The sequence below is a fragment of the Artemia franciscana genome, chromosome 5, assembly GCF_032884065.1.
Source record: "Artemia franciscana chromosome 5, ASM3288406v1, whole genome shotgun sequence".
Taxonomy (NCBI): Eukaryota; Metazoa; Arthropoda; class Branchiopoda; order Anostraca; family Artemiidae; genus Artemia; species Artemia franciscana.
In genome coordinates, this window is record NC_088867.1 from 42,833,181 (window position 1) to 42,975,240 (window position 142,060).

The following is a 142,060-nucleotide window of genomic DNA, read 5'->3' on the forward strand; positions in this document are numbered from 1 at the left end:
TTTTGGGACCTCTACATCTGTCCCAAAAGCCTAATATAGAGGTTAACCCATTCCTCATCTCTTGCTGCTAGCTGAGGCTTCAATTGAGCTGTCAATGCTTATAATTCTTTGAGTTAGTCCCGTATCTACTGAAAAATCATCTAAAACTAGAGCTGAAAACATTAATTAAGGAACATTTATAGAAATTTGGCATTAATCATTGTTCTTTTCATTTCTAGTTGCCTAATTCAAGCTCTATCAAAAAAAAGCTAGGATTTTTGTTTTTGTATATGGCAAACTTTATTATGCTATTTACGCTTGAAAAACAAATTACCCGTGCTTTTTCCTTGCCTGTCATTACATGCAACAGCATATCTATTTCCACCGAAAAAGAAAGTAGTTTTACCTGCTTAAATTGTAATGTGTAAACCCCAAAAACCAGTGAATAAAATGGGAATAATCTTTTTTTTACATTCTGCTGAATCATAAAAAAAATTGAAGAATGTCATGGCAACCGTGTCTAAATTCGGCAAGGCAGAGAAATTAGAAATTTAATATCTTGCAAAAAGACATGGAGAAATCATTATGTTGGATAGATGTCCAGCCTGTAATCCTCTGTAATGATGTTGGACCAGGGCTTGAAACTGTATCGAAGATTCCCCGATATCGAAGTTATGTTGGTGGTAAACCCTTATATACATATGCAGTAAAGTTATTAGAAGAATCAAACTTTACTAGCAAGCTTAATGGTAAGGCAGTTGGAATTTAAGTTAATAATGACCATAGTTTTCAGTTAATTTGATGAAATTCTGGAAAATTAGCTGCATTGAGCACAAAAGGAATGAACTTTCAGGGATGGACAAAGATCATAGGTCAGCCTAGGATAGAGACAATAGTTTCTGCCATGCTAAGCATTTACATATGCTTCCATGCTTTTCAATTGGGTAAAATTCTAGTTAATTGACTTCTTGCTATCTTGGAAAGGGTTTAGGTTAAGAAAATGAAACTTCCAGGGATGGGTCTACAAGCAGAAGTATGTCCTGGGAAGGTATTTTGAAGTAACTTTTCCACTCCTTCTCCCTCTAGAGGGCCCTGACCTTTGATGACCTTTAAAAACATGTGTGTTGTAAAAGTGAAACCTTGCAAAATAGATCTTCTGCTTGAATGAAGCACAACAAATTTTTTTTCAGCTTCACAACTTTGCTCATTCCCAATTTACAAGGTTTTAAAGATATGGAAATATGTTTCTTAAATAAAAAAAAAAACATTTATAGGCTATGGCTCAGAATTATTCTCAAATAACAGGAATTGTATTTCCAGAACTAAAGGCAGAGAAAAAGCAACTAATAACAGAAAATTAAGGTAAAATGTTGTTTTGTCAAAATTCCAATAGCCTAGGTTTAGACCTGTCATGTAGGCAAATTCCAGAACCCTCTAGAGAGAGAAGGAGTTGAGGTGAGTACTTTAAAATACTTTCCTGGGATATACTTTAGCCTGTAGACCCATCCCAGAAAGTTTCATTTTCCTAATCTAAACCCTTTCCAAGATAGCAAGGAGTCAATTAACTAGAATTTTACCTAAAATTCTAGTTTAGTGATTTCTTGCTACCAGAAGGCAGATCATGGATGCGTGTTTATTTTTTGTTTGGGTGATTGTATTGACCCAGTGGTCCTAGAATGTTGCAAGAGGACTCATTTTAATGGAAATGAAAGGGAAGAAAATTTCTATGAAGGGAGCACAGGATTTTCTAGCATTATTTAAAAAAAAAAGAAAAAATAAATATGAAAAACTTTTTTCAACTGGAAGTAAGGAGCAGCATTAAAACTTAAAACAAACAGAAATTATTACACATATGAGGGGCTCACCTCCTCCTAATACTTTGCTCTTTATGCTAAAGTATTTTTAGTAATTTCAACTATTTATCCTACAGCTTTTGTGATTCAGGGATCATTTTTAATGAATTGAGACAAAATTTAAGCTTTAGTATAAAGAACAAGGTACTGATGAGGGGGTGACCCCCCTCATAATTGTAATAAAAACATGAAAATACAAAAGTTTGTTATGTAAGCTAATTTATAAGTTATGTATATCTTTTACTAATAAAAACATTTGTAAAAAATTAAAAGCTCTAGTTGCATTTTTAAGTAACCAAAAAATAGGAGGGCAACTATGCTTCCTCCCCCACTCCTTTTTTCTCAAAATCATTCAATCAAGACTATGAGAAAGCCATTTAGCCAAAACAAAAAAAAAAAAATATGCAAATTTTGTTTTAATTATTCCTCTGCAGAGAGCCAAAATCAAAACATGCATTGATTCATATATATTCAGAAATTAAAAAAAAACAAGTTTTTTGACTGAAAGTAAGGAGCAACATTAAAATTTAAGACAAACAGAAATTACTTCTTATATGAAAAGGGCTGCTTCCTCATCAACATCCCGCTCTTTACGCTAAAGTTTTTTACTGTTTTAAAAAGTATAGTTGAGAGAAAGAGTCAAACCTTAGCATAAAGAGCAGAGCATTGAATCAGCCCCTTTCATATACAAAGTAATTTCTGTTCATTTTAAATTTTAATGTTGCTCCTTACTTTCAGTTAAAAAAACTTGTTTTTTTATTTAATATCAAAAAAGGACACTATCATGGTGCAGCTATCATATATATTGAATGGACAGTTTTTTTGACAATTTTGATAAACAATAAGAACAAAAGGAAATCAAGTAGCAAAGAGGGTTGTGAACTTGTAGGCTCACTTTCAGGGTCGTTTGAATCTGGATATAATGAAGATAATAATGGCCCTGATTATAGCTCACCTTCTAAAAAAGTTAAGGGAGATTTCTTTGCTGCAAGACCATGGAAACTGACACAGTCAAAAGTGAATTCTTTGGCACTGGACTACACTGTGGACGAGATGCAATCCCTGTACACTGTTGAGAAGCTGTCGTTCAAAAGTCTGATAACAGGATTGCACTTTGTGCAAAGGTTCCAGGAAGAAAAGCTTTAGCTGTGCAAATTGAAGCTAAGTTTTTGAAGTACAGAAAAATATGGTTCACAATTTTGAACTCACTGACTACATGTTGTTGACAACACACATTTGATCTTCCAACAATGAAAGTTACTTAAGAATGACTGCACACTTGCTCAACAAGTATTGAAATGAAAATCTTATGCCCTTGCTTGTTGCTGGTTCAAGGGCTCATTACACTTGTGACAGAATTGCTAAACAACTGAATGGTGTATTTGCCAGGTATAAAATTGCAGTCGATAAAAATGAACAAGGGGTCTTGACCAATAACACCTGTAACTTTAGTAAGGCATTCAGGGAATATCTGATGGTTTTTGATGAATATGTTCAAGATAGTAATGAAGAAAATGAAGATGAAGCAGGCCAGTATGGCTCATTCTCTTTTACAAATGTTAGGGAGATGCTCGATTCTCTTGACAACCCCAAGTAATTCCAACTTCCTCCACACTTCAGGTGTGTCAGCCACACACTTAACCTGCTTGGATCCACTGATGCTGATAAAGCCCTCTGTGATTTTCCATATAAGAGGCAGTACCACGCCACTTTTTTGAAGTGTATTGCTCTCTGGGATGCCATGAATAGGATTTCAAAAGTTGCTGATGCTGTGAAAGAGGTATATGACAAACAGCTTATAAGATCTGTGGTAATCAGGTGGCACTCAAAGTATGAAAGTGTCAAACGTTTGATGGATTGTCACAAAATTGGAAAGCTTGCTGACGTATGTGATGTTGAAATTCTTGAAGAATACATGAAAATTATGAAGCCAGTAGCAGTGGCATTGGACATTCTTCAGGGGGAGGAAAAATGCTACTTCGGTGCTATCTATCCTACAATCAAATCATTTGAAAGGAAGCTCAAAAATCTGAAAGATTTGGCAAAAGTCAGCCAGCCTTTGGTACATGCTCTACTTGTGGGTCTGTCATGCAAGAGACTATGTTATTGTCACAGCAAGTCATCCTTTCTTCAAGTTGAAGTGGTTTCCTGATAACCAGAAGGATGTAGCAGTTGAACTCTTGGTAGATGAAGCAAAAAAGGTTGAAGATTTCAGAAGTACTTGCAAGGCTGATAAAGGTAGCTTTTTGTCTGGAGATGAATACTTTTATCTTAGTGATGAAGAAAACACTCATGGTAATTCTGGCAACCGTGGCCGTGAAATCAATTCTGTGAAGGTTTTGTCATATTTGAATGAAAGGCAAAAGGAACTCGTTGTGCTCAAAGTGTACCCAAGGGTAATGAAAGTTTTCAGGAAGTACAGCTGTATCATTCCTTCATCTGCGCCTGCACAACGACTTTTTTTGGTAGGTGATGGAATTTTTACTCAAAAAAAAAACATGCTCGGAATTGGTATGTATGAAAAGCTTCTGCGGTTGAAAGGAGCAAGAAAGAAATTATAAGTTATGATGAAGCTGTAATCAATGTTCTTTGTAAATTTTGTTTCTTTTTATATCTGAATTGAAGTAAAATTCAAGTAAAATCGACATACTTGAGTACTTAAGTACTGAAGTACTTTTTCAAAAGTACTTATTACTTAAGTATATTTTTAGAGAAGTACTTAATACTTGTACTTAAGTAAAAATCTCTCTGAGTACTTGGTACTTGTACTTAAGTAAAAAAAAAGAAGTACTTGGCACAACACTGATTGAGTGGTATGTTCACTTTATTTATAAGTCAATAATATGAACAATAAAAAATTTACCTTTTTTTTGCATTATGCCTATAATTTGTAAGTGTTTTGTAAATTAAATGCCTAAGGTGGCCTAGTACAAATTGTATTTTTTCTACATTACAGCAAGGTGGTACCCAAACAATAGGCTAATCCAAAAGATTTCAAATGATGCTAAGTTTAGGGCACAGTGTATATCTCAATTACCACCTATCTTATTTTCACAAATATTTGTGTGTCTTTCTCAAAACAACAACAAAAGTTAAGAACTTGTTGAAAGTTTGAATAGGTGACTGGAATTAAAATTACATCTTAAATGACTTCCAACCACCAATCATCCCCAAACACAATTTTTGAAAATGAGTCAACCTTTGCATCTTGCTCTTTAGAATGTCTGCACTGTGAACCCTGATACAAAACCTGGTTCCATAGGAGGTGTTATAAGAACCCTTCAAACATATAATATTGACATTGCAGCTTTATCTGAAGCTAGAATGACAAGTTTTGGATCTATACTAGTTGACAACTATGAAGTTTTTTTTCAGGTATAGAAAAGAAGCATTGAGCTTGCTGCCAGCAAGAATGCAAAGAAGTAAAGGCTTCAGTTTGTCCCCAAAAACAAAAGAATGATGAAAGTCCATTTTGCAATCTTGCATTCAAGGCTGTCAATCATTGTTGCACATGCTCTCTAAAAATGAGGCCAACAATTCCAAGAAGATTGCTTCTGTTATGAACTTAATAATCTAGTCAATTCAGTACCCAAGCACAATATCTTAGTTAAATGGTGACTTCAATGCTAAAATTGATAGTAGGCATAGTTATGCACCTGAAGTGATTAGACAACATGGTTTGGGCATCATAATTGGTAATAGTGTGCCATTGATAGATATGTGTGCTGGCGGTTGCCTAATTGTTGAAGATTTCCTCACCAGGAAATCAACAAGTATACTTGGACTTCCCCTGATGGAGTGACAAGAAGCCAAATTTACCACCTCTTGATCAGGAAGTGACACAGACAATGTTTCAAGGTTGTGCATACACAGACAATGTCTCAGAATCAACTGGACAGACAAAATTACCTACTCATTCATTAGAGAGAAGACTAAACAGCCACTCATTATCAATAAACTCATAAGCAGTAGTTTGTAATATTAGGGATACATGGTTAGAATGGGCAGCAATTGTCTGCCTCATGATGTCTGGTGTTGGACTCCTCCAAGAGTTTCATAGCAGAGATGACAGAAAGCTACACTTGGATGATGCCTAGAAAAAGACACAGCACTCTCAAGAACATCCCTTTATGAACTTTGGCTGAAGACACTAAAGAGGTCATTGTGGCTAGGCACTGTTGCTGCCTTATGCACCAACCAGCATGGGAAGTCCTAAGTCTAAGTAAATAAAGAAAGCTTAATATTATAAACACTATACTAGAGTAAAAAATGAATACACAAAGCAAATATGTGTTCTACCAAAGAATAAAATCTTTGGTTCACACTAAGGTATTTTTTGTTTGTTTTTTTTTTACAAGAAATAATTTAAGAATAACAAGTAAAAAAAATTGTGAAAAACGTTCACATAGAAATAGTTCTTTGCAGCCATTGAAGCAAAAACCAGTCAGAGATATTTAAACAACATAGGTGTAGAAATAGGCTAGATAAAGTTCTAGCAGCCCTGGAAAGATATTCAAATAGCTATCTTGTGTCTAGCTCAGAGGCGCCATTTGGACCAAATCTTGGTGTGGGCATAAATTCCGTCTTGCCCCCCCCCCCCGACTCATTTGTGTCGCATAATCATCTAGGAAACGGGCATTTGACATAACTCGAGAATTTTATTATGTATCTTACCTACTTTCAAAGTTTACAATAATTAATAGCAAATAGCATAATTACCCCAAGGGTCGTCAAGTAATTATGCTCTTTGGTTAATAGGCGTGCAGTAATTTCAAATCAATTGGACAGAATGGATTATGTTGGACATAATGGATTATTATGGCCGGCAAAGGGCCCTTTGTGGTGGAAGCTTGGGCCCCCCTGGAAAATCTGGGGTGGGCACTTGCCCACCCCTGACCCCCCCCAAATGGCGCCTCTGGTCTATCTAATAATCAGAGCTGTTTCTAGGGTCAGTAGTGCCTGGGAAAAAATTAAATACAGTGAAAAAAAATTAAAGTGAAAAAACTCAATCAAAGTTTGCAACCCCCCTGAGCCAAAGTCTCCCTCCCCACTCCAGCTATGGTGTATGAGGCAGTTTTTCCCTCATCTGAGCAATTCTGCTAATAATATGAGTTTTATCTTATATGCTCATTTCCATGGAAAATTTCTTTTCCAGTGCTTGAGGGTCAAATGTCCTTTGGAATGGCTTATGTCAAGCTCCACTATTGATTATCATTGCCTTTAAAATATTTAACACTGAATGTGGGTAAGATATTCAAGCTAATCAAATTCTTGTTAAGAAAATTTTTGCAAATTCTATGGTGAAACAATCCTTTTCCTAGGTGGTATATCCTAATAGGGATTTTACAGGGATTTAACTGTTGGAGTAGTGATAGGCTGTCTTACTTCTTGGCATCTTACCCTACTGAGAAGTGTATTTAATTCTTAATGATTCATTTCCTTTTACATGCTTATTGTTGATAAAAATCACTGACACAGACTGACAAATTTCACAAGCTGCTTTTCATTATAATTTATAATTTTGTTTACTATCCTATCAAAGGAAGTAGAATATATGATGCTTTTATGTAATGTTGCTTATAATCCAAACAATCACCTCTAGTTCAACAGAAAATAATCTCTTTTTTTATTTCAGGGCTTTTTTTTAATGATAAATAAACCCGAATAGATATATTTACCATGCAACTGCCTGTAAAAGAAGTTGAATAAAGAAAGGCACAAATAATTCTCATTTTTAATGCTGCCCAGAATCCAGACAATTATGGCTTAATTATCAAAAAAGTTGACATATTTTAAGACATCTTTAGGAAATGTGTCACAATTAAAACAGAGAAATTGGAAGAACCATTAGGTTCAGCTTTACAGTGATAAAGTAATTTTTTACGTTTAATTTTTAGATGTTATCCTGGTTGTGCCAAAAGATGAATGGGAAACAGCCCATCGCCTCAATTCTATTCACAAGTCTAGCTTGAAATTAAGGATCTTTGAACTTGATAAGGATGTAGGATCAGTTGAAATATTACAAAAGCTTTTAGAGAAGAACCTTTTGAAGGTAATGACTGTGGCATAGAGCATGGGCAGTGTTCTTATCATTTTGGATTAATAACCTATTTCTTAACATGTTTATATCCTAGATCTGTCTTATTTTGAAGGTTTTACAGTAATCCCAATAAGTTCAGCACTTTAATCAGTTAAGTTCAGATTGTTGTTGATTTGTTTCTAATCAAATTATTGCTAGAATCAGATTGTTATGTTAGGATTTGATTGTTTATAATAGAATGAAATCAATGAGAAAAGATTTTATATGGCACTTAGCTCTAATCACAATTATACCCTTTGTTATTACAAAAGCTTTCTGTTTGAAAATACTACTGCTAATAACGCATCTCGGAGCAAAGACAAGCAAGGCTGACAGTCTGCAGGGGAAGAAATCATACTTTCATTTCTTTCATTATGCAAATCTACCTTCATTTTTTTCATCATACAAATCATGTGATTTATTTTTAATATTCTTGCTTTAATAAATCCATGTTTCTAATGGCATTTTTAAGTCATTGAGACAGTAAATGTGATCCAAATGGGGCAACGTTTGTGAGGCTGGCTTTTAAGGTAGCAGGATTTTAGTGATTGATTCTGGTTTAGTTTTTATAGATAATTGTTTTGTGATCGTTTTAATTGTTTGATATAAGAAAGAATATAAATTAAGTCCTAAAACACTATCATTGAGTCCTAAGCACATTATTGATTCATTTTCTGTTAGATGATATCAGGAACATATTAATTTAATTTTTAGAACAAATCGACTTTAAACAACTGAAATTGAATATTTCTAAACAGAGCCTGTAAATAAACCTATGAATAGACTGGTGGTCAAATCAAAAATTTATGAGGATGCCAAGAGAGTTTTCTCTCTTTCTTTCTCTTTTTTGGTTTTCTTGTTGTTCAACTTCTCTGAAAGGCTTAAAAATTTTGCGAACATTGCTTGATCTCTAATGAATATATTATTAGTAATCAAATATCAAGGACAACATTTTAATACAGTAAATTCATTTTAAAAAATAGACTTTTTTCAAACAATTTTAGGCTTTTGTTTTCTGTTCTCAATTTTGGCAAGTTTATGTGTCCAGTTTTGGCAGCTAATATTTTTTGGATTTTCTTTTTATTTGGCCATTTTGTTACATAATGGTTCATTTAATAATTTTGTTTTGTCATCATGAATATTAAAGCAGTTTGGTTGATATGATTTTTATTGTAACATTATTCAAAGATCAAATATAAAATAAGCAATAAAAAAGTTTGTCTGGTTTGACTTCTTAAAAAAACATAGTATTTTAAAAGTCTAATATAGTAGGTAATTATCAGTGTCAATTAACCTTTTGTTTTAAAGTTTATAAACAGTTGTTTGATTAGTTGGAAAAGGTTTAATACAGGTACTGTCCTTGAACAGGATAGTGTGTATTATCTTGAGTAGCTAGTAATTAGTATGAAAGTCGGGGTTAAAAGAAGAAAGTATTTTAGTCGTTTTATGTTGATTTATTAATCTAAGCAGGTCTTATGTATTTTGTTTTAAAAAACACATAAAAACAGTGGAAGAATAATTATAAATTAGATGGCATAATTATTGCAGATTCCCTCGTGATTCAACATAACTTGTTGGAATAATTGCAGTAACTTGAGTATTTGCAAAATTATTGCACATTTGCTCCTGATTCAACATAACCTGTTGGAATAATTGAGTAACTTGTTGAATAAATATATTTATTGGACTCTATTGAATGCGTTTGAACATTAAAATAATTCCTTGCTATAAAAAGACAAAACAACTTGCAACCCCATGGAACTCCTGAAACTAACCAAAAATATTGCTTGCTTACACTGATAGATAAATAAACAAAGAATTTTCTTTCTGTAAAAGAGCAAATCATAGCTTGCTTATCCTGATGCCTAACTTGCAAATAATTAATTGCAATAGGTTTCAAAATGTATTTTAACACAATTAACATGAATCAATTGTCTATTGAATAACTAACTTGAGTTGAAAGGGCTAAATTGCTTAAACTAGGAACAAAAGAGATGACTTTAGGTAAAGAAGATTAATTAAGTGGATATTAGTGCGAATACTAGGAACCTAGGTGCCATTTTAATGCCAACTGTCAAGTATGTGGCTGAAGCTTTGTATTTTAAAAAAATGTGGGAAGATATGCTAATTACTAACTCTCGTGCCATTTGATCTCTGCCAGGAGTAGTGCACACTTATGTTATATTTTGATGAATTATATAAGAATGGTATTTATGCTTATTTGACCAACTGTAGCCTACATGAAACATCAAGTCTGTGCAAAATATATGCATTCATTTTAGTGTAAATGGCAATATAAAAAAAATAGAAGCAAAAAGCGATTGATATTTCAGCTGGAGTTAGATTAACATCACCACATTTTTGACTGGAATTGGTAAATACCATAAAAACATTTAAAACAAGCACAGATATAACTGGGGGGAGCAGGGGTGGATTTAGAGAAAAATCGTGCGGGGGGGGCAATGTTGCTTAGGTGCCAATAATTGACCAGATTGACAAAATTTATTCTAAAAACAGAGTGAAAAAAGAAAAAAAAATTGGAAAGAGGGTGCCAGAAAACAATCTTGGGGATTCGTCAGGGGGAGGGGAAAATCGAAATTCTGGACTAAATGGGGCGAAAGGTGTATTGGTTTGTTGCTCTCAAGCAGCTTGGTGCCATGCATCCCCCCAAAAAATAATAATAACACATTTTTTCTGTTTGTTTTGGGAAAATTTAGGTGTATTGAACCTGGAAAAAAATTCCAGTTGTTTAAGAAAGTTCTCTAATGCACTCTTATAGCCTAAATCTAAAATGCAATCATGCTTTTCTGAGGTACCCACCGTTTTGCATTAATTTTTGAACTTTGTTTTTCTCCAGGTATTATATTTCATTTACCACCTACTGGGCACCATACACACTATTTCATAACAAATACTAATTTCAGTGTCAAGATATTTTCGTACTTCCTTGTGATGTGTATGGTGAGATTGACATCCAGAGAATACTTGAGGAGCACAGGATGAATTTTGCCACCATCACAGCTGTTTTTTCAGAGGTACCAGCTACAGTTAAGACCCCTGGGCAGAAATTTAACAGCCCACAAGGTGATTAACTAAATTAATTATTTGTTACAATTACCAGTAATTAATTATAATCCCTTTCAAACGAAATATTATTCAGTCAATGACAATAAAATATTACGGGGGCTAGACACTAATGTAGATAAAACTGGGAGCTGTTCTCTATAAAAAAAAAAATTCGATGGTTGTTCTATATATTTAAATTTATTATTTATTTTGTACCGGAAAAACTACTTGAAATATCAAGGACATTAAAAATAAAAACATATTTTGTCATTTGGCTCCATTTTAGGTTTTTTCATACCTTAAACCTGGGATTTTCTACGATTTTGCTTTTGGCTGTTACAAAATTATGAACTTAAGAAGCCATTCGCAAGGTTTCACCGTTGTTGCAACCATGAAAAAATAAGCGGGAACTAAAGCGGTTCACCCGCAAAGCAATCAGATTATCTTTCAATAGGCTATCTATTAATAATAAGATAGCCTTAATATGATAGCCTATTATATTAATATATAATAGGATTATCTATTAATAGAAATATGATATTTGAATGCACAAAGTCTTTGTTTTTCTCTTAGTGTCTTAAGTAAAACTTGAATTTAACGTTTTACTTTACATTATAAAATTTAAGTAGTCAAAGCACGGCCATATCCAGACTTTTTTCCGGGGGGGGGGGGCTACAAAAACGCACCAAAAATTTGTTTGTATTCATTTTGTTACATTTTTTACGAGTCGGATAAACATATCGGGGGCAGGGGTGTTCAACATCCCCCCCCCCGTAAACGGCCTTGAGTCAAAGGTATTCTTTCACAATCAGGAGCAAAGAAGGATTCTACTGATATGTAAATAAAGTTTAAACACTTACAGGATAAACGAAATAGGATAATTGGTCTTTCTAAAAAGATGTTCTTGTAACTAAGTCCATTAAACAGTAATCTAAGTGCTTAATCTTGAATAATCTTAATAATAAAAATATTAATGCATATTGAGATTTTTAGCTATTCAATAATATGTAAATTTCTTTTTGAATTCTTTTTGGTAAAAAGATGTTAAGACTGTGTTTTAGAGAATTTTACTCATATAGTCACATTTTTTAACCCTGCTTATGACCAATTAATGACAAGATTTTTCTTTGTTCTAGCAGTCAAGAAGGTTACACCTCGTAGGGCTGAATCAGGATCTTTTTTTTCGCTCATTTTTAACTGAATTTTCACACGTTCCTTACTTTTAAACTTGGCCCCTGCGAAGTGTTAAAACTGCATAAATGGGCGTGGATGTTTTTATCACTACAAATTGAGCTCCTGAGTTTTTGCTATTAAGACATATATGGCTGTTTAATTTTCCATTTAACCAATTTAAGGGATTAACTTTGATTTCTACTGCCCTTGGTACTTTTAAATTTGGCCTTCAAAGGAGATAACGAGTCTGATTAATGGTGTCCTAATGATGATAAAGTTAAACACATACCGTATAAATAAAAACCGGAGTCATTATTCATTGACAATGCTATTTTTGTTTTATATACCCTAACTTATTATTTATTTTATGCCACATAAAGGACTTACAGTTTTCTCAGAAGGAAAAAACTGTTTCAATCAAAGGTGCTCTAATCTCAAGGCAGCTAGACAGGTACCGTGTTTATGGAACTGGCTGTTATTTTTGAACAAGAAATACCGTCGTTATAATGTTTAATTTTTTAACATTTTTAGATTTTTTAACAGTCGTTTTTTTTTTTTTTTTTTTTTTTTTTTTTTTTTTTTTTTTTTTTTTTTTTTTTTTTTTTTTTTTTTTTTATTAGAGGCTAATCCCTAAGGCCGTGCCCAGGATTTTTTTTTTCACAGATTTCTTTTCGAGGAGAGGGGGTACACAAAAAAAAACTCAAAAATCTAAAAAAAATGGTTTATATCAATTTTTGTTATATTTTTACAAGTCAGACAAATATTTCGGGTGGGGGGGTCTCAAGTCACTTAACCTCCTCCCGGGTACGGCCTTGCTAACTCCTTAAAAAAAGTTAGACGGTTTGCAGGGTTCAGTGGTGTTAAAGATGCAAGGATTTTGAATGCTTAAATTTTTTCCTTTCTTTTGAGTTGTTACAATATTCAACCTTTAAACCAACGAAAATTACAATTAAGTCTTTTGACACTATTAAAGGTGGCTGTTCTAATTTATATATGTGCCTAGGCCCATTATACAAATTTTAAAACGAATGGTAAATTTGGTACGTCATGGATATTATGGATTTGAAGGACTGAAATTAGAATGCAAAAGGTTAGACATTTGAACGAAATAAGTTGACTCATAGAAAATAAACCAAACTGTTCAAGACTTTTAATTATGATCCTGATTATCGAATCAGCTATGATTATATTGTTCAAAATTATAGTGATTATATTATTTCAAAATCGTGATAATATTATGTATAAGGCAAATTTAATCGTTGAATCAAGCAAATTACGTTTGTGATATGCCTTGTACTTTTCAAATTTAATTATCTTTAACATGGTTCTCGTATGTCTTTACTCTCGAGTTGAAACCGGGGGCTATATTGTCAAGGATGAATTTCAACTAACTATTTGTAATGTGAAAAACAAGAAGTTACTAGAGACCTTCTTTAATGTCGACAGCGATATAAGCAAAATCTAACCAAATATTGAAGAAACAGATGGAAAAAACTAAAATAAGGCAAATCTCCTTGTTTTGCTGTTTTTGGTGCTGCTCCATTTTTGTGCTTACTTATGAAATTCTAATTTACATTGCTTAATGGAAGTGACTTGTAATTTGTATCAAGCTCACTGTATTATCATATCTTTCATTTTTTTTTTCAGAACGTCAATATTAATAGATTATGCTTTAGGATTTTACTGGGGCAATTATTTTTACTGTACTGTTGCCAGGAATGACTGAAAATTCATTAAAATAAAAGATAAAAGCTGAAGCTCTTTCCATTGTTAATCATGTCTTTGGAAATGAAAATGGTTATAAATTTCATAAGTTGTATTTTTCTGAAGAAAAGTTTCATTAACTTTTAGTTGTTGGCAAAAACTTCTTTCTCACATTTAGCACCTTTCACTTAACTTCAACTATTTCACAACTTCAAATCTAATCTAACCTTCAAATCTTTCACTCCAGTATTTATAGGACGTCTCTTCTCAAGCGATGTTTTTGTACCATTTTTTTTTAACATAATTAGCGACGAAGACCACACTGCCTTACCATCACAAACACCAATAACAAGAAGAACAATAGGGAATTTCTTAAGACACATTCATTCTAATTTATTTTCCACTGTCTTGAGAAATTCCCAATTGTTCTTCTTGTTTTTGGTGTTTGTTTTTGTGAACAAAGTACTAAAATGGAGCTTGTGTAAATAACTTGAAAATTAAGTATTGCAATAAATCACCAAGTACATTTATTTTTCATTTTGTTTTGCAGAACATCACTCTCTTGGTATAGATCCTTATTCGAAAAGACTTCTCATGATAGATGAAGATAGTATAAAAGGGAGAATACTGCTCACATATCCAAATATTGACCTAAAACATGTGCTGAGCCTTTACGTTTATTGTATTGACAAACGATTAGTTCAGTATTTATCCAGAATAAGGTAAGACGGGTGTTCCATGGACTTTTGGACTTCTAATAAGGTAATACAGAATAAGGTAAGACGGGTGTTCCATGGACTTCTGGACTTCTAATAAGGTAATTATTAAGGTAATAAGGTAATACAGAATAAGGTAAGACGGGTGTTCAATGGACTTCTGGACTTCTAATAAGATAATTATTAAGGTAATACAGAATAAGGTAAGACGGATGTTCCATGGACTTCTGGACTTCTAAACAATGTTTCACTTTTATGACCCTCTCCTATCTAAAAATAAAGTTTCAAACAAGTCGATTCTATTATTCCTCATATTTTGTTCGAAATTCGCCTATATTTGCGTGTTTTCGAAGCTGTTCCTTGCTCAACCACCCCCCCCCCCCCTCTTCCCATTTTGACTCTGCTTTCTCCCTCAAAATTATGCACTCTTATTAGTTGTAATTTTTCCTCATTATAATTATATATAACCGATGTAAACATGATTATATTTTTTCATCTCTATCATCTGGTATCATTAGATTAAATTTTCAGTAACACAGCATTTGACCTTCTCTCCCGTTTCCCATTTTTCACCGACATTCAGCCCCTCCTGTATTGTTAAAAAAGTTAGTAAGTGCATTATCTGAGTTGTCATCATCTAAGTTAGTAAATGCATTATCTGGTTGTATTATCCTAAAAACTGTGGTGTTTTTCTGGCAAAAAAATAACTACCTCTTAACCCTTTTGAAAATTGTTTTGTTGCCTCCTAAAAATTTGTTTTGTGGGAGTTAACCAGTGGCTATCTAGATGGTGCACAAAGAAATTCAATTACAACAGTAGCCGATTATTATCAAAAGACTGTTTTGGTGATAATCAATATTGAATTAGAACTATGTCGATTGTAATTTTGATAATTTTTCTCTGAAAGAAAGATTTTAGTTTAAAGATTGACGATCATGCAAAAAGGAAATTTTTCTGTTCAACGAGGAATTTTTATCAACCTTCAGTATGAGCTGACCTTTCCCAAGAACCGTCCTAGCCGAGTGGTTGGCCCGCTAGACTTGAAATCCTTCATCTGTAAGGACAGGGGTATGAGTCCTTGTGTTGCAAGTAATATGGTTGGAACCAGGGCTAATGGAATGGCTGTAAGCTCAGTCAAAGTCGACCCAGCTCTAAATGAGTGAGCACCTGGAGAAATCTGGAGAAGGTAAACAGAGGAAGGCTTTGCAATAGCAGTGGGTGGCACCACTGCTATCGGCACCCAATATTGTTGGGTGGCACCCAATATTAGCACCACCGGCAGGGTCCAGTGCCGTGCTGTAAAGTCCAGTACTATATTCTTTACTTTTAACTTTATTTAGTGTCTCTCAGATATATCTGTATATATTTTCTTTTAATAATTGTTGATCATTTCTATGTTGTATATAGTATGTTTTTTTTTTGTGTTTTTTTTTTTACTCGAGTACCAGGTTACTAAACTGACATTATGATATACAGTTTGGTCTTTTTCTATGGAATCCCACTCCTCCTTCACTCGGAAGGCTAGAGTGTCATTTATGGTTGACTGAAAATGACTTTTCAGAGAAAGAAAAAATCTTACCATAACATTAAACAAGATACTACTGTAGTCCGAATAAAAAAGACATTCCTTGAAGAAATTTATTTATGGTAATCAACTTAGTTTTATCATTTTGGATTATTCAGTTTTTTGTTACTATTTTTTCCTTTTAATTCCATTCTATTAGTAAGTATAAAAACTGATTGCCAAGTAAAACCATAGACTTTCAGTTGACAATTCTCGAAGCAATCAATTTAGTTTTTAGTAAATTACAAAACATTAATCTTTAGGGTCGTCAGGCTTTTTTCTGGGGGGGGGGGGGGTCGGAAGTGAATTTATTTTGTTTTAGTGTTTCTTTTTCTTTTTTTTTTAGCTAGACAGATGTATTACCCTCTTTTTGAAGTAGAGAAGAAAATGTGTTTCCAAGTTGAACTTGAAGTTCTTAAGATGATGTCTTGTTATTATCTGTTATTTTCTTATTGTCTTTTTTCAGCCATAATTATATGGACATTGAAGAAGATCTGATTTGTCATTTAGTCAAGGAGCAATTCAAGAGGAGGGATGGTGAAGTAGAAGAAGGTTGTTTTTAGAGTATTCTTACCATACTTTTTTATTTTAAGATTCATGTCCCGTGGGACATCTTTTAAGTCATCCTTTTATGACAAACTAAGACACACTGATCAAGCAGTCTCTCTTCTTTTGATATTGGTCATAAAAAGATGACGTGGACTCGTCTTGTTTAGCCATTGGCTAAAAAAAAATTGAGTCCTTAAGTGCTGAAATGTTATTTGTTAACTTCTTTAAATGACACATAGTTTCGTAATAATAAAGCGAATAAACTCGTAGGAGTTGATTTTTCTTAAACTGACAACACTGACTGTAAACCTTAGTCTTGTTCACATTGGCAATATTGGCTTACTCCAATGCACTTCTGGCTCGTATTGGCAAAATTTTTTTTTATCACAGTGCGATTTTGCTGTGAATTCTAGCAATATTTTTTTCTTTATCAAGTAATTTATTGAGTTGAAGAAAGTTCAATTTTTTATGGTGCAACCTGACAATTTCTGTTCTACACAAAACCGACAGCCGTGTGAACTGCTCCTTGATTTTTTTTTTTTTTTTTTTTTTTTTTTTTTTTTTGAATAGTCATAATAGACATGGAATAAACGATCCTATGTGAATATTTTGTCAAAAATTGCAATAATATCTTTTGATAATTACAAAAGGATCAAGATATTAGAATTTTCTTTCAAATGAACCCGCAAACAGCTCTCTAAGTTGTTCCAGTTCCCTGCTAACGGTGAAGAAAAGAAAGAGGATTTATTAGTACTCCCCACGCAAAGTCATTTTCTTGTTGTTCAAGGTGTGGGGTTTTAACTATCCTGTACAGAGTTTTCGACAAGGGTTATTCCAATGATGCAATTTTAATTTCGATACAACGTCATTTTGGTGTTCCTGAATCAGCTTCAAATGACAATTTTTCCTCAATTGACTGTTTTTATGTTTGTTTTTTAACGTGTTTTTAAATTTGACTATGATTGTAGCTGTGGGTCATGGTTCGTTCTTTACTAGGTTTTAACTATCGCTGTAACCTTAATATTGATCATTAAAATTGCTGACTAATTTAGTTCAAGAACGCTCCTTGTCCAAACAACAGCGTGCTAATAGACTGATGTTAAAATAAACTATTAACGTTCAACTGGTGGAATGTTTTCTGAACATTGGCTGAGAACTGAACGTAATAATACCGAAACGATATGTGCTAAAATCATATTTTCGGTTGGATATGGAACGGTTGTATCGAGTGCAAACAATAGCATATTTTATGCTTGGAAATCGATTAAACTTCTTTTTTTGACTTTTCTAACAGTGTTTAGATAAAGCTTTTAATTTGAAAATTTTTGCAACTGCCGATTTGATAATAGGCTATTGCGATATAGGTTGCCATTTTTAAAATAAATTATGTTTATTGTATTTTTTTACAACAATGTTAAGTATCTTTCTAAAATATAATCTGATTTTTGAGACTAGTATTTGTTGTCCAAAATTTTTTAAGAAATCAAACACTCTTTTAAAGGGTTGTTGATGGGTTAACTGTAAAAATTCCAATGGGCTAAGTAGTAGTAGTATTAATTTATTAACCAAAGGAAATAACACAGACAAAATCAATCGGTAGCACACCAAAAGCGTTGCTTGCGAGGGTGTGTTACTAACAAAAAGAACAAAAAATAGAAGAAAAAAAGAACAAAAACAGAAAAACAATGAGTTAATCTAAAATGAGCAGAAAGGTGAAACCGTGTACCGAGAAAAAAAAATTTATATAAATAATTCATACACAATCAAACAACATAATATCATGATCCCGAAACAAAAAAAGAAAACAAAATAAAAAAACAATAAACAATTATTTTCAATACTAAATCAATCAATCTCAATCTATTTCAAAGGTATACCTACCAAGAAGCCCCACACGCAGCACGGCCTTAAATTGATTAATGGGCAATTCTTTAATACTTGGAACAAGCTTATTCCATAGCTTAGCCCCTCTATAAATAATTGAAAAAGCAGTCCTACTTGAAACTAGGCGAGGAACCTCAATATCTCCACATGTTCGAGTTCTATGATCATGAATATTAGACCTATCCCGAAAACTTCCTGTAAAACATTCTGGAACGCACCCATAATGGTACTTATACATACAAACCAGTGTATAAAAATCACGCAATCCTGCTGCAGGCATTATATTTATCATACTATACATTGACCTGACCGAATCCCGGTTCCCTATTCCACAAAGTGATCTAATGGCATTATTCTGCAGTACGCGGATTGGGCGAAGTATTGAGGGGAATGTCCCAAGCCACACAGACGAGCAATACAAAATATAGGGATGAATCAGAGAAAAATATAATAACCGTATAACATTTGAAGGAAATAAATGTTTTAGTTTACGGACAATCCCTAAATTCCGCGATAATATTCTACTTATAGCTTTTACATGGCACTTAAATCATAAAATTTCGTCAATAATAATCCCAAGGTACTTAACGGACTTTGACCGCTTAACAATTCCCTTCGGTGTAGCTATTTCCATAATCCAAGGATAATAATTTGGGGACCGTGAAAAAATAACAAAATTTGACTTATTTATATTTATGTCAAGGCCGTTTATCTTCAACCAAAGACATGTCATAGTCATTGCTGCATTAATTGTTGAGGTAAGTTGTTGTTCAGTTGAGGCAACACACATCAATGCCGCATCATCAGCAAATAAGGGTGTAGTGATCCTGGTTCCCGAAGGTGCGGGATTCACTATATCCCCTATTCTAGAAGTAGTTGCAACAGCATTTGGCAGATCATTTATAAAAATCAAAAAAAGAGTAGGCCCTAACACAGAACCCTGGGGGATACCATATTTAACAAGACTCTTACTTGAAGAAAATCCATTAATGTGAACATAATGCTCTCTATTTTGGAGATAATCACAAATCAAAGCTAAAGTAGCCCCTCTTAGTCCATAAAATTCACATTTTCGAAGTAGTAATTGGTGGTCAACAGTGTCAAATGCCTTAACCAAATCAAGAAACAGACCCGCTACTCTAAGCTTATTATCAAGAGCTCCATTGATTATCGAAGTTATATATGATAATGCCATCTCTGTGGTTCTCCCTTTTCTGAAGCCAAATTGAATTGGATTTTACAGATTATGCAGTTCCAAATGATCATAAACTCTAGTGTTAATACACTTTTCTAGCAGTCGAGAAATAATAGGTAAGACTGAGATAGGCCGATAATTTCCTAGATCATTCTTATTACCGCCTTTAAAAACAGGGGTAATCTTAGCAATTTTCAAGCAATCAGGAAACGTTCCCCGTTTCAAGCACAAATTAATTAGACTTAACTTGCAAAACTTAACCCAAGTTTTTTTTTCTTAAAATTGTCAGATAGCCTCAAGGACTCTCTGAGAGCATTTTAGCTCAGTTTTAAAAAGGATCTGTGTCTCTATTAATTGTCGCAGGCAATAGGGGGAAGTGTGATCATGTTATCATTTTTTGGCTTTATTCTACTTTTTCGGACCATTTGCCTCTTTACCTCTCTGGCCTTTATCTATTTTTTAAGAAAAAAGATGTCTCGGATATCCCATCTTCCTAGTTCTGTTATTACAAGTTTCTTCTTCATCTTTGATATCGGGATCGTGAAATAGGGGAAAAGTTTCGTTTGCAAAATAATATTGAGAAGCTGACTGAGAAGATATCGGCAACGGTGTATTCGCGCTTGTTACCTTGTTCTGGCTTCACTTGTTATGCTATTCGTGTTTTTATGTGATTTTTTTCTAAATACTCTGCCATTTAGTTTTTTGATGTTGATGGGTTGTAAACAGATATTATGTAGGTCACCGTGCATAGGAAATTGAAAGTAGTGAAAGTTGTTCTGTGACCCATGGTTGAAATTTAAGTATAATGGTGGAATCAGAGCCGTTCCTAGAGTTGGTGGTGCCCGGAAAAAAAATTTATTACAGTGCCCCCTCCTGACACAAATATAATCAGCTAAGTTGAATCAAAGTAGGCAACCTCCCAACCGTGGTGCCCTTTTTCGGGCTTTCTTTTTTTTCTACAAATTCACTTCCTCCCCCAGATCCCCTTGAGGGGATTGTAAATAATATTAGCCTAAAAAAATAGAAAAACATGTAAATAGTTTGGCGCAAAATAGATATTCTAATGCTTGGAATATAAATGTCAAATATACATATCTATGTGAAAATAACTGAGAAAAGTGCTCAGTTAGACTTGAGTTTGACTTGGGAAAAAAAATTCTGTCAAAATTTATGTTTTTCCTTTCCAAGGCAGTGTTTTTCTAACTTGTTTAATCTTGAAGCCACAATAAATAACAATGGGCTTGGATAGGATATCTTTCATCCACAGCTAGTTTTTCGCACATACTGTTTTTCTTAAAATTTTGTCTTCGAAATTTACCAGAACATCATCATGTGCTTCGAAATTTATCAGGAGAATGTTTCTTTTCTTTGGGGAGGGGTTAATTCTCAATTAGTCGTCTCTGAAATATCAAAAATAAATAAAACTTTCAAGGATATGACCTTTTTTTGTTATTAATAAGTGTATACATTAAATTTGTGTTGTTCTTTAGGGGATGTTCAGTCAGAACTACTACTAAATGATGATTATGCAAGTATTATGGAGTTCAGTTCTGGCGATTGGCCAAATAAAGAACCTGGAAAGTTAGCTGTTTATGCCCATATAGCTACCACCAAATGTTTTCGAGTTGATAATGTGCACAATTTTTTTCTTGCTAACACCGAGGTAAGATGTAGCTAAATTCAGAAACCTAGACTTGGCTATTTAAGGAACTTATATGACTTGTTAATACAATAAAAATTTATTGTTAATTGCTGGATTTTGGGTGAGTATCTAGCTTTTTGAGTTCAGTCATTTGGTTTCTATTGTTATTAATTCGTTTAACTGATTTTGTGTGCTATTTTTCCCCGATGTTAGGTTTTTATAAATTCTTTCAATTTGGGTTTCTTTTCCATCTTGATTCCAGGTTGTTTGTTTTGTTTGTTTTTTTTTTGTTTTTTTTTTATTTATTTTTATCTGGTCTACATCACACGCATTTCCACTCATATAATGTGAACTTGATTCTTTGAAACTTTCTCTAATATTGCTGAGGAGGGAGGGTAGTCGTCCTCTCGAAATATCCGTTTTGTTTCATCCAGTATTTTCGTTTGGCATTATATTTTTTATTCTTTGACAATTAATTTAAAAATAAACAAAATTGTATATTGTAAGCAACTTATTAAAGCGCTAATGACCTGAAAAAAAAGCCATGTTTCGTTTTTGGAATTTTCATAATGGCTACTGCACGTCAGAAGAAAAAAAAAATCTACTCCTATTTAACTCTTAAATTGGTAATGGACACTTAATTTTTTCCCTGTTGAATATACTAAGTTACTCTAACAGATTTAATTTGTATTGTATAAAAAAAAGACGGAATATATTTTTGTGCTTGTGCTTGAAATATGAAATGATGTTCATGGAAACCTAAAATCCCGTCGTTCTCGCAATTTCCTGCATTAGTTCCTTTGATTGTCATACAAATGGCCGTTTCTACCTTTTTGAAAGCTTTTCACTTTTTCAGTTTTATTTTCGGAATTTTCAAATATTTTCAAAATGGCCTCTGCACATCAGACAAAAAAAAAACCATTCTAATCCTGTTTAATGCCTAAATTCGTTATTGACACTTAATGTTTTTCATGTTGCATACACTAACTCACTGTAACGTATTTAAATCATGTAAAAAAACGACAAAGTATCTAGCTGTGTTTGTGCTCAAAATATAAAATTATTTATACGGAAACCGAGAATCACATCGCTTTCAAAATGAACGGCATTAGTTGCTAAAATTGTCATATAAATATGTCATATAATTTATTAATTATATATTATAATTAATATATATTAATTTTCATATATTAATCGTTTATATATTTATTAATTGTTGTCATATAATTAATTGTCATATATATATATATTTAATAATATATATATATATATATATATATATATATATATATATATATATATATATATATATATATATATATATATATATATATATATATATATGTCAGATAATTGTCATAAATGGCCGTTTTTCACTTTCTAACAAGTTGCTCCCTCCCCTCTTTCTCCCGTGGACTTAGTCGCTGCGTAAGACTTAGTCTTTGGGTATAGTAATTTAATGGAATTCTTTTATTAGTTATTTTTCCCTGAACCAAGCTATTACAAAAACGAATATAAGTGGAAAGAGGGGTAGACCCTACAGCATAGAGATTCTTACCTAAATTCATCAGCAGATTGTAAGATTACACACCTGTTCAACCAAAATAAATTAAATAATAGTTGAGATCCTCCAAAATGGAAGCTAAAATAATTAAAAATAGATAGATATTTAAAAACTTAATAGTGAAAACATTAAAAATTATGCAAATATTTCGGTCAAGACCTCCGCTCGACCGTCCTCAGTGTAGAATAATACCGATAAAAAAGATAAAAAATCAAACCTTAAAACAAACACAAAACTAAAAATAAGATGACCCTTTCAGAGTAATGGTGGAAGAGTAACTGAATAAAAATATAGTTTCACATAATGTAGTTTCAAAATATAGTCCTCGTGTTCTCTTCTTCGCAATTTTATGTTTTGTTATGATTAGACATTGTGGTCTCAGAAATTATTTATAGAAGGAAACAATGAAAAGCCATGTATATGCTTTATGCTATAGAATTGATACAATGTCATAGAACTAGTTTTCAATGGCAGTGAAGGTAATTAAAATATTTTGGCTAATTTCGTGGCTCTGTGTAGATTTAAATGTCCAATTTTCCAACAGTCTTTCACGTAGCTCCATTACGAGGTTTCGCATGACCAGAAATATTGTTCGAAATTGAAGTGCAACATAGAATGAAGCTTTTCGTCAAGTAATCTGTTTTTGGCGTCTCAACCTTAGGACAATTGGACCGAATTGTGTCTCTTCGTGTCTGTCTTGTTAGAAGACACAATACGAGTAAGCTCTAGAAAAGGGGATGAATTTATGTAACCTACTTGTAGATATCGACACTACACCATACCATTTTTTTTTTTTTTTTTTTTTTTTGATTTCGTACCATGAAACCTACAACCTTTGTACAAATTCGAGAAACAAGTTAGAAAATTGACACGGCATGAGATGGACCTTTTTCCTAGAATCCTAGATGTATGTTGGAATCAGAGACTACCAGACCTTGCTTCTTATGCCTGCTTCTTTTTATTTATGCAGCAGCATTAACCTCCTTTGAAATAAAAAATAAAAGGATTTTCAAAATGATAGTTTAGCTTGATTTTTTTAATAGTCTTTGATCTAGAGGCCTCTGTCCCTCAGGGGATGTACACATCTGCTAGGGCTAGTTTGGAGTTTCTGAATTAAGTGATGGTGCTGATTCCGAGGGCGTAACGGCTCACAACTGTGTAGAACAAGCCCAAAATAGACCTATAATCTTTGCAATGTTTGTTTTCTAATCAGTATCAGTCAGCAAAGTTATCAGTCAAATCTATTTTTTAAAATGTTGAAATATCTACGACTTTAAAGAAAACAATCAACTGGAAAAGTTTTCCCAAAATACGTCATTCGTTTTGAAAAATTCCATAGTTTTCTTCTGAAAAATTCCATAGATTGCTTTTTGGTGAGTCATAAAATATTTTCTTATTATACGTCATTCGTTTTGAAAAATTCCATAGTTTTCTTCTGAAAAATTCCATAGATTGCTTTTTGGTGAGTCATAAAATATTTTCTTTTTCAGAAAATTCTAATCTCTACCAGTGGTAAAAAAACTGGACAATACATGTCGTTTCTTCATACATGCGCTGTTTCCTTAGCGGTTTCTTTCTTAAGAATATTTCAGACATCAGTAGCCTTCTGTCTATGACTTTGTAAACAACCATTCTAAGTCGTCTTTTCCGTTGTTTTTCTGTCTTTTTTTTTCTCATTGAACTCGTAAAATTTGCCGTTTTATTTCATTTGTAAGCTGAGCGTTATGTTTCCATGGAACTTTGGCTTTGTAAACTGGACTCATCAGCTTTATGTTCATTGATCCTCGTTTTCAGCTCTTTTATTTATATATATATATATATACAGTAGTGGCTTTAAAAAAGGCATTTTCCTTGGCCAAAAGCTTACGTTGACGTATTAATATAATTTTTTGTTTATTTAAACACAAGTCTAATGGCCTATAACGTTGGAAAACGCTAACAATCATGCAAAAAATTACGCAAATAAGAACTTAGCAACCGCCAAAAAACTCAATTAGTATCAAACACTGAATGATTCGTTATATGCAAGATGGAGCTAGTAAAATGAAAACACATTAATTTACTAAACTAATGTAACTGAAATTATTAAATAACGACTTTATGAAAAAGAACTGAATGTAAAATTAATTAAACCAAATTAAAAATAAAATAGAACTTAACAGTAAATACAAACTCCAGAGCAAAGAGTAGGTTTTTCTGTTGATCTATTTGATAACGAACCAACTGTCGAGCTTATTTATGAAAAAGAGAAAAATCATTAAAAGAGAGAATCATGAAAAATCTTCATGCAAAAGAGAAAAATCATGAAAAAGAGAGAATCATGAAAAAATTTCCTGAAAAAGAGAAAAATCATGGAAAAGAGAGAATCATAAAAAAATTTCATGAAAAAAGAAAAATCATGAAAAGAGAACAATCCAAAGGGAATTACCCATTGAAAAATATTATATGTTGTTTACATGAGACTGTGGAACTCTTGTAGGTTAAGAGGACCTTTTTCATAAGAAAGGTAATAAGAGGGAATCATAGAGGTATTAGCTTAGTCTCTGTTGGTATGACGATACTTTTTATGCTTAGAGATGCTGTAGACAAAGTTATAAAAGAAGAGCAGTGCCGTTTTAGGAAGGGAAGAGGATGTGTCGACAAATTTTCACTTTTTGGTTAATAAATGAGAAGTGCCTCAGTTATCGAACACCTTTAGTTCTCAGTTTCATAGATTATGAGAAAGTGGCTGATTCAGCTGACAGAAGAGCTTTAGCGAAGGTCATATCCTTGTATGGTATACCAGACAAATATATTAAAGTGCTTAGTAATATATACGAGAATGACGCTGCTGCGGTTAAGTTAGGAAATGAGATTAGTAGCGGATTTCGTATGAACTCAGGAGTTGAGCTGGGTTGTTTTCTATCCCCATTTATATGGATCATTTTGATACACTTTGTCTTAGGGAGCACAGGAAAGTCAATGGGAGAACATGGGGAAGCAAAAAGTTCCTGTACTTAAAGTATGCTGATGATTGAAGCATCCTAGATGAAAGTGTGAGCAAAATGAATGTACTTTTAGAGGATTAGTGAGTGTAGGGGGCTAGAATAGGTTTGAAAATTAATGTTAAGAAGACTAAGTCGCTAAGGCTAGGAATAAGTGAAGATGAAAAGGTGACGTTGAATTGTGAAAAGATTAGTCAAGTGGACAGCTTCATTTACCTTGGTAGTATTATTAGTAAAGACGGTGGGTACAGTAAATATATTAAAAGTAGAATAGCCAAAACCCAAGGTGTGTTTCACTGTTGAAAAAAATTTTGAACAATAGGAAGATAAGTCTGCGAACCAAGATTAGAATATTGGAAGCTACAGTGATGACAGTGGTCAAGTATGGTTTTGAAGCATGGGCGCTCCGATAAATGGAGGAAGATTTGCTTGAAGTTTTCTAGAGAAATTGACTACAGATTGTTTTGGGTATCCGACTTACTGACCGTGTTTCAAACAGTAGGCTGTACGAAAAGTTTGGTTTAATCCTGCTTTTTGGGCGAAAATAAGGGAAATGTTGAGATGGCTAGGGCACGCTGTACAGATGAAGAATGACAGATTGCCGAAGATTATGTTTTTTTAGTTCTAGTTTATGGTGATATCTAGGGCTAAATGGAAAGTTATCGGATAGGATGGGAAGATGTCGTAAGGAAAGGTTTAGGGGAAATTGGAACATCGTGGGAGGTTTTAAAGAGGTAGGCTTTGAATAGACTGGGAAGGAGGAGGAACATGTGTAGCTGTGTTGGCTTCAGGTGGCTTGATCAGTAGTGAGTTTTCAGTAGTAGTAGTAGTAGTAGTAGAATACGAACTAACTTGGCTGGCATCTAGTTTTTGTTTTGAAAATTTTTTCTATTACCCTTAAGAGCACGTGCATTGAAGAATTTATTTGGACAGGAAATTATATTGATTTTGAAAAATGGAAATATAAGAAGAACATCGAGAAACTATTGGAAAACTGTTTAAACCCTTAGCTTAGAGGGAAAGGGGCCCGAAAGGCCAACTACCCCTTCTCCTGTATATTTCTCTTTTCCTGTATATCTCTTTCAGTCAAAGTCGAAAATTTCTAGGCATATTTGCATTTGAATCCTCTGACTTGAAAGTTTTTAACCATATGTTTTTAAATAATTCGTTTGTATGCGTAAACAGCTTATTTTCTCTTTTAAAGGTCCTCAGCCCCGACGGTGTAATCGAAGCAGGAGCTCAGATCAATCCAAAAAGTACGATAAAAAATTCTTACATTGGAGAGCGAAGCAAAGTGGGCCTGGGAGTTCGCATTTTTAATTCAGTCATTTATCCGGATGTCACCATAGAAGACGGGTAAAGAAAAATACTGTAGAGGGCATTGGAACAAAGTGGGCTAAGTCCAAACTGTAAATAACAATTTTATTTCCTTCATCAGCCCTGGTGATATTTGGTCCCATTTAACCAAATATATTCGCCTCCACATTGGCGACTATGTGTTCAGGTGATGCGGTGGGAAATCCGGATTTACTTCGAAGAGAAGTGATTAAAAATATTCTCGATTTCACTCCGCATTCCTCAAGGTCAAATAATCAGGAAACACAAATTCTCAAGAGTTTAAGAAAAGACCCACACATCTTTATCACCAGGGCAGATAAAGGAAATAAAATTATTATCCTTGATAAAACTTCATATAATCAAAAAATTACAGATATTTTCTCCGACACCGTTAAAAGCCCTTAGATTCAGACCCCACCGATAAGTTCACCCGTATAGTACTAAAGGAACTAGGAATTTTGCAAACTGAAAGGTTTATTACTCCAAAAATGTGTAAAATATTTTATCCTAAAGGTTATTCCGCTCCTAAATTTTACGGTCTCCCAAAAATCCACAAAGATGGAGTTCCTCTACCCCCAATTGTGGCTTCTTATAGCTCTCCGACTGTCAGATTGGGAAAATGGTTGCCAACACTTTTTCGCCCCCTTTTGCAAACACAAACTTCCTACATTAAAAATTCAGTTCACCTTGTCGGAAAATTAAAAGACCTTGATTTAAAAAAGATACAATTTTGGCCAGTTTTGATGCCATTTCTATGTATACATCTTGTGATATAAAAAAATATGAACTGGCTCTTCAAAAAGAAAATATTGACCACATGGAAAACATTACAAAACACGGGACATAGAAACTATTATGCGCCTTGTCCGTCTTTGCAATAGTACCTCCTCACAATTCCTATATAATACCCAATTTTCACCCATACCATGGGTTTTTTCACAGTTCTATCCAGCATTCCAAAATTGAGTGAAAGACTGAAAAGGATCCTTACAAAACCTAAACTTAATGTCACCTTTAAACATTCAAATAAAATACGGAGCTTTTTCAACAGTGACAAGGATAAAACCAGCCCCATTCTGGGTTGTGGTGTTTATAGAATTCCCTGTTCTTGTGGTCGTTTTTATATTGGAAGAATCCAACAGCAATTTGGGGAGTGGCTATTAGAACATAGATCCTCAATAGACAAGGCCATGAGGCTACGCCAAAGGTCTGAGATGTTTGATTCCGCCTTGGCTCAACATTTTTACGACAATCTTACACCATTTCATCTTATCTGACAGCACCTCTATTATTGCCCCCGTTAAAGGTCCCATGCTGGTTTTCAGGGTGGCAGAGAGACACTGGAGAAACTTCTCAAGTCCCGTTTATGACAAAATTATTAATTCTGATCGTTTTCACACACATCCACAAATATATGTTGCATAATCAAATAAAATAACTGATAATAGTCTATCTTAAAAGTGCTGAAATTGTGAACTGTTATTTAGACTTGTGTTTTTTATTCAATTACCCTTTCACTGTTACTAAGAAAGGGTCATCATATTTTAGTTTTGTGTTTGGTTTCAAGTTTTTTTTTTTTTTTTTTTTTTTTTTTTTTTTTTTTTTTTTTTTTTTTTTTTTTTTTTAGTTTATTCTGCACTGAGGACGGTCAGGGGTAGGTCTTGGCCAAAATATTTTCATAATTTTATGTCGCACGATCAAATAAATGTATTGCTATTGTTACTACCACTGGTACTACAACTACCATTAGTAGTCGCACTAAAGCTAAGGGTATTAAATCGAAACTTTCAGTGAATATTGAGGAGAATGCTGAACTAAATTTATTCTACTCTGAGGAAGGTCAGGTGGAGGTCTTGACCAAAATATTTGCATAATTTTATGTCACACAATAAAATAAATGTTTGATAATAATCTACCTGGAAAGCGACTATCCTTTAAGAGTGCTGTAAGTAAGATGAAATTGTGAAATGTCATTTAGACTTGTGTTTTTTATTCAGTTGCCCTTTCACCGTTACTAAGAAAGAATCATCATATTTTAGTTTTTTGTTTTGTTTTAAGGTTGTTTTTTTTTTTTTTTTTTTTTATCAGTTTATTCTGCACTGACGACGGTCAAGTGGAGGTCTTGGCCGAAATATTTGCATAATTCAATTTTTTCACCGGCTGTTTATTCTCCTCGTTCTTCTTTTCTTTGCGATTTTGTGTTTTGTCAGGCTGACACCATTTCATAAAGTTTATCAGTTTAACACCTTTATAAATTTTTCATTTTCATAATTGTGGAGTTGACTCGGTAATTTAGATAACCTGCGACATAATTTTGAAATAACATAAATAGAATGAATTGAATGTAAATAATTTGGGTGAATTATAGATTAGGACAGTAAGCGTTATGTATGTTTATATTGCACCAAAAATTGTTTGATAATAAACAGTAGAAAGTTATTTGCAAATAACTTTCAATACAAATATTATTTGGAAATAAAGTATACTTATTTGCAGATGAAAAAGGAGTGTTATCTTCGGAAATATTTATCTTGAAACTTAGACTATATATAGTTCAAGTTCAAGTTCATTTATTTATTAATCACACATACATGTATATATATGACATAGGCCCATGGGGAGACAAGCTCGAAAAACTAGGCCTAGACAAAGATACAATAACCACATACACTACAATACAAAGATAAACATGACGGCAAAGATGCGTTAACACAACAATAATATGAAAATAGCAGCTAGTCTAGGATCTTTCAATACCATTGAAGAAATTGAAAATTTCAGTATTATTAAATATAAATTAATACTGGAAGATAGCTGAGAGGCCCATAATCACCCAGAGCAACAAACCATACAAATAACTTTGCCTTACTAAAAAGATACTTAATTAAAAATAATCCTGAACTAAATGAAATTTAAGTTTCCTTTTTATCAAATGGATAGAGGAAAATGTATCAATAAGAGCCTTGTGAGCATCCCAGCACCGAGCTATTGACACAAACGGAGCGAATTTAGATCTCTCAGTATTATACTTGTCAGTGTAGATACTCTTTTTTTGTCGAGTGTTATAATTATGTAAATCTTGTGATTGGGAGAACAAACTTTGATTGAGGTAATATGGCGGTAATTTCTTAATGTCAAAATTGAATTTGAAAAGAATTGCTCCAAAAGTAAATTGTTGAGAAACTGGAAGTATATCTAGATAAGTATATAAAGATGCTGTAGAAGACTTACTTGGAAGTTCAATAGGTGATGGAATAAAAAGTTTAAGGATTCTTGGGGCTTTATTTTGTAAAATCTGTATTCGTTTAATATGGCTTTTAAATGTAGATAAATATACTAGAGAACAATAATTAATATTAGTCTGAATCAGAGCAAAATAAATACTTCGTAAAGCAGAGTAGGGCAAACAAAGCTTCAACCTTCGCATTAAACCAACATACCTTGAAATCTATAAGCGTAGATTTTGAATGTGTGTTATAAAAGATAAGCTTTCGTCAATCATAAGTCCAAGGTACTTCATCATTTTCACCCGAGATATTGATAATAGATACTTTGAAGAAGTAACTCGGGTAATACGAAGGCAGATATTTGACTTTCTGCCGTAAATTATGAAATTAGTTTTTGATACATTCAAAGCAATAAAATTTGAAGAACCAGTCAAATGCAGTATTCAGTTTTTCCTCCAACTCCTCGTCATTCTTTTCAGAAATTGAAACTGCCGTATCATCAGCAAAATGTGGGCTCAGAAACTGTTACTATGAGGTATTTGCAAATAATTAAAATTACTTAGGATCCAGAAATATCAAGGGAAAAAGAGCAAAAAGTATTAGTGGATTGTCTCCATATATATACTTGATTAAGCCACGACCCTTCTTGAAAGACTTCTTTGTACCCATTTTTTTCGTTATGATGTGGATGTACCTTCTGTATGTCCGAAGATCTTTTGCTCGACGAAGAAGATCTATGAGGTGGGGACGTGGGAAGTTATCCATCCATCTCTTCGGTGGACGACCAAGAAGGTGAAAGCTATGAATTTGGCCTTCAAAGATGATGTTTGGGTAAAAATACTGACTCATATGTTGGACGTAACCGAGTCACCGATGTTGTTGGAGCTGGATCTTGGTGAAGATTGTTTGTTGGATGCTAAGTTGCTTGAGAAGCTCGAAATTTGATATTCTATCAAAGTGGGTGATTAAGGCATTCAATGGAAGTATTTAGTTTCAAATGCTGCGACGCGATACTTGTCATCCATATTTAGTGCCGGAGGAATAGATCATTGCTTCGTGATATAGGTATTAGGGCTTGGAAAATGAAACTTGCAAGGACGGGCTACCTTTTTCTGTCTTATGGGGATGGCTTGCCACTGGTGAACAGACTGTCAAGTTAGAGGATATCTTCGATTTACTGAATATTTACTTCGTTAAGTTTCAGGTCTGGCTTCATCACATTCTATGGCTTTCATGAGCAGCGCATAGCCTTTGTTTTCGTTGCATTTCTGATGAATCCTGAAGAGCTAGTTGTTTCTTGGGCGTTGTTGGCTATGGATTGTAGATCATTAGGCGATTCAGCCATTTTGTCGAAATTTCTGACGTGTGCTATCTTGTCTCTCAGGTCTAAGTCTAAGTCCAAACCTCTCCCAACCTCCAACCCCTTATTTGTGCGCCGCAATTTATTTTGCCAGCGAGAAGACTGCTGTGAGGGAATGCAGGAATACAGAGGCTATTCTAGATATTTTGATAAAATCTACCTTGTGAAAATTTGGTCAGTGTTCGATCTCCCAAGGTGAAAACCGGCTCGGTTTTCTTGGATAACTGAGAATGATACAGGTATCATCCGCTGGAGTATAATACAGGTCAGAATTTTGGCACTGTCGTCTTGCAAGCTTTGATGTCTTTTGATGTCTTTGTGTCTTGACTGTCTGATGACTTTGATGTCTTTTGTGTAGCAGAACAATTGTGGCTTCACACCATCAAGTCGAGAAATGTCCTTCAGCCAGATAGCAGATATGATCGCCACCTATGATCTATGGTTCCATATGATCTATGGTTCCATATGATCTATGGAATAACTGCTTCATACTTAACTTTCTACAGTTCTGTTTGTATTCCGTCTGAACCAGAAACTTTATTTATGCTAGAAATTTAGAATATACTAGGGATCTCCCCTCTGAAACTCGTCACAAGTACAGTGTCACAACAAGTTTTTGTTATGCTTTAACAATGCATCAAGAACTTAGTCGGTTATTGCTTAATTTTTATTTGATAGTTTAGACAATTAGATTTTCAAGTCAAATATTTTGAAAGGCTGGTGTTAAATGGAAAACTTGTAATTGCCATACTTTTATGTGTTGCACTCAAAAAAGCTTTCAGTTACGCTTAGTTGAATTTTAAAGCAAATATTTGCGGATTGGGGGTGTTCCCCCTATGTTCAGGGTAATTCCTATTCTTATTTTTGAGGCGTTTATGGAGAGTAAATTTTAAATAAAGTCATTTTAGTACTTTGTGTTGTTTTTGGTTTTTATTTAGTTTTTTTAATTTTTCTTTCATGACTCTCAGTTTCATATTTTTTGTGTATAATTTGATCACTTCTTTTTTTAGATGTATCATTACTGATTCTTTAGTATTTGAAGGTTCAACCTTAGGAAGTCGCTCAAATCTTAAGGAAGCTCTCGTTAAGGCATTTCAACAGATGCCATCGCAATGTGAGTCACTGAGCAAATGTTTCTTTTACCTAAAAAATTATTTTTATTTCTTTCTTTTAAGTTTTTTGGTGACTGTGGACGAGTTTACAATTTAGTCAAAAGGTATGTTATGCTAGATAGGCCTATTCTTTCAAATTCTGATATGGAATCGTTTAGAGATTTCAGGGGGAAAGCAGACGTGCATTTTCGAGAAAGACGAAGAGCAACTGAAAAGATGTTGAACCCAAAACAATGGATTGAAAGATGTCTTCAAAATCTGAGGATGGACTGAACTGACACTTTTATTCCACCCTTTAATGCTTTCTAAGGAACGAGACTCAACAAGAGGTTTGATGCTTAAGAGACTTCTAAAGAGGGTATTATATATTACGCTATTAAAAGTAGAGGGGTAGTGCACGGAAAAAGGGGAGAGAAAGAGAGAATAATATAAATAATAAGTTATGCATTCTAATAAGAGCCATCACTATTGAAGTATACTTGTCAGGAAAGAGTAAAATTTTGTTTGTTTTCTAATTTAAGATTGAGGATAAATGGATTTGGTATATAAGATGTGTAGCAAGAAGTAAAAGAAAGCAGAAGAATGTACTGTAAAGTAGAAAGGAGACTTAAATAAATGGACTGAAAAATAGAAAAATATTGAATTGAATGTGAAATCATGATGACTAGTTTAGACTTCAGCCCGTAAACATAGTTTTAAATCAGCCTTGTACAATTCATTACTTTGAGAAATGTTTTCTTTTGTCCAAAGAGCGCGTCACAAATGACTGGAACTTGTCCATTTGATTCTAGTCTGCACTTCAAGGTGTACTTTACTATAATAGGATAGGAATAAGTACCAAAAAATTACCATAAGGTAAATGATTTATGATTATGTATGTGTATGGTAAAAAAAATGTGATTGGTAAAATATAGTCGATAATAAAAATTACCAAAAGTTGCATAAGGAGAGCAAAGCTAGAACGCTTGGTCATTTAATAATCACAACAAAAAGGCTCTACTCTATCTCATGATGGTCAAATTTTCTTCAAACAGTTTCTTATAATCCATTCCCATCCCGTTTAAGGACGCATCCCATTTTATCCATTCCCATCCTTTTTAATCGATTTGCATCCCGTTTAAAGGCTCATCCCATTTAATCCATTCCCTCCCCGTTTAAGGGACATCCCGTTTAATGCATTCCCACCCCATTTAATCAATTCCCATCCCGTTTAAGGACCCATCCCGTTTAATCTATTCATATCCCGTTTAAGGACCCATCCCGTTTAAGGACCCGTCCCGTTTAATCCATTCCCATCCCGTCTAAGGACCCATCCAATTTAATCCATTTCCATCCCGTTTAAGTACCCATCCCGTTTAATCTATTCACATCCCGTTTAAGGACCCATCCCGTTTAAGGACCCGTCCTGTTTAATCCATTCCCATCCCGTCAAAGGACCCATCCCATTAAATCCATTTCCATCCCGTTTAAGGACCCATCCCGTTTAATCCATTCCCATTCCGTTTAAGGAACCATTCTGTTTAATCAATTCCCATCCCGTTTAAGGACCCATCCCGTTTAATCTATTCATATCCCGTTTAAGGACCCATCCCGTTTAAGGACCCGTCCCATTTAATCCATTCTCATCCCGTCTAAGGACCCACACATTTAATCCATTTCCATTCCGTTTAAGGACCCATCCTGTTTAATCTATTCCCACCCCGTTTAATCGATTCCCATTCCGTTTAAGGAACCATCCCGTTTAATCCATTCCTATCCCGTTTAAGGACCCATCCTGTTTAATCCATTCCCATCCCGTTTACGGACCCTTAATTTTCGTTTTGGTCCCAAATAAGAATACTCATTTACAGATTATAACAGAAGTTATAGTGATATACCGTACTGAATTTGTCATTAAGCACTTATTTTGTTTTCGCGCCTAGATCAAAATTGAATTAAAACTATATGATTTTATTTGATAAGTTGTACAAGAAGATGACTATTTTTTAGCATTAGAAAATACAAACGTACAAATCAAACAGGAAACATAATAATTATAGATTGAATTTGTGGCTACTAAATATTTCCTTTTTTTAATTTTTATAAACATGATTGGACTAACCAGAAATACAAAAATTGGACTAACAGACAGCACATTGTAAATATACGGCTGATGAAATTTATTTTGAAGAATTCACCCTTGGAAGCCCGAAAATAATGACCAGAGAGCTGTGCAGGAGGTGCGTACTGCAAAGTCTGCGCGTTTTCTGTCAAACTTTTTACTTTGATGTATAAATATTTACTGATATTTAGCGTAAATATCAGTTTAGCGGCAACCCTGCCGCAACAAGGTTGGGTGACAAGTTTGCTACTTGTCCCTGTAAAACACCCAGTAGCTGAAACATCGGTTTTACGCCCTATTCACCAGCAATGCCTCTGTAGGATTTTTTTTTCAACTTTTAATGTGCGTTTGCGATACATAATCCGAATATTTCTGCTTGACAACGGTTTTGCTGCAAGGTTTTCTTAAAATTTTATTGTAAGAAAATTTAAAAAGAATAATAGGATAATATATACAAAAGTGGTTTAAATTTACATCATAGACCCTATGCAATTCTCTTGCTACCAAAAACATTTTCAACCAGATAACGGAAGGTAATATACAGTTAAGGGGGGGGGGGGGTCTTTCTTCTTATCATCTGCTACAGATGAGTGTTGCTGAAGACACGAACTTTGAAAAACCGTATTTTCTTGGTGTTATTTGACTGTGTTGTATCGAATATGCACATTTCAGTCGATATTTTTTGCGTGTGTGAGACGTCAAGGGAAGGATTATATAGCTAGTTTATCAAGTAAATTCAAAGTGCCTAATTTTAAAAAGGAAGACCCCTATCCTTATTATAAAAAAAAACATAACCCCTAGGCTGATACCTATTATAGCTAGTCTGGTATTACTCCATGCATCACCCAATGTTCTTCTTCGGGGAGGGAATACTCTTCTTGTTAGGGAAATTCAACTTGAAAATACAAAGTTTAGAGACAATTAGTTACTTTAACGACAAAATCTCAGAAACAGTTTACCTTGACGAGCCAAAAAAAAAGTATGTTATTTTAAATAAATTATTCTTAGGGTTTTATAACTTGGAAGCCAAAGGCTGATGCCTCTAAAATATAGTTGGGTATTGCAGCCTAGACCGTGTGTTTATTTGGGATTTAAGTCCAACTAAATAAAGATTGGCAAAGGAAAGGGGAATAATGCTGAATACCCAAGAACTTGCAATAAAATCATATTGATATTGTTAATCTAAGTAATATTTTACGGTTGTCTTGAGATCCAACCTTTCAAATAACTTGTGCTCTTTTTCAGGTAGCCTAACACAGGAAGTGTATGGGGAAGACTTAGAGTCGGAGGATGAATTGATCAGAGGCTCTGATTAATGTGCTGAAATTAAATACAATTATTTAATGTTACTTCAACCATTAATTCCCGTTAACTGTTCGAAAAATGTTCACGCTTAAATTAAGTTGGACTTTACAATCTGGGCAGTTTATAAAAATTCTGACGATATGTGTACACTGTTTCTGAATATACAATATTCATTTCTTTTTAACTTTGTTTTAAGCAATTATCAATAGGAAATAAAAACTGAAACGCACGCAGTTTCGAGGAATGGTTGAGACTTCGGAAGTAATGCCAAGAATGTGTAAACTACATGGAAAATATAAGAAATTTTAGGAAGGGTTTATAAGATCTCAAAATTTAATGGAGTCTATATGAATCAACTCGAACTCCTCTATTATATACGTGCGTGAAAGAAAGGCTTTCTGTGATAGACATAGTATATTAGTAGTATGTAGGGTGTTGCACACAGCCCAACTAAGAATATTTTTTTATTATCATTTTCTATAAATGACTCTATCTGTTTGAAGGTAAGTTTTACCACTAGATCCAAGCATAATAATCGTTGCTGTTACACCTGAAAACTGTATCTCAGCTTTTCACATTTTTGAAATAAATCCCAACAACTGTAATTTTGCCATATTCTCTAAAAAAAAGCATCAGCTGGACCAATTTATGTTCTATCAAACTTTGTTCTTCCTCATCTACATTACCTGCTGATCCTCAGTGCTTAGCCTCCGACGGATGTGGTAGTCATTTCTTATAATACAAGTCATTTCTGGTTATAATGAAAATAACACGGCTGCCAGCACTGCTGCGTACGCTCCTGCTGCATCGCAATCTATTCAAATCCCCCTCATTTACACCCTCCCCTGAGGTTCCAATTTACCTGAAATTCTTTCTTAAGACCTCCTCCCGCTCCATTAGGGGATGACTATGCTTTCCGTCTAACCCTAGATGATTGCCCAAAAAGGACAATTTTTGGCAATTTGTCACCTTTCATCCGCAGAACGTGTCCTAGCCATCACAACCTTTCTCTCATTATAGCCCTTTTTGGGTTTCATTTATTCTTTAATTATTGTTTCTGGTTGTTTTGAGTTTGAGTTGCTGTAGGTTTCTATTTCTTCTGATCTTAAGTTTAATATGGCCTTTACTTTTTTTCGGAAAGTTTTTTTTAATTAATAGTTAAGAAAAAACAATAAATAGCAAAAAGAAATTAAAATGTTTACCGTAGAACTAAAAATTCTGATACCCATCTAGTCACTCTTTCTTCATGGAGTCGACAACACAGACAATAAAATACAAACAAAAGTTTGGGTAGTGCCTCCTCCTCCTCTCACTGTAAGATTATAAAAATTCCTGCGTCATTGGTACTTCACTGAAAACTGTTGTGTTTTCAACAGTGATGGAAAGTGCAATTAAAATCAAACTGAATATTTAAAATATAGTGATATTAATTGTTGAAAAATTGTCAATTCATGATTTTGTTTCATTGTAATTTTATTTTCATTTCCAATACTACAATAACTGGAAAAGAAAATTTTTGTAATATAATTCGTGTTCAGTGAACCGTCAATGACGCAGTAGGCTTTAGTCTTACAGTTAGGGAAGGGGGCAGTATCCATACTCTTGTTTGTAATGAAACTGTGTTTATCTCGAACGGTCTTGGAAAATACTAATAAAATTAAACTGAATATTTGATAAATAATGATATTAATTTCTAAAAACTCATTAGTTCAAAATTTAATTTTACCGTAATTTTTATGTTTATTTTCAATAAACCCCGCAGAATCTGAGGACAGGTGTTGTAAATTATGCCTTGGGGATATATAAGGCTTTTGTGGAAAGGGTGGTCGTATAAACTTCAGAGGGGCTCATTTGATTGGAAATCGAGAGTTCTAGCTCCCTTTTTAAGATTCAAAAGAGGTCGGAGGGCAACTAGCCCCCCATGCCGATTTTCCCCCTACAAATCCAATAAAAATTTTGAGATAGTCATTGTGTTAAAAACAATTCGTGTATCAAATAACAAAACTCTGGGGTTGACATAACGCCGCAGAGCCCGAGGGCAGGTGTTGTAAATTATGCCTCTGTGGCATATAAGGTTTTTTTTTGAAAGGGTGGTCGTATAGACTTCAGAGGGGGCTCATTTGATTGGAAATTGAAAGTTCTAGCTCCTTTTTTAAGAACCAAAAGTGATCGGATGGCATCTACCCCACCACCATATCCACCCAACCTCATTTCCCAAATACATCCGATCAAAATTTTTACATAGACATTTTGTTTGAAACAGTCCAATAATCAGGTAAAAAAAACTTCAGGGTCAAAATAACCCCGTGGAGCCTTCGAGAAGGTTTGTACCTTATGCCCCGGGAAGACATAAGGTTTTAACAGAACAGGTGGTGATATAATTTCGGAGGTGTCTCAAATCATTATAAATTGAAAGTTCTAGTTCCCTCTTTAAAATCCGTCCGATCAAAGTTTGACATAGCCATTTTGCAAAAATAAGTTAAAAAGATCAGATAACAAAAATCCGGGGTCGGCACAACTCCAAAGAGTTTTGGGACAAGTGTTGTAAGTTATGCCTGAGCCATATAAGGTTTTACGCGAGGGTTTTAAAAATAGTCCAAAGATTAGATAAGCCCAACCCCATCCCCACTGAAACAAATTTATTAATTGTATTTTTTCCCAAAACCTATGGAAGCTGACACTTGTTCCACCATGGTCCGATCCCCCTTTCCTCCCCAAAAAAAACTTATTAATAATAAATCATGGCAGCCCCGACCCATAGCCCGACGTCTCACCACCACAAAAACTTATTATTGATAATTTTTTATCAAGATCATAAGAGCTTACCCCTGGCCCTCTCTCCGTTGTCCAGCCTCCCCCCCCCAAAAAAAAAAATATTACTGATTCTTTATCCAAAAAATCACGGGAGCCCACCCTGGTCTAACCTTGCTGGCCCGAGCACCCTCCAATAAACACCTTATCAAAGATATTTTACGCCAAACATCACGAGAGCTGACCCCTGGCCCTCCCACCAAGGCTGATCACCCTTTCTCCAAAGACTTATTAGAGGTATTTTTTCCAAAAATCATGGGAGCTGACCCCTGCCCTTTTTCCATGGCCCGACGCCCCATCATCATAAAACTTATTCAAGATAGTTTAATATAAAAGTCATGGGAGCTGACCCCGGGACCTTTCTCCATTGCCCAACCTCCCTCAACCAAAACAAACTTATCGGAAAGAATCAACGGAGTTCACCCCTTGTCCTCCCTTCATGGCCCGAGGCCCCTCCATAAAACAACTTATCAACAATATTTGATTCTAAAAATCATGGGAGCTGACCCCTAGCCCTCCCACCAAGGCTGCTCCCCCTCCCTCAAAACTTGCAAAGAATCTGACCTCTGGCCCTCCCTCCGTGGCCAGACCCCCCTCCCCCAAAAACAACTTATTAGCGATATTTTATTACAAATATCGTAGGAGCTAACCCCTGGCCCTCCCGCAATGCCCATCCCCCAGGAAAAAATCGAATTACCAGTAAGAGGAAATAGTAGATACGTCCGATGCTAGAAAACAATAAAAGAGAGAAACTAAGGCAGTTAAACTTACTTAATGAGCTTTTCGTGACTTATGAAGATGAAAAATTCATGAATTTTACACGCTTTACTAAAAATAAATTTTCTGATTTGCTAAGTAAAGTACGAGTAAAAATAACAAAGATAAACACATATTATGAAAAAGTTGTATCCCCTGAGATTCACTTAGCCTTAACTTTGCGTAATTTTGCAATAGGAAACAGCATGACAACTTTAAACTATGAGTTCAGAGTTGGACTTTCTACTGTTTCAGAACTTTTAAAAGAGACTGCACAGACCATTTTAACATTTTTGTCTCCTAATGTTCTTGCTATTTCATGTAAGGAAGACTTAAAAGTTACTGCAACCCATATATTTTCCCGGTAGAAAATGCAAAATTGCATGAGTGCTATAGATGGTATGTACATCTGGCTTCAATACCCTTATAGTTTTGGTTCGCAGTTTTATAACTACAAGAAATATTTAATGTGATTTTACTTGCAACTTGTGATGTGATCTACAAATTTGTGTTGTATGATGCTGATGCCTACAGATCTGAAAGTGATGAAGGTGTCTTTCCGGTCCAAATTTGGGGAGCGCTTAGAGATACCAGGCTTCCTCCACCCAAAAAGCTTCCTGAAACTAATACCATGCATCAGTACTCTTTCTCAACGAAACCTTTTCCGCTCGAGGACTACATAATGAGGCCTTTTTCTTTTAAAACCTTACCGAACTCCAAAAGATATATAATTATAGAGTGTCCTTAGTTTGCAGGTTAATTGAGAACACTTTTGGTATTTTCGTGCAATGGTTCAGACTGTTTAGATTGGAAACAATCGTGCAGCCTGAAAAGTTGATGACTTTTGTGGAATGTACACTTTGCCTTCACAAATATATAATCACTTTACATGATACCCAAAATAATACAAAAGAGTCTGCAGTATCTATTTTGAATGCCTCATCCGGAGTATAAGTCGCACATCAAGTAAAAACACTGCAAGACAATCTAGAGATTTTAGAGAAATACTTCCCAACTACTTCTTTTCTCCAGATGGGCATACTACTTTATAGAGAGTTCATGTACTGCAAAATTCCTTCTAAAGCTGCCAACTTTTTATCTCATATTTTTTACAAAAGTATGCTTTGTTACAAAATAATTTTGATAGGATTTTGTCAGTGTCCATGTGATCTTTAATGTCCTTCTTTTCTGTCATTTTTTATCCATTTTTCAGAATTTGAGAAGTAAATTCTCACTATAATTATTTTGACTCTCATTCTTTATTTCTCTATAATCTCAATGACCGTCATTACCCTAAAAATTAGTGATACCCATTCATTCTTATCATGTCTCTTTCAATCTTGCAAACTCTTCTAAAAAAAATCACTTTCAACTTTTCTCACAGTTTTTTCATTTAGGTTTTTTTTTTAAATCTATTTAATCAAAATGGATAAAAAGAGATGATGATATAACTGAGCTGTAATAACCATGGTAAAAAATTATCCAACGAATCGATTTAATTAGCCAAAAGGTGCGAATCTCTTAGTGTGTCATCGATTTAAACTATTAGTGTTTTATTATGCGTATTGTCAACTAATTTCATAATTTTTCAAAGTTGTTAAGCCAAATTAATTTATTCATTATTTTGTAGTCACTTCCTGTATTTTTTTAAATATACCAAAGTATGTTAAATCTCAATCCAAATTTACACTGAATTACGTTTCCACGCTTCTGTTGACGTAAAGTCGGGCAAATTTCAACTCTGTCTTATACGTGATTTTCTTACGTTACGTAGCGTGCAATTTATACATCACTAGGTGTTTAACTACATAAAACTTGCGAATATACAACATTCTTGGCTGTCCCATTGTCTGTGCATATAAATAGATTGTCAGGTTTACCGACTCTTGAACATGCAACATATAATTGTCCATGGGAAAAACAATCTGTATTCAGAACTATACCTCATTATTCTAATGATTTCCCTTGAGCTTTGTTGATGGTGATTGCTAATCGAACATTCCCTGTGTCCCCGTCGTCATTTATATATCCCCCTGTGCCCCCCGGCGTCCCCGTTGTTGTTGTTTCCCTGTGTCCCGGTCGTCATTTGTGTCCTGGTGTCCCAGTCTGTAGTTTCTCTTTGAGTGTCCTGGTCGTCATTTATATTCCCTGTGTCCTGGTCGTCATTTGTGTCCCGGTGCTTTGTTGATGGTGATTGCTAATCGAACATTCCTTGTGTCCCGGTCGCTTTCTCTTGGAGTGTCCCGGTCGTCATTTATATTCCCTATGTCCCGGTGTCCCGGTGTCCCGACGTCATCGTCATAATGACGACATGACGACCTGATGGCATGACGTCACTCGACACACAGACACACACAACTTATTTTTATATATATAGATTAATTTTGACCGAAAGGTTTGTAGCAATCCGTAAGATGGTCAGTCTGAGTTGAAAACGTTAGCCAAATTATGGTCTGAAAGGCTCTTAACGCCTAGCTATTTTAATGGAAGAAACTAAAGCAAGTTTTGTTGTCTTCAACCTACATGGAGCCAGAGATAAGAGAAGATTTGGTTAGTTTTACTCTGTTTCTGTCAAATGTGTCTATACATCTTCTGCTTTAGTATAAGTTTAGTTTAAGGACTTTGTGCTATCTTTAAAAGTAGGTCTTGTTGAGTTAACGAAATGAAAGTTTCAATTCCATGTATTGTGACAATATGTAGGCCTACCCTGTATTGCACATATGTTTTGAGTTATCAATTATTTTGGCCAATTTTTATCTCAGTTTGAAGGAAGACTTGTAGAGAATTCACTGCACATACCTACAACTGAGGCTAAATATTTGCTTATTATGCAACAGACTATTGGGGCAAAGTTCATTTCCAATGTAGCATGCATGAATGTTATATTTGGTGAAATTCCAGTTTATGTGCTTTAAGGGTCTTGGCTTGGAAAATGAAAATTTCAGTAATGGATCCAGGGCCAAAAATATATGCTACTTTGGGAATATATTGCCAAACTTCTATGTTAACACTCTTCTGATTTCTGAGTCTTAGGAATTTGCTTAATTGTTGAAATTTTGACAAAACCAAATTTTTCCTTAATTTTCAGTTATCAGGTTCTTTTTCTCTGGTTTTGGTTTTGAAAAAATACAAGTCCTGTTATGTGAGTAGAATTTTAAGCCATATCAATAGGGATATAATATGCTATAGGGCAGGGGGCAACTATCCCCTTCAGACCCAAGTTTGCCCCCTGCTGAAATTTAGTTTCTGCAAAATAAAAGTCAAAATTAAGAAAAATCCAAAGATCAGGTCAGTCTTCATTATTATATCTTTGCCTTTATGGTAATAAATTACCATATTTTCACTTGATTTAGGAAAATTTGCTCTAAGTTTGCTTCCCTCCACCCAGGATTTTGACAAAATTACACCACTGCATGCTAATGGCTTCTAAATTTAGGAAATGCATGTGCAGATCTTTTAAACCTCATAAATTAGGTTTAAGTAAAGTTGTGAAGCTTAGAACAGTTTTTTGTAATCTCTTTAAGCAGAAGATCTATTCTGCAAAGTTTCACTTTTATAACACAAAGATTTTTAGAGATTATTAAAGTCAGGGTAACATTCTAGTTAAGTGACTTCTTGCTATCTTGGAAAGGGGTTAGGTTAGGAAAATAAAACTTTTGGAGATGGGTCTACAGGCTAAAGTATATCCTGGGAAGGTATTTTAAAGTACCCACCTCCACTCCTTCTCCCTCTTAAGGGCCCTGAAATTTGTCTACATGGCAGGTCTATGCCTATTGAAATTTTGACAAAACAACATTTTACCTTAATTTTCAGTTACTAGTTGGTTTTTCTCCACCTTTAGGTCTGAAAATGCAATTCCTGTTATTTGAGTAGAATTTTGAGACATATCAATGGGTTTTTTTTTTTCAAAATTTGGGAAATGTGCTTGCATATCTTTAAAACCTTATAAATTGAAATTGAGCAAAGTTGTGAAGCTGAAAACAATTTTGTTGTACTTCACTTAAGCAGAAGATCTATTTTGCAAGGTTTCACTTTTATAGCACACATATTTTTTAAAGGTCATCAAAGGTCAGGGCCCTCTAGAGGGAGAAGGAGTAGAGGTAGGTACTTAAAAATACCTTCCTCACACATACTTTAGTCTTTAGACACATCCCTGAAAGTTTTATTTTCCTAACCTAACCCCTTTCTGAGATAGCAAGAAGTCACTTAAATAGAATTTTACCAAAGTCAGGGCCCTCTAAAGAAGGAATTACTAGAGGTATGTAGCCTACTTTAAAGTATCTTCCTAGGACATAGGCTACTTTAGTCTGTAGATCCATCCCTTAAAATTCCATTTTCCAAACCTAGCCCCTTCCCAAGACACCAAACAGTAGTTAAACTTGAGTTTTACCAGAAAATTTACCATTTGTCACATGATTAGCTTGACAATCTGAATTCTGACATATAGAATAATAAAATTCTAGGTTAATTTAGGTTCGTTTTTCTATCTTGGAAAGATAGAAAAAACTAGCATGTCTCCAAAAAGAGACATAATAAAATAAAAAGAGAAGTGCTCTTAGATTGCTAGTTTTGTGCTCTCTTTTATGGTTAACTTTGTGTTTATCACAATTTGCCCTTGCCACCCTAATGGTCTCATATATAGACTCAGAATATATAGGCAATCAAAAGAAAGAAAATAATTTAATTCTTACTTTAAAATATGCAGCATCAATAGAAAAAACAACTAACAAATATATATTATTAAAGCTATATTTGTGTCTATCAGAGGGGTGTGTCTATATTTTTCAGGTTAAGGACTATTATTTTGAAAAGGAACCAAAATAAGGAATCTATTGGTTTCTAGTTTATGTTAGTTTTGTATTTAACCCAGGACTTCATGATGGGGGGAGGGGGCTAGAGAGCAATTGTCATACATACAACTATAACCATAAAATCAACAATGTAAAAATGTCTTCCTTTTTTATGTAGCATGCCTCCTTTTGGAGAGCTGCTATTTTCCAGCCCTACAATCAAATCATCCTTTAGGAAGGTGTTTACCTCCTTTCTATTTAGTTCTAAGGGCTAGAAGATCACACAGAAGACAAGTATACCTGAATTTAGTGAAAACAAAATTGCCTCCTTAACTTTTAAGTAACCCTGTTTTTCTTTGACTATGCTTTGAAATTGTGTTTCTAATCAATAATTAATAGTTCAAGTGATATTAGGATTTTATTTTTTCTAATATATTTTATAATAAAATATTGTTCCAGATACCAACTTCCTACCTTTTCATTAGCACTGTCTTATTTGTATACATTCTATAACCTGAATATAAAGTTTATCTTACCAAAATGCAACTTCCAGTGATTTGAGTAGAAGTTGAAGTCATTTAGGTTCTTTTTATTAATTTTGCAAATTCTTTAATATAATTTAACATATTCCTAAGAAGAATTCTACAATTCCATTGCCAATGTTTTGTTTGTTTGCTTTCTATCATCTGGATAAGAAGTTTTCTTGCTAAAATGCTAAGTTTCCCGTAGTTTTTAAAGGTGTTTGCTCACTGATAACATATACCTAGAAATTAAATGACAATGTTGTTCATATTGAAGAATCTGTGCTTTTAAGAGCTCTGTAATTATAGTTTCGTCAATGCTGCCAAATGCAGCCTCAAAATTAACTAACATTGCAATTAATATTTTTCTTTGGTCTCTTGGTTGTCTCAAAGCAGCTTTGAGAAGAATTAAATTGTCCACTGGACATCTACCTACTACAGAACCTAGATTGAGAGCCATCCAATGAACTGTTTAAAGTTCTTTCAATCATTTTCTATAAGAAGCTTTCACAGGTTAGATAAAAGTAAGACAGGTCTGCAAAAGTTATTTTTCCTGGTTTGAGGATCGATTTTAAACAAGGAGCAGTTAATTTTGAGAATGATCCTTGTATTGAATATGCCATTGAAAAATCCTAAGTTATTTCATTAACTTAAACACTTTGCTTGCCAGTTCATGCAGATTACTCCCATAGCTCCAAATCAAAAGATCATAAGTGAATCTGAGTAACACTTTGGAGAGGAACAGAATTGGGCTGAGCAATGTTTCCATTATTGTTGTTTTTTTCTGTGGATAAGCTTTAGTATTTTCTATGGGCTTAACCATATAATTTTGGATAATTATCTTAAAGTCACACAAAATCAGTCAGAAATTTAGTGATAAAATCACAAATTATTGGCCAAAGTACCAGTATTAAGAACTTATTCAATAAAATTACATTCATCAAAGCAGTGTTTAATTTCTATGTCAATGTTAATTTTTACTTGACAGATTTATAATTTACAGTCACAATTATGATTTTTGAAGTAAACAATAAAATAATGCCCTCTTTGCAGTATTTAATTGCATGCAATCAAAGTCTTATTCTTTCCCATGTTTATTAGACTATTCTCAGCTTGCAAAACATAAAACCATTGTTTTTGCTTATAAGAGATGTCAAAAGAAAATCTTGATTTGTATGTTGCTGTTCTTTTCTTTCATTCCATTCTGTTCATCAGAGCAATGAGGAGAGTAGATTGATGATTGACCAACATTTAACAAGAACAAAACTTTTTCACTCATGTTGTAGCTTGATGCCACTGAGAATTAAAAAACAGAGTTAACAGTTTACAGTTTAAACAAGTGAAGTATTTTTTTTTTATTTTTGAAATTCAAAAAGAGACCAAAGCAATAATTACTTAAAGTTTTAATGTTTAAGAGATCCTAGTAATTAATGCTAAAGTAATCAAGTACTTCAAAGATCATACCTTAAATCAGTGGTTCCCAACCGGTAAAATCACAAAACCCTTGCAGGGGGTATGCGAAGGTCCCAAAATTAATTTAGTCTACATCTTTAAAACTTGTTTCTGACTCAGTTCCAACATTTCCCTCAAAATCAGATAACATAACCCATTGTACGTAATTTCAGACTCATTTTCAAAACTTTTGCTTTCAGTAACCCGCTAATTTTTCTCCATAGCCGTAAGGTCTTGATGCTAATTTTTCTCCATAGCCGTAAGGTCTCGATTTAAACTCAGTGAGTTCAGTATCTTGTCATCTGTTGAAACACGAAGTTCGTGAATTGTGGTTGCAAACAAAGATGGATAGATTCCTGATCAGGAATAACAAGAAGCCGAATGATGGTACCCAAAACTCTGAACCTGCACCTAAGAAGAAGAAATATGACGAATCATCGGTCAAAGTGCGTCAATATTTGTCAGAATACCTAGGGCTCGGATTTAGTGCGACAAAGTCTGATCCAGTGAATGCACAGTGCGTTCTTTGTGGTCAAGTCTTGGCCAACAGTTCCATGAAACCTGCGCATATGAACCAGCATCTCAGTACTGTGCACCCTTCTCATGTCGGTAAGCCCATAGAGTTTTTCAAGCGTAAACAAGAAGCATTCGCTAGTAACTGTTTGGAAATTGCAAAAGTGGCATCAGTTTCTTCAAAGGCTCTCTGGGCTTTGTATGCTGTTTCATATTTAGTTGCAAAACAGAAAAAACTGCACACCATCGCCGAATGTCTGATATTACCAGCACTAGTGAAAGTCAGTGAAATAATGTTTGACACAAAAACTGCTACTGCCCTTCAGTCTATACCTGTGTCGAACAATACCATTTCAAGAAGGATAGAAGACATTGCAAGCAATATTGTCATGCAGGTTATTGAGCAAATAAAGTTGACGAAGATGTTTGCGTTACAGCTTGACGAAAGCACGGATGTGTCAGGTGAAGCCCAGGTGATTGTCTTTGTTCGATATCAAGATTGTTCTGACATAAGAGAAAATATTCTGTTTTGTCAAAACCTACAGTCAAGAACAACAGGAGAAGAACTATTCAAGGTGATTGACAAATTCTTCGCAGAAGGGGGCATCTTGTGGGACTGGTGTCTATCAGTTTGCAGTGATGGAGCTGCCGCCCTAACAGGGAAGAATAATGGGCTCATGGCCTGGATAAGGAAGAAAAATCCAAAGGTGAAGTGGTTGCACTGCATTATTCACAGGCAAGCTCTTGCATCAAAAAGGATGAACGCACATCTGCACGAGACCCTCAACGAGGCTGTAAAAGTGATCAACTTCATCAAAGCCCGACCACTGAACTCAAGAATGTTCAAGTTGCTGTGCCAAGAGATGGGTTCAGAACATCAACATTTACTTCTGCACACAGAAGTTCGCTGGTTGTCTCGTGGGAAGATTTTAAACAGACTTTTCGAGCTTCGACAAGAAGTTCATATGTTTCTTCTGGAGCAAAAATCTGCATTCAGTTCACTTTTTGAAAACCAGGACTGGGTCTGCAGGCTGGCCTATCTTGCGGATATTTTCGACAAACTGAATGACTTGAATCTGTCAATGCAAGGTTTCCGGACGGACGAACTCTCCCTGAATTCGAAGATGTGTGCTTTCATCAAGAAATTGGAGTTCTGGCTTAAAAAGGTTCAAAGAAACAGCGTTAGTGTCTTCCCGACCCTTGACAAGTTTGCGGACGATAGTGAAATTGATAACCTCAACACAATCTGTGATTGTATTCGGGAGCATCTGACAAAGTTGCGAGATGAACTTGTGTCATATTTCCCATCGATTATGAACCAAGATAGAACGCAGGATTGGATCCAAAATCCATTTGTTGAAGACGTGACCTCAAGCTCCGGTCTTAGTGACAAGCTTACAGAGAATCTGATTGAACTTGCCAGTGATCGCGCCTTAGAACTGAAATTCCAAAATGTAACTGTTTCCCAGTTTTGGCTGGAGGTGAAAGGAGAATACAAGGAACTAAGTGAAATCGCCATGTCTGCTTTGTTACCATTCGGATCCACTTACCTTTGTGAAGTGTCATTTTCGGCAATGTCATTGATCAAAACCAAACACAGAAACAGACTGAGTGTACAAAATGACCTTATAATTGCCATTAGTGACATCGAGCCAAGATTTGATAATATTTTAGCAAAAAAGCAGCCTCAAGTTTCTCATTGATTTTGTATGTACATTTAAGCACCGTCATATTGGACAATAAATCTCATGTTTTTGAAAATCTGATTTTAGTGAAGAAAAAAGTAAAACAACAATTCTCAAGAAAGGGGTACGCAAACTTTTTGGGCCTTGACTAGGGGTACGCGGACCAAAAAAGGTTGGGAACCACTGCCTTAAATGCTTTACTTCACTGATATATCATATAAATCTTATCATTGAAAAACCTTGTTTCACTTTTTTTTTCTTTTTTAGGTTTCAACTGCTGTTAGATTCCTTCAAGACCCAAGAGTTGCTGGAAGGTCAAATTCTGACAAACAATCTTTCTTCAAAAGAAAAGGGTTAACAGAAGCAGAAATTTCTGCAGCTTTTCACAAAGCAGGTGTACCTGATACACAAATATTAGAAGTGGTAAATTTTATAGAAACTGATTTATCATTTTTAGGGATGCACTCAGAAAGTATATCCAGCTCACCCCCAGAAATCTTAGATTTCCCAAAATGGTATTATGAGTTTTGCATAATTCATCAGTTTTTATGCAATTTGGACAACTTTGAGAAGTGAAAAAAGGAAGGAGGTTCAATTTTTCAGTGTGTATCCCTATCCCCCCCTCTCCCTACTGTAGATGTTGTACAAATCAAAATGAGCTAAACTTGCTCCATGATTTATGTTAATTATATTTGGTAAAAAAAAACTGTATTTTTCAACAGGAGAGGGAGGTCTTTTGGATCTGTGTTGGGTCAGAGGGCTCTTTACATATCACTGATGTGCATATTTGCATACCACATGTATGAAAAACATGCGTGCATAGTAGCTCAACAACTAGGCTCGGAAGTACTGATGTTATAGAAACTTTTCTTTTTGAATAAAGACAGGGAAATGTCTGTTATTTATTGTAGGTTTTTGTTTATTGCTGCTATTACTACTAGCAACTCACTACAGCACCAAGCTGCTTGAGGTTAACACAGATGTACATGCTTCCTCCATCCCAAGATACTCAAGGCCTCTTTCTTTACCCTCTCCCAAGATGCTTGGTTTCTCTGAAATCCTTTATTACAACCTCTTTTCACCCCCTTGAGGTACAACCTGCTCCTCGTTTGACCCTAGGTGGATGGCCGAAATGAACAGTCTTTGGCAATCTTCATCTGTAGAACCTGTCCTACTCCTCTCAGCTTTTCTATCATTATAGCCCTGGAGATTGGGATAGAAACACATTTGTTGTACAGCTTATTGCTTGAAGTGTGGTTGGTTAAATGGGTACTAAAAGCTATCAGTAGACAATTTCGCTAGAAAACATTTAACAAGGTTAGTTTAAGTTGGGTGGGATGAGTTGCACAGCAGTTTACTTACTACTACAGCTACTGCTCACAACTCACTGAAGCACAGAGCCACCTGAGACCAACACAGATGCACAAACTCCTTTATTCCAGTCTATTACCTGTGGTAGACACAAGATCTTTTTGTCAAGTTTATTTTTTATATAAGAAAACTAAAAAAAAAAATTCAAAACAAAAAAAGGCTTTTCAGGTGGAAGCAAAATTGAAACTCAACATAAACAGAAACTATTGCTTTACAGTTCTTGCAACCTATATATAAAACAAGCTTAATAGAGCAACTTGTTATAATTTGTATATTTGTAGAATGAAAAAAAACTACTACTTTACTGAAAACTGACTTTGCTTGGTTTTTTTTTTAGAGAGTTAAATTGTATTCTAAAAAAAAAAAATGACATTGTTTGCAGTGAAAGACTATTGAGAGCCTTAGATATTTGTCCTTTTCTGCTGGCCAGTTCTGGACTTTCCTATTGCTAAGATAACTTCCTATATTTTGGGTGGTTTTTGTATTTTTAGTAAAGAGCTAGTTTTTCCAAATTTGACAAATGCTGGGAAATTTCATGAGCCTATTTATTTGAACTTTTCTTGTAGATGTATGTTCCATAAACTACAAAGCATTAATTTTTGTTTGATTTAAGCTTTCAACTTTCCTTATTCCCATTGGAACTTCTATTTATAATTAACATGAAGAAACTACTGGTGCAGAAGATATACTTTTTGACTGGATTATTTGACCTAATATTCTCCCCTTGGTGTCCGTTCGAGTCATAATGAATTTTGAAACATTTTTTGGTAAACATGGAGAAAAACAATTCTCCAGAAGGAGACATGCTAGAACAACACGATCCAAGAGCTCATATGGCGCTTGAGATGAGGTTGGGAGAGCCAAGAGTCTTCAGCCCCCCAGATGGTCGAATCAGGGAAAATGACTGTTATCAAGTCAATTGATGCAGGTCCATGACACACCTACCAATTTTCATTGTCCTAGCATGCCCAGAAGCACCAAAATTGCCAAAGCACTGGAACCTCCCAACTCCCCCAAAGAAAGCAGATCCAGTCCAGTTATGTCAATCATGCATCTAGAGTTTGTGCTTATTCTCGAACTCGCCAAAGTCCTAGAAATCCCCCCATCTCCCCCAAACAGATAGGATCTAGTCCAGTTATGTCAATAACGTATCTAGAACTTGTGCTTATTCTTCCCATCAAATTTTATCATGATCTCTCCCCAAAGTATTTTCCAAGATTTTCGTTTCGCCCCTCCACCCCCCAATGTCCCCAGATCCAATCCGAATTGAAAATGGAGCATCTGAGACATGACATCTTTCTATATATCAAGATCTGATCACCCATTTGTGAGATAAACGTACTTCATTTTTCATGACGAGGGAGATGTTAATTGTCACAAACGCTAGTTCAGCAAAAAAAAAAAAAAAAAAATTAGTAATCTAAACATGCGCCTATTTTTGTTCTAGCATCCCTTTGTCTGGAGAGTTGCTAGTCTCCGGGTATAATCTCTTTTGTAGGATTTTGAAGAAGCTCATTTGACTGGTGCAAAATTTTCATATTGATTTTTTTTTTTTTTTTTTTTCAGCCTCCAGTGTATACAAATATCCCAATCTTGAAACGCCATCGGTCACAGTGGACCATCATCAGAGACATAAGTAGTGGCATTATAGTCCTTGTTAGCGCATCCTATGGATTTAAGTACCTTTATAAGGTAAGTGATAGATCTTTTCATTTATTATAGCCTAGTTTGATATCCAACTTCTATTTAGTTGCATATTTAGGAGCTGTAGTCCACACAGTGAATCTTAATGCTAAATTTTGGGGTTTCAGCCAGGGAGAGAAGTCTGGAAAACTTCTTCTCTACATATATTCCTGGTTCCGCCATGGCTTTATGTAATAATTGGGGAAAAGAGATCTAAACAACCAAAAGAGTATATCTAGACTCAACTTCACTAAACGTTACTACTAAACGTTAAAGGCTATTATTGACTCGACGTTACTAAATTCTGTCTGTAAAAGCGTAAATGGCAATATGTCTTGGCAATTTTGGTATTAACCCTTATTTTTAGGTGGTATGCTAGAAAATTTACCAAGTTGTGATGTGCAGACAAAGCCTAAACAAACAAAAAAAAATACTTGGTCAGATGGGCTTTAAAAAGACCAATTGTATGTTATACTAGCTTAGCTGTCATGTATTGCTACAATCTCAAAAGAAAGTAACTGCCTTCTGTGGAAAGATCCCTACCTGGGAATTCTCTCCCGCGGAAAATTCCTCCTCGCCTACTAATAACGACAGTGTTTTTAAATGTAAAAGTATTTCAAATATTCAAGTCCAGAGATCAAAACGATAATGATCTGAACCGATAAAAACGAGTGTTTTTTGTTTCCAAACGTCATGCTTTCCACAATAGAGTTAATTCCAGGCTGAATACAGTTGTAATTTACCCTACATTTATATACATCACTGGTCAGGGAAGAAGTAAAAAATGGGAAAAAAAAATATGTAAAATAGAGAGAAAAGTCAGTTGAAAGGAATGATCTACTTGTATCTCAGACAGGCTCTTAGACATATTAATCTATAATTAACTACAATTATCTTGGGTTTTGGCGAGTTCTTCTTTTTCTTTCTTCCTTTTCCTTTTATTTCTTTCTTTTGTTCTTTTCTTCCTTCCTTTTGTTCTTTTGTTCAATTTTTCCTCCATGCCGCCAGCAAAGGCTTCTTTTATGAAGCAGTCTGTTTAATGTTTCTGAATTTTATTCTGCTGCTTTTTTGCTTATAGACCCATTTCTATGTGTTTGTTTGCATTCAAGTTGTGGCTGTGGCTCTTTAACTGTTCATGCACAGCAGACTTGAAATCCTATGTCTGTAAGAACTGGCATTCGAATCCTGGTATCACTGGTTATTTGATATGGAATGAGGGGGGGGGGGGGAATAGAATGACTCTGTTAGTTCTGCCAGAGTTGATCTAGCTCTAAATAGTTACCCCGAGAAATCTGGGGAGGTAAACAGGAAGGGTGTGCGAAGTATTGTACTGGGCAATTTTTATATTTTCCAGCTTAACTTTTTTGGACGTGATATAGAGAAAAATTGTCGATAGGGAAATTGTAGTGCTGGATAAGTTACTACTACTACTGCTTCTGACAACTCACTGCAGTCGCCTGAGGCCAACACAGGTACTCACGCTCCTGCCCCATCCCAATCTATTCAAAGAATTCTGCAGAATATTCTAGGTGTTTTTCAGGATAATCCTCAACTGTTTCCGAGATACCGATCATTGAAAGTCGGCAATTTAGACAATAAAATTTTATCTGTGAAAAATCAAGGAAAACAGTTTGCGCATTCCTATCTTAGTTTTTTTATAAGCTATGTCAAATTATTTACTGGTGGCACCAATTGAGGTTCCAAAATCCGTACCTTGTTAAAACCTTGTTTGGTATCACCAGTAAATAATTACATATAGCTTATCTTTTCAGCCAACCGTCTAGGGCTAAACGGAAAGCAAATCGTCCTCGTCTGGGAGGATGTCATAAAGAAAGATTTAAGAAAATGGGAACTTCTTGGGAGGGTGTAAATAGGGAGGCTTTGAATAAATTGGGATGGAGGAGAAGCGAGCGTAGCTGTGTTGGCCTCAGGCGGCTTGGTGCTGCGGTGAGTTTTTAGTAGTAGTAGTATAAAAACTAAGATAGGAATGGGCAAACCGTCTTCTCTAATTTTTCGCGTTTAAAATTTTTTAGACTCAAAGTGTCATAATGGTCAACTTCTAGTTATTAATTTCTCGTGAACAGGAGGAGATAGGTATAGGAAATTACATGTGAAAAATATTTAGGATTTTCTGTAGAAACCAAAAAATTTATTAATGCATGAGGTGTTCTGTCTGAGGAACACATATTTTTGATTCTCCAGACTTTTTTTTTAACATCATGTACTGACAAAAATATATTTTCCGAAGACTTCTTTTAAAGCTGTTGTATCTGAACATTTCCTCTACATCGCATAAAAAAATAAGGGGCGGAAGGATACAAAAAATGACCCTGTGCATATATGAGCAAAATAGGTTAAATATTCAAATACGATACAAAGATAAAAAAAAATATAAATAAGGAATTGATAATAATTTTCGACCCTGTGCATATATGAGCAAAATAGGTGAAAATATTTGAATGGGATGCAAAAATAAAAGCAAATATCCAAGGAATTGATAATAATTTTTTTCCCAGAAATGAAAAAACGGCAGTCTATTCTTGGAAAAGTGAAGTTTTTTTATTCAAAATACCCTGAATAAGAATATTCTATGTTTTCAACCTATGTCACGTTTTGAGCCAAGCGCAATTTCTTATAAAGAATACGGTTTGCCCCCTAGGGGTAAACTGTTGTTCCTGTGATGTTAAATTCCTACAGTTGGTCGGTTTGAGTATGCAACTCTTTAAAGTACCAGAACAAACCATTCAGATGACGTACTGCTTTAGGCCAGTCGCTGTGCCTTTTGACTTTGTAGAGCCGCCGAATTTACTGGCCATTGCAAGGCTCTATCAGAGTCTATCGCTTCATTTTTTGCAAATAAAAAGAATGATAGAAAATAATTTTCAAACTCCTTAACTATAAATATAGGACGGCATAGATGCACGTAATGGGGAGTAATATTTCAACATTTATTAAAATTGTTTGGAAACAAAGGATAAAATGAAAAAAATATCTATCAGTTTATTTTACACCTTTGGTGGACGATGTCGAAACGTCAAAACGTACGCTTCGATGCTAGATTTGTTTATCGGCCTTAGAGTGATTATACTCTAATTATGGTTGAAAGTTTTTCTTATCACTTCTTTGTGGCTACGATCAGTAGCCCTAATAATATCCGTGTGCCTGTGTGTTCCGAAAGTCGTGACCAGTTGCACTAACAATCTTACACAATTGATATTTAGATCTGAGTGGGTCAGGTTTTGATACAGGGTTCTTTTTCATAGTTAAACATGAATAAATTCGAAGATATCGGGCTATTTTTTTTAAATACCTGTAAACTATATCTAAATACTCTATCTGTAAACTCTATATCTGTGTCAACTATATCTACTGATGCTGAAAAGGTGGTAAATCATGAACAATACAACAGATTTTATAAACAGCAATATACATCTTTTGAGGAATGATTTTTCTGTCGTGAATGAATTGCTTTAGGTAACATTGGGGGTCCCAGTCACCTCTATAAATTGTGGAAGGAGTTTCTCTACAATGCAGCGAATAAAAATCTGGTTTTGGACAATCATATTTCGGAATCGTTTCTTGGATATGTCCTTCTTACATATTGAGAAGAAAATAGTGAAAAATTCTATCACTTCTTAGGCAGTCTTATACCTATTCAGGAAAAACATCAGAATTTGGCTGATTTGAAAAATATTAGCAAAACGAAAATGTTGCTTTTTCATCAGTTTTTTATTGTATGTTTTGTTACAAAAGTCAAATAGGGAATTTATCACTTCACTAGTTAAAAAATGTGTTAAAGCATAATAAATAATTTTTAGAAATAAAAATCTTTTTATTTTAAGAATAATTATTAGTAATTAAGCTGCTGCCAGTTTTAACTTTTCTGTAGAGTTCAAAAAGGCATTATCCTTTGTGTGAGGATCGTTATAACCAAGTGTCACTTGTGCACCTCTCATTAAATTGCTTGATAACTTCCAAAGTTCGTCAATTTCACTAAAAAATTGATAAATCTTAAATTGGATTACTAAAAGTTGAGACCATGCTGAGTATAGGTGATTCTGGGCTTAACGGGGTAAGGTTTAGTTAAATATTATGTTTTGGAATATTTAAACGGAATTTTAAGTTATTAATATACACTTTTTATGTATATTACTGTCAACTTCTTGATATACTTTTCACTTTGTTTCGTACAAGTAAGGATTACTGAATGCCAAGAATATATAAAATATAGAAAATCTCAAGAATATAGAAAGTATGCATAAGTCATGCCATCATAAGCGTTTTCGTTTATATGTAGCCATTCTCTCTTGGGAACATCTGACCTCTTCAAATATTAGCAAATATCATCTTCTTCTTCTCGAAACTTGTAGAAATATCTATTTCTATCTCTTGATATTTAATTTCTAGAAATATATAGCCCCATTTTTGTATGGCAACAATGCACGGAAGTCACTTGAAGAATCTTTGGTTGAATCAAATCAAGCAGTTTTGAGAACTTTAACTGAGATGACAACAGCGTTGCAAAGTATGCAAGAAACAGTGAAGGTTTTGTTAGAACGACCTTCAACAAGTGCCACTGCAACTTCGGCCGAAATACGAGAAATCAAAGCAGAACTGGTCTCATTAAAAGGTCTTCTTCTAAGTAGGTAAGTGGACACGTTTGTGTTTCTTCATTTCATGTTGCAAGAAAGGGATAGAATTTTAGTAAACCTGTTCACAAATCATATTTTGCGAATGCCTTCTGACACTCTGGCTCGGATTCTTTACAACTTCTACCAATCAGTAGTGGCTGGAAACATTCGAGAGCCAAGTTCCGGTGGAATGGCATTTTTGGGAAATTCCTGGACAAGGCTGGAATTTTGCTATCTGATGCAGAGACCCTTGCTGCTGACTGCCCCTCGTGGACAAGGCTGACGACGCTCTCAACGCCACATGATGATTGAGTATTTGAATTTAAAATTGATACTGATATTGACCTATAAAAAACGAAAAGGCAACTATGCCAAAGGCTAAATTTGGGAGAAACTTCTTCAAATAGAGTAATCTTATGAAAACAATAATCCGATGAGCGTTTGGTAGGTGTCACTAGAATATTTTTTTCCAAACGATACTATTTTCTTCTAACGTTGTTTTCTCTTTTCAAAAATATTGGCGAAAATGAAAATTCGTGGATCTCTGTGGAACAAGATCACGTGAAACATGAGCGTTGAGTATAAAAAACGTATCTTAGTTCCTGTATCTATGTCTTCTTAGAAAGAATTTCCTAAACATCAATAGAACATCACAATATATATTGCGATAGCATATATGTATTGTGTATACAACATTACAATATATTGTGATAAAATGTCACAATAGAATTAAAAATTAGTCCCAAATAGAAAATGTTTATGGAATTTTCGATAATAGTTTACTGGAAACAGCTTTATACAAATAAATTGCCATTCGGAAGTTTAATCTGTTATTCAACATTGGTTTTTTTTTGTTGTTGTCTTTTCACTGTTGGTTACTTGAGCAATTCTTTTTCTCTTTCTGTTTTCTTTTTTTATTGGTTATTGGTATTAACCTGAGTTTTCCGTGCTTAGAAATAATATGAAAAAACCCATGCCTCATAAAGATACCATCAAAAGTGTTTTCAAAACAAATCTTGAATGAACATCTTGACGGATCCATTAACATGCCCATTACCAAAGATCAGGTTTCCTGGTAATTTATGTTTAGCGTAGAGGCAGGACTAGTGGGGAAATCGTTTATTAGGGGCTAAAGCTCTCCTTATTCAGTTAAGGTGATTATGATGAAGTAAAGTGTTCAATTCACATGTCCATTTATGGATACAGCACAAATACGACTAAGACATTTCTAAAACCGGTTTTCATGAAACAAGTTTTTTTTTTTGTTCATATTCCGCTCGTGTTCAAAGTATTTATTAAAGCACAGTAGCAAATTAGCAATTAACTATTTTTAATTACAATTAACTAACGATAGTTATTTGATTTGTAAATTAACAATGTTAAATCGTCATAGAGCCACATCCCCTCGTCTCCTTCTTCTCAGAGTGTTTTATTGCATGGTCAAATTCAAGATACTCTACAGTAAGAAGAACTTGAGGCAAAATTTCCTTGAGATTTGATGTTAATCACTACTAATTTCTGTAAACTTAAATATACTAGTAAACATAACTACTGCAAGTACGGTAAGTTAATTAAAACAGTCGTTTTTTTGGGGGGGAGGGGGCTTTTTTTCGTGGTTTGGTTCATAATTTGACAATTCACCCCAGCCCCTGTCAAATAGTTTCGTATAGCCCTGTACTATGTAGAAAAAAGTAAAATAATTATTGATGAAAACTAATTCAAAACAAGTAAAAATGGGAAAAGCTAGGAAAGGTATACTTTTTGCAAATTATAAAGTAAGAATTCCATTATTTTTTTGTTAGTTTCTTTATATAACCTGGGGCTATATGACACCATTAGAGGGGGGCCAGGGATGAGCTGTCAAAACACAAACCAAACCATGTAAATAAGCACAAAATTAGTAGTTTAATTCTGACGTGTTTCAATTTGTCTAATCTAATTGTATCTTTTCTAGGCCCTATTCTGGTAGCTTTACCTTTAAAACGGATCTGAACTTCAAAAAAGAAATGGGGGCTAAATGAATATTTGTAATATTAATGGGAAATCGGCAGATTTATGGGGAAAGGGGGAGAGACAGTAATCTCCATATAATAGTAAGAAAACAAAAATAATCTGGAGCAACCAAAACCCGACGTTATTCTTTTCAAATTTCATAAGAATTATGATTTTTTAAACTGAACAAGTCGCTAGTTTAGAAATATTAGGCAAGTTCTCGTTTCCAGCAACGTTTTTGATTTGCAGGAAACAATTCCCCACGCCGCCAGCTATAAACAGTGCCTCTTTGCCAGCGTGGCAGCTGCCGAAAACTCCTGAAATTCAACCGGCTAAATCTAAGAGAGACTTGGAAGTGAAATCGGTCAGTCCAGTGCCATCTAGTCCAGAAATTGTAAATGAAGAAGAAACAAAGGAAACTAAAACAGAAGCTAGTGAAACTAAAAGCGAAGGTAGCAGCTCTGAGATTATGGTCATCTCTGCAGCGGGAAGCGATGAAGAATCTACATCGTAGGGATTAGAAACGTACTTTTATTATATGGTGGGAAATAATGGAATACGTTTTTTTTTTTTTTTTTTTTTTTTTTTATCCAGCAGTTTTAAGCACATGAATTTACCTGCTTAGCTGTAAGATTATTATTTGTTTTTTTAGACTGTTTGTTTTGGTATCACATTATTCTTTCTTGGGTTTGTAAAATATTTGCAATTGACCACCTCAAACAGCAATGCCTGCTAAAGGGTGACTTGGAAGACTAGTCCTCCTCTTATTTCTTGTGTAAATGACATGAACAACTTGACTAAGTGATCATTTTAACACGAAATAAAAGGGTTTTATAACATAGGTTACATCTTGTACCAATAGATGTAGCTTGTCAATTTTTGATGAGTTTAGGGCAAGTCAGCTGATCAGCCACCCTCAGCTATTGATTTAAGTACCGGACAAAAATAACAAAATATGGTTTAGATAGATTCATACGACATAGAAGTCGAGTCTTTGGTATTTTCCTGTTTGATGAAAATTGTATAATACCATTTAGGTAGAAGTGTTGAGGAAAAAGGAAGTTCTGGGTGATCGGTATTGCAAATGATGAAAGGTCCCAATATCCTGGTGGAAGTCTTTCTGCACCAAACTGTCATCTTAGGCTGAACTCTAAATTTTTGAAGATAATGTTAGCTACGGAGCCGGTTTTTTTTTAGGGAATATTTACTGTAATTTGGCTGCCAAGTAGGCCATTTAAGTTCCTTTTGAGCACAGGTTTATTCAGTTTGAAAACATTGGCTACTTTCCCTCTCTGCTTCGACTGTTTTGAGCCTCTGGGTAAACGTTCCTTCATCTGTTCTAACTAACTACGGGTTCTTGCATCATCTATCGCATAATTTGTTGTCATGGGTTTCGCGTGGCAGTTGTTGATGGTCTCTGTACATGACGAGGGTCTTGGACCTTTCTAAATAATTTGAAGATACACTGCAATCTATTGACTCAGACCTTAGTTCCCTTAAATTATTTCCGGTAAAATGTCTACCCGGTAGTATAATTTTATATGTCAATCTGGCTCATCCCTCCTGAAATTCGCTCCCGAAAGAAAGTTCTACGTGTGTGCCCGGTTCTATCTGTAGGTTTCCTTTTTTTATATATATATTACTTCGTGGGGCTAGAAAACTGAAATTTTGCTTCGTGATTTAATTTTTGTTATGTCTTTCATTCGTGTAAATGTTCAAAAGTTTTGTGTCGCTGGTGGGTTCTTAAATAAATAAATATTATAACTTAGTCTTTAGTTAGTTTTATATCTAAGCTGTCTTCAGTGTATCAGATAGTACAATATTGGTTACCGTGTTGTGTCAGCTTTATATCAGTCGTCACTAACATTTCCAAACGTTGTCAACATCCGTAGGATGTTTTATCGATCTATTGTCTTAATTTAATTGACCAATTTACTACACGTGACGAAAGACGTTATGATAATAATGATAAAGAGACAATCCCTGACCTATTCAAAATTTGTATCCATGATGCGTTCTTGGGAATTCAGATGTATAGATGTAGGCTATCCTTTTAACTGCTGCCAAAATAAAATTTATTTTAGCCATAAATAGTTTCCATTAAGTTTGAAGTTGTGAAATTCAGTAAACTTTGGAGTTAACTTCATAGTTTGGCAGTATCCATTGGCCAGTTCCGATTTCCTGTTCAAAAATTATTTATCTCTATTGATTTATAATTCATATAATATAATATATGTCCGCATCAAACCCCCTTTCTTCACACAAAATTCAACTTTTTATCGTAATGCTTTCATTTTAATAACTAACGTTACCCCTTTAAAAACGACTGCTTCTACAAAACATTTTTAAGGGCACGTGTGCATTATTAAGTTGTTGGTCGCCTGTGTTGTCTCATTTTATTTATATACTAGTGTTGAAATTGTCTCTTTGTAATTTTTTCGTCAGATTCCCATTCTATGGGTATGTTTTTTTGTCACTTTAGTAATTTTTAACAACCTATTCTTTCACATATAATTTTGCCACTGCATATAGTAAAGGAATTCATCACATAAGCTTTTTCCAAACATAATTTAAGATATTTACCCCCCCCCCCCCAAAAAAAAAAATCTTTATGATTCTGCTGCTCCTTAGGGGCCTCCCCCAGGCCACTTAGCGTGTCCCCAAGTGGCGATAGGGAAACGCCCTACAGATATGTAGGGTACCTCCATAGGGGGAACAGACCGAGGAGGGGGGACCTTGTTCCAGGGAGTCCATAGAAACTGAAGGCTCCAGGTGCTGTAAGTGTGGTAAATGAGTTTCTTAAATATGGTGGCTCTGAGGTTAGAAATAAGTTACTGAAGATTATGAATATGATTTTTGAAAAAGGGGAAGTACCTAACAATTTTAGGAAAACCTTATTAAAACACTGTATAAGAAAGGTGATAAGAGTGAGTTTTGTAATTATCGATGCATTAGTCTGGTCTCTGTAAGTAGCAAATTACTTAGTAATATGAACTTTTTAGACTGAGAGATGCTGTAGATAAAGTTTAAGAGACGAACAGTGTGGTTTTAGAAAAGGTAGAGGATGTGTCGACCAAATTTTTAATCTTAGGTTAATTATAGAGAAGTGCCTTAGTTGTCAAACACCCTTGGTCCTCAGTTTTATATATTATGAGCAAGCGTTCGATTCTGTTGATAGAACAGCGTTAACAAAGGTCTTATCGTTATATGGTATGCCAGACAAATACATTAAGGTGATTACTGCTATGTACGAGAATAATACTGCTGCGGTTAAGGTAGGAAATGAGGTTAGCAACTGGTTTTGTATTAAATCAGGAGTTAAGTAGGGTTGTGTTCTATCCCCATTTATATGGATCATTTTGATGGACATTGTCTTAAGGAGCACAGGAAAGGCGCAATGGGAGACCACGGGATCAAATGGGGAGGAAAAACTCTCCTGGACTTACATTATGCTGATGATTTAAGCATCCTGGATGAAAGTGTGAGCAAAATAAATGAACTTTTAGAAGTTTTACGAGTTCAGGGTGCTAGAATAGGTTTGAAAATTAATGTTAAGAAGACTAAATCACTAAGGCTAGGAATAAGTGAAAATGAAAAGGTGACGTTTGGTAACGAAAAGATTGATCAGGTGGGCAGCTTCATTTACACTTGGTAGTATTATTAGTAAAGAGGTGAGAGCAGTGAAGATGTTAAAAGTAGAATAGCCAAGGCTCAGGGTCTTTTGTTCATAGTTAAAAAAAAGTTTGGAAGAATAAGAAGATAAGTGTGCAAACCAAGATTAGAATATTGGAAGGTACAGTGATGACAGTTGTCAAATATGGCTCTGAAGCATGGGCGCTCCGAAACGCGGATGAACATTTACTAGATGTTTTCCAGAGAAATTGCCTACGGATTGTTCTGGGTATCCCGCTGACTGAACATATTTCAAACAGTAGGCTGTACGAAAAATGTTGTTCAATCCCGCTTTCTAGGGCTATAATGAAAGAAATGCTGAGATGGCTAGGGTACGTTCTGTGGATAAAGGATGACAGATTGTCGAAGATTGTCCTTTTCGGTCAACCGTCTAGGGCTAAGTGGAAAGCAGGTCTTCCTCGTCTGGGGCGGGAGGATGTCATAAAGAAAGATTTAAAGGAAATGGGAACTTCCTGGGAGGGTGTAAAGACGGAGGCTTTGAATAGATTGGGATGGAGGAGGAGCGTGTGTAGCTGTATTGCATCAGGCGGCTTGGTGTTGCGGTTAGTTATTAGTAGTGGTATGATTATATCCATTGCCAACTCCAGATTTCCTACTCAAAATTATTTATAGTACAATTTTTATAATTGTATTACTATGTAATTATATTAATATATATAATTACGTAATAGCCCATAATGGCGGAATCCATTGCCAATTGCAGATTCTCTTATCAAAAATCAAAAAAAAATTATTGTATGATTAATAATTATGTTAATGTATATTACAATATATAATTATTTATTTCTATTAAATATTTCCATTGTCAACTCCATGCAAAAGTTGGTTATTATATATGCAATGTATAATTGTATTAATATATACAATATTTAATTGTATAACAGCCTGTAATTATTAATGATGTTTAATGGATATCATATAGATTGTAAATATAAACTAATACAACGATAATTGTCTGCCTCAATATATAATTGGCCTTTTTTACTCCTCGAATGATGCTTAATTTTGCAAAATGTTCGTGGAAAATTGACGATTCGCCAACTTACGATAAATATCAAGCAGTGTTTTATTTTAACAACGCGTTGGACAGTCTTATCTTTTTTCCCAACATCCAATTTCACAGCATCGTGATTTTAATAATGCCGAAATTATAGCCTCATATTGTAAGCTGTTGACAGAGACTGTGCTACTCCATAACAAAAATTGTCCTGTTGCATTCAATTGCACAACATTTTCACGATGGTCGTTTCTTCAATATAATATAAATTCATTACATCAATCAAGTTAGAAAGTTATTTTTTGGGAAGTCCTTTGAAATCGTCAAAATATCTTAGGGAAGAAAAGGAAATCCCACAAATAAAATGTTTATTCAAACTGTATTCATGGATGTTCTTCCGAAAATTATGTCGATTCTTTTCTCTGCCTTGCAATAGGCTACTTCAGTGGCGACCTACTCTAATAGCTGAACAGGTTATATTCAGGGAGTCTGGAAAGGCTCCACAAGATTATGGGGTAAAAGCAAAGCCGTATCATGGGAGAATCTTTCCAAGGAGGAGTTTTTCATGGGCGAAGGGAATTTTCCATGAAGGGGGTGCCGGATTTCCCAGCATGATTTAAAAACCGATCAGAAATTAAATAAAAAAAATAAGTTTTTTCAACTGAAATAAGGAGCAACATTAAAACTTAAAATGAACAGAAATTAATACGTATATAAGGAGGTTCGCCCCCTCATCAATACCTCGCTCTTTACGCTAAAGTTTTAATACTTTTAAAAGAGCTATTTATTCTAATCAAACGGCCTTTGTGATTCACGGGTCATTTTTAAATAATTGGAACAAAATTTGAACTTTAGCGGTAAAAAAAAAAACACCCGCAAGACTTGACCTCTCCTCTGCTAAGTTGCTCTAAGTCTAAACAGTTGCTGACTAACCAAAGCTGGCTACATCTGATTATAAAAACAAATCGTCACAACAATAAAATACAATAATTTTCACTGAGTTTCCTCTCAAACAAGAATTTTATGTGTTTTTCAACAAAATTAACAAAAATAGTCGACGAACCTTTTTTACATGTAGTGACTTAATCGTGTAGCTTACGTATGCCTTCTTTTCGATGGAAGGCAGATAATAAAAAGAAACAAGTCTTATTGATAATTTGAATAAGAAGCGCCCAAAAATTCAGGAAATTTTGAATTTCAACCAGAGCTGGGCCCAAAGGCTCTTCCTCCCTTTTTGCGTTCTTGCTTCATCTCCAGGCAAATCTTCCTATTCTAAAACAACCTCAAAGAGAAGAGGGAAATTGATAAGAGAAGAAACGACGTTGCATCGAGGGAAAAAAACACCAGCGATATTTGACCTCTGCTATGTTGCTCTAAACCTAAACAGTTGCTGACTAACCAAAAATTAGAAACATTTGATTAGAAAATTAAATCATCATGTCAACAAAACACAATAATTTTCACCGAGTTTCCTCTCAATCAGGAATTTTATGTGTTTTTCAACAAAATTAACAAAAATAGTTTAAAATTTTGAAATTCAAGGGAAGCTCGGTCCCAAGACCCTTCTCCCCTGTGTATATCTCTGTTTAAGATCCATGCACGTCTTCCTATTCTAATACAGTCTAGAATCCTCAAACAAATGGAGATCCCTGTGTTACAACTGGCCTTAAGTTGACCTTTCCCTATTTTTAGGGACTCCAAAGAGCAAAGGAAATTGATAAATTGATTAGGACCCAACCCCAAGGCCCTTCTACCCTGTGTATGTCCCTGTTTCAGACCCAGGCAGGTCTTCCTATTGCTATAAAGTCTAGAAGCCTCAAAAGAGTGAAGACCTCTTGGTTACAATTAGCCTTAAATTAACTTTTGCGTACTTTAATTGATTTCAAAGATTATGGGAGATTTATGAGAGAAAAAACTAGACTCTTTATATGGAAAAAAAAGCACCAACAAAAGCTTCATTCTCCCAAAACAAAGTTTACTACAAAAGTATAGATACAAGTATTAGCTGTATGCTTTTCCCCTTTTTCTGTTTTATAAGGCTGCAGGTAAAAGAAGCGCTGAAGACAATTGTTTGGTAGATTGACTAAACCATCACAATCTTATCCTCCCATTCTTTTTTCACATACTTTCGGTTCCTCTAAATAACACGTAATTAATTTTACTTGACTCCTAATTAGGATTATTAACATAATACTCTTGAGTGAATACTAGAAAGTCTTAGGACCGTTAATAAAGAATACGAGACAATCCACTTGATTTCTTTGGTCTTTCCTTAATGTATTAGTTCTATGTCTAACATTATTCTCTTGTCTGAAAATTTATTAAAACAAAAATTCATAAAATCAGCAGTAGTTTCAGGAAACCAACCTAGAGGCACCTAAATTGGTAAAAATGTTGGCATAAAGATGCCGCTATTATCTGAAAGAAAGCGACTTAGGTCCCTACGCCCAATCGTTATCGACAATATTTTGTTAGCCTTGTAAAAAGAATTGTTGACTAAGATTCATGGCGAAGAATTCACGATAATCTGTTATTTGAGTGGAGAGTTCGAAAACGAACGTGTAGGTCAAAGAGCATGGGAAACTATATGAGTTATCAATACTCTTTGGTGTAGGCAACATTTTAAAGAACCTTTCAAATTTCAAGACGGGTGCGGAAGAATCTTTTAAAACACAAGTGTCGTGTACAGTTATTGCTACATTTATACTTTTTCATATAATTTAGCTAGGAAAAAAGTGAATACATCTCTTGATACCTTTCTATGCTCTTTCCAAATATAATAACAGATTATCGGGCAAATTTCATTTTAAGCCCTTAAAGGGGCTCCAAAATGTAACTTATTATTGTCTTTAGACTACAATGTGAAGTTAAAAAAGAAATTGTTAAAAATTAATTAGAGATATAAATCTACTTTTATCATTTTTTGAGTGGAGAGTTCGAAAACGAACGTAGAGGCAACGATTTAAAGAACCTTTCAAACTTCAAGACGGCTGCGGAAGAATCTTTTAAAACACAAGTGTCGTGTACAATTATTGCTACATTTATACTTTTTCATGTAATTTAGCTAGGAGGAAAGTAATTATATCTCTAGATACTTTTTTATGCTCTTTCCAAATACAATAAGAGATTATGAGGTAAAATCCATTTCAAGCCCTTAAAGGGTCCCTAAAAGATGACTATATTGTTTTTAGACTATGAATTGAAATTAAAAAAAAATAGTTAAAAATTAATTAGAAATGACTACTTTTAAATGACCCTTAAACAACAAAGTCATGTTTCATTGCCCTGGTAGCAACAGTGCCCTGGAGATCAATGCAACCCATACAAAATTGTGATTTTCCTTATTGTTCAAGGTGAGGGTTGTAAGCCTCCTGTGTAGGGTTTTCAATAACAGTGATAACAGTGGTATACTTTTTTCTGCTGTGATGCCGTTTTCAAAGGGTTTAATTGTTTTTAAATATTCATGAATGTTTGTTTTCGGAATAGCATTTTACTATAAAGAATAATCGAAAGAATAATTATAATTCCTGTATCAGCTACAGATGGCAATTTATTCTCACTGTATAGTTTCTTTTAGAACACATTTTGAAACTTTTGATTGCTATGGTTGTTTTAAGCTCCTTTCAGGGCTCAAAAAAGAATTTGTCTCAGAATGAACTATCATATTTGGAAAGAGCATAAGAAAAGGTACCAGGCAATGTAGTCACCTTCTTCCTGACTAAATTACGCAAAAAAGTAAAAATTTAAAAAAGCATTCCCTAAATGAATGTTGAATTTCCATTCCTAAAATGTCAAGCTCAATATCCATAAAAATTACCTAGTCTTGGATTAAAGAAATTTCACGCAAAATTTCCGGTTAGCTCGCGGAAACACAATTTTTACTAACTTGTCATAGTTTAAGAGGTCAGTGAAAGGCCTTCAGAACACCGCTGTAGTCGTTTGAAATAAGCCCTCCCATAGCTGATACGCGTATGAAAGAAACGGTAAAAAGATCATACGAATAGCGTGCGTAGCTGTGTCGGCCTCAGTCGGCTTGGTGCTGCAGAGAGTTCTAAGTAATAGTAGTATATCCGTAATCAACGTTCTCAAGAAAACTATAAAGTTCATTTTTTACGCAGTTCCCGTGTAGGCCGAATTTGATGGAGTAGTTCTCATACCCCCACCCACCTCCTTTTTTTCAACCGTTCTCTTTGGAACTGTATAATTATTTTAGTGTAATAACTTCCATGGATACCATTAAATTTAACGAATATTGCATATTTTAAATTGGAATTAAAATTTTATAAATGTATTGTTATCAAACTTAATGTTAGATGTGTCCGATCGTTACAGTTACCCAGCTTTTTTCCAGCGGTGCATGGAAAGTTTTCTTCAAAATACACAGAAAAAAAAACCTAGGACTTCAAAATAAATCAACCCAATGCGTGACATTTTTGAGTTTTTTTTATTGACAAATTGAGCCAGATTATTTCCAGTAGTACGTGCAGGGTCATCTCCAAAATGTCAAAAGAAAAGAACTAAAACTTAAAGAAATCAACGAAACAATAACTGATTATTAGTACATGCAACAGGGGCGTAATTTGCTATGGGGCAGGGGGGGGGGCGACTCTCCTCCAGATCCCAGTTTGCACCCCCGACTGAAATTTAGTTCCTTCAAAAATCTTGTCAAAACAGATAAGCCTGTATAATTCAAGCATCCACAGAGATGGGTCAGTTTTCTTTAGTATATCTTTGCCTTTATGGTACTATATGGCTCATTTTTTCTGTCATTTTCACGATTTGGGAGAATTGTCTCCAACTTTGCCCCCCCCTCCAGGATGTTGACGAAATTAAGCCACTGACATTCAAGTTCATCTTTTTAACCTGTCTAGAAAAAGAAACGTATAACCAAGGCCGTATCCAGGTAGGAAAGGTAGGGTGTTCGACCCCCCCACACACAAAAAAAAACAAGTTTTTGGTGCATTTTAAATTTTCGAAATAAATCTCGAATCCCCCCCCCTCGAAACAAAAATCCTGGATACAGCCCTCCCTATAATTTTTAAAGAAATCAATACTTATAGAAAACGACGTCAATATTTACTAGAAATTCATCAACAAAATTACAAAACATTCCTTTTGTTTCTAGTGAAGTATACGTAACCTAGTAAACAAAAACAGTCCAAACAAAGCTTGACAATTCAAATTTCACAATATTGAGACGTTCAGAAGCCAGATCAATTAACTCCACGTTAAATCTGTTGGGATATTGGCCACCTGGCATTTGACTGTACAATAATTGCGAATAAACACGATAGATTGAATAATCTCACCAACAGAAATATCTCTCTGATGAAACAAGTTCACTTAATTCAATATCAAACTTACTCTGAACTTAAACATAGAATTTTGTTGAATAATTTGTGAATCCTTTGGTAAATAAGGAAAAATTTTCTTCATCACTTTTCTGTGCTGCTTCAGGGGCTTTAGTTGACCTGGCAACTGTTCCATTCTTATCTTAAAATATGCACATAAAATTAAGGTAAACAAGTGGCTAATCTGCATAACTGATACAGCTGGGGATGAACCCATTGAGATAGACCATACGACGATATTCCTGATTTTTACAGAATTTAAGGGTGAAATATAATTACAATTCAAGGATAAAACACACTAAAAAATCGATGGTAAAGAAATGTATATCCAGATTATAGATCAAGTCGTCAATGAGTCCTTTGTGGTAGACCACTCTGCGACATCCCAACGCTGGGTTCTAATGAGTTTTACTCGACATTTAGATGCTTATACGTATGCTGTTCTAACGATACGACAGATTTAAATAAGACTGAAATTAAAATGGTAGCGCTGGAAGGGAATTAAGCCCCCTCCCTTAACGTCTAATCAGATCCAGCTTATCTGGTATTACATTAAATTTGATTTATTGCTAGTCTTGTACAGCCACATTAGAGCACTTTCAAAAGCCTAAGAAAGATTTAAAGGGTATGCCATGGTTTAAATATGTCTCTTCTTTGCTTAACATAGTCATTTACCCTCCCCCCCCACCCCCAAAAAAAGCTTACAAACATTTAAAACTAACAACACTATTTTAGTTTTTCTATAGGACGGGGAAGAGCAACGGATATTCTAAAAGACGCCAAGGCTGTCAGGGTCACGACCAGGGCTATATTCAAGAACTTTGTTTGGGGGGAGGGAGCAAACTCGCATCTGAAAGGTGTTTTTATGCATTTTTTACGTTTTTTATCAGTCGGACAAACATTTCCAGGTGAGAGCGGTCAATCCCCTTAACCCCTCCCCTGAATACAGCATTTTTAAATCATGGCACCTTTGTATCCAAGCCCATAAGGGTCACAGGTTTCCAAGCCCATAAGGGATCGATGTTCCCTTACTAATTTTATTCCTAGTCAGGTTGCGCTTGGCTTGGGGTCAGATCAATTTTGAGCCTATTTAAATAGAGACTCAAATCACAGACTCTAATTTAGCTCGAAATATGTTTAATCAGAACTAAGTCAGGTGTAGCTACAACTCTAGGTGTAACTTCTTTATTGGTATTCTTTTGGTCCAGTAAGCTCCTTTGTATAGTATATTGAATGAAGTTCATCTACAGATGAATTGCGTCTTCTCTAGTTTTTTTTTGCGTCTAAATATGGGCCTGAATGGGAAGAGGGTGCATGTACGGTCGGTTGTACTGGACTGATAGCTAGAGGGAAGGAGTACCTTTAGAGATATTTACATATCCTTTGCATATTAGCAAAGTATTAGCAAAGTTGCATATTAGCAAAGCGGTTGGTCAAACATTTTCGGTCGTACTAACAAATAAAGAAAAAAAATGTTTTTTACAGAAAAGACAGGTTTCAATTATTTTCTTTTCTTTGCTAATACCCCCCCCCCCCCTATCCTTATCTTTTTCAGACAACATTATTAAAATCATGCATCACCAAATAGTTTACTAAAATTAAATTTGTAAGTATATATATATGAGATTTGACAAAGGTTCTAGTGTATCATTTTTTTTGTACAATGCACAGGCTAATCAGGTGTTTGACCATTTAAGATTTCAGAACGAAACAGTTTAGAAACAACATAAATTGCTGATTTATATTTAAAGGTGAATGAAAAGTATCAACAGCTTTAGGTGTCTACTCAAGTGTTAAAGTACAAAATCAATCAAACCGCTGGAAAAAAAAATTCAACATTTCACTACAGATTTCTTTAATGGTGTTGGGACCAATCCTTTGGAACATGACTTCTTCTTCTTCTGTGAGGCAAGAAATATGGTTTTCCGTTAAGACTGTTTTGCCGTAATTTCTTTATTTGTTGGTCAGAAATGTGGACTGCTCAATATTTACATTTTAGGCTAGGCTAGCCTAAGTTACATATTTTCCATGTATTATTCTGGTGTCTAGTATATTCCCTAATTCCCCCACCCAGGAAAATCAGTGCAGAAAAGTCCCCCCAACCTAAAATCTGGTAGTTACTAAAAGCTGCTACCTGCTAAAAGCTGGTAGCTGCTAGTTGTCGATCTTGAAATAGCTCTTTGGATCAACTCTCATACAAATCCTGGTGATCAAAAATTCTTCTTCTTCTTGTTTGGGTTAATATGGAATCATTTTCGCATAGTCGCATCGCCGAAATCAAATTCCGAACCCTAAAGTGTGTTGCTATTGCTGAGTTCGAACTCAATTACCAAACCCGCTGCGCCCCTACAAATCAAAGTAGATTCCTTGCGACATACGAGATTGGGCCAAGAAACTTTTCATCCAGGGGCACACCCTTAGCCATTGCGTTGTCACAGGATGAATAAAAGTTTCATTGAACTAGCGCAATATTCTATAATTATATTATTTTATATTAATATAATTTATTTATTTATCTATATATAATTTACGTATAATTATAATATTTTATACTAATATAAAATACTAAACAAGCTTGTCAGGAAAGCGATTGTTTACACAAACTAGAAATTGTCCGCGCTTTTTTTTTAGGAAAAATTTTAGGAAAGATAGCAACATTCAGCTTAAAATTTCAACGTGATCTCAATAAACTAAAAGGGATGATTCTTTTCTAAAAGCAAGACTTTTCAATATATAAAGATCTGTTAATCATATAAAACATTAATATGCATTAAAAAAAAACTGAAGCGAATATGCGAGCCAAGGTCCTAAAACAACTGATTTACCAATTTTTTTCTTATATTATTTATGATTATTTTATCCTACGCAGGGGAGTAATCCCCATGTTTCCTGTGCATGGGCTAAAATGCTGGACAACTGATTAGATATGAAAATTATTCATTATCAGAAAAGGTACGAAAAACACATTTGATAGAGTAGCTTTGAAATTAATCTGTTTGCTAAATTTGACTTGAAATATGTAACGCTCTCGATCCGTGCTGAGGACATGGGAAGTTTGACTGGTCATTTTGTTAAAAAAAAAAAAAAAATAGAAACTGGTAAAAGTGACACACAAGAATATTGTTTTAGAAGTCATTTATGAACTGGAAAACGAAGACAACTTAGCTGCTTATGAAATATTCGTAGTTTTTAGCCCCAAATTCTAATTACTACGCTCGTGACCTTAATGAAACTTTTAATTTCTTTTTTTCTCGATTTTACAATTCATTACTTGAAGAAATGAAAAAAATGGAAAACATTTCAAAATCATGAAAGAGACCAATTATGAACTGTAATTTACCGATATAAATTGCGTATGACAATGAAAGGGTGGTCAAATTCCGAACAACTCGCATTTCCAATCCGAAGGGCACTGCCTTTCCACCCCCTGGAGTACATCTCAGAATAAAACGTGTACCACATAGTTCCACCCCGCTTGATACAGTCCCGAAAACGCTTGGCACAGTTCCGCCACACTTGGAAAGCACCGCCCTGTGTACATGATTTTTGTGAAAGATGCCACGTTTACTACACAGCTTTAGCCACGTTTTAAACGGTACTATCAAACTTAGCACACTTCCGCCACGCGTCACCTTGGCACGCGTCACAAAGGCAAATTTGCTAATTAGTTACGAGCAAGGGGAGAGAAGCTATGAGGGGAACAAGAAACATTTCAGTAATCTTAAGCCAGAACCTAACAAGCACATTTCTTTCTACGTCTATTTCTACGTCTACGTCTATGTGTTTCTACGTCTATATTATTCCTTTTTTTAGGAAAACGGTTTTATTAAGGATTGTCAGTACAAATGCAGATTTTTATAATTCAGATTGCAAATCAGAATGACATGTCACTAAAATTTTTCTTTTATTATTAAGAAGGATTGACTAGAAGAAATAGCGAGGTTAAATTGCAAAAGCTCCAGTAAACCAAACGCCTCATTTCAATCATTATTCGCGGTAATTTCCGCAAGCCGTTCTTACAAACCAGTTTGAATTTCCATTGATTTTCCACGATTTGCACATTTTTCCGCAAACGACATGGCTTTTTGTGAATAACTCTTCTTTGTCTGTTCCATTTCCAACTATTTTTTTTTTTATTTTTTTTTTTTTTACTTAACCTTCATATTACATGTAATTACAAGGTTGGATGGGGTCTGCACAACAAAGTTCTTTTGAGAAAAGTACTGTCTTAGTTGGACAATGGATCTGAAGATCAATGATGAGCCCCCTCACTGGGGGGCGGGGGGGGGTCAGCTTACAAATAAAACTTTGTTTCTTTCAAATTTCTACCAAAGACACATTTGAGTCTTAAAATAAAAATACGATTGTGTATTTGTCAAATCCTCAATTAACACTTTATGTATTACATTAAATTATTTATCTCTACCAAATAAGAGGCCTCTCAAAATTTTGGTCTACGACCCATCATTACTGCCATTCCTTGGTAACCTAGGTAACTATCTCAAAGTAACTACGGAGCTTTTTTGCGATATTCTGGATTGTCATTTAACTAGCTGAATTCTCGAAAAAAAAAAACTATAACCAAGATTTTTGGAGCCATCATTTTGGCAATTACTCTGTACAGTGTTGCTTTCATTGTCAACTTAGGTCTTGTCCATGCATGAACCCCAGTTTACTTATAGAAATTGCCAGTAAAAACGCTGATTTTTAAATTTCTGATTCCTCTTCAGAACGATGAGTAGCGTATAAATAAAAAGCGTTATTTTTTGTTGATCTTTTTTTTTTATTATGAATTACTAAACAAAATGAACTTGGTTAAAAAATGAGATCCCCAATATTTTTTTTTTTTTTTTTTTGGTTTTGTCAGTTTTTTGCATTGCTTGTACGCCAGTCTTAATCTTCTTTTTCCCCCATTTGAACAAAACTTGTTTTTTTCACATTAATTTAAATAACAATGAATAATCTTTTTCAGTAGTAGTCATCACTTCAAGAATCCAAAAAATTTCAAAACAAGATAAAAAAATTGAAACAATCTTTGTCATCACTTCAAGAATCCAAAAAATTTCAAAACAATATAAAAAAAATGAAACAATCTTTATAATATGCTGATTTACAAATGAGCAGATTTGCAAAATTAGTACAAGTGCTGATTTTCACAATTCAGGTTACTATTCAGAACGACGAATAACTTGTAAATAAAGATCCTGATGTTTTCATAAAATCTGAAAACAAGGTTCTAATTAAAAAAAAAGACTGAAAACAGTCTTCTATAGGGTTGTCAGCACACATGGTGAATTTCTCAATTCAGACTACTATCCAGAATGACGTGTAAATAAAGAGCCTTTGATGCTATGGATTGACTAGACGAAATAACGTGGCAAAACTGTAAAAGGTCCAGCGTCATTTTTTCAGAAAAAAGTAAGAACAGCTTCTATAGGATTGTCACTACAAAATGCTTCTTTTCACAATGAAAACTTTCAACGGTTGGCAACAATAAAACATCTCTATGCTATGACTCAACAAAAAAGACCAATGACAACCCTGGTCAAGACTTTGATGGATTCGCTGATTAGCTAATTTGAAGGTAAATACTTTAAAAAATCAAAAGTCTTGTGAACACCTAAGTGCGATTTTGAAAAAAAAAAATCACATGAATTGCGAAAAAAATGCTTTAAAATCCAACTCGTACGCAACCTTAGAAGTTTTCAAAGTAAATAATCTACGACTTTAAGTGAGACTCTCAGATTGTCGCAAAAAAGCACTTTATCACTGGGCTAATACGAGACTCGTAAGTCCCATTCACATCGACATTTTACTAGTACCGAGATTTAGCTAGCGCTAATTTCAGCCAAATAGATTTTTCATAGAATTATCTGATTGGCAGAAAAACTGTGACAAATTAGCGCTAGCTAATTATCGGTATTAGTAAAAACATATTATGAATAGGACACAAACTACCTAAATTTAAGCATATATTCCAACCAGGAGGCAAAATTTAGTTCAGGCTAAAACAAACTTCATAAGCTAACACAAGTAAATGTTTTCTCAAGATTAAGAAATAATAACAGTACATAAAAATATCTTCATAAAAAATATATAGGCTATAATTTAGACAGAGCGAGTTTTAGCGTCATAGGGTTGCTTATACAATGAATCTTAGTTTCCCCAGACGTAAACCGATCGCGAATAACAACAAATGCATACCCCCTAAAGGATTTACCGGTAAGTTGAGTGCCGATGCCCGCAAAGACCCTAATTCTCAGTATCGTCATTCCGATTTTCCCTACTTACCCCAATTTTGATTTTCTTGTCCCAATGAGATTTAATAAAGTTATTTTCCATCTACAGTTTAAATCTTTACTTTACAAGTGATTTACTTTTCCTTTACAAATTTCTACTGTTTACTTTGTCAGTTTTTACTTTTTAATTTTTCTTTTTTTTCTAATAAATTCTGTCACTTTGGATCATCTAACATAAAAATCATTTGCGTAAGAAAAACTTGCTGTAGCTGGGGGGGGGGGAGGGGGCGGAAGGTTCACTCATGCAAGTGGCTGAAGCTGGATTAGGAAAGAGGATATTTATTGAACATGAGAACGAAATCGCATTTGATGTGGGTATCACTAGGCGAGTCACTTAATATTCTTCCAGTTTCTTCCATACAGCTGAATTATTCAAGTTAAAAACATGAAATATTTTCAGAATAATTTTGGAACCATGAGAATTCAAGTACGGCTACAAATGTCAAAAATATAATCACGAAAAACAAGGAAATGGAAATGTAACGTCATGATAAAACTCTGCGACAGCAAAAGACGTCAGAGGAGCATGATGTCGGGCCTGAACCCAGATTCGTTATTTGCAAATGCCTTAGGACCTTACAAATGTGCGGTGGTCAGAGACACGACCTGCTGACCTAAATGAGTGGAGGGATGATTTATGGTTATATTATCCAGGGGAAAATACCCTAGTTGAAGAGATACCAATCACCAGACGACAACTTTAAAGGGGCCTGCGTTTAAATGTTGACGATACAGTTTCTCAAATGATTCCATTGATATTTGCGTAAAATAACGTTTACCACACTGACGCAAAAAAAAACTTACATTGCTTCTCGAGGAAAACTTGCTGTGTTTCGTCAAATTGTGCGTTATTGCTTGAAAAAACATCAGTATACCGTTACACGTGAAAAATTTTACGTTAACGAAAACAGTATGAACCCAGGTTAAAGCAGCATAAGTAGACAGACAGTGACCCCCCCCCTCTTAGATGTATTTTCGCTGCGATGTCGGCATACTCTTCGTTCTGACATGAGCAGTATTAACTGGTCATGGTAATTTAGTCAAACAATTTTAGCTGGTTTGTCAAGCAATTTACTGAGTTGAAGAGATCCAACTTTTATTGGGCAACTAGGCAGTTTTTCTACGCAATAGCAATAACCATGTAATATTTTTCCCTAAACAACCACAACAGTCATAGAAGACACAATCCTACATGAACGACAATTAAAATTGCTCCCTAGAACGATTCAGGAATATTAACTATTTAATTCATATTATATTAAATACTAACTTTTTTTCTGATGGGTTTACGATTTCCCTCAGCATGTCAGCCTGTAAAACTCATCTGAACCCAGCCTAAAATACAATAACGAAAAAAAAAAAAAAAAAAATGATTGCCATCTAAGTGCACGAATATTGGTATTGACCAATCAGAAAATCACGTTCACTATTTAAATGCTGAACAAATGATGACCTGGCACGAAAAATAACAATTACTTCGCCATTGGGCTATTTCTACATTCGTGCCTAAAATCTAAGCCTACACATTTTAGGCCTAAAAGCCTAAAATCTAAGCCTAAACATAAGCGAACCATTAACAACAATAAGGAAAATCAAATTGCGAATTGTTTTTTCCCGTTATATAATTGAAATAATTGTATCTCTATTATTGACGAAAAGAAGTACCAAAGGTTATATTTAGCTACCGAAAATTTTATTTTTATTCTTTTAACGGCATTTTATTTCTATTTTTTAGCTAGAGAAAATTTTATTTCGATTTCGATTTTTATTAGCTAACTCATTACAAATGATGTTCCTTTTTTTCTACTCTTTTTCTCGCTCTGTATTCCCGGACGTAGACCCTTGCAGGGAGATTTTTTTTTTTTTTTTTGGTTCCAAAAGAAAGAAAAACTTCTTAACTCTCACCTAATTTTCCCGCGAAAACGCTTATTTTGCTTGTAGTCAAAAGGTTAAGGCATGTCCGTGAATTTATTTCAAGATGAGGGGGATGAGACTTTATCTGAATTACGTTAAGTATATTCTACGAATTGATTAAATTGAGAAAATTATCAAGGCTAAAGAGGTTCGGGACTAGAGCTCCTCCTCTCTACGGACAGAGCAGGGTCGATCTTAATAAAAATAACTTTTCCCAATAGTATTATTCCCATATTAAATTCTTACTTAATTAGAAATCGTCTTTATATTAATATATACTGCAAAATAATTTCTCGGATATTATACTTTCGTTAGGTATTTACAATCTTAGACCATTACCATAAAGAAAAAAAAGAAAGAAAAATAAAGATTAAATTTAAGAAAATAAATAAATAAAAATTGTTTAGAATAGAATATAATTTTTATAATACAGTTAATATTATTAAATAAATATTAGAAATTACATTGGGCTATAATATACTAGGTAGTGGGATATTTGATCTGACAACAAAAAGAAAATACTGAATTGTGTTTCATTAGTCAGTCATTAAAAATAAAGACACGAGTGATGTACAATTGGAGCATCTCTGCGTCTTTAGCAGTAAGTATCAGGAATAAACAATTTCGTAATTTGACGAACATTAGAAAAAAAAAATCAAAGCAAAACAAACAAAGAGAGATAGGCACATAAGACGGGGTCAGCGATTGAAAAATACTAATAAAACTCCAGTCGTTTCATTTTCTTTAATCAAAAAATAGTAGGATCGTGTTTGTACTTTTCAGCCCACGTGCTTCCAAAAAAAAACAAATTGTACAAAAATAGTCAACTTGCACCTTTACGCCATTGCCAGGAAGACCCATTTATAGATGTCAGCACTAGTCTATTGTAAATGCAAATTCCTTGCAAGAATGGATCGTACGTCACTAGCAAAACGCAAGGCGTCTAAAACAGGCAACAAATTTAACAGCGCTGTGTCATACGGGTCACTAAACCAGGATTTGATGGGGATGGCATTATCTAGAAGAAATAGTAAAAAAAATTGTTCGAATCAAGGATTATCAAGGGTGTATCCAGGATTTTGGTTCAGGGAGGGGGTATACAAAAAACTTTTATACTTATATTTACTAAGCTTAAAATTAAAATGCTAAGAAATTGGTTAGAAAAGCTTTAGCCAACACTAATCCGTTCCCAAATATTTTCTACTAATACGACGTCTCCGGACACATCTTCCCCGAACTCACTTTATAGATAGGAACATTTTAGTTTCAAGCTTCCGTCTATTCTAACTTGAAAAAAAAACATGCCTCTGATTGAAGAAAATCCGTACTTTGATTGGTCAATCACAAATTTATGTTTGAAAATCAAATATAGTTCAACTTGAGAAAATATGAATGTGATACATAACTGATGTTTTAGTCATGCTCAATTTTAGTTTTATCAAATATATAACAAAAGTGGGACCCAGGCGTTATAAAATAAATTGTATGAGGACTGCACATGGGGTTATGCATGGCACAACTGATACTTCAACAAACAAATAAGTGAAGTACCGGTAACTGGCAAAGACACTAAAAGTGTCTTACTCAAGTTTTATTTTGAAATAGTAATAGTTTTTTATAGCTTTAAATTCAATTCACAGGAATTCAGGAGCCGGGATGTAAATGCAGACATCTGAAATTTAGGACTACTGAAGTATAGAAATATTTTTGTTTCAGAGAACAAAACATCAGCAATGAATTGCTATTGGAACAGAAGATAACCATGGTAAGTAGATGATTAGTTAAGCAAATTATAAAATTAATCGGCAATTTACAATCAAAAAGACAAGTATACCTTGAGAAAGGGAAATTACAGCAATTTTTAAAAAATTCGTGAAATGAACGCTATTGGAGAAGAGGATAACCATGGTAAGTAGACAGGTAGTTAAATAAATTATGAAATTACTCGGCAATTTACCATCATAAAGGTAAATTACGGCCATTCGCCATGAAAAAAAAATCAAATCATTAAATGAGCACTATTAAGACAAAGGATAATCATGGCAAGTAGATCAGTAATTAAACAAATTATGAAATTATTCTGCGATTTACCATTAAAAAGGATGAAAAAGACGCAATTAAAGAAAAAAAGGAGGTTACTTTAAAAAAGAACAATACTCAATATATCAGTTATAGTCAGAACGCATTTTACCAATAGGCTAGAAACCTGATTTCATCTATCATGTTCAGCTTGTTCTCTGTTAGAACCGTCCACACCCGCAGTGGGACAATGGGCTAAAATTTATGTACCAGTGGGCATTTGAATGTAATATTTTACGGTACAAGGAGAAACATTTAATTGCTACAAGGTATTGAACTCATTTAATATGCATTAAGCCTTTAATGTACTATAAGAAGACTGAAGGTTTAATTGTAATTAAATAAATAAAATTAAATCAGTAAAATTCTTTCTATTTTAAATACAATTTGAATACTATAATTTTCATTTTCAATGCTGTAATAACTGGAAAAGATAATATTTGTTATATATTTCGCTTTCAGTGAAGCGGTCTTGGGAAACTATATTACTACTACTAATACTAATAACTTACTGCAGCACCGAGCCGCCTGAGGCCAACACAGCTACGCACGCTCCTCCTCCAACCCAATCTATTCAAGGCCTCCCTCTTTACACCCTCCCAGGAAGTTTCCATTTCCTTTAAGTCTTTATTTATGACATCCTCCCAACCCAGAAAAGGACGACCTGCTTTCCGTGTAGCCCCAGACGGTTGGCCAAGAAGGACAATCTTCGGCAATCTGTCATCCTTCATCTGCAGAACGTGGCCTTGCCATCTCAACCTTTCTATTAGCAAGAAAAAACCTTTTTTATGGTAAACTCGATTCATTTTTCGTACATTTTTCAAGAAATGACAGATCATAGGCTAAAAGCCACGATAGTGGGAGTCTCCCTATGATAGTGAGGTGGGAATTGGATTTCTCGCAAAACTGCCATGTTATAAAAACCCCAACATTGGAAACCAAGTGTTTTTGGACCTGTCGAAGGAAACTCATGCCGTTTTTTTCTTTCAGAAAGCACGAGTTTTGATGCTGGACATCAGGCATCAGAAGATTTAACCACTATATCGGAAGTGCGTCTGAGGTTCGAGTTGAGTGACATTACACCTACGTCCAGCAAACTTCTAGCTTTCTTTCTCTGGCCATGGAAGCACGTTTTCCTTAGCTTGTTTAACAAGTCAGATCGAGTGGTACTTTCTTATAGCAAACTTAGCGAATAATGTGGCCAATGAGTGTTGGTTCAAAGATGATGCGGAAAAGATAGCATCTATTGGCAAGCAGCTCGATACTTCTGCGAAGGCTCGCTTTCTTAACCCGTATGACAGGCAAACTTTGAAGCGGAATTAGGTGAAGCTGTCTGAACTCCCTTCAGTGACACTCGGTTTACTAATTTTTTCAGAGAAGAAAAGCGAGCATCCTGCCCGTTTGCTCGACTTGACAAAGTTTTTGCACGAAACAAGATGGATGTATTTATTTGTCACAGATGACGAGTTAGCAAAGATTGCTGCTGCTAGCCTTAAAAAAGGGGACTATCAGAAGTCAACTGATACAAAGAGACTTAAAAAATCGATAATAAAAAAAATCGAAAAATCGAGTCAAGTACCATACGCGAAAACAAGCCCATGGTATTCATCAGAAGAGGCAGTGGAACAGGAGCAAGCCGCTACTCTCCCTTTGGAAGCATCCCTAAACAAGTCAACAAAGAGGATAAATAAGGAAAGAGGAAAAAGAGAACACAATTGAAGAATAAAATTGTACTCGCTGTGAGGAATCCAAGAATCCACCAAGCAAGCCCAGGAAAATCTGCAGCTCGGCACGGGCTACTGCTGTCTAAGCAGGACAATATTTGTGGCCTAGCCTCCTTTCAGGGGTCATGTCTATTTAAACTTGTTTCAATAGAAATGATCAGGAAGAAATAAAGATCAAAGTATGAAGAATGCAAGAGTCTTGCGACGTTTTTACACGAGAATCACACCAGTTTATGTAAGGAAACTGATTCGATTTTGTCTATGTACACGGGGGACAACCTTTTAGAAATCTATTTGTATGGACCAATTGCCATGGCCTGCTTTAAGGAACTTTTTCTGATTCAATATGCAGTTAACAGACTTTCTGACAAAGTAAGATTCAGGGAAAGAAATGCATCTCAGGCATATTCAAATCTTTGCTTGCTACTTAGAGAAATGATAGAAAGCTGCACAAATGAAAGTAACACGATTGTTGTGAAGTTTAGAAAGCTATTTCTGCAAGCAGTGTTGCGAAACAAAATAAATCCCAAGTGCAAGTCTCGGGAAATCCGGCTTCTCGGTGAATATTTCAAGACACTGAGCTATGTCAATGAGACTATGGGAGCTCGGGGTAGACTTCGTATTCTGCCCTCTCGAGCATGAGTCAATTAATTGATCGAAACTGAAGTAGAAAATGGAACAACAGTCAAACATTCGTTAGCAGCAGCTGATTGCGTTGGGGTAGGCGCAACAGTCAGGAGGTCGAGATTAACCAGATGAGAAAAGCTGGGACGTTGAATGTGGAATACATACACTTAATTAATTGCAACGGCCTATAAGCTGATTTAACACAGTTGCGGCGGTCTTTAAACCGAGCTTAGATTGGCCATGCTTTCCTTTGCCCTGCGTTAGAGCCGAAGGATATTGATCCCATTTTTGTTTTTGTCCACAGCGATTCAAAATCATACTGGATGACATGGTTTGTGAAATCTCAGCTTGAATATTCAGCTGAATTGTACATGTTGAAATAAGAAGCTGACGAATCCAGCCTTTTGCAGCTGCTAGGTAAATTAAAACCAACAATACATAGGCCTATTTCGAACATAAAGACTGACGAAGAACTTGAAGCGAGGGAAAATATTGAAGAACTTCACCACAGATGGAAGTGACAATATGAATGTTGAATCTCAGTGCAGCCATTCAGTAGATCTTGACTCGCAAGATGATTCAGACAAAAGAGAAGAATCGGAAGTTGATTCATCTTCAGCAATTTTAAGGAGATTATAATTCAGCATGCGTAAAATCCATAACGTTCCGGATGAGCATAAAGTTCCTACTTTACAAATAGAATTGGAAGATGTTCTCAAGGGCATTCCGACTGATCCTGAGACATTTTCGAGCATGGTCAGAAAGGAAGTCAAAGATCGAGAAGGGGTTGAACTCCAGAAATTCTGAACTATAGATGAGAATCTCTATCAAGTAGCCCAAAAAGAAATATCGCTATGAAACAAGGACCTTCTTCACCTCCCTCCTCTTCTCGATGCTTTTCATTTACAGTGGGATATATTTAAGACGGTCACGTCCGTTTTTGATGAAGCGCAACTCCGGCAAATGTTGGTCACGGTTGGATATTTCGATGAAAAGGAGTATTCGTTTATCAAGGAAGCTAAAAATGTACAAAGGTCACAGTACTCCTTGTAAGAACTATGGTACAGCCTCCAAGTTGAGATTATTCATTTCTTTGTTACAGAGGAAATCTATATCCTTTACGCTTCCAGCGTCTATTAGCAGACTTTTAGGAATGTTACAGAAAGTTTGAAGGTTGGCGTACTCGACACGGAAAAGTTGACCATCACCTCTCCCTTTGGGGCATTCTTTTCTATAAGTCTGTAATGTCAGCTACGGCTGCATGGGATTCAAAACGAACGGAAAACTGGCATTTGTACATGACTAGCATGAAAACATCTGAGACTGAAGTCCCTGGGTTTTTGCCAAAATTTTAGTTTCAAACGCCCCAACTACCAAGAATCCGTTCTTGAGCATCTGTGTGAAATCGCTTCTTTTTCGCCTTACATGAAAGAAAAGTGTAGGCAAGGAGTAACAAAACTCACCCAGTTTATAGTGTCCTCCCAGTCCTTCCACGTAAAACGGATAATTCTGTCAAGAAAAAAATTGGCATTACGGAACTTAGCAAAAAGTAAAAACGAGACTATGTACCGAAGTTAGGGAAGGATAGTTAAAAGAGGGAGTCATCAGTTTTGCATCCCTACTCCCGTCCCGCAGCTTTTGCCTCTACAAAAGATAAGCCGGTAATCAGGAAGAAGCACGTTCGCCGAGAAATATTGAACGCCACTTGTAAGTTCGTTACTAGTGAAAGTGAGCCTAAAGTTGTGATTTATGATAGAATGCAACTCCTTTTCAGGAATCTTGTCGCAGGAGCTCAGACCCTCGAGGAATACTGCAATGACTTCTTAAATAGATTTATCTTCCCGCTAGCTAATGATCTTCTAGAAGAAATAAGAATATTTGTTCTTGCGTTCGACAAGCCTTGCTACCAATCGGGTGGAAATGCGTTTACTCAGGGAAAGCGTTCTTCTAAGGATGAATTTTCTCGGTTCTTGAAGGTTATTGATACAGACATTAGCGATTCTTTTCTCTGATTAATTCCTTCCAATCAAGACGATAATGGCCTCTCGTGACTTTCACTATAGCCTGATCTACGCTATGTGTCACCATCTTCAGGGGAGGAAAAACGTTATTGTCAGACGTCATGGGATAAAGAACCTGCAAGTCATTGTGGACGGCTATAAACAAGAAAGTGAAGCAATAATTTGAGCCACATAAACTGCTTTCCACGTGTAAAATGAAGGAAACGTCTCAGTCGATCAAAAAATCGAGTTTGCTAACAGTCATGCAGAAGCAGACAATTATTTTCTACATTTGGAGGATTGGTGCCAGTTCGGATACAAAGCGTTTCCGTATTGTCACTATTGATACAGATGTTTTCCTTTTTTTGCTTCTTGTATTCAGAAATATCGATGAAAAGTGCCCTGGCATCAATATTTCCGCTGATTTCCTTGGAAAAGCTTGAAAGCCCCTTTACGTCAAGAATGTCTACGCAATACGTGAAATATTTCAAAAAACTGTCCTTGACAGTCGATTTTATTCGCTTCAGTTTGCACCGGAATCGGTTGTAACCAGTTTCGTGATAGGTGGAGCTATGGATTATATGAATGGCTTTGGAATAGAAAATTCTTTCAAAACCATCGTCGAGCACATTCAAAAGGATTTAATTGCTAGAATACCTGACCGGGGAAATCTCTATTAATAAGGACGCTTACGATGTGTTCGTTAACATGATGTATATAACCAACAATCAACAATTGTTCCCAGAAATTTACTCAAAGCCTGATGCAGATATTAGAAAATGGAAAAGTCCGGGACCTTTATCAAAAATATTATCAAACCAAAAGGAAAAGCTGGACAAGTCAAAGAGGACACTAAGTTCAGCATGTCGTTGAATTTGTGTAAAAAGATTTACGATGCCCCCCTTCTTCCACGTGAAGAAATACGATACAAACTGTGGGTGAAGTTGGATCAGGAAAAGTGGCTACCATCAGAAGCATGTACTTTCCAAAGATTGCTTAGGGATAAGTACATCATTCATATTTGGCAAGACCTATATTTCACCCACCCTGATTCTCTTGATCTTCAAGACTACGGGTTGAAGTCCGATTCCCTTGACTTGAGGGACAACCGGATTGGATATTTACTCTTATTTCAAAGACAGAGATAAGATGCAAGATAACGGATGGCTTCAAATCCAATGAACTCGGTTGCCATATGGGTCTATCTTAATGTCTTTATTGCATCGTATATACAAGTACTCTGTACTTGCTGTGTTTGTATTGGTAAAATCCATTAAAAATTTCAAACAATAATTTCTTCTCTAGTATAGGTTAGTTCGAATGCACAGAGGAATACCATCAGTGCGTTCCGAACCTTAAATGCAGTTAAGTCAACGTAGTTCTCACTAAAGTTCTGTTGAACAGTCCTGAGCGCTAAAAGTTAATGGATCCATATAAGTTTGACAAAATGTTACCTTCTTACTTTAAAAATCATTAATTGTTATTACTCATTTATTTAAAAATGTATTTATTAATATATTATATATATTTATATTCTACTATTTTTATATTACATTACTATGTATTATAATATTATTATTACTCTATCATTATTACATAAAATATTATTATATTTATACTAGCATTTATTACATTAATTCTTGACTGTACTGTTTAGAAATGTATTTAAGGATCAGATCACGCTTATATACTGCAACCGAATTCACAAGATTTTTATGTAAATTGACCAAAAGTGTAGCAACGACAATAGTTCATAAAAGGAAACCCTACTGCCTATTGCTTACGTATAGTATTTGTTATTAGGAAGTAAACAGAAATTTTTCGGAGAGGAGAATTTTCTCTGGGGGAATTTTCGGTGGTGGGATGTGGGGGATGCCCCCTTTTTGCTAAAGTATGACCTTGCATCCCAATCCTTTACGAACAACAACTAAAATCTTTCCAAAATTAATCCTTTTTTTTCAAAATTAAGGTCTTAACGAATTTTCTCAAACTTCTGACTTATCTAGATCGTTTTTTTAGGCGAGAATATCCCAGGGTACCAATTTTTCCGAAAAAATATAGAGCCGTTTTCGAGAAAAAAAATAAGTAAATATACAATTATAGCTCTTTTATAAAGAAAAAATATATATATGCAGGAAATTTAATGGTAGGAAATTTCATTTTTTGTTAAAAAACAAAAACAATATATATGGTAATTTAAGATTTTTGCACGTACTTTTCCTCTTGTCATATGAACAAATGGAATATTTTATTAGCGAGTAATGATGGTGAGGAATGGGGATGGAAAATAAGCTAATCTGTCTTCTGAGCAGAGCCAGAATACGGTAAAATTGCTCTGTTCAGGCATTTTTCGACTATTTTCTGAAATAAACGGAATTTAAAATCCTATAGTCTGATCTTCAAAGAAGACTGTTCATGTACTTACTAGGATAGGCTCTATATGCCCCAGGCGAGTTATCGATTATAAATACACTGGTGAGATCTGGATGTATTAACGAGAGATCTTTTGTATATGATCCAAAATCTTGAGTACAATGTTGTCTATAATAACGTCGTCTTAAAACTCCTCTGTTATTGTCAAGTTTGTCTGCTACGGCAGCGCCATATATTTCCATACTGGCCGTAAATACAACTAATTCATACCATTGAGCTACCTATAAAATGAAAAAGCACAAAAATACAAGGCAATTTGCATGTAAAGTCTAATTTAAGTCTGATCTAGGTAGTGAATGGGCTTTGAAAGTATTTGAAGAGACCATAAATACATGCAGGAATTAAAAGTTTCAACGAAATTGCATAGAAAGCCCCCCCCCCCAATAAAAAACATGGGGAAAGTGCAATAAATGTGTCAGCACTCAGTCGTCTAGGCCTAGAAATTATCTTCATTTTGATGTGTAACCACACTAAATGCTTCCTCCTATAGACTTGCCTTAGACCTTAGATCCTGCTGTGCCGCCAGAGGCACACAGGGCATCCACAAAGACCCCCAGTCGTCCCGCACGTGCGCCAGTGCCAAAACATATTCCCATTGGGGTCGTATAGTCGTGTGAATATTTGTCAGGTCCCGTCTATATCTGTGACACAAGGTGTCTTTTGGTCGACCTCTCCTATGGTTTCCCTGAGAGTGCCATTCGTAGATCTGTCTTGGGATCATATCGTCCTTCGTACGGATCACGTGTCCAAGGTGGGGATCACGCCACCTTCGTTGCCGAATGACATACATAATCATGGGCTGGCCTGAGATGGATCGGACTTTCTAGTTTGTGACGTGATCTCTCCAGTCGATATTCAGAATCCTCTGAAGGCAATTGTTTTCAAAGACAAGAATCCTTCTCTCTTGTTGTTGAATTGAATTCCAGCACTCACTGCTGTAGAGGAGTCCGGAAAGGACATTGCTATTAAATAGTCTCATTTTTAATTTTGTAGAATACTTTTTCGATCGCCATTGTGGTTTTAGTCGGTTAAAAGCTCCACTGGCTTGCCCTATCCTCAACTGTACTTCCCGCTCACTTGACCCCGAATTTTCCAGCATGTTGCTGAGGTACCTGAGCTCTACGACCTGCTGGACGGTTGAATCTTCACAATTTATGTTCAGAGGGTAATTAGTTGTTGCTATGCTCTTTGTCTTCTCTGTGTTAATCTTGAGCCCAAGTCGGCCAGCATTTTCACGGATAGTATTGAGGAGATCCTGGAGATTGGTCTTGTTATTTTCCATCAAGGCAATATCGTCAGCAAAATCCAGATCGGCTAGATGCTTGCCTTCTCCAATTGGGATGCCAAACCCTGTACAATCAAGGAGTATGTGGTCGACAACAAGAACAAAGAAGAACGGAGAAAGAACACAACCTTGTTTTACGCCGGATATGATACGGAAATATCTAGTTTTTCCTTCTTGGGTTCAAACAGAGCATTCTGTGTCTTCATATAATGCAACAATTAGGGCCACTATTTTATAAGGATTTTTTTAAAGTTTTTCTTTTTTTTTAGTTTTTTTTTCTTTCTTAGTTTTTTTTAGTTTTTATCTTTTTAGTTTTTTTTACCTTTTTTATTTTTTTCTTCTTTTTTTAGTTTTCTTTTTTTCTTTATTTTTTAGGTTTTTCCTTTTTTTATAGAAGATAGTGTAACAGACCGACAGTACATTTTTATTTATATAAATTCCATAGTATTGCAAGATTTTCCATAGCGAGTCTTGGTCGATGGAGTCGAAGGCTTTCTCCAAGTCCACGAAAATCAGGTACATTTTTTCTCGCCATTCATTGCATCATTCATTAAGCGCAATAGATAGGAGACTGATGACCTTCCAGTTGTCACAATTTGTTGCGTCTTCTTTCTTGAAAAGTTTGATGAGTGTACCTTTTGTCCAATCGTTGGGTACCTTTTCAAGCTTCCAGATGCTACCAAAAAGTTTAAGCCACACATCCATACAGGTATTTAGTGATATTTCGATCATTTTGGCTGTTATTCTGTCAGTTCCGACTGCTCTACCATTCTTAAGCTTGCGGAATGCCTGCCGAACTTCTACAACGCAAGGTGACCAACCCCTACTCCCGTCCCCATACTCGAAGAGTAATAGTCGAAATTACTAATTTTCACGTTAGACTTTATAAAAAAAAGAACATACACAAAAAAAAATCTAATGACAGAAAGCCATATGGATTTAATTAGGCCAAGGTTTATTTGTCTAGACTGTACATGTGTATTTGACTAAGCCTAAGAAGAGACAAGCTGGATAAATTTAACTTCTATACTCCTGTATTATAAATTGACTGGTCATTACATCTCAAAAAGTCTAGTTTCGATTACACTCTATCGGTTTTGGTCAATGTTGAACATCAAGCACATTGAGGATCATTGAGAATACCTTTATTCTCTAATACCTTTCAATCCTGTTTCAATCTCACCTTTTCAATCTCTTGTATAACTCAGAAAGCGAGTTTTAAATATATTTTCATCCTTTTGAACTTTATGGATTATACTTTTGAAGTGAGATATGCTCAATTCTATACAAAACCTTATGGTACAATGTGCACGATGTGTAAATTTTGAACAATAGCAATAAGCCCTATGGCTTGGAACCAACTGACATTTTTGTTGACTTAGTTCAAGACCACCTCCTTCCACCTCGTAGTGACCAAATTTAACCCCTTCACTGGAAAAACAAGTTCTGGATAACCATTAGACAGACACTGTATATTGTGTATCTTAATCAAGAATTTAGATGAGACATTTGACCTTTACTTAAAAAACAGTTTTTCTTCTAATTCTTTTTTCAATTATTTAAATCTCACTTTATTAAGAACACATTTCTCGCTATTATTTATTAAACTTCATATTTCTTACTGTGTCCAAGAAAAAGTCCACATGAGGCCTCTTATGAACAAAGAACCTTACAGGATGCCTGTCAATTGTTACTCTAAGCACAAAATCAGGAGGAGTTCCTGGCTTAACAATTTGTCTCATCACTCCATCGTGGTGTGAGTGAATTAATGTTTCATCCAAATCTAAAATTAAAATCTTCTTTTTCACAAGCCCTGAAAAAAATTAGCATAAATTAATTATAATTTGAATACACCATACTTTCACACAGAGATTATGGTACCTAATATTGGATTGACCCCCCTCCCCCCCCAAAAAAAAACCTTGAAAATTACCCTCCTCCCCCAAAAAATGTCCGACTTTTAAAAACGTAACAAAATAGATACCCCTCCTCCCTGAACAAAAATCCTGGGTATGTCCTTGATGAGTGGCTTTGTTTATAATATGGTATGTTTTTAAAAGATCAAGTTCTAATTTTTCGGATCTTCAGCAGTTCTTATTCCCTGGAAGCCATAAATAAAATACAGAGAGAAACCTTTCAGATATGATCAAAGTATATTGAGGTGATGCTGTGTGGTGTACAGCAGGAACAGGTGTTTTCACACCTCACCTGGCATCTGAAATTCAGGGTTCTAAGGGATTATTTTACATTGAGCATCCCATATTCACAGCAATTAAGCTTGCACAGTCACTTAACTGACCCTCACCCCAAGCCAAAGGACTGGCAACATCAGGATTATAGCCCCAGCCAAAAGACATAAGATTAAAAGCCCAGCATGTCATTCACTCAATTAAGGTGGCTCCAAGATTGAGGCATAATCCCAGTAATACAACACATTGTATTGTTTCAATAGCAAAAATTAGATTATATGTAATTACAGCTATAATAAAGTTTGGGGAGAGATAAGGGCGTTGATTCATTTCTGTTAATTTGACATAAAACAGATGCAAATTTGCTCACACCTTTTCTAAATTTTTCAGACAATGAACCTTGTTTTCAACAGCATTAACAAATTAGTTATTCACTAAAAAAAAATCAATATAAAACACAACTTTGTATTTTGCCTCATATTTAATATGCTTCAAAAACTTACATATCATTAAAAGCAGCATAACAAAACTAGACATGAATTGTGAGCATTTCTATCTATGTGACTCAGTAAAAAGACTAACAATTATTTTCACCTTGCTCTTTTTCCATAGAGACAGGAATTCTAAATTTCTTCATAGGATACAAAATGGCAAGTAACTTTATACAAATACTCATTAAAAGCATAATTCAGAGGAGCATTTTCTGATATTTACATTTATATATTCTTACTTCAAGCTTTCATATTACAAGTTCAAAAAAAAATGTTGGGACATCAATTAGATGAACCAGGTTCTGGCTTTTTCAAACTAAAAATGAATAATTACCATTCAGCAGAGCTTCTTAGTTGTTTTTTTAACTTGTCCATTCTTACTTCAATGCTTGTATGCTATATGATAAAATAATAGTATGCACCTACATGAATCAACAACTTGATCAAATGAACTAAGGACAATTTTCTTTTTTTTAACAAGAAAATATAGCTTTCAGAGATTAAGTTCTAGATTTTCAAATCAATAGAGGTTTTAACTTACCCAGTCTGTGCTTTGACAAGGGTGATAAATGATAACTTTCGTATTTGACACTTTGATGCTGAATGAGCTAGAAAGAGAAACTTTTGTTATGCCAATAGAAGTTAAATAAAATACATAAAGATTGCTTAGTTGCACTAATCAATACTTCAGTATACTCAGCTAAATAAAAGATTAGACTGCACTCCCCCTACCCCCCTTATTGATAATATACATTTACTTTTCCAGGTGTTTGCTTGTATATCTAGCATATTGGAGAGTTTTCTGTGTGGTACTGTTTCTTCAATTTTAAAGTGAGAAAAATTACATTTAGGTTGCTCTTTTTACCAACCAATAACTGTCTCTTCACTTTGAGTTAACTTTTTTAATAAGTATTGTAACTAATAACATGTGTGATGAAGACAACAAGTTTGGTTTTCATCCCAGAGTAGGTTGTCAGCATGCACATTGTGTATGATCTTCTTTCCTTCTTGAAAATTCTTCTAAGGGAAAATGTATTGATCTTTATCTTTTAGATCTATCAAAAGCATTAGATGATGTATGTCTTAGTCAGTTTTTTTTTCTGTTCTTCATTTAATGGTGTCAGTCTTTCTGTTATATTACTTCTTCATTATTGGTTTTCTAATTATTTACTTTGGTTGAAATTGGTGTAAACAACTATTATTAGTGTGAAAACAGGATTGAGGCAAGGTGGTGTTTTATCTTTCATCCTATTTAACACATGTATTTCCAGGTGCTGGCTAATGTTTTGGCAGCTTATGTATATGGTTTTTCTGATGTTTCATTTTTTCTCAATGGTGATGACTTGCTTTTTAAGAGCTATATTAAAACTAATCATTCTAATATGGTTTCTCTTGTTACTACTTCTATGTAGGCCTTTTTTTAACATAGATGAATGTGAATTTCTTTCTTTTGGCAAAATTTCTAGTAAAACATAGTTTGAACAGGCTCTACTTAACTCTCAAATATCATTCATTTATATTGCTTCTGATATTTTCCACCTTCTTAAGCAAAAATAATTTTAAAAATCTTGATTAATTATTTAAAATTTTGTAAATTTTTGTTGTTTCTTGCGCCTTGGACAGAGATCTTGCTTCTTATTAGGAAATTTCTTGGTCCTAATTTGACCTTGAATTACCTTAAATTGCAGCTTGGAGCAAATCTAAGGATTTTCCATCTTTGTAATGCTCTGTTATGACTTCTGTGGGTTGTTTGATGCAGTTGCTTGCTACATTTGGGTTGAAGACTCAACATCTTCCCAGCTGTACAGAAACTCTTACTGTAGTCATTCTTTGTCAATATTTTGCTTGAATGCACCCACTGAACCAGCAGCTACTGTATCTTCAGAGAGTTGATTCCACAAGTTTGTTACTCACTGGCTGAAGCAATGGCTTCTTTCTTGGATTAAGGAGCGTTTCTTGAAGATTTTCTTGGAATGCCCTCTTGTCACTGAACGTTCCAGGGAGGGGGGGGGAGACCAGGGGGGATATTTTTAAAATAATTTTGTGGGCCATAGTCAAGTTACCATTTTTTCTCTGGTATGTGAGAGTAGGAAGCTTCAAGTGATGTAAACGCTCTTTGTATGGCATTTGTTTGAGGTCTTTGACCATTTTGGTTGCTCTTCATTGTACTCTGTCTTGTATTTCTTCGTCCTTCTTGAAACAGGGTGATGCCATTCCAACCTCAGGTGTGGGCAAACTAGTGCCTTGTAGAGCTTCATAAACACACATGGGTGTCTTCTAGAGACAGTTCTTTTGATCATTCCCAGACATTGGAGGGCATATAACAATACAGATTTTGCATGGGTGCTGTAAGTTGATGACCAGCAATGACTCCAAGATCTCTTTCTTCAGAGACTGCAAAAAAGGGGTTACCTTGGAGATGGTACTGCTGATGTGTATTATGACTGCCAAAGTGAATTACATGCCATATATCAGCATTGAAAGAGAGGAGGCATGCATCAGCCCCCATGTATCAAGTCCCAAGAACGTCAAGATCCTTTTGGATACATTGCAGGTCAGAGGGTGTAGCTGCTTTACAACAAGTTTTGAATTGCCAGCATAAACAGTGAGGAAGTTCAAGAGAAGATAGGGTGTATCATTTATATAGAAATTGAAGAGACTTGGCCCAAGAATGGCCCTTTTGGAAATACGGCTCAAAATAATTGTAGATGAGGAGAAATGAGGGACACCTTGAGAGTCATGAACTCTTACAACTTGTGTTCTTTCTGGAAGGAGACTCATTATCCACTAGACAGTAACATCATTAACAGCTGCTGCTTTTAGTTTGGTGATGAGGAATTCGTAACAAACCCAGTCAAATGGTTTTAAGAGGTCCCAGAGCACCATGTCAACAGGAAAATCTTTATCAAACAATGATATAACATAATCATATGTTTTTATTAGATGAGTATCAATAGATCTTAAAGATCTGAAGCTATATTGAATGGAAGTGAGAAAGTTGTTAATTTCCAAGTGCTGAATTAGAGCTATGTTGACAAATCTCTCAAGCACCTTTGCAACTGCAGAAATGATGCTGATGAGATGGTAATTTTCTGCATGATCGTTGGGGCATTTTTTTTTGTGGATTGGTGTGCTATAGGATGTTTTTCAATCCAACAGTAGTTCTCCATTTTGTAGGGAAAGCTAAAAGAGTCTACACAGGGGAGAAATGAGAACATTTCAGCATCCCTTGAGGAGCCTTGTGTGTATCCCAACTGATCCTTTGAATTTTTCAACATCAAGTTTATCAAGGCTAGTAACACCATTTCTTCAGTAATTGACTATTTTGGCATTGGGTCAGATATTAAATTAGATGGTACTGTAGGGATAGTTGGACAAAATTGGATGAAGGCAGAGGCAAACTGAGCATTCAACAAATTAGCCTTATCTACTGACAATGAGTGGAGGTTGAGTGGATTATGTTTGAGGTTGGGAATGGTGTGACAGCTAGAATTTTTAGTAGAAACATGTCTCAAGAAAGATTTGGGATTTGCCTCGATATATGTGGCAAGCTTCTCCTCATGTTGAGACTTCAGTTCCCCAACTGAATTAGAGGCAAGGTTCTAAGCCATCAAATACCTCTGCCAACTTTCTTGTGTTTTCTCCTTGTTATACCTTTTCCAGGCTCTGGCTTCCCTGTTGATTATTCTTTTTGCATCCTTTGTGAGAAATGGACGTGTTTTTGACTGTTTTTGGCATAGGGCAGAGGAGTGCTTTTTCTCAATTGATAGGAGGACTTCCCTAATATTTGTCCATGATATGTTGATATCACAAATGATTAGTTCTGACCAATTTACTGAGGCTAGTTCCTCCTGTATTGCTTGATAGTCAATAAAGTTTGACAACAAAGATTTAGGTTGCAGACAATTATGACAATAGTATAATCACTGCACAGATTGATCTAAAACATAGCTTCCTTTTGTATTTCTCTGCATAATAACCTTATTAGATTCTTTCATTTGTGATTTTTTTTTTTTCCTCTTTTTTATGCTCCTTTTTTTTTCTTTTTTTGAGTGTTACTTGGTATTATACTATTGAATAGTGCAGGTGAGAAATATATAACATTAACAATAGTAATAGGCAGTTTCCTACTCTTAAAGTGTATTATTACTTATTAGCAAAGGGGTCAATCCACAAAACTTAAGGGGGGGAGGCATTTTTCATTTTTTTAAACCTAGGGGAGCAATGTTTCTTCTTTTCTTATGTTCTTCAATATAAATCTCCAAAAATTAGTTTTCAATGAAAATACCTGAAGAGGAGGTTTTAAAATGTAGAGCAGCAAAAACTGATGAACCTGTTTTCCACGGGGAAGGTATTCCCCCTCCTTACTGGTGCAAATGATTGTAATAGAACAAGAGCTAAATTATATGTTAGTTGGGGACCTACTAATTGCAGGTGACTTCAACCAGCCAAACATAATCTGGAAAGACCAGTTTCCCTATGTCTCTTCTAGTCCTACAAGTCCCATCATTGACATTATTCATAACGTCCTTCTCTGTCAAATTGTCAACCAGCCAACACGTTTCAGGGATGGCCAGCAGCCTGGCCTTCTCAACTTGGTATTTCCAGAGACCAGAAGCGCTTCTGTTCATTTCGTGCATGCCCCCAATTAGAAATAATAACCATGTTGTCATAGATACTAGAACAACGTTCCCCAGAACAACAAATCGCTACATCAAGAAGACCTTCATTAATTATGAGAATATTCAAATGGATCTTGACAGCGTTGCATTGGATGATGTCTTATCTGGCTCTCTAGAACAGCAATGGCAGTGCTTCAAAAAACTACTAATCAACGATACGAATCAGTACACTTCAAGTAAACTTGTCCCAAAACTATAAACACTTCCAGTAATGACAAGAAATATTAAGAGGGAAATCAACCATAAAAGCAGATATTGGAAAAAAAATAAACTGCACCAATCACCTGATTACAGAGAGAAGTATAGGAATAGCCAGAATAAACTTAAAACTTGATGCAGGCCTTGCATATGAACTTTGAATCTTAACTTGCTTATGAAGGCAAGACTAACCCAAAAACGTTTTAGCAGTATGTCTCTAGCCAAGACCACAATAGACAAATGTATTAAAAAACTGATAATCAAGGAAGATGGAGAAGTTACAGAAACTAATAAACTTGCTAATTTACTGAAACAGAGATTTGTATCAGTTTTCACCACTGAGCCTGATGGCCCTTTACCTTCCCCACCATACTACAATGTAAAAGCATCAATGAAAAGTACCATGGTATCATATGCAGATGTCCTCATAGGTTTACAAAGAAATTACTACTAAAAGAAATTGCAGAAGTGGTAGCAGATCCTCTCACAAGAATCTTTCAGACATCACTTACCACTAGAGAGCTCCCAGCAGACTAGAAAGCAGCCAACATAACTCCAGTATTCAAAAAAGGTGACTGCACCAAGCCTGAGAGTTATCAACCTATCAGCCTAACCTCAGTTGTGGTCAAGATGCTTGAATGCATAGTCAATGATTCATTGCTTGAACATTTAACCACAAACAAGATCTTGTCACCCAAGCAGCATGGATTCCAGTCAGGAAAATCAATCAAAACAAACTTGTTGGAATCATGCAAACAAATTATAATCCTGATTGACCAAGGACACCCAGTTGACCTACTGCTACTAGACTTTGCTATGGCTTTTGACAAAGTGCCACAAAGTCAACTGCACTCAAAATTATCAATTTTAAATCTAATCACTAACATATGGGACCATCTAGTGAAAAGAGAAGAAAAAAGGGACCTTGATGTGATCATTGATGAGGGGTTGAGGTTCCATAGCCATGTCCAGCATGTTGCCTCCCAAGCAAACTCCATCCTTGTGCTATTACAAAAGGACCATCAGTAGCCAAGAGGCAATAATATTCATAAAACTTTTTTAAGGCTCTGGTTAGACACCATCTTGATTTTGGCATCTGCCTGGCTGGTAATTCTTACTTGCAAGATGTTAGGCTTATCAAAAATATTAAGAGACAAGCAACAAAGTGCGTGAAAAGCCTAAAATCAGCTTCATACAAGGAACATCTCAAGCCAACTACCCTTGTCTACAGACACATGCATAGTGATATGACACTGACTTATAAACACTAAAAGAAAAACTCCACCATCTTCAAGCACAACCACAGTACTAGCCATCCTCTCACAAGAGGACATTCAAAGAAGCTACCAAAATTAAGCTCCAGATAAAGAATTTGTCAAATATATTTTTCATGAAGAGTAATTAACCACTGGAATGAATTGAAGGGATCTACTATCAATGATCCTTCTATCCAGTCTTTCAAGCATCAACTTGACAAGGAGTGGGAGAAGAAGCAGTGGAGGTTTGACTGCAAATCATCAAGTCAAGTGCACTACAAGTCTGGAGGACCTTAAAGCTCCAAAATAGATTAAGATGATTATAGTAGTTTGTTTCTTTCTGCTACTTTGTGTAACTGGCTTCTTTTTTTTATCAAATCTTGACTGTGTTCTTGCATCAAATCAGATAAACAGAACTATTTAAGGATGGATTACATTTGGAAAACTTTGTGGACTCTTATAGTGTAAATTCATTATTATGTAAGATCTTTTAGAAGATGGTGTATATTCTGGTAGTTTTGCCTGATTTAATAGCTCACTATCTAGTAGTGATTTTTACCAGGACAAATATAAGAGTCCTAGGTTTAGTTCTGAAATATTAACTGTATTAGTTGTGTAACTCTATATTGTTTATTACTGGTATTTATGTGTCTAAGTGAAAGCTTTCTGTGTTGTGATAATAATAAATAAACAAATAAACATCTTAGAAATCACTGTGCCAAGGCTGGAAGTCTAAGAAAGCAAACTTTAAAAAAAAATCTATTTAGTGAAATAGAATTATATCGACTGCAAGGCTTGTCTCTTTCTTGCAAGTTAGGATAATATCTTCTCATAAATTCTGGTTCTAAAGGTATGTCTATCTCTTAGCTACCTCATTAAAGAGTTAATTGGAAAAAATACTGTACAAATTAGATATATTCAATGAATTTTCAATAGTGCAACTCTTTTTTTCCTGCTACTAGCTTGCCATTAAATCAATAATAAGAAGAGTCATGCTATTGAGAGGGATCATCTGTTAAAATGTATTGAGTGGGACTTAGACTACTTTTGGGTAATATATTTGCACATTAGGGAAGTGGAGTGAGGGGGTAAAGTAAAGCTGTCTGTATATAGGAACAATAAAAGCAGGTATTTTAGAATGTTTTAAAGTAAAGAGCCTAGACTAGTTCCAAAAATTCTGGTGTTTCCTTAGGGAGAATAGAAGTGCTAAACTATTACAAGAAAAGCTTATCCACTGTATAGCCCATATTATATATTAATCATGCCATACAATCAAAAAGAGACCAATCCTCTTCTTTCAACACGTGTACCTGTAAATTGAACTGAATATGACAAAATCAAGAAATGAACAAATGCATGGGAAATATATAATTTGAGCTATATATTTGCGCATTAAGACAGGAGGGATTGGGAGTAAAGTATAGTATGACTCTAGTCAAAATTAGTTAACTAAAAGCATACTGCATAGCCTATTATGAATTAAAAATTGTTTTCCCAACATGTTTCCTTCTCTGTAAATATTTTGCTGTTCATATTGTTGACTTACGAATAATGCAAATATACCACTCAATGCCTTTTTATGCTTTTACCTTAAACTGCAGCTTGGAACAATCTAAGGATTTTCTCCTTGTAGGCTCTTTGAAGAATTAAAGATGAGTTGAAGACTCATAGGCTGCCAAATCATACTTCCACTCAACATCACCCCATTCAGCATTCACTCTTGATTTGAAAGTGTCAAGACATGTTGCAGAGACAGCATATTCTGACAGTCTATTCCAAAGGCTGGTGATTCTGTTTGAAAAGAACTGATCTCTCTGGTAGAGTCTGTATGACATCTTAAACATTTTCTTTGGGTGACATCTGGTAGAAGAGGCAGCAGCAAACAAGAATAAATCAGGGACAATGTTTGAAGGCCATCATGACATCCCTGTGTTTGCACCCATATGTTAGGCTTGGTAGTTTGAGGGAACAGAGATGTCCACACTAGGGGACTGCTTGGAATTTGCTAATCAACTTTGTTGCTCACCTCTGGACTGCTTCTAGGATGAATTTGTCTTTTTTGTAAAATGGGAGATGCAAGTGTCATGCCAACTTCAAGTTTAGGTTGAACTTAACTTGAATCTGGATAACCTTCCTAGACTCTGGTTAGCTGATGAAGCAGCAATAGCAGCATGAGAATCAAATTTAAGTTTCTCATCAACCAAAACACCCAGATCTCTATCCTTGGGAAAAGCCTCAAGTGGTAGGTCATTGAGAGTGTACCCAAAACGTAAGTTATTTTTTCCAAAATGAAGGACATGACATTTAAATGTGTTGAAGCTCAATAGCCAGGCATTTATCCAATTATTAAGCTCATTTATATCACCTTGAAAAACATCTCCATCAGGTTGGTTTCTGACACCAATAATTTTGGAATCATCTGCATATAAAGTTAAATATTTGTGTACTAAACTAGGGGCATCATTAACAAAAATATTGAAGAGGGTAGGGCCAAGGATAGTACATTGCAGCATACCACTCTTGACTAGTGAATTGGAATAAAGCAACATTCCATGAGATGTGAATATTCTGACCTGTTGAGTCCTTTCAGCAAGAAATGCCTTAATCCAGCCAACAACTCGGTTGTTTATTTTTCCAGCATGTAACTTGACAATCAGTCTCATGTGGCAGACCCTATCAAAGGCTTTGTTTAGGTCAAAGATGGAAACATCAACAGGAATTCCCTTATCTATTAGATCTGTAGATTCCCTTATAGTAGATCTATAAGATTGAAAGAATGCAGTAAATCTGAGTCAACAGTTCTACCAATTTGGAAACCATGTTGAGAATGTGAAGGATGCCATTCTTTTCAAGGTGTTTAATAATAGCATCATCAACTATTCCTTCAATCACTTTGACAACAGAAGAGGTAATACTGATTGGCCTGTAGTTTGCAGCAGAATTTCTTTTATGTATGCTTTTCTCCAATCCACCAGAAGTTGTGCAGCTTTGAATGAATTTTAGAAGATTACAGCTAGTGGTGTAGCTAGGATATCTTTAGTATATTTGAGAAGCCAAGGATGAATATTGTCAAGACCCTCAGTTTTATTAACATTAGTGGAAGCAAGTTTCTTATTCACCATGCATTCAGTTACTTCAATATCTGGCATAGCAGTAGTGATAGGGTAAGAAGAGAGTGCAGGGGGTGGGACATCCCGACCATGAAGAAATACTGAGGAAAATTGTTTGTTCAAGACTTCTGCTTTACTTTCAGGTGTGGATATCACATGTCCATTTTCCCATAAATCTGGAACCATGTGTCTGGCTGGTTTTTTAGTTGATGCATGCCTACAAAAGAGTTTGGGATTTACCTTGATTTGTTGAGCCAGTTTATTTTTGTAATTTGATTTCAATTTTTTAATGTTATTTCTAACAAGATTTCTAGCTACCTGGTATCTTTCAGTTATAGGATTGTATATCCTATATTAAAGTCCTATCTTTGCAATACTTCTTCCATGCTTTGGATTTTCTTTGGTGAGATTATGAATAAAAGGAATTAGATTTGGCAGTGTTTTAGGCTGTCTAATCATCCTGATGCTAGTATGTCTCAATTCAGCACTAAGTAATAAAGTTCTGAAGATATGCCAAGAAGTCTTGAGATCATCATCTGTGGTAAGCTAGCTAGGCTCCAGTTAATAAATGGTAAATCTCTATGTGATCAATAAATCAGCAACACTTATAAGTAGTTTGTTTGCTGTGAATATTAATTGTAGAGAGAATTTTAACATGGCCACTTTTTCCAAGGGGGGGGGACAGATAATCATTACTTATCAATATCTCAGGACTAGAAACAAAAACTAGGTCAAGAAGGATGGACTCTAATCACTACAAATTCTTGTAGGCTCATTCATAGTTTGGTATGGATAACTGTTTGATAGACAAGATGCAAAGGGAGAGCCTGTAGTTTGTGTTTTTGATGACCTGTATCAATCAATCCATACAATTTCTGGCAGGTTGAAATCATCAACTATAGTTGTCTCAAAAGATTTAATTTTTAAGATATCAGACACTACTTCCATAGGGGCATTTTCACTAATAATCTGGCTTGGAGAACAAGGGCTACAATATGCATATCCAAAGCATATTATATTATTGTCAGTAGTTATAGTTAACTGCACTGTTTCAATCCAAGGTCTATAATTGTTTGTGGGAATAATAGTATCCACCTACAGCGGCTCCCTAACAAAAATAGCCACTCCTCTCCTACAATCAGGGTCCAATAAATTTAAAAGAAAGTTTATAACCATTGGTTCTGATGTTAGAATTTGGTATTGCTAAATTTGAGGCACACTTCCACAATTGCAAGTATATCAGCTTGTTCTTTTAAAAGAACAAAGGCAGTCTTGTTCTATTTATTTGAAGCTATTTATAGGTGTGTGGAAGGAGCCAAAGGACAAAATAGGAGTTCCATTTGTGATGGACTTGAAGGATGGTTCAAAAGTTCATTAATACTTAACAGGTCTTTACTATCTACTATATAGCAATTCACACATCTTACAGGGCTGGCAGAAGGGGCATCTAATAGTCCATGGCCTGGTGGGAATACCCTCCACCTGGATGGATCAAGTTTTTTGCAATAATCTTCCTGCAGTTAATAGCCAGGTTTGGCTCACCTAGCTCAGTTTGGCACCTGAGTTTAGCAGCCAAGGATTTTCTTTTTTCCTGGTCTTCCCAAGATGCATCTGCCCTAAACTGAATTTCTTGTCAGAGTTCATATAATCTTTGTAAGATACATTTTTTTAATGTCTAGGTTTTGGACAGAGAAAAGGATATGAGGGCAGCAAACTTGGGGCAGATTCTTGGTGACTGAAACCTGCCTGTCTGATGGGTTACTGGGTGGTTAAAGCAATTATTATATTCAGAAAGAGCATAAAAGATGGGATTTAGTGGTATGTTCAATTTGGTAAAATTCTAGTTTATTGACTTTTGGCTATCTTGGAAAGGGGTTAGGCTAGGAAAATGAAACTTTCAGGCATTGGCCTAAAGGCTAAAGTATATCAAGGGAAGGTATTTTGAAGTACCTACCTCTACTCCTTCTACCTCTAGAGGGTCCTGACCTTTAAAAATATGTATGTTATCAAAGCGAAACCTTGCAAAATAGATCTTCAGCTTGAATGAAGTACAACAAAATTATTTTCAGCTTCACAACTTTGCTCAATCCTAATTTATAAGGTTTTAAAGATATGCAAATACATTTCCTAAATTTTCCTTGAATGAAGAACAACAAAATAGTTTTTAGCTTCACAACTTTACTCAATCCCAATTTATAAGGTCTTAAAGATATGTAAATACATTTCCTAAATTTTGAAAAAAACATTGATATGGCTCAGAATTCTACTCAAATAACAGGAATTCAATAACAAATAACAAGAATCAGAACTAAAGGCAGAGAAAAAGCAACTGGTAACTGAAAATTAAGGTAAAATGTTGTTTTGTCAAAATTTCAATAGGTATAGACCTGTCATGTAGGCAAATTTCAGGGCTCTCTAGAGGGAGAAGGAGTGGAGGTGGGTACTTCAAATTACCTTCCTGGGATATACTTTAGCCTGTAGACCCATCTCTGAAAGTTTCATTTTCCTAACCTAACCTCTTTCTAAGATAGCCAAAAGTCAATAAACTAGATTTTTGCCTTCAATTTATTTGTAGACCAAGGTCACTAACATGAACAAAAATATTTACCTCCTCAATAGCCCCTAATGGTAAATATATGACTGTTCATATTATTGACTTGCCAAAAAGTGAACATACCACTTGATGCCTTTTTATGCTCTTTATGAATAGCCTAGCCTATAATAATTGCTTCTATCACAAATTCAAATTTAAGCACTTTTTGAGCTTACTAAATCCAACCTAACCTTATTATAAATAATTTTGGCACTGAGAAAATGTAGTATTATTTTGTCAAAATGACACTGAGAAAACAGTATTATTTTGTTGAAAAAAACTGACAGCTCAAAATTTAATTGAAAATTAGTCATTTTCAAGAGCTAAAAAATCACTTAAATTTGAATTTGTGATAGAAGCAATTATTATATTTGTAGAGAGCATAAAAAAAGCATCAAGTGGTAGCCTATGTTCACTTTATTGGTAAGTCAATAATATGAACAATCATATATTTACCCCTCTAATCTAGGCTTATGCCTAAACTACTTTCCCAGATAGCAATAAGCTCCTCAAAATGAGCTTAACCTACTTAAGAAAAGGAGTTTATTACCCAAGAAGCAATATTTCCCCAGGCTTCTACAGGATTTGAGGGGATGGTTGTAAAGGCTACAAACCTTAATCATAAAAATTAAACCCATACTTTTCTCATTTGCTTTTTGACCAAAAAGCACAAAAAGGCCCAGATCTTGGATGCAAACACCAAGAGTGACCTAAAACCCATATCACAGTTTCCCTTCATTTGATATAATTTTAAATTTTCATGTCTTTGCCATTTCTGATGACAATGATGCACAATTATTCAGCGTTGCCAACGTTCATAAACTATAAGATCTGTCAGACAGATTTAAGGGTCACTCAACAGATAAGGGTCACTATGTGCATTTTAGGAGTATTTTTAAATTCTTCCCTACTGGACCTCTTCTATCCATTTTTTAAATTTCTGAACTGAGATTATCTCCGTCCTTTTAATCTATGGCGTACTTTTTTTTAATTTTCCTTGAGCAAAAACACATGCAGGCAGGATTATCGCTGGTTTTGCTATTTATTCTAGAGTTCAATTCTAATAATTTATTGCGAATCTTATCACAATTTGTGAATTTTATCTGATCGTAAAATTTTGCAAAGGCTCACGTCTATTCTTTTTTTTTCTTTTAGTTCTCGAAGCCGCGGCCATAACCCAATATTTGCCACCAAAAATATTTTAGCGACCCACTGCCACAATCACTTGAGCACACCGCCATCAAGGCTTGATGGTGGTGGGCCGGTGGGAATTCTTTGCAGCGAGTTAGCTCTTGAGATTTATTGTTGAATTAAGGGACAAATACTAAGCAAAATCCGTTATTTAATGTTACACTCAAAAATTCTTGATTCCCTTCAAAATGTTTTTGAATTTATTCGTCAACAACGAACTTTATCTATTTACTTGTTCTAGTAACAATCATCAATTTTGACACAATATCAGCCAATCAATCACTAAGAGTTAGATTCAGTGATATATCCATTTGACATCAAGTAGATCATTGGTGAAAATTCGTCTTTTTAGCTGATCCAAGGATAATAGCTCTTATTTCAATTAATCTAACGAGCAAATTCTTATTTCGAAAAAAATTCATAGAAATTTTGAAAAATAGCCTGGTAAACCTCAAAAATAACTTCAGATAAAATAAGAAGTACGGCACTGGAATTGTTGCGGTTGTAACCTTTTTTAAAAGAATTACAGCCCCCACATTGAACGACAAGGGAAATCCCTTTTGAAGGAAAAACAACGATAGGTCTGCTTCTTTTTTTTCCAGGGATGATTTTGCCGAGCCAGTCGTAGCAGAGTGTTGGGAGAGGGCTTATTTTAAAGGGAAGTGTCATATCTAGTGTTTTTTTTTAAGTAAGAAAATAGATCGTGCCAAAGCAAGGTGGCATTTCTGCCGTTGTTTGCCACAAAACATAAATTTTCTCCCAGATAGTGGTTAATAATGCCGGGGAATGCAAATTTCAGTGGACCAAATCAATTTTTCATGGTGTAAAACTCCTACACAGGTGGTTTTGAGCCACTAATCTTGAAAAATAGCAGCATCTTTTGAAACTAAAATACATTTTTCTTCATAACTCCTCTGTCAAGTGCAATATTGTCAAATATTGCATCATGGATATTATTGTAATATCCATGGTTGAAAATCAATAATCGGAGGTTCGCATTCTCCCCTCTTATAAACTTTTCCTCCCTTGTATACTCTCCTGATGTGTACTTTTATGCAAATAATTGAATTTTCAAATGCAATTCTTCCCAGATTTTTTCCTTACGTGACAAAGTTGCACATATCTTCTCCGAAAATTAAAGGGATGTCAAAAGTAATACCTACTTTTAATGCCCTTAACAAATCATATTGACCTCTTTATTTTCTTTGTCCAAGCTAGGCAAACATCTTTTTGTAAAATTTTCTCATATTAAAGATAAAGAGGAAAAATTAACTAAAAAAACAAAGTTTTTCTTAAAGAAGTAAAGAACGAAGTTGGAACTTAATACAAAAAAGATTATCGCAAAAATTATTGATGGGATAAATCTGTAGTAGTAACTCAAATAAACTGACTCGTGATATTTTAAAGTCTCTGTAGAATTCTAAAACTATCACTTTACTGAAAACTAAGCTTGCTTGAACTTTTTAGAGAGTTATAATTACATACTAAAAGTTATTGATATCATGGTAACTGAAAGACTGCTGAGAGATTTGTAAACTGGTCTTTATTTTGTGCATATTAGTGATGAATTTTGTGCTCCTAAGAGAAATAACTGTTTTTTGGTGGTTGGTTTTATGTTTTCAATGAAGTTTTAGAATTCATTAGGAAAATACCATAAGTTATTTTATTGAGCTAGTTTTTTAGGTGTGTCTTATGTAATTTCGCATTAGATTTCCAACTTGAAACTCATTCTAATTATTGCTACTTTCGATCATTTATATTACAATGATCAATTTAATTTTGAGTTCAATCAAATAAAACTGAGAATTTTCAATCCTATATTTGTAGTTGAACTAAAATTTACCATAGAGATTATTTACCATAGAGATCGAAGCTCATCTGAATCCACGTAATATAATTCTCCGAGACTCTACAAAACGGATTTTGTCCACTTCGTGTCCATTTCTGACAAGAGACAATTGCTTTATATAAAAATGATAACTCTCTCATAATCTCCTCTCGAACGACTTTTGCCGAAATAAGGATAAGACTTTAAAAAATAACACACCTTTTCTGCACCACGCTAATTGACCTACAAGGCCAAAGAAAACTACTGTAAGTTTAAGTAAAAAATTGCGAGAACCCTGATATCGAGGATTCTTTTTTCTGTTTATATCGCAGTTGAACAGCGTATTAAAACCTTTCAGATTAGCACGTAACATATTAGGTTAAGTTGCCTGTTTTATATAAAGGCATCTACATCCATATTGTTTCGTCTGTGTTAATTATTTAAGTGCTCTATTCGAATCCTGATCAAAACGAATATCCTTCGGAAAACTTATATACCGGAACTGCTTACTTTAGATAAATTTTATCCTCGCGAAAAGTTCCATCCATGTTTACTTTATTCTTATTTCGCAACCGCAATTACTGCGATTTTGTCGTTGATGAAGAAGTGACCAGCATACGTCATATCAATTGCGCACATCTTACGTCAATAATGAAAATGAAACTCCGTCTCTGATGAATCAGTTGTCTCTCAGATATGGCCCCATTCAGTTTTTTTTTAGGGGGTGGGGGTAAAAAACTAAAAAAACAGACTAAACCTTTTCTATAGGCATTTTGCTTCTTTTTTACGAGTTGGACTACAATTTCTGGAGGAGTTCAAACCCAGTACCCCCACTCTCAAGGCCTTGCCCTTAGAATAGACAACAAAACATATTTACATAACGTTCCAAGTGGCTTTGGGCTTTTTTGGGTTTCACTTACCTCGGGAAAAACGTAATGAATCAAATTGTTTCTAATTATTTATGCTTTGGACTGCGTAAAGACAGTTTAATGAGGAAACGTTCTTTTTGTCCAATGAGCATGTTTCAGGGGGAAATAATAATAAGGCGTACACTAAGTAGCACCAAAATTGAGATACGAAAACGCTAAAGATCGATACCAGGTAAAAGAAATTTCGGATTTTTGTGAATTCTTGTTAGTAATCTATAGTACTTTTCGGGTAAATATAAATATTTTTACCTTAAGGATTCATGACACTACCATCTGCTATAGTTTTACACAATCCTAGGGATTACGGCCTACCATCCAGCCTTTCAAACATTATCCTTGGCTACGCTGCTGACACACTTTGTTTCAATAGTGAAAGGGCGGACTTTCCAACTCTTGCGAGCAGCACATACAATAAATTTAGTAGGGAGGTCGGAGGGGGGGGGGGGAGAAATTGGATATTAGAAGTTTTGAAAATTAGGTGCTATTAAGATATAAACAATATTGGAAGGTTCGTCCGGGTAGATATGAGGAATCGTAGAGATTTTGTTTAATAATCAGTTTTAGTGTTTTGTCAGTTTAGGCTTTGTTGCTGTTGTTTTTTTGTTTGTTTGTCATGTGTCACAATTGCCCAATAGGGCTTTCGTGTGAATAAATCTATCTATCATCTATCTAAATAGTGTACAAGACAGTAAATAAGACCCTATTCTATTCAGAGAATAAATGCTTTTCTTCGGATAGTTTATTTAAATAGCCACACACCCAAGCCAATCCACAATCAAGAATAGAAAAAAATAATTTCCAAATCATTAAAATCAGTTATCCCCCGATATTTCGTCCAAAATTCGCTGATTAAGCGTCAAAACTTCACTAAGAAAATTTTCGTCGGAAATCGCCTCAACTATTTCCTTTATAAAAGGCTCCAAGCTGTCCTTCCGTAGCTGCGAGGTGCAAATATCGATATCACACATTTTGTCCGCTGTTAGCGCCCCAGAAGTCAAATCCTTAAAACTAAACTTTCTTCTTATCTGTTTTGATGATGGATCCTGCAAAGAAAAGCATATTTGAACTAAAGTTCCTTTCAGAGATAATAAAAACAGGTGCAGAGGGGTGCTACCCATAGAGGCTATAAGAAGATTATTTCTTGTAGGGGCTTCGATAATGCTAAAAGTGGATTCTCAGGTCTTTCAAGAGGGGATGGAAACCCTAGGGAGACAATGCCACCTGCGGTTATTCGAAGGGCGGTATGTTCAAAAAATATAAATGAGACAGAAGAGCTCAGAGAATGAGGAAGATAATGAGACAGGAAAAACTGCGAAATACATCTCGTCCTTGTATTGTGACTAAACAAAATACAAACCAGTTTTTTCAACTAAAATTAATGATTGAAATTAAAACGAACAGAAACTGTTCCGTGTATGGTGGGGTGGGGAGCCACCCCCTCTCCAATCCCTTCGCTCTCCATGCTAAAGTTGTTTAGTACTTTAGAAAGGCTTCTTATTCTAATTAAACGGTCATTGTCTTTCAGAATTAGATCTTAAAGAAATTGGGACAAAAATTCAAACTTTAGCTTGAAGAGTAATGAAGTAATGAGAAGGCAGCAGCCTCACCACATATGCGAAACAATTTCAGCTCCTTTTAGGTTTTAGTGTTGCCCGTCACTTTCAATTGAAAGGAAACATTTTTTATTTAATTTGATTGTTTTTCTAATAATACCGGGAAAATATCCCTCCATGGAAAATATTCCTCCCAATGAAAAGTTCCTCCATGGAAAGTTCCTCCCAAGTGAAATCCCCCTCCTCGAAAAATTTCCCTGGAAAATTCTATCGTCACTAAAAATTACCCTCATAAAATTTCTTGCGGACAATTCCGCCTGCAAAATTCTCCTTACCTTCATTTGAAAAAAAAAACTTAGTTTTTATTTAATGTCTTATGGCTTTTCAAATCCTGCCAGAAATAACCCTAGTAGAAACTTTTTCACAGAAATCCCCCTCCCCCGATAAATTCTAACGTCAGAGAAAATATCCCAGGGACAGTTACCCGGTTCATCTTCACATGTAAAATTGAGAAAAAGTAACAAAAATAGAAAGAATTTTGTAAAGGGATTCTGGCAAAGTCCCCCCCGCGTAAAATTTCCCCTGAAAAGATCACCCCCAGTAACTTCCCTCTCCATATAAAATTTCCCCGATGAAAATTATCCCCCCCCCTGCAGACCCCCCTTTAAATGTCTGTATTCATCCCCATGATTTACAATATGTGTAAACAATGGGCTAATTTCATAAATTCCCCAACAGCCTTTCCCTAGGGGCTTTTGGGGGTCATGTCATACTCAGAAACATAGTTATCGGACCTTTCAACTATCCTGACTTATTGCCCTCAATTCTTTTCGGTCACTGAAAAAGGTGCACTAGAACTTCTGATTTTCGTTCGGTTGAGCCCTCTCACAAACTTCTAGGGTCTTTGGTTTAATAAAGTCACCCCAAGAAAAAAAACAAACAAAAAAAACAACAAATTAACACACATCCGAGGTCTTTCTACTGGCAAAAAATCAGGTAAATTTTCTCAGGCTCGTAGCTTATGATGGTTAACATTAAACTTATGAATGTTATATATTTGGAATCAGGATAAAAAGCCAATTCTTCTTATTTATTTATTGTCATCAAAATTCCTTTTTTTAGAGTTTCAATTATTATTGGACCAAATCGCTCCTTACTTATAGTTCGTTTCCACAAATTGTTTGATCACGACGAAATTCTTTATTTTTAGGCGTCCAAAATATGGGAAAAAAATTGACATCCAAACTTTCAATATACAACTTTTGTAAATGAAAATTATTAGAACAATGTATTTCGGAAAAAAAAATCTGAACTCCTAAACATCTATCTTATTAAATGATTATTAATTGCATATATGCAGATGTCTTTACAGGTAAATTTTTCTCCTGAAAATTGGTATACTACCATTTTCCGGTACGAGAAAACGACCTACACAGGTCACGATATTGGTAAAATTCGTTAAGGGCCTCAACTTTGGAAAACATCCCACATCTTCACACCATCTATAAAAACTGACTATTTTTAAAACAGATGACGTGCTTTAAACAAACATTTACACTTCTGCTTACATGACAGATGCAGATGCTATTTATTTCAAATAGCGCAAAAAGCTAAATATTTTTAAAAAGCACAGAAAGCGAAATATTTTAAAAACACACTAAAATTAATTTGATTGTCGACCGCATAGAATAACTTGGCAAAATAAATAAAAGGAAATTAAAAATTGTTTTGCAAAAAAAAAACTCTTTCTTTTCACGAAGCGAAGATTGGTCCTCAAGTACTACCTTGTCAAAGGAATAAGATGGCAGGAAACGGATTAACTTTATATATAGCGCTTATTTTGTTTCTGGGGGTGAGATGTCAACCAACCTTTCCTCAAAATATCACAGAGTACCTTTTAGATTACTACCACTGATGTTACGTGGCTTTGGGGGACCCTAAATCTAAAAACTCAAGCCATATCTAAGAGGTATTCAAACCCATCTAGCGACTATCAGTTCAAATATCACGCTTCCCCTTGGCTTATACTGTTTTGCTTTTTTGATTCAACACTGCGCTGATCATAGTGCGAGTGTTTGTGTTCAAGGCGTGTTCCAGAAACAAACAAGATAAAATAATGCGAGAACAAACGATGCTATTAAAAATAAACTGTGATAGTCAAATTTGTTTCTATTGTTTTAAGGGCAAGAACGTAAAATTTTGTTTTCACAAATATTTAGAAATTGAGTAGTTTCACTGATCTATACAAATGGATTAATGCATTAAAATAGCCCTAATGAGTTTTTTTATTTATTTTTTTTTTTACGATTCTAGACTACAGCAAAGCTATTTCCATATAATAGACAGCATTTAATCTGCGTTCGCTAAGCGAACATTTCATGGTGACAATTCTCTACCCAAAAAACTATTTCCCCACCCATCCATAAATTATAAATATTTACTTTTTTGTTACTTTTATTGAAAAATACCTTTTGTTGCTGCTTTCATGAAAAAAATTCCCCCGTCCTTTCCACCGATTTTCAGGAATTGGCACCACTACAAGGGGAACCAAATATTTTAGTGGAATTTAATTTGGTTAATTACTATTAATTTGATTTATTAGATATACCCACTAAAGGGAGAATGAACGCTATTGTTTCGAAGGGTAGAGTAAATTTTTGAATTTTGTAAGAAATAAAACTTGATGCCACACTTAATATAGACCATGAAATAGACACCCCTCAAGTTTTACCACACTTGCTTTAGTATAAAGCCAATTTTCAACCATTTGTGAAAAAAAATTTCCGGAATTCTGTTGAGCATATAAAGAATCGAGCGAACGATGTGTCATTTTTCCTTGACCTGATCGCCCAGCAGCACCGTGTGCAGTCACAATTCTGGTTAGAGAAACACATGGAAGGTGCACCAGGCGTCACTATGAGGCCGCATAAGCAGCATTTCCCTTTTGGGGATAGGAACGGAGGAAGAAGCTTATGACGGAACGGAGATGCTAAACTATCTCACAAATCTGGAACAACGTCACCTTTTATACCCAGCATACTCCCATAAATAGTAGTAGTACTACTAACTACTAACAACTCACCGCATCAACAAGCCGCCTGAGGCCGACCCATCTACACACACTCCTCCTCCATCTCAATCTATTCAAAGCCTCTCTCTTTACATCCTCCTAGTAAGTTTCATTTCCTTTAAATCTTTCTTTATGACATCCACCCATCCCAACCGCGGAGGACCTGTTTTCCGTTTAGCCCTAGACAGTTGGCCAAAAGTGACAATCTCTGGCAACTGTCATCATTCATCCGCAGAACGTGCCCTAGCCGTCTCAACCTTTCTCTGATTATAGCACTAGAAAGTAGAACTGAACCACACTTATCGTACAGTCTACTATTTGAAATACGGTCAGTGAGCCGGGTACCAAGAACAATCCGTATGCAATTTCTCAGGAAAGCATATAGCAAATCTTCATCCGCTTTTTCGAGCACCAATGAATTAGAGCCAGAATTGACCACTGTCATCACTGTAGCTTCTAATATTCTAATCTTGGTTTGCAGTCTTATCTTCCGATTCTTAACACCCTGAGACTTGGATATCCTACTTTTAGCATCTCCGCTGCTCCCACTGTCTTTACTAATAAAACTACCAAGGTAAATGATGGTGTAAGTGAAGCTGTCCACCTGATCAATCTTTTTGTTATCCAAAGTCACCTTTTCATCTTCACTTATTCCTAGCCTTAGTGCTTTAGTCTTCTCATAAATTAATTTTCAAACCTATTTTAGCACCCTGAACTCGCAAAACCTCTAAAAGCTCATTCATTTGCTAAAACTTTTATCTAGGATGCTTAAATCATTAGCGTAATCTAAGTGCAGGATAGTTTTTCCTTCTCATTTGATTCCGGGGTCTTCTATTACTTTTCCTATGCTTCTGAAGACAAAATCCATCAAAATGATCCATATAAAGGGGGATAGAACACATCCCTGCTTAATTGGCGATTTAATACGAAATCAGCTGCTAACTTCGCTTCCTACCTTAACCGTGTTATTCTCGTACATAGCAAACATCATAAACATCACAAACAGCATAAAAAAGCAATAAAAATACTACTTTTTATGTTTTAATATGTTGTAGACCCTTAAGGTGTTTCCTAGATTCATTGCTGGGGGTACCTCTTTTTTCCTAAAATCCTTTTTACCAGTGGCGTAATTTTGTCAAAACTCTGGGGGAGGGGGGGGAGGGGAAGTTGGAGTCAATTTTCCCAAATCAGGTTAAAACGATAGTGAAACTGAAAAATGAGTCATATAGTACCATAAAGGTAAAAATATATTAAAGAAAACTGACCCATATCCGTGGATGCTTGAATTATGGAGGCTTATCTTAGTTTTAACAGTATTTTTGAAGAAACCAAATTTCAGCGAGGAGGGGGGATAAACTCAGGTCTGGGAGGAGGGCAAACCATGGTCTGGGAGTGGCATTTGTCCTCCTGCCCCATCGCTAATTACGTCCCTGATTTTTCGCTCTGCTATAAAATAGACCCTGTAATTTCTGTGAAAATCCGGTAAAAAGATTGTTGTCCCTGGATTTACGTCCTCAATAACGAAAATTTTAATACTTCTGCACAAAATTCCAAAAGCCAGAGAACCAGCTCAAAACTGATTCAGCGTATAAAATGAGAAAATTATAGAAACTTACAGTATAAAGAAAAGTCACCGAAGCTTCTTCAAAAATTTTCAAACCAAAGTAAAATCCCGCTTTGATAACACCATTTTCATCACGTTTCAACCAAGATTTAAAAGGGTATAACAGGTTCCTCCTTTCTGTGGTGTCAGCAGTGGACCTGGAAAATAAATTTATTCTATATGAGAACAATCACGTATAAATACACGACATAAAACTTTATTATACATTTTTTTTTCCATTTAAGTTTTTCTAAAAGCAATGTTTCTTTTGTCAAAATTTCTGCTATTTTCATGAATAGCAATATACACTTGCAATGACTTGTTTACCTAACCTTGTTCAGGGCAGATGTAGTGTTAGAAAAGCATAACAAGCCTTTGCCCCCCCGCCTCCCGAAACACTAAAGATATATTTAACCTTAGCCCCATCATCTTGAAACACCAAAGATATATGAGCGGCGGAATTATAAAATATTTATCAAGATGGTAATATATAAATGTACTAGCTGTTGGGGTGGCGCTTCGCGCCACCCCAACACCTAGTTGGTGGGGGCGCTTCGCGCCCCCCCAAGCCCCCCCGCGCGCGTAAGTCGTTACGCGCCATAATAGTTACGCGCCATTGTAGTTGTGTCCCTATGTCCCACCTGTGAATATAGATATATATATATATATATATATATATATATATATATATATATATATATATATATATGGTTTTAACTACGTAAAACTTGCGAATATACAACATTCTTTGCTGTCCCATTGTCTTTGCATATAAATAGATTGTCAGGTTTACCGACTCTTGAACATGCAACATATAATGGTCCATGGGAAAACAATCTGTATTCAGATCTATACCTCATGATTCTAATGATTGCCCTTGAGCTTTGTTGATGGTGATTGCTAATCGACCATTCCCTGTCCCGGTGTCCCGGTCGTCATTTACATCCCCCTGTTTCCCCCGGTGTCCCCGTTGTAGTTGTGTCCCTGTGTCCCGGTCGTCATTTATATTCCCTGTGTCCCGGTCGTCATTTGTATCCCGGTGTACCGGTCTGTATATACATTCGTTTTTTAGTTTTGTTTTTCTCCTTTATTTTTTTCCTTTTTTTTTCTTTTTTAGTTTATTTAGATTTTTAGATTTTTTAGTTTTTTTATTAGTTTTTAGTTTTTTTTTCTTTTTAGTTTTTTTGTAGTTTTTACCTTCTTTTTTTTTTACTTATGTCCTGGTCGTCATTTATACTCCCTGTGTCCCGGTGCTTTGTTGATTGCTAATCGAACATTCCTTTTGTCCTGGTCGCTTTCTCTTTGAGTGTCGTCATTTATTTTTTTCTTTTTTAGTTCTTTTAGTTTTTACCTTTTTTAGTTTTTTTTAGTTTTTTAGATGAATTTTTTTTTTAGTTTTTTCCTTTTTTTCTTTTTAGTTTTTTATTGGTTTTTACCTTTATGTTAGCTTATTTTTCAGTTTTTTCCTTTTTTTTTATTTTTTTTTTTATTTTTTATTTTTTTTTAGTTTTTTACCTTTTTTTAGTTTTTTTAGTTTTTTTAGTTTTTTAGCTTTTTTACTTTTTTTATTAGTTTTTAGTTTTTTTGTAGTTTTTGCCTTTTTTTAGTTTTTTCAGTTTTTTTTTTAGTTTTTTATTGGTTTTTACCTTTATTTTAGCTTATTTTTCAGTTTTTTCCTTTTTTTTAGTTTTTTTTAGTTTTTAGTTTTTTTAGTTTTTTACCTTTTTTTAGTTTTTTTAGTTTTTTTAGTTTTTTAGCTTTTTTATTTTTTTTATTAGTTTTTAGTTTTTTTTGTAGTTTTTGCCTTTTTTTTAGTTTTTTTAGTTTTTTAGCTTTTTTATTAGTTTATAGTTTTTTTTGTAGTTTTTGCCTTTTTTTAGTTTTTTTAGTTTTTTAGCTTTTTTATTTTTTTTATTAGTTTTTAGTTTTTTTTGTAGTTTTTGCCTTTTTTTAGTTTTTTCAGTTTTGACGTCACCTGATCCAGTTTTTTCAGGTGACGTCACCTGATCCACGATCCACAGATCCACAGACAACTTATTTTTATATATATAGATAGTTTTTTTTTTTTTACTTATGTCCTGGTCGTCATTTATACTCCCTGTGTCCCGGTGCTTTGTTGATTGCTAATCGAACATTCCTTTTGTCCTGGTCGCTTTCTCTTTGAGTTTCGTCATTTATTTTTTTCTTTTTTAGTTCTTTTAGTTTTTACCTTTTTTAGTTTTTTTTAGTTTTTTAGATGAAAATTTTTTTTAGTTTTTTCCTTTTTTTCTTTTTAGTTTTTTATTGGTTTTTACCTTTATTTTAGCTTATTTTTCAGTTTTTTCCTTTTTTTTAGTTTTTTTTAATTTTTTATTTTTTTTAGTTTTTTAACTTTTTTTAGTTTTTTTAGTTTTTTAGCTTTTTTACTTTTTTTATTAGTTTTTAGTTTTTTTTTGTAGTTTTTGCCTTTTTTTAGTTTTTTCAGTTTTTTTTTTAGTTTTTTATTGGTTTTTACCTTTATTTTAGCTTATTTTTCAGTTTTTCCTTTTTTTTTAGTTTTTTTTAGTTTTTAGTTTTTTTAGTTTTTTACCTTTTTTTAGTTTTTTTAGTTTTTTAGCTTTTTTATTTTTTTTATTAGTTTTTAGTTTTTTTTGTAGTTTTTGCCTTTTTTTAGTTTTTTTAGTTTTTTAGCTTTTTTATTAGTTTTTAGTTTTTTTTGTAGTTTTTGCCTTTTTTTAGTTTTTTTAGTTTTTTAGCTTTTTTATTTTTTTTATTAGTTTTTAGTTTTTTTTGTAGTTTTTGCCTTTTTTTAGTTTTTTCAGTTTTGACGTCACCTGATCCAGTTTTTTCAGGTGACGTCACCTGATCCATCCACAGACAGACAGACAACTTATTTTTATATATATAGATTGACTAATTTTTCTTGTTTATGGCAAAGCTGGGGAAGTAGATTCAGTATCCCCCTCTCCCCCCTCTCATGGAATATCAGAGATCTGTAAATGTCAAAATTGTGCGATATTCAGAACCGTGGTGTCAAATCAAAAAAAAAAATTTTGGGGGGGGGGGAAATTTTAATTTTTTTCAATTGAAAAAATGGGTTCCTAAGCCTTGAAGAAAAGGTTCCTGAACACATGAATAATAGAAGAAGTATCCCACTAAGGATCGTTCAAGGGTCTCGTTCCGAGTACAATCTTGAGGAAAATGTTAGTAAAGAACAAAAAGATTATAAGAATTGTAGCCTAAGATAAAAGTAATCTTATAAACTATCACACAAGCAGTGGCAACAATTCACAAAAATTTAGCGGGCAGGCTGGGGGGTATTTATTTTTCAAAATATAGGAGAGAGGGGCAAATCTGTCATTGTATTCAAGTCTTTAATGAAAATAACAAAGAAAGGCATTTTCCAATCAAAGACCCACACAAAAGTATTTTTCAAAGTCTAGGGAGGGGGTAAAAAGATATTGGGAGGGACATCCCCCGTCCCCTAAGTTAGCCCCACTGTATACCAGCCACACACACACTTATCCAGTTAGATATCTCTATCCTTTCGATAAAGCGTGTTGTCTAAATGGATTCGTTTCTAGAAAAAAACGTGGATTCAATAATAGGCAATTTACCTAAACACACGTCCAATATAAATCAACGCCGACTCTTCAACTGTCTGTTCACCTTTGGTAGTTTTACTCCTCCAGGTAACATAATTGCCACTGCTATGCCACTCATATTTATACCACTTATTAACCGCATTCGTCGCGTCAGGTTGAAACCACCCTGTTTCAGGTTCACAACTATCTTCCATGACCACAACTGGCTTAGCAATGTGGTAACCAGTATCCATAATAATAGCACCAAGACGTTTGCCAATTTGAAATCTGAGGGCAACCACCACGTGCTCTTTTTCGCTTTTGTTTCTGTCTGGATTACTCTCTGAGGGTCTAACGTAAGTATGCAGGCTTATGTCCTAGAAAGGCAAAAGCTATAGCTAATATATCTTGTAACTAATTTAAACGATGTATGTACATAAAAAATAGATAGATTCAACAACTAGCTCGACATTACATTAAAAAAAAAAAAAAAAAAAAAAAAAAAAAAAAAAAAAAAAAAAAAAAAAAAAAAAACGTATTTCCAGCTAGACCCTACTACTGGGTCTAGAAATGTAAACAGACACTAAAAAAGAAAATAATGAACTGCTAAGACATTTCGACGGGTCAGCCACAATAAACAATGCCAACATAACTTAGCCCAGAGTCCTTGACTTAAGCCCATCCGTCCTAGAAGGTCGTGTTGGGGCCTCATTCTTCGTAATGGTGGGGATGTGCCCTCTGTGTACCTCGCGGTTTTCTACTAGACGAAGAAGGTCTGAAGTTCGGTTTGGCAGGAATTTTCCCTTCCACCTCTTTTGGAGGGGGCACGAGGGCATGAACCATGCATTTGGTCTTTGAAGATGACTTTCCTCTGAGGGATTCACCGCAGAAAGACAAAATATATTTTTTTTTAAACAAAGAACAAAAACCGCATTAACAGCCTACCCAGAAATTTATAAATAATACTAATAAAAAAGAAAAGTGCTGAAAGTACCAAACGAGTGACCCTTCTAAGTTATTAGGGTAAAGTATTCCAAGCAGTATAAGACGCAGTAAGGGGGGTGGAGTCTGATCTAAATAGGGCAATGCACTTGTTACTGCAATGCACTACCTTATTGGCTTTTTACCTTCAGTTATACAAAAATTATCATCAGTTACATATAGCTTCTTTGGTATTTGCAAGGGGGAGGGGATGGTGGAGGTCTGTCGCTGGTTCAATGAGATGATCTACCATGTGGCAATTGAAAATTAAATGGTAATAGTGTTTATATTGACATTGCGAATTATAATAGTGTTTATATAGTAACTGAAAATTTTCAATCCTCGCAATCCATATAAGTATATATTTTTTGAAATTTAAAATACTGTAGGTCAAACTACCGCAAAGTAAAAAAACTACCGCAAAGTAAAAATTACATTTTATGTGACAATAACCTATGTATTACCCTATACGACTTTCCTAGGAGATACAGTAATTTAATTTTGAAAGCTAGGCCGTTTTGGTGAAGCATCGGCAATATTTTAGTAAATACAGTCGTGTAGCCAGGGGAAAGGGGGAACGACTGCCTCCCAAGTCTGCCTTTGAGGGGGGACCAAACTAAGATTTATGGGTTTTTTACTTATATCATGGCAGTAATGTTAGGGGGGAGGGGACTGTCATTGTCCCGGGTGATGTAAATCGAGTTACGCCTCTAAGTAAATAATAGTCATAAAAAAAGCATTACTTGCATAATGGGGGCTTAAAGATAAATATTAGAGAGAGAACATGTACTCAAAAAGATCCACTAGTGACAATAATTCTAAATGTATCAAATTAAAATATATGTGCGTCATCTATTAAAACTAAGTAAACATACTTGTTTGACTGTTTTAATCAAACGACTAGGCAAATTCACCGAAGAAGAAAATCCGTCTCTCTAGGCTTGTCTCCAAGTAAAATTACCGTTTAGTAAGACATAAATTACAGTCTCGTAGATATGGAAGTATCAGGCGATAGAGCATCTTCTCGAAAGTAAACAGATATTTCCTTGTTATACGGTTATTTAACTTTTTCGAGAAATTTTGAAGAATCTTAAAGAAAGGTTTGTTTTTGCTTTTTCGTTTTCTTATTTGAAACAGATAGAGCATTCTTCGCCTAAAATACTAACATTTTGAAAATGTAGCCGAGTCTCAGATAGACATGGAGCGTATTGTGTATTTTGGGTCGCATTCCGAAAACCGTATTTTGAAAGTTTTTTTTTTTTTTAATGTCAGCGAGCTTATTGCTCCATTTACATATTTTTATATTTGACTTAGTCTGAGGGAAACGAGGTTGAGAAACTAGACCTAGACGAGGAATTTAATTTATAGATAGTTGCTAGGTTTCGTAACAGCTAGCAAACCACGTGAAGTTGTACAAAGGTAGTTGAAGCCAATGTTTCTACGGAGTACATTCAGAGCCTAGATCTTTTCGATTTGGATTATCACGAAAGAGTATACTCAGTTTTGACTCAGAGATGGAGGATCCAGTCGAAGCTCCAAAGAAAAGCTTTTTTGGAGGGGGATGAGACGCACAATTATATGTTTGAGGAAAGGGGGCACAATAATTTTCCTCCGTCCTTTACTAAATTCTGTGCGCTACGGTTTTCTTTCCGCTTTAAAACAATCTGTTTTGTTTCCGTTTTAAAAACATTTGAAAGTAATATAAAGTGATAAGAAACCAGGATCTAGTCCAATGTCTAATTTACCATGAACAATATGAAAATACTATAATTTCTTATTATTAGTAATTGCTGGAGGATAAACAAACAAAATATCCAGACATCCAAAGCCAATGACTAATTTTACTATTGATATGACGGCACTTTTTCTTGCTTCGGCTGGCTAAGTCAGGTTGCTGAGACGCCATATTCAGCAAAAAAAAACTGCATGCCCGTTGTTCATAATTTGATTTTTAACCGTCAAATTTGATTTTAAGCATCAAATTATTAACATTCTTAGTCTTTAAAGAAATCATTAATCCAACTACTTTTCATTGAATCTCCGATTTGGTGTTGATTGCCGGTAAGTCAATTTCGGTCTTGTCAGCAAGAGATGTATAATCTTGGATATCCCCAGTGAAATTTAAATGTAATTTGATGAATTTATGTTTTTCACTATGCAATAGTTCTTTCCTTCTCCATGGAATCAAGGAGGATTCAAAAAAACCCAGCTTGAACATGCCATATTTTCAGTACTGGCTGTACTTATAGAAATCAAGTGTGGCAGCAGGGTATTCGTAATGGAACGGAACTCCTACAGTCTTCTGGGATATTTCTGATTACCACAATTTACAAATGACGAGGTGCGATCAATTCTAAGCAGTCTACATTGGAAGATTACACTGATATAAAGACTATAGTTCCAAGCGCTTTGTGGCGTTCAAACTTTCAATAGCTTAATGAGATTCTGGGTGGCCACAAAGGTGACGCTCTTAGGGGCCAGTCTTACCTTCCATAAGCAGGTCTGGTCTTAACCAAGCCATTGGCTGGAACTGATTGAGATTCAGTTATAAATATAGTGTTAGCTGACAAATCGGGTGCATATGCGGATTTAAAGAAGGTAGTGAGATAATACTACCTCCTTTTTACAATCCCATCTTTGTTGATCCTTAATACTCTTTGCTACCAGTTTGGTGAATCTTCTCTCAGAAAATCTTAGTTATATTTAGAGTTTCCTTGTATCAGCGTGTCGCTGCTGCCTGCATATTCCTAGTAAGGCTTTCTCAACTGCCTTTACTCGCAGTGGTGACACTGAGATTCCACAGCTGCTTGGAATTCTATCCATTCTACGCTGCTCTCTTCGAGAAGTAGATCCACTGACTGAAAAGTTGATCAATTTTCTAAGATGGAGGGTAGGGGCATAATGGCAGGGGGTCAACTGCCTCTTCCAGACCTTGATTTGCCCCCCCCCCTCGGCTTACATTTACATCCTTCAAAATTCTTGTCAAAACTAAGATAAACCTTCATAAATCAAGCATCCACAGAAACGGGCATAAATCAAGCATCCTCAGGGCCGGTTCTAGACATTTTTTGGGGTAAGCGGAATATTCATGCCCCCTCCCCTGGAAGACCGAAATATAATTAAACACCTTTAAGTAAAGTATGCATGGTTTTATAGTAAAAACTGTAACAGTAAAAATAAATAAACTTTCACATTGTAGTATAATTATAGTAGTAAATGGAATATGTCAATAAACAACAAGACGATTTATTAATAATGGGGGAGTTAAAATATGATTAATAACTTATCGGCTGAACCTACTACTTATAAAACAATTCAATATACAACTTTTTATAATAAAAAAAACACATTTTTCGATTATTCACCATAAACATATGAAAACGCATTTGCCTTCCGTTCAACTTACGCACTCCATCACATTCCCTCGAACTAAAATGCGTCTTATCAAAAGCAAAAATATTTAAGTCGCTTCTGAACTCATTATTTTTTAAATTGGCACATTTTTTAGCATATCGTAAACTGCTCATATTTCGTTCAGAAAGGAAATAATTTGCACAGTGTGTGCATGTATCGATGTCTTAACACTTATCTAAAAATATGAAGCACATTTAACTGTTAAATTAACCGTCAAAACTCATTTAAGTTTATAAGCATTAAATGGCATTATAGGTTAGAGATTTCTTTGGGCCCGGGCGGATTTTATGACGTCACATTGCCACAGCGTATTCCCTCCCACTTCCAGAGAAATCATAACTAAACAATTGTGTTGTTGCGCTCACTCTGTGTTGTCAACTCTTTGCGCTCACGCTCACCTTAACTCTCTGATTAAACACTTTTAGTACAAGACATGTATGATTCAATAATTTTCTTACAGTTAAATTACAATACAACCTATAATCACAATAAAAACTTGCTTTACAAGAAAATGTACCTACATTAGTGCCCCCCGCCCACTTGAGTGCAATGTGGTCACCAATCAATTTTGTATCTGGGATATAATATCTATTAAATGTTATGTGAGCTTGTGCGAATCAGAAGGGGTTCAAATCAGAATCAATACAAGTTAAGAGGGACAATATAAATTTAGTCATCGGCATTATCAAAGTGCTTCATTCGATTTATCATTACACTTGCCCTACGTAAACACAAATGTCCTTGAGAAATTTGAAATTAGTGCCATAAAATCACTAGCAACTGAAGTGGGTCACACCAAGAGGGATTGTGCAAGTTGAAGCAATTTTATGCCTAAAAAATCACACCATTCCTTATAGGTGGTGTAAATCGGTTTTGGAGGCTCTGAAATTATATTATAATTTTTGTCTGGATTAAGTCACATGGTGCCTGGTGACAGCCTCTTTCTCCGACACAGAGTGAGCCTTTGCCGCAGAGGACACCTTTTGCTCAAGGCACCCCCTGTCATTCGGCACCTGCTTACTTCACTTACCCCAAGAGCCACCCCTATATATCTTTACCTATATGGTATTTTACTGCTCATTTTTCAGTTTCCATTTTCACTTAATTTGGGAAAATTCGAACTTTCATACAGAATTTTGACGAAATTACGCCGCTGAATGAGGGGTCAAATCTGGAAACTCATTTTGTTAGCCGCTGTTTTCTATTTTTTAGGTGGAGGGAGGGGGGTCTTACAGACGAAGCGGAATTCCCTTCTTTCCCCTATGTGTGCACATATTAGCCTCCCTGTAAAATAATTTCTAGACTTTATATTTTAAGTTTTGAATGATTTCCTCATTTTCTCCTCCTTCGTGAAGGTCACCGTCAGTTACAATTATAGATTGCAAATTTAAGATATATCTATAAGACAAAAAGAACTTACTTCTTCACAGGAAGCAGGGAATACGGCCTTTTTAATTCCAGGGTACTTTTTCTGGAGCTGTTGGCATTTTGTTACCAGATCAAGGCCTAAACCAACACAGGTATGGTGCTTTGGAGTAATAGGAGGCTGATATTTACGGTAGAATTTGGCCACTTCTGGCCTCTTCTTTTTCTTCCATGCTTCATAAAACCTAAGAAGTAGATTGGGTAATTAAGATAATTAAAAGCAGTAGGTTACATTTATGGATTTACTCATTACACTAGCGCATTTGTTTATTTAAACATTTTTGAAAAACCGGAAAACATTTGTCAGCGAACCATATTTCCCCTTATAAATAGCCTACGGCAAATTATGTCAGTAACTGATACTGACAGGTCATAATCGTACGAAGGGCGGAGTATCCCATATTTAATCCGAACAACCTCGAAGAAGAAACAACGGGCTAAAATGCAATTTTGTTTATTCCCCCACCCTTCACTTATGTGAAGGGTTATCATCCCGTCCTTCACTTATGTGACCTTTTTGGACCTATACATAGGCTATGTTTAGTTGGGACGCGCAAGATCGGGCACTGAAAAACTGCCCTGTCCCCTTGCTCTACATATATCCAAGGCGTCTAAATATTAAATATTTAATCAAAAATTATAGTTTTTCTCACCAGGACTAAGCTATTTACAGCCAATTGCAGACAGACAAACAGGTTTTTCTCAAATCTAACATAGCAAATTTCTTGAGTTTGTTCTGAACAATACATAAGTACCCGCTTATTTTTGTGTTCCTGTTCAAATTTCAATCGTGACCCAAAGTTATCAAGTAGGCTATTACTTAATTAGCTTTCATGGGTGTTAAACATTTTATGGCAAAAAATAATCATAACTGTTTGGTTGCTAAGCCAAGAAAACTAACTGACTTAACTTTTTTCTTTCCAATAGCAAGACTTTCAAATTGTGTCATTTTCGTAGCAAGGTTTAACATAGATAATTCAACAGAAACCAGAATGTTGTAATTAGGACTTCCGTTGGTTGTTCAGTGAACTAAATAGTTTTGACACGTGGTTTCTAACATGGATTTCCCGTGTCCTGATGATCATTAAAAACCACATTTCACGCTTAAATAGTTATTTCAGCAATCGAAAAATACATTAAAAAATAGGATCACGGTTTATTTTTTAATGTTTTTTGGAAGAAAAGACCTTAAATGTCTAAGACAAGGCCGTTTCCAGGAAGGAGGGAGTTTGCCCCCTCCCCCCACATATTTGTCCGACTCGTAAAAACGTAACAAAATAAATATAAACAAATCCTGGATGCGTTTTTAAAGCTTTTTTGCCCCCCCCCTGAAAAAATCTTGGGTACGCTCTCGGTTTAACAAGAGGTTTTCCCATCCTTCAGGAATCTACAGCATCGCGTTAGCGATACTTGAGGTTGATCTATTTTCAGAAATCACGTACACGAGGTGGCATATGACAAGCGTGGCAGAGCTGTGGGGCACACGTGGCGTTCGGAGATTTACGCCTGGTGGTGGAAAGTAGGCACCCTATCGGCAGTGCTAAAATTGTAAACGAATTTCTTTATGCTAAAATGTGTTTTTTTTTTCAACTTTTTAACATGAAGAGCTAAAATTCGGTACATGTCGATTATTGGAAACACATTCATGAATCACGCTTAGGTTACATATCAGAAAACTGGTTTCGTAGACATAAAAACAAATGATGGATGATACAATGCATAAGACTTGAATAATTTGGGCAACATATTTGCACATTATGGTCGGTGTTAGGTTTACATAATTTTGTTTCCAAAATATCATTGGTATTTGTGTCTTATAGCCATCACACTCAAGAAGTGGAGTTAAGTTAATCATAATGAAATATACCAAACTATAATGAAAATATAATAGTTTAGTAACAGAATTATGGAAACGACAACAAAGAATTATGGGAAAGGGGAGCGCCAAGACTGCATTATATTAAATATGTAACCTAAACTAACCTAACCTTACAAAAATATCAACAAAATATTTAATTAAAATATAGCTACAATGTAGTTTCCCACCGAGCCGAAGCCAATTGTCTGACAAAAAGACAACGAAAACCGATTATTGTCTCATATTTGCGATATAAATTCTCATAGTGCGGTGGCTATAATACACAAGTACCTTATTATTTTATCATCATGTTTTGTTATTTTTCACCAGGATTAACCAAACATCACGTTTCGGGTGCGTTCCCAATAACTAACAACTACCTGAAATTCTTCACCTGAGGATTTCCGACTATAAAAATTCCAATATATACTTTTTATTTCAATCTACCATAATTTTTAGGCTTTTAAAATTCTCCTAAACTTGTCTCGGTTAGTAAATTAACCTTTTATGTTAACACGAGGATTTACGGCCCTTGCCTCAGGAGCTGTTGGGATTTTTCCATCCCCCGAGGCATATTTCTTGGATCTTTCGACTTATTCTGAACAAAATAGCTATTTCAAAATTTTTACCCAACATCAAGAGGAAAGTACGGGGAGGCTCGGTAACAAAAAAGGCATGGGAGGGAGCACGTTGCCCTCAAGTTAATTTAGACCCTTAAAAACGTACTAGAGCTTTTGATTTCCAAAAAGCCGAACTTTCCCTCTCAAGTTAACTACATTGAAAGCACGTGGTTTTTCCTACCCTAGAGCGTTGCCTCTAAATAGCGACACGACACTTTCCATTACCGTGATTTCCATATAAAGATTTAAAGGACAAACTCTAAGACGATACGTCATGTCTTGAGTAATAACCATGAATCGTATGATAGAGACACGTGGTTTTTATGCACGACTTAAGACCATAGGAATAGGATATTTGTTATTTTGTAAACTGTCACCAACATTTGAATTTTCGTGTAGTGACGCAGCGGGAACGGGATTACTCTCAGCTTGGTAATATGGGGGGATGGGGACCCAGAGTTGGAAGTTGGCTTCAGTGAGACTACAGGGCTCAGAATTTCATTTGACGATGAGATCATGCGAAAGCATCTCCATTCTAATCCAAACAAGAAGATTTAAAGCAGGAATCACAGTAATGCAATAAACACTAAGACATCCCAGCATTATACCCAAGACCTTTTCCAGGGGGTTTGAACCTCCCCCTGAAATATTTATCTGAATCGTAAAAATGTAACAAAAATGCTAATTAACAAATTTTTGATGCCTTTTTAATTTTTTACCCCCCCCCCAGGATTTTGAATAAAAATTCTGGATACGGGCGTGATTACACCTAGCCAGACAAATGTGCAGAAGATTTGTTAAGGGGTGAGGAGTACAAACTAAAAAAAAGGCAAATAGCCCATGAAATTAAGGGGAAATCGCAAAGGCTTCCATGTTTCGGAATATGCGAAGGCCATATTTCCAGGCCTGTACCAAACATTTTTTTTTTTGTTTGTTTGTTTTTTATTTTCAACTCGCTACTATTTTTTTCGATTTTCTTATGAGGTAATTTCACCATTGCTCTTTATTACGGAAAAACTTGTGAGAATTTCATCTTTTGAATATACTTTAATATTTTAAACTCTCTGAAATAGTTTCGAAGTCAGGTATAACTTATAAAAAAAATTCAGTAGGAGGAAACTTGACAAAAAATTAGAGGCCTAGATAAGCCTAGATAAACTCTGAACTGAAATCTAAATTTTTTGCGGCCAGAGTTTTTTAAGCTTATTATAATTGTTAAGACCAGTGTCACAGCCCATAATTCCAGTTGTCAAATTCAATGAACTGATAATCGCGGGAATTTAAAACAACAAAATCGGTAGCGAGCAAAACCTTCTTTTGCCACACCCAGCCAAAAATATAACATTTTCTTGCACCCATAGGTTTTAATAGAAAAAAAATCCCCATAAAATTAAGCCCAGACCGTGTCTAAAAAATTATTTACATTTCAAAGAGCTGTTAGTCCACGTGTATTTGAGGGCCTGTTTCCATAAGACCTGACGAGACAATTACACCGAGTTGGCCAAGAGACGTTTTTTTCCTTGCAACGAAAATCTCTGGAATTCCGACATCATTTCCAATTTTGAAAAGTGACTTCTTTTCATCTTTTTTTTTTTTTTACTCAGACATCATTTATATTTTAAAAATTGGTTTTGAGAAGACTAAAAAGTCGGAAATAATTAATAAAAAAAAACCTTTCAAAAAACTCGTTTTCAAAATGGACTAAAAAGCAAACAGTGAAAACCCAATCTGATTGTCTGAATTGGTCAAGTAAAAACTGAATCGATTAAAATTAGGAAAAATCAAATAAAACTTTTGATGAGAAAGATCTGCATATTTAGTTATCAATGCCGCACCTAGGGCGGCAACCCTAAAGACAAGTGTATTCTCCTGATGTGCCCTTGTGTTGGGTTGTTGCCTCTGAATTATTTGTCTTTATTGTTTCTATTGTTTGGTAAATGACGACTTATACTTATTGACGACATGACTGCCTGTCCATGGATTATTCTTTATGGTTGATTGTGTATGGCTATGCTGTTTGACCTATGTGATTGTATGGATGAGTAGGGTTAAGGCCTGTTAAGGTTAAGGCTTCAAGTGCTGGTCTATAGTAATCACTAATTTAAGAAAACAGTCTTCCTTTTCTCCTTCTGTCTCTTTTTTTTATGTGTTTGTGCTGTTGCATTGGTGATTTCTCTTTTCATGATATAAATAAATCGCTGATGCATTTTTTAAAGTCTTTCATATTTTTTTTTTAATTGACTAAAAAAATCTTTCAAAAAACTCATTTTCAAAATGGACTAAAAAGTAGATTTTTTTTTCTCTCGGGAATCTATGAATATAAGTGACACAGAGTGGCGCAAAACGTGTGAATTACTATCTTTGTAACTCGTTTTCTTCAACTCACCGACTTTTTTTCACTTATGCATTTATAACTTGATAGTTATAAATATAGATCAATTTGATATCGATGTAATGTATGTCCAAGTCCGTTTTCCATCCCTCCTTTTCATTTAATTTCCAGATTCTCAAGATTATTTGACGCAGAAACATTAAACTTTGATATCGCATAAAAAAGACACAAGTTAATAGGAGATATCTTTTTTTGATGCTAAATTTTCTAAGGCTACATTTTATTTAAAGATTGTTAAGTTTGTTTTTAACCCAAAAGAAAGAACAGATTCTGAGACTGCTGAGAACGAAAATAATTAAATAGAAGGTTAAATTCCTTAAAAAATACTTGAATTTTCGTAAAAATGTCGTCAAAATTCATTTAAAAATGTTCATTCTAAGTATGAGAAAGTTGTATAAGAAATGGTACCCATTCTGACTAAGAATAATAAGCGCATTAATTTCGACCTTGTAATTCCTAAGTGTGTCTAAAAAAAAAATGACAAAATCTTCGAACTTCAAAGTCAAGGAGGCTCACCAAATTCGCGTTACGTAATAAACGTAAAGCAAAAACAAATGCGCCCTCCTCTAGCCCAACAGAAGGACCTTTGGGGTCTCCAGACTTCGAAACAGAATGTTCGCATACAATCATGGGCGCTAGTGAAGAGCAAACCCCCCGCGAAGAAGCATATATTTATGCAAACAAAATCATCCAGGTGGGGGGGGGGGGGCTTCTAAAAACGGACAAAACTCAGTTATTTGGAATCCATAAGTAATTACAGGAAAAGTTCCAAAGTCTTGAGATTCCGGGATGAGAAAACGTTACAATAATTGCGTCAAGGAAAAAGCAAGTGTTCGAACTATTGATTAAGCAATTGATTAATTACAAAAATAGTGACTAATTATAAAAAAAACTATTGACTAATAAGCGCAATTAAGGTCAGCATTGTTATTCCAAGGCATCCCAAAGAGAAAAAAAAGACTCACGTAAGGAAGTTCCCCACTGAATTATAATCATGCTTATCCAACTGGTTTTTTATAACCCGTTCAAGATCAGCAATCAGCTCAGCCAATATTTCCTCATTTTCAAGCTTCAAAATAAATGGGGATTTTCCCCAAACAGGGAATGGTATTGGTCTGTCCAGAGGCCAAGAACGGTCGATGTATTCCGACTGTGGAAAATGGCAGATGTTCCTGAGCAGTAGATTTTTAACCCGACGACCAACGAAGGATAGTAAAATATCGTGCTTTACTTTAAAGTATTTCACGATATAGTCGAGGCCTGAAACGAAAAAAAAACTTCTGAATTTTTCGAATAGTTTATGCAAAGAGAAACTCGTGCTAATAGTAACCGAAACTCTAAAAATTGAAAATTTATGATAACATATACGTCAAAAGAATTGACTTTAAAAGGTGATTCCAAATATGGAAAATACATTAAATTGAAAATGTTTAATGAATAGATAATATTTCAGTCGAGGCCGTATCCAGGGGAGGGTTTAGGGGATTTGAATCCCCCCAAAATGTTTGTCCAACTCGTAAAAACGTAACAAAATGAATATGAACAGATTTTCGATGCCATTTTTGAAGTTTTTTGTAAGACCCCCCCCCCTTCCAAAAAAATATCCTGGATACGGCCCTGATTCAAGGGTTTGTGGGTTCCCCAATGTTTGTCTGTGGAACATACTTTATCGAATGAGATTACGACAAAGCGATGTTTTTACCTTGCCTAGATCAACAGTACTTGATCAGGAATATTTAGGACTGGCAGTCATAAAAACGTAAGATTGAATAACGGCTGGGCCTTACGAGACTCTTTTTTCCTTTTCATTCAAAATTCGTCTGGCTTTGCATAATCCTCAGGTTTTAGAATACAAATAGCGATTGAGAGCAGTAAAAGTACAAAAACCAATAGAAGAACATTCAAATAATTGTGTAGTTTGATGATAAAGTAATATATTATTAGGTTGCACTGTCGGATAAACCAGGTAAAAATGGCTTAAAATTAATTTAATCGCACTAAAGTGCCAATAACTGGATCTTTGTTCTGCTAATGATTAATAATCTATCGTATAAGGAATCAGCTCCAGATTTTGAAACTTCCCGAATTTTCCTAATCCGATTTTTGGGGATGAGAAGAAGCGTTTTCGACTGTGTTTGCCTTGGGTGGCTTGGTACTGCAGTGAGTTGTTAGTAGTAATATTAGGTTAACAGAATATGCACATACACTACTCGTATATAATGCAGTTATTCGCAATAAGCCGTGTCTTAGCGGGAAAAAGGTGCCAGTCACGAAAAACAATTGGAAAGCGAAGCTGGTTTAGGTTATAGCACAGGCCATTGAAAATCATTTGGCTAGTCGCAAACGCAAATAAGCAAATTATTTAAAAACTGATCACGCTTCCATTATTTTATGCACAAACCAGCGTTAATAATGGGTCTCGGTCATTATTTGCAAGATTTTCAAAACTCTATTTATTTCTTGAAGTGATTGACAATTAAATGAAGACAAAATTAAATTATATTAAAATTGTTAGCCTAATAATTTGAGTTTAGCGCCCTAAGCCACTAAGGCAGAAACACTTTCCAGTAGCGGCTTGGACTCACATTGTAGCCATTCTTGTCTCCTCGTGAATAACTTTCCGGTAGCTTTTCTTTAGTAGCGAATTATGGAAATAAATAACAGAAACCTAAGCCAGCTTCGCTTTCCACGAGGGGACATCCACTCTCAGATATCATGTACACCAGTTGGTGCATGCCAATCGAAGCGGAACTGGGCCAAGCGTTTTGGAGAGTGTGGATAGCATTTTGAGGACTGTGCTAAGCGTGGCGGAACGGTGCGGCACACAAGGCGTTCCAAAATATACACAATGTGGCGGCTACCCCTTGACTTTCCAGCTCGCAAAAAAGCCCTATTCTGTAATTCAAAACCTAAAAGGCTTGCTGTTGACAATGAATTCTTCAGGGGAAACTCTTGACATAGATACAAAAAAAGATAAAAACTGATCAATTAAAGAAAAACTGAGAGTAAAAGACTAAGAGATTAAATGAAATTTTCAAAAAAAAAATTCCTAAAATTTTCAATAAAATTTTCATCCATCAAAGTCATTCCTATGCGGGAGTTTTGTTTCCGGACAATTACGGAGGAACGATAAGTTTGAAAAAAAAAATACAAAAGAATTATAAGAAATACGACAAAGAATTATGGAAAGCAGGCCGCGCAGAACTCATTATTCAAATGCTTAACCCGACCTAATCTAACCCCTAATCACCTCTATATATCAAATATTTAATTAAAATATAGCTATAGGCCTATCGTAGTTTTTCTTTCACTCAAAATAAGTAAATCATAATCGATTCTGATGAGGCAAACCGGTTGGTGGACGCACCTGCTAGTAAAAAAAAATTGTTGCTATTATTTATAGTCATAACTGTGGAAAAATATTGAAATAAATTTCTGCTGAAATTTAAATTTAAAAGGCACCAAAAGTGAGAACGAAAAGAATGGAAATTTTGATAAGATATCGTTGTGCCTAAAACGAAAAGGCGCATCTGATTTCTTTTTTTAAAGTATTGAAAAGCGGGGAAAATTTTTCGAGCAAATCTTTGCCCACTGTTTATGGAGATACAGGGAACTGACTATGTCTAGGATACCATATCTACTACTATTCCTCGTTCAGTCACTACAGAACTTGATTTTATTTATGAAGTACGAAGATAAAGCAATAGCAGATGGAAATGGAGAGGATGACATAATTCAAGTTTGGAGTTTTCTAGGGAGTTAAATAGTTTGAGAGAGGACATTATTCTGGGGTGGTATACGGGAGAGAAGTGATAAAAGTTTTATAGGGATTAAGAAGTTGGTAAATTTTGTGGGTACAGGCACGATACACAAGGACAATTTTATGTGTCTATCTATGATTTAACTAGGATAAAAATGTTGATTGGAATTCGCTTCTTAAAGTACCAAGAACATTGAAAATTACACTTGAATTTAGGAATTGGTTAAGTTGAAACTTACCCAGCCATATAGTTTCAAAATTAAAAAAAAAATATTGTAGATTCAGTAATGTAGTTTTTTGTGGTAGCATGCACCAGTTTTAAAATATAGAAGAACGTCTTTTACCAATCAGCAACTAAAAAAATATATGGTAGCAAGCAGCTTAAGGGAATCACGGATTGCTATTACTTGAATTTTTACTGATGAAAAGCATTGTCACATTCAATTAATTTACTTGCTCGTTTATTTTCAAGGTTTCAAGGAGGTGACGCCGATGAAAATGTGTGCTGTCCTCTAATTTCATGACTCTCAAACAGCCATAAGAAAAATTTTAAGAAATCACCGGGTATAAGCCGACCGTCACCTGTGACGGTCGATTTTTTTTTCAGAATTTCCAAAAAGTCCCTTAAACCCGTGAAAATCAAGTCAAACTGAAATAAAAAGTCTGCTTATATCTAGATTTTTACAGCCCCAAACCTTGAATTTAATGATTGAATTTGATTTAAGGGTATGTATTCTTTATAATTTTTATGTTGTTTTAGTTTTGAATTAACCATGGCCCATAAAAGCTTTTAGTGTTAACCATAGCTTAGATATACAATACAGTTATGAAAACTCGATTTATTTTTGGGACACAGTGCGCGGTAGCGATGCTAGCGGCTGGAGACAGTACACTGGCAGTCTGAATCTAAAAGATCGGAGCAATTGGACAAACAAAACAAAATTGCGTTCCCGCCTATGGTGTTGCAGTACGATCTAGGAGACGCCCAGTTTAGAGCCCTGTCCAAAATCTTCTCATGGGAAAGATAGGAATTTTCATAACTGTATTGTATATCTAAGCTGTGGTGTTAATATGTATCATATCATGTCAATCAGCTATAGGCTATTATATAATTTGCGCAGATTAATTTTGATTTAAACACTTGCACAAAACTTTTACCACGGGTTACCTAGAATCTTATTTTCGTTTTCGTTAAAATTACAAAAAAGTTATTAGACACACCCTTTCATTTTAACACGACGATGTCAAAACCCTTCTGTTTCTAGCAAATAGAAACCTAAAAAAGTCAGCATTTTAGGAATCAATTTCCATCAAAAGCAAAGATATTGCAGTTAATTGTGTATATTGACATGATAATTAGTCAACAGTATTTTGTCTTTAAAATAATCGATGTTAAAATAATCTGAAACAAAAAAAAACTCACCAAAACCACTGAGTAGTCGATCAAGGAGGTCTCGCTCCCCATCTTCCTGTTGCTCCCCAGATTTTAATAGGAGGCGCTGGAAGCGAGACTTCGAACCGAGGCTCGGTGTAGAGAGTCAACTTGGCCATTCTGTTCCCCAGTAGCCAGGAATAGGGACTTCAGGGTCGGCAACAGGGAGAGACACCCCCTGGGCAGACTCGTGCAACAACCTTTGTATATTTTCTTCTAATAAATCCTGCTCTGCAAAAAGAAAGATTGTATTTAGATATGATAAGTCGTATAGGACAAGGACGTATCCTGGATTTTTGTTGGGGGTATGGGGGTTACAAAAACTTTAAAAAACGCACCCAAAAATTTTATACGTATTTTTTTACTTTTTTATGAGTTGGACAAAAATTTCAGGGGGGGGGGTCAAACTCGGTAACTTTCCCTGGATTATGCCTTGTTATAGGGTTAATCTGGGTATGGTAGTTTAAATAGGCTAAATATACTATAGGTTTATAAATATTGTGGCGTGAAAATACAGCTAAAAAATAACTTCTATTTTCTACGGTATCATTTACGCCAGCAGGCCAGAAGAACTTAGGGCCTGAAATGCCAATAGTCATCATTTTTCAAGTATTTTTTTTCTTACAATTATATCTGTGTAACTTCCCTTTAAAAAAAATTAATTTAGAAAAACACAGTTTTTTCTGAGGGAAGTAAAAATCGAAGTCAAAACTTAAAACAAACAAAAATTATTCTTCACAGTCTATCTAGCATATCAATAAAACTAGTACAATAAACCAACTAATTATATTTCCCTATGTTTGTAGGATTAAAGAAAATTAGCAAAATAATAGTTACCATTCCTGAATCAGAGTCAGAGGGAATTTTTTCTCATTAGGTATTTTTTTTTTTCAAAAAGCGTTTTTCGACTTTTGGTTACTATGGGCTGTGGTTCTAGGCTGCAGGTATTGCTACAACCATAATAAACAGAAGGGTTATTGATCATTCTGAGTGAAGGTGATGTGTCTTAAAAAGCTGTTTGGCCGTATTGACCTTTTTAATTCTCGCAGCTGAACAACTTAACAAATAAACCAAATTTACGGTAAATGTTTAGTGTCGTCACAAGCTGTCTAAACTGGAAACTATGCTGCGAAGAGGCATAGTTTCCATACTAAAGTACTTAGAAATGCTAATTCTAGAAGCGCATCCATTTCTGGTTGACCCTCCTCCTCCATGGGGCAAACTAAAAATGAGTAAAGTGGGTTTGCTTACAGGTAACATTACCTATAGAGCGAAACTTATTAGTCCGTGAGTCCCGCGGGCAGTGGGGCGAGGACTGTATTCTATATTTATTTAATAAACTTTTTTTTTTAGTTTTATCACTCTTTGACGAATAAATATAGAATACAAACCTCGCCCCGGTGCCCGCGGGGCTCATGGACTCATGGAGATAAAACATAGCCTGGCCTACCTGCACAGTAGTTTGCGTAAGTAAAGTAGCCTAGTTCTTGTACGTAGCCTAGTACCTACAGATTCTCTCTCTATAGGACTATCCGAGTAGATTCAATAAATTCGACATGGAACTTTTACGGGTATCAGTTTTCTATATTATGAAATATATACCATATAATAATAAACATATTAATAAATCTCATCCAGCAATGCAAACTTAAAACAAATAGCCTATTTTTTGCAATTTAGATAACTCATAATTTATCACTTATCGTTAAAAGCAATGTTCTGTAAATTTAAAATCGTTTTTGGTTCTATTTGATGGTAACGCTGGACCCTTTCAAGTACGGGACCAGATCTCAAAATGAAAATCACAACTGTAGTATTTGATATGTTTGGAAAAAGCGTTGAAAGACGCATCGAGTGATATGCTCAGTTAGTCTATTACCTAGAGCAGTGGTACAAGTATCCCTTGGGGACACACAATTTTTTAGTGGGTACGCTGCCGGCCAACAAAAGAATAAAACAGACCTTTAACTATAGAACTGGCAATTTAATTTATATTTTAGCGATAGTTTACTTTTTACCGGAAACGGAGTACCTAAACTCTTTTGTGGGTAAAAAGGGGTACTGTGTCTAAACAAGTTTGAGAACCACTGCCATAGAGATTTAATTGAAATATTCTTCTTTTTACTCTAATATAGCCTAGGCCTACAACCAGCCGTTAGGCGACAGAAGGGCTGAGACTACACATTTCTGGGTGGCTTAAGAATAATAAAAGGGAATAAAGACATACCCATAAAACAAAATCAATATAGGAACGAAATGTATATTCCACCTTTCGTCTCCACCTTGTCTGATGCAAAGCTTCTTGTTTTGTGAACTGAGACTGAGAGAGTTGCGTCAGAAACCGAAGCTTTATAGATTTTTACTGGATGCGTGATTACCCGCGCTTGCGTCATCAACAATAAATGCTAAAATAAACAGCAGTAGTCAAAAAGCAAGCAAACTGCAAACTTTGTTATTCTTCACAGAAAGAAATTTTTTTGGTACTAATGTATTATACGAGAAACACTTGACAACTTGGATCGCGAAAATGAGACATTACAAGTCCTTTACGGTGTTAACATCAGACAATTAGCTTCGGCTGTGAAAACTACAACAAAGAATTATGGAAGGGAGGCCTCCCAGAGCGCATTATAACTTAACAAAACTAACGTAACCAAAATACCAACTAAATATTCCACTGAACTGAAGCTATTTGTCTGGTATTAACACGATGAAAAACGGGTAATGTCTCATGTTCGCGATACAAGTTCTCGAGTGTGTTTCTCTTATAACACATAAGTACCATTTTAGTACTTATCTGTTATATAATACACATTCGAGAAATGAAGTTTGGTTAATGCTAATGAAATAAAACAAAATATGATGAAAATATAATAGTCTAGAAATAAATTTGGGCATCATATTTGCATATTAGGGGGGATAAAGCATAGCATATATTAAATGCGTAACCTAACCTACATACTAACAAAATAATTAAGCAAAAATAGCTACAATTTCTTTCCAGCCAAAGCTAATTGTCTGGTATAAAGAAATTGTTTGACCAGTTTCTTGTCTCATGCATCATTCGTGATCGAAATTCTCAAGGGTGTATCATATAACCGACAAGTACAACCTTTTTTTATAAATCAGACGAGAAAATCTATGCACTCGCCATTGATAAGGTGACAGCCGAATATTAAAGATGTTATTTAATTTGTCTGAACCCTTTAGCTTAGAGAAAATAGATACAGAACCTTCAGAAAGTCGAACAGAAACCTTTAAAAATACTTAAGAGTTTGTTCGGGTTTCTTTTTTATCGTAGAATTACACGGCGGTACCTAATCAATGCCGTATCCAGGATCTTGTTCGGGAGAGAGTACGAAAAAGAACTTTACAAAACGTATCAAAAATTTGTTTATATTCATTTGTATTACTTCTTTACCAGTCGAAACAAATTTAAGGGGATTCCAACCCAGAGACACCTCTGGATCTGGCCTTTGCCCTAATCAAAGAAGCACACAAGGATTCAAGTCCTGACCCGTAAGTTTTTCTATGTTTTGGGCGATTATTATTTTTATTTTTTTAGTGACCATCCCCGGAAAAGTTCTAATCACGTATCTGGCCCTACGCCTTAGAAAGTTGACTAATCATGAAGGTTGGCATTAGTGTAAATGCAAATAGCCTCCTAAGACCGATCTAGGGGATGACCAGACAAGCTGCCCCAGGTATCGTGATTCGGAGGGGGGCCGTGGCTAGGCCCCCTCCAGCTTCAAGACCAGGGCTTCTGAGTTTCTCTTATTTATATTTCAGGCTTAAAGACCGGGGCTTCTGGGTTTCTTTTATTTATATTTGAGTCGGGAATTCTGCCCTGAGCACCACCAACCCTAAAAATAACCCTGCAGTCTCCAAGGATCAAAATGGTGCCACATAATGTCATAATACGTTTTGAGACCCAAATAAATTTTGGGTTGTAGGAGGGATAAAGTGCTCTTTCAATCAGATCCAAGGCTGTAACAGATTTATTTTGGGGAGGGGCTTAGAAAGCTTAACAAAACGCATCAAAAAGGTACTTATCTGTTAGCCAGTACACACTCGAGAATTTGGATCGATACTTCCGTATTATATGGTACACACTATAAGTAAGGTCTGGTGAATACTAATGAAATAAAGGAAAATATGATGAAAATATAGTGCTTTAGTAGCAAGATTATGGAAAATAAAACAAGCAATTATGGTAGGGGGGCCGCACAGAACGCATTATGTCAAGAACCTAACCTAACCAAAATACCAACTAAAAATTTAATTAACATGTAGCTAAAATGTTGTTTTCTACTGAGTCGAAACTAATTGTCCGAAATAAAGACTGTGAAAACCGGTTGTTGTCTCATCTAGGCGATCCAAATTCTCGAGTGTGTACCATATAATACGGAAGTACCTTTGGATCTATAAAATCAGACAATAACCGGTTTATTGCTGTTTGTATACGGAGACAATTAGCTTCGACTCAGTGGAAAACTACATTGTAGCAATATTTGAATAGATATTCAGGTCGATATTTGGGTTAGGATAGGTTACATTTTGCATGCAGCCTCGCTATACTTAACCCCCAAATCCATAATGTGCGAGTATGTAACCTAATTTATATGTATCCTATCTATCTCCCAAGCGTCTCAGTTGTTTCAACCCCGTACCTTTAGATCCAAATTCTCGAGTGTGCAGGCCTACTGGCTAACAGATAAGTACTAGTGGCTCAAATGCATTTCTGCTACTTTTTTATGAGCTGGGCATTTTTATATGGGAGGGAGGGGGTTAGGACCTGGTAGCCCCTCTCAGATCAGCAGTTCGTGCTTGACAATTTTTTAATTTTTTACAGCTTTTTGCCTTAAAGTTTTTTTTTTCAGTTTTTGAGTAGTTTTTTTCAGTAGTTGATTGGAATTGCCCCATTCGTGTTTAGGATTAATTAAAAAACGTGATCAAATTTTATTCAGTGTCAATAGTTTTATAGTTCTGTTCTAAACCAAGATTAGTTACGTAGAAAAAGAAGTTCTTGAAAAATGGATTTACGCTTTAGATTTGGCTTGCAAAATGGAAATCATTGCATAAATTGTTAAACATTGCGCTTCTAGAGAAGAAAAACTGTCATTATTTCATCAGCCCAATCAGCTATGAAAAGTTACCTTGACCCTTTTGCAAAAGAACGCCTTATAATGCATCTGGATGAACCGAATTATATCGTCATATTCAGCCAATAGCTGTTTATACTATAGGTAATAAAGGAACCCAAGAATACAGGTTGACGAACTACGGATATTATGGTGAATCTATTAATATAAGAAAGATGAATAGTTATGAAGTTTTTTTCTGGATGTACACAGCGACGCCATAATAACAATGAATGTTTACTCTGGAACAGGGTAAGATCTGATACGGTCAGGAATTTGAAAAAAAAGTCAGTGTTTAGAAATTACCCGTGACCTGGATTAACATCATTCTAATGGGTAATTGTACACAGAATTGAAATTGAAAGTCAATACTGAAACGAACCACAAGGGAATGCAATTATGGCTATAGTTTCGTTGAATCTCCTCACAGGCTTCAAACCTGTTTTGACCTAACGATTAAATACTACACGTGGCATATCATCACTGTTTCTGATGCTACAAATGTCAAAGCCCAAACGCATATTTTACGCCTCCAATAAAGCCAGCGACCATGTATCTGTTCCAATGACTGCCATCTGGTCCTTTGAGCGATTAAACAAAGTAAAAAAGCAAGTTTTTTCAACTGAAAGTAAGGAGCAATATTAAAACTTAAAACGAACAGAAATTATTACGTATATGAGGGGGTTAGCCCCCCAGTTAATACGTCGCTTTTTATGCTAGAGTTCGAATTTTGTTCCAATTCTTTAAAAATAACCCCTGACTCACGAAGGCCGTTTAATTAGAATAAATAGCTCTTTAGAAAGTACTAAAAAAACTTTAGCGTAAAGAGCGATGTATTGACTAGGTGGCAAACCCCCTCATATACGTAATAATTTTTGTTCGTTTTAAGTTTTAATGTCGCTCCTTACTTTAATTAAAAAAATTGTTGTTTTATTTAATTTCTGATCGTTTTTTACATTATGCTGGGAAATCCGGCGCCCCTTCACAGAAATTTTCCTTCCCCCTTGATTAATATCTTCATGAAAAAATCATCCCGCGTAACCCTTCCCCAATCCCCCAACAGATAAAATCCCCCTGAAAAACCTCTGTATGCTTCCCAATAACCAATACTATGTGAGTAGTGAGGGGGTTCCAGTTTTAAAGTCACCCCTATCGTTTCGAATCTCAGTCCCAACGGTTTATTTAAATTTATTCAGGACGCAGGCGCATGTTACGTAATAGGGAATGTTTTCTAAGAGATGCCGGTGCATGTTACGGGATTGAGAATGTTTTCTAAGCGGAGCGTGTGTTAATTACTTAAAAATCTAAGCGTGTAGGGGAACACCTTCAGGGGCTCCCAAGATCATGATTTATTTGATTGTTACGTAATAGGGGCTGGGATTTTACGCAATAGAGAATCTTTTCCTTAAAAACCTGCGAGGGCCAGGAAAAACCTTGAGGGCCCGCTAGTGGTGAACCTTCAAGACGCCAGACCCTTCAACAAGGGGCCCTAGCAGCCAATTCCACTGGGGAAACTTGCATCCAATTTCATTGAATACCATAGCAATCAGTTCCAACGGTGCCCTAGAATCCAATTCCAACGGGAGGCCCTAAAAGTCAATTCCAACGGAAGCCCTAGCATCCAATTCCAACGGGGCCACTAGAAATTAATTTCACCGAGAGAGCGTTTTTAAGATGTTTCAAGACGTTTTTTCAAGATTTTTCAAGACATAATTCAAAGCGTTTTTTCTAAGAAGTTTTTCAAGATTGTTTTGGTTGTTATGTAATAGTGGAATGTTTACTTATGTTAAGGATGGCACAATCTCATTTGACATGCTAGAGGTCAGAAGCCCGTGGGGAATCCCTGGTTGTAACTGGGGGTAGCATACAAATGGAGTGTTATGTGGTGGTGATGGACACGTGGGTTGTTTACATAATACTTTAAGAGATTTCATTTTCTTTCACGACATTTTTCTCAGGGAAACCTTATAATCCAAAGACTTTGTCCGCTTTAGGATTCGAAAGAGATTTCCATCCAATGGAATGAAGCGCTAGACAGGTGAAAGCCTCCCTAATATTATTATTCAAATAATACTCTCTATGTTATAACCTATTGCACGCAAGGAGAATTACCTGTCCCACTTTCTAGAAAGATTAACTTGATCGCATGTTTCCAACCCTTTCCACATGAGAGCTCAAGCATCCCAATGCTAATATTAGATGCACCTGCCTGTTACAGCGTTATTAATTTTCTAACGTGACCTAGACAGGTTTAATTAGCTATTGAATCAGTGAGATGGCACCTAGCATTGGCTTTAGATATTTAATTGCGTATATGATTACGTATTGAAGTTTCGTTCTGGAACAGGAACTCTAAAGGACACAGACTTACATACAAATTTTATGAATAAAAAACGTTAAAAAATCATAAAATCGCAAAAAAAAAATTAAAAGTCGACAAATGGAAAAACAAAACGTGAAAAAGCTTATGAAGAATAAAATATAAGCAAAAAGAACTATATATTAAAGAAAGGTGGGAAACCTAGCAAACAATTCCAGAGGGGGAGTGTTGTTATTAGAGGTAAATTTAAGCCAGATTGAGAGGTATTTCTGGGATGTTTTAATGACAATGCCAAATTTCTTTGATAAAAGACTATGCATGTTCACACCACCGTGAAAATATGTGGCTGGCCCACTCCCTTTCAAAGAACGTCTTATAATGCATCTGGATGAACCGAATTATATCGTCATATTCAGCCAATAGCTGTTTATACTATAGGTAATAAAGGAACCCAAGAATACAGGTTGACGAACTACGGATATTATGGTGATTAACATAAGAAAGATGAATAGTTATGAAGTTTTTTTCTGGATGTACACAGCGACGCCATAATAACAATGAATGTTTACTCTGGAACACGGCAAGATCTGATACGGTCAGGAATTTGAAAAAAAAGTCAGTGTTTAGAAATTACCCGTGACCTGGATTAACATCATTCTAATGGGTAATCGTACACAGAATTGAAATTGAAAGTCAATACTGAAACGAACCACAAGGGAATGCAATTATGGCTATAGTTTCGTTGAATCTCCTCACAGGCTTCAAACCTGTTTTGACCTAACGATTAAATACTACACGTGGCGTATCGTCGCTGTTTCTGATGCTACAAATGTCAAAGCCCAAACGCATATTTTACGCCTCCAATAAAGCCAGCGACCATGTATCTGTTCCAATGACTGCCATCTGGTCCTTTGAGCGATTAAACAAAGTAAAAAAGCAAGTTTTTTCAACTGAAAGTAAGGAGCAATATTAAAACTTAAAACGAACAGAAATTATTACGTATATGAGGGGGTTAGCCCCCTAGTTAATACGTCGCTTTTTATTAGAGTTCGAATTTTGTTCCAATTCTTTAAAAATGACACCTGACTCACGAAGGCCGTTTAATTAGAATAAATAGTTCTTTAGGAAGTACTAAAAAAAACTTTAGCGTAAAGAGCGATGTATTGACTAGGTGGCAAACCCCCTCATATACGTAATAATTTTTGTTCGTTTTAAGTTTTAATGTCGCTCCTTACTTTAATTAAAAAAAAAATGTTGTTTATTTAATTTCTAATCGTTTTTACATTATGCTGGGAAATCCGGCGCCCCTTCACAGAAATTTCCCTTCCCCCTTGATTAATTTCTTCATGGAAAAATCATCCCGCGTAACCCTTCCCCAACCCACCACCAGATAAAATCCCCCTGGAAAACCTCTGTATGCTTCCCAATAACCAATACTATGTGAGTAGTGAGGGGGTTCCAGTTTTAAAGTCGCCCCTATCGTTTCGAATCTCAGTCCCAACAGTTTATTTTAATTTATTCAGGACGCAGGCGCATGTTACGTAATAGGGAATGTTTTCTAAGAGATGCAGGTGCATGTTACGCGATTGAGAATGTTTTCTAAGTGCAGCGTGTGTTAATTACTTAAAAACCTAAGCGTGTAGGGGAACACCTTCAGGGGCTCGCAAGATCATGATTTATTTCATTGTTACGTAATAGGGGCTGGGATGTTACACGATAGAGAATCTTTTCCTTAAAAACCTGCGATGGCCAGGAAAAACCTTGAGGGTCCGCTAGTGGTGAACCTTCAAGACGCCAGACCCTTCAACAAGGGGCCCTAGCAGTCAATTCCACTGGGGAAACTTGCATCCAATTTCATTGAATACCATAGCAACCAGTTCCAACGGTGCCCTAGAATCCAATTCCAACGGGAGGGCCCTAAAAGTCAATTCCAACGGAAGCCCTAGCATCCAATTCCAACGGGGCCACTAGAAATTAATTTCACCGAGAGAGCGTTTTTAAGATGTTTCAAGACGTTTTTCAAGATTTTTCAAGACATAATTCAAAGCGTTTTTTCTAAGAAGTTTTTCAAGATTGTTTTGGTTGTTATGTAATAGTGGAATGTTTACTTATATTAAGGATGACACAATCTCATGTGACATGCTAGAGGTCAGAAGCCCGTGGGGAATCCCTGGTTGTAACTGGGGGTAGCATACAAATGGAGTGTTATGTGGTGGTGATGGACACGTGGGTTGTTACATAATACTTTAAGCGATTTAATTTTCTTTCAAGACATTTTTCTCAGGGAAACCTTATAATCCAAAGACTTTGTCCGCTTTAGGATTCGAAAGAGATTTCCATCCAATGGAATGAAGCGCTAGACAGGTGAAAGCCTCCCTAATATTATTATTCGAATAATACTGTCTATGTTATAACCTACTGCACGCAAGGAGAATTCCCTGTCCCACTTTCTAGAAAGATTAACTTCATCGCATGTTTCCAACCCTTTCCACATGAGAGCTCAAGCATCCCAATGCTAATATTAGATGCACCTGCCTGTTACAGCGTTATTAATTTTCTAACGTGACCTAGACAGGTTTAATTAGCTATTGAATCAGTGAGATGGCACCTAGCATTGGCTTTAGATATTTAATTGCGTAAATGATTACGTATTGAAGTTTCGTCCTGGAACAGGAACTCTAAAGGACACAGACTTCTTTACATACAAATTTTATGAATAAAAAACGTAAAAATTCATAAAATCGCTGAAAAAAATTTAAAACTCGACAAATGGAAAAACAAAGCGTGAAAAAGCTCATGAAGAATAAAATATAAGCAAAAAGAACTATATATTAAAGAAAGGTGGGAAACCTAGCAAACAATTCCAGAGGGGGAGGGTTGTTATTAGAGGTAAATTTAAGCCAGATTGAGAGGTATTTCTGGGATGTTTTAATGACAATGCCAAATTTCTTTGATAAAAGACTATGCATGTTCACACCACCGTGAAAATATGTGGCTGGCCCACTCCCTAGCAACCAATTTCAGATGGGAGGCTTGTCATTACAGATAAATTTAAACCAAATTAAGAGCTATTTCAGAGAGCTGTTATTGAAAATACTACGTTTCTTTGAGCTAAGATTATGCATATTCAAGCCACCGTGACAATAAGTGGTTAGCCGACCGTAGTAACCAATTCCAAAGGAGAGGCTCGTTGTTAGAGATAAATTTAAACTATAATAAGAGTTATTTCTGACAGGTCTTAATGAAAATGCTTCATTTCTTTGACTGAGTGATAGATTTCAGTCCCCCTCCGCAGAAATTTTTTTAACACCTCGTACCTTAAATTTAAGCAGTATAAAATGCTAGTCCAAGCAATTTACGTTTCCGTGTCACACTACGGATGGTACACGGAACTCTATGGCACCCTTCATAATTCCAGAGGCAGTTTTTCAAATATTTTTATGGTAAAAATACGCTTTT

The 142,060-nt window shown here is 35.1% G+C and overlaps 4 protein-coding genes across 4 annotated transcripts; 2 read left to right on the forward strand and 2 right to left on the reverse strand.

Moving 5' to 3' along the window:
- Positions 1-503: 503 nt before the first annotated feature.
- On the forward strand, positions 504-36,579 carry LOC136027447 (uncharacterized). Its single transcript, XM_065704727.1, has 9 exons — positions 504-728; positions 7,730-7,884; positions 10,836-10,995; positions 14,405-14,576; positions 16,601-16,686; positions 21,253-21,425; positions 27,157-27,308; positions 32,888-32,991; positions 36,336-36,579. The coding sequence occupies exons 1-9, from the start codon at positions 551-553 to the stop codon at positions 36,404-36,406; spliced, it is 1,251 nt and encodes a 416-aa protein (XP_065560799.1). The 5' UTR covers positions 504-550; the 3' UTR covers positions 36,407-36,579.
- A 5,803-nt stretch (positions 36,580-42,382) lies between these two features.
- Positions 42,383-60,368, forward strand: LOC136027448 (peroxisomal membrane protein PEX14-like). Its single transcript, XM_065704728.1, has 5 exons — positions 42,383-42,512; positions 49,191-49,346; positions 51,861-51,986; positions 56,385-56,623; positions 58,850-60,368. The coding sequence occupies exons 1-5, from the start codon at positions 42,486-42,488 to the stop codon at positions 59,112-59,114; spliced, it is 813 nt and encodes a 270-aa protein (XP_065560800.1). The 5' UTR covers positions 42,383-42,485; the 3' UTR covers positions 59,115-60,368.
- A 7,976-nt stretch (positions 60,369-68,344) lies between these two features.
- Positions 68,345-102,300, reverse strand: LOC136027449 (CTD nuclear envelope phosphatase 1A-like). Its single transcript, XM_065704729.1, has 5 exons — positions 102,162-102,300; positions 90,224-90,290; positions 88,625-88,815; positions 85,710-85,938; positions 68,345-77,872 (listed from the first exon to the last, which is right to left on the reverse strand). Exons 1-5 carry the CDS (start codon positions 102,258-102,260, stop codon positions 77,736-77,738), a joined length of 723 nt encoding a protein of 240 aa, XP_065560801.1. The 5' UTR covers positions 102,261-102,300; the 3' UTR covers positions 68,345-77,735.
- Positions 102,301-106,193: 3,893 nt separating this feature from the next.
- On the reverse strand, positions 106,194-133,511 carry LOC136027450 (uncharacterized). The gene is made up of 7 exons (XM_065704730.1): positions 133,368-133,511; positions 131,132-131,371; positions 126,914-127,208; positions 121,074-121,263; positions 115,292-115,635; positions 111,709-111,853; positions 106,194-106,512 (listed from the first exon to the last, which is right to left on the reverse strand). Exons 5-7 carry the CDS (start codon positions 115,510-115,512, stop codon positions 106,282-106,284), a joined length of 597 nt encoding a protein of 198 aa, XP_065560802.1. The 5' UTR covers positions 115,513-115,635; positions 121,074-121,263; positions 126,914-127,208; positions 131,132-131,371; positions 133,368-133,511; the 3' UTR covers positions 106,194-106,281.
- Positions 133,512-142,060: the final 8,549 nt, after the last annotated feature.

Bases quoted from the DNA above. Each gene is read 5' to 3' on its own strand.
- LOC136027449 (XM_065704729.1), bottom strand. From the start codon at position 102,260: ATGAAGGGAAACTGTGATATGGGTTTTAGGTCACTCTTGGTGTTTGCA. The intron at 88,816-90,223 runs GTAAGTTAAAAC...AATTTTTTTCAG, and splicing joins CTTGTCAAAGCACAGACTGG to GGCTTGTGAAAAAGAAGATT. The intron at 77,873-85,709 runs GTAAGTACATGA...TATTTCTTCTAG, and splicing joins GGCATATAGAGCCTATCCTA to ATAATGCCATCCCCATCAAA.
- LOC136027450 (XM_065704730.1), bottom strand. From the start codon at position 115,512: ATGGATACTGGTTACCACATTGCTAAGCCAGTTGTGGTCATGGAAGAT. The intron at 111,854-115,291 runs GTAAATTGCCTA...TTTATTTTCCAG, and splicing joins TATATTGGACGTGTGTTTAG to GTCCACTGCTGACACCACAG. The intron at 106,513-111,708 runs GTAAGTTTCTAT...TTTTCTTTGCAG, and splicing joins CGGTGACTTTTCTTTATACT to GATCCATCATCAAAACAGAT.
- LOC136027448 (XM_065704728.1), top strand. From the start codon at position 42,486: ATGGAGCCAGAGATAAGAGAAGATTTG. The intron at 42,513-49,190 runs GTTAGTTTTACT...TTTCTTTTTTAG, and splicing joins CAGAGATAAGAGAAGATTTG to GTTTCAACTGCTGTTAGATT. The intron at 49,347-51,860 runs GTAAATTTTATA...TTTTTTTTTCAG, and splicing joins ATACACAAATATTAGAAGTG to CCTCCAGTGTATACAAATAT.
- LOC136027447 (XM_065704727.1), top strand. From the start codon at position 551: ATGGAGAAATCATTATGTTGGATAGATGTCCAGCCTGTAATCCTCTGT. The intron at 10,996-14,404 runs GTGATTAACTAA...TTTGTTTTGCAG, and splicing joins GAAATTTAACAGCCCACAAG to AACATCACTCTCTTGGTATA. The intron at 16,687-21,252 runs GTTGTTTTTAGA...GTTGTTCTTTAG, and splicing joins GGATGGTGAAGTAGAAGAAG to GGGATGTTCAGTCAGAACTA.